General features: G+C 45.5%; 1 protein-coding gene and 1 long non-coding RNA gene across 9 annotated transcripts in view; both read left to right on the top strand.

Annotated features, from left to right (window-relative positions):
- The window catches only part of LOC114019552, a 3,780-nt gene extending 1,826 nt beyond the window's left edge, over window positions 1-1,954 (top strand). Inside the window, exons 2-3 of the long non-coding RNA XR_003564600.3 lie at window positions 1-133; window positions 1,213-1,954. The exon at window positions 1-133 is cut by the window's left edge and continues 109 nt beyond it. This is a non-coding gene — a long non-coding RNA (uncharacterized LOC114019552). The remainder of the gene's footprint in view (window positions 134-1,212) is intronic.
- A 23,781-nt stretch (window positions 1,955-25,735) lies between these two features.
- EPN2 (epsin 2) lies at window positions 25,736-106,742 on the top strand. Of its 8 annotated transcripts, none has more exons than XM_037910458.2 (10): window positions 25,736-25,851; window positions 69,635-70,404; window positions 85,895-86,007; window positions 86,102-86,167; window positions 87,506-87,598; window positions 87,854-88,010; window positions 94,074-94,247; window positions 97,239-97,331; window positions 98,559-98,774; window positions 102,632-106,742. In XM_037910458.2, exons 2-10 carry the CDS (start codon window positions 69,810-69,812, stop codon window positions 102,967-102,969), a joined length of 1,845 nt encoding a protein of 614 aa, XP_037766386.1. In that variant the 5' UTR covers window positions 25,736-25,851; window positions 69,635-69,809; the 3' UTR covers window positions 102,970-106,742. The 8 variants fall into 8 exon arrangements, with proteins under 8 accessions (XP_037766386.1, XP_043379158.1, XP_037766384.1 ...); XM_037910456.2 differs by lacking the exon at window positions 25,736-25,851 and adding an exon at window positions 38,076-38,198; XM_037910455.2 differs by lacking the exon at window positions 25,736-25,851 and adding an exon at window positions 38,949-39,082.
- The last annotated feature ends 21,197 nt before the right edge of the window (window positions 106,743-127,939 follow it).

The raw sequence follows: 127,939 nt of genomic DNA, 5'->3' as shown, positions 1-127,939 counted from the left end.
CTGTGGGAAAAGCACCCGCATATTGCGAAACTCGTGGTACAACCGCAGGAGTTGGCAAGGCCTCATTATCGCGGGGCCTGACCTTCCCGTCCCACTCCATAACACTGCGGACTTACTCCTGCTCTACACCAGTGTAAGAATCTGGCCCACGGTGGCATTTAGGGCTCTAAGGGGCTAGCCAGCGTGCCAATGAACCACGTCGATGCACTGTAGTGTTGTATGATTTGCACTGTACCGCCGTGGCCGGGAAGTGCCATGGCTGGCGGGTTTGGACCTGTCCTGACATGACCTGGAACTGGAATTTTTCTGGTTCTCATCCCCAGCGGGTCGGCGCCGGGCTCAGATGCATTCAGCAAATGTGCTTGTTCGTAGTGAAACCTCTTCCTGCGGCAGCACGGGGCATGCCAGGCAACAGCTGAATACCGGGATGGGGGGCCTGCATTCGCTCTGAAGTGCGGGCTGGGCTTTCACACTGTCGCCAGATCCAGCTCGCTTGGGACAGTGTAAAACGCTGCCGGTCCCTTTACAAGCTGTCTGCCGCACAGGCAGGACTGGGAGAGGCGGGAGGCTGCTACCCTCTGCTGGTTCTTGGTCCGCAGTGCAGCATCGTTCGTCCTTACGCTGTGGCGGGGACGAAGAGAGGCTGCTGAACCAAATCCGCCCTAAGCCAAATCTGGCGTGTTACAGGGTAAAATGCCTGTGTGGGACAGGAGTCTGTAGATGCCGTCCAGCCGTCCTATTTTAGGTCTTTCAGGGGGGTCTTTTCCATCCTGCTTTGTTTGGATCCAAGTGGAAGGGGGGTCTCCCAGGGCAGCTGGTTGGCCTTCGGAGCAGATGACCCTACCAACATAATGACAGGTTTCAGAGTAGCAGCCGTGTTAGTCTGTATCCGCAAAAAGAAAAGGAGGACTTGTGGCACCTCAGAGACTAACCAATTTATTTGAGCATAAGCTTTCGTGAGCTACAGCATCCGATGAAGTGAGCTGTAGCTCACGAAAGCTTATCCTCTAATAAATTTGTTAGTCTCTAAGGTGCCACAAGTCCTCCTTTTCTTCCTACCAACATAGAGAGCGCTGGATGAGAGAGAGACTGGGACCTGTCTTGGTAGAAGACGCATCTCGTCATTCAATGTGAATTCAAACTATTTGGTATTTCCGATCGTTCGGAGACGCTTCATCTGAACGACCTCCAACTTTTTTCCAATCTTGACAGCGAGGGGCCGTGTTTCAGTCGTGCAGATCAGGATCCCGACCGCCGAAGCCTGGCACAGCCTCCGCTTCCTCTCTCGTCTCAGCGGGGCATGTGGTGTGCGAAAGACGTTCTTGAGGACGTTCCCCATTCGCAGCGCCCGCTTCGCGTTCCTTCTCGCTGCCACCCAACTTCTCCACAACAGAGCCGACGTCGGGGACACCACTGACAATTTCGACTGAGCGGTTTCGCCCGCTAAGATGCTGGCAGCGTGTTCCAAGTCGTCCACCAGAAGAATTTGGGTTTTACCCCATTTCACTTTCAGGCCAGCTTTTGCCACTTAACTTTCTAGGGCTTCAAGCGCCGCAGCCCAATCGTACAGGAGGCACAACCCTACTGCCAAGAGTCATGGGTATAATGAACCCCCCTTAGGACAGACGGGGTCCTGGTCCCTAACTGGCACTCCCAGCTGCTCCGGTAATACAGATAATTAAAATAACAACACAGAGAGGAGCAGTTCCAATTCCATCCACTAGAGGACAGTGGCACCCATACACACTAGCCAATTAATTAATTAGCCTCTTACAGTTTGTATGGCAACTTCCGCCTTCTCTGTATGTGTATATATATATATATATATATATATATATATATATATATATATATATATATATAGATCTTCTTACTATATGTTCCATTCTATGCATCCGATGAAGTGGGCTGTAGCCCACGAAAGCTTATGCCCTAATAAATTTGTTAGTCTCTTAAGGTGCCACAAGTCCTCCTGTTCTTTTAGCCAGTTGAGAATGTCACAAAACAGCCAGGGAATTACCCGCCCCGGCTCCCCCTCTCTCTTGCTTAGGTTTATATCTAGCACCCAGGAGCAGCCTTGGCACTACCAGCACATGAAAAGTCCCATTGCAGAAGGAAAAACCGACCCAGGCCAAAGACAATAGGCGAAAGCTGCTGCAGCCAGGCTCCCTCTCCCTGTGGCTCTGGACGAGGGTGTACGGAGAGCCCAATACCCAGACTGTGCCCAGGGCGAGCCTGGGGGAGCGGCAGAGGAGGGCGTATTTGGAGGTGGCAGTTGTTGGTTTTGTCACCGGGGTCAGCCAGCGTTTGAAAAAAGTGGTGGAACGAATGTGCAAAGCATCGTCTCCTACAAGACCAAAGCCGAAAAGTGCTACTCAGGACTCAGTTGGGAGTGCCGCCCCCACCCCACTATACAAATCCCAAACCCCCCTGGGAGAGGGAGGGTGGCCCCCTGGCTAGGGCTGCATCAGATGAAAAGGAATTGAGTTGATACAATTCCCACGCAGATTCCTGGGAACAGCTCCCAGAGCTTGTCTCTCCCAGGTGAGTGAGTGAGTCCCCCATGGGTCCTGAGGCCCATGCCCCACAAGTGCACACTCCCACCACGGGAATCCCCCAGTTCCTTCCAGTAACGACTGGTACTTGTGCTGTGACCCCACACCCGCTCTTTGCAGCTGGCCCCCTCAATCCATAGAGTGCCCTGTGGGTCTGCCCTGGAGTGAGGCTGTACGCCCCAGAGGGCAGTGGGGTGTTCTGGGCTCTCTGATCACCGTTCTGCCACTCGGTGGTCAATCGGTGATGGTAAATCCCCACTCCCGCCCTGGGGCATGAACGCCCTGTGCAGTCTGAACGGCTTTCACTTCAGATGGACCGAATCCGGAGGCCTCGACTCAGTCGTCACTCGGACAAACCTCCCATTGAGATCCAGGGGCTGGGAGCTCTGATGTTGATCTGAACAGAGCCCCTTTAATGGGCTCCCTAGCTTTGTTTGCGTGGCCCTGTGTTGCTGCCCTAAAGCCTGGAAAGTCGGGAAAGGCGCACGCCCGTCAGCCCAGCCATGTAAATTCTTGCTGCCGGACATTGCAGACCCGTTTTCATTTCTCCGTCCTGGCCTCTGGTTTCACACGGACGCGAAGACAATGGAGACGTTGGCTTGTACACGTTGTGTGTGGGTTCTCCCTGCCAGTGCCCACGGAGCAACTCGCAGGGGCTTTTTCCTTGGGGGTTTCCACCTTCCTCTGCAGCAGGGGGTGTGGTTCGCAGGCTGGGGCCATCAGGGAATTTCTCACCCACTCATTTCCCTGTCACTGCAGGGGCCTGGGACGCTGCTGGCACCTTGGCCTCGCCTGTTCTGTGCCGGTGGCTCCTGACAGTTTGGTCTCCTGAGGGCAAACGTCAGGGGGCTCTGTACAGGGGTCTCGGGGTGAAATGTAACAGCCTATGCTACACCGGAGGGCAGACCCTGCCCATGCTTCACCCCGAGGCCCCACCCTCACTCTGCCTCTCCCCCAAAGCCAGCGGGGGCTCAGCTCGGGGCTCGGGCCAGCCGGCAGCCTCTCTGCCTCTCCCCCAAAGCCAGCGGGGGCTCAGCTCGGGGCTCGGGCCAGCCGGCAGCCTCTCTGCCTCTCCCCCAAAGCCAGCAGGGGCAGCTTGGGGCTCGGGCCAGCAGGCAGCCTCTCTGCCTCTCCCCCAAAGCCAGCGGGGGCTCAGCTCGGGGCTCGGGCCAGCCGGCAGCCTCTCTGCCTCTCCCCCAAAGCCAGCAGGGGCAGCTTGGGGCTCGGGCCAGGCGGCAGCCTCTCTGCCTCTCCCCCAAAGCCAGCGGGGGCTCAACTCGGGGCTCGGGCCAGCCGGCAGCCTCTCTGCCTCTCCCCCAAAGCCAGCGGGGGCAGCTTGGGCAACCAGGACTGGCCTGGTCTGGTCAGCGTCTTGGGGCCACAGTGGGGGTGGGGGTCTCAGGGCTACTCTGACTCCGGTGGACATGGTGGGGCCGGCGAGGGGCAAGGCCTTGAGCTGGGTAGGGGCAGGGCCTCGGGCGGAGGGGGCTAGCCTCCCTGAACGGGGGGCTCACCCGCTGCCCAAGAGGTCAGACTAGATCATCTAATGGCTCATTCTGGCCTGAAACCTTATGAACTAAGAAAGCACCTTGCTTCCTCCCACTTGCTTTTTTCGTACTAGCTGGAGATGGAAGAGGCTTCATGCCTCCCCTTGTCCATCGCTCGGGCAGTGCCTGGCTGTCGAGCATAGTTCTTCTTTAGATTCACCTGCTGATTCATCTGCCTCCCACCCCTGGGCTGATATTGCTACACACCGGGAGAAGAGTGCAATAAAGCAGTTACCGAGGCACAGAAAGGAAATGACAGTCCCAGCAATCCAGTGCTCTGTACATTAGTCTTGTGGTTTGTTGGTTAAGGACTCAGGAGAGCTGGAGTCATTTCCTGCGTGTGACAAGAGGCAAGTCACTTCATTGCTTCTTCTTTGAGCCCAAGGAGCAGTGGTTGAAAGGCCATGCTGTTATCCCCATTTTACAGATGGGGAAACTGAGGCACCGAGAGAATAAGTGACATGCCGAGGTCACACAGGGAGTCTGTGGCAGAGAATTGAAATGAACGGTCGTTCCCAGAGTCCCAATCCAGTGCCTAACCCACAAGACCATCCTTCCTCTCTCCCAGAAACTTTGCTGGGATAGCTCCAGCTAACAGTAACTGCTGTAAAATGGCGCCTGAGAGCAATCAGCAGGGCCATTCTGTGCCCGCCGCCTGGTGTCACATTCCTGTGAGACTGCAGGATGATTCACATGCTGAAACATGGTAATAACTGATAGCCTGGCCTATGTGACTGGCTCAGTTTCAGTACATTTCCCCCTAGCTCCTGTCCGTCAGGGCCCTCCGAGCAATTGTTCCCCGGTGTGGAAGTCTGCACCCTTCACACAAGTGAGAGCGACCCAGTCCTGCTGGGAGACTTGCTGAGTCTGAGCGTGGACGAAGGGTCTGGTGGGGCCGGTCCTGGGACTTGGGAGGCCAGCGCTCAATTCCCTGCTCAGCCACAGAGCCTCTGTGTCACCTTGGGAGAGTCACTTAGTGCCTCAGTTCCCATCTGTACAGCGGGGATAAAAGCTCTGCCTCTCAGGGGTGCTGTGATGGTACATGTGTAACCCACACACCTTCTGGGTGTGGTGGTGTGTCCCATCTGGCGGCACCGAGACCAGATTGAGATAGAGAGATTGAGTCTGCTCTTCCGCCTCAGCTAACAGCCAGCTGGCTTTTAGCTCATGTGGTAGAGGCCCATGCACTCAGCTCCAGCGGCCCCAGGTTTGATCCCGCCCGCCGACGCCTGGGGCCTGGTGGCGTTCCACCTCGCTGGCACTGATGAGGGGGTCAGATTCTGTGGTAATGGGGCATTAGGCAGGTGGCAGCAGGTCAGATTCCTCATGTTCTCCCCCCCGGGGTCTTTGCTCGCTTGCAACCGCTGAGCGAGGCGCTCAGCCATTCGGGAATGGGAGACGCAGGAGGGCAGCTGCCCCATGGCGCAATGAGACAGAACCTAACTGGATGAGGAGCTGGCAAGTTACAGAGCCCATCTGCCCCAGCTCTCCGGAGGTATTTTCGGCTCTCCTGCAAACAGCCCAGGGAATGACTCATTCAGCAAAGTTAAGATCAATGAATGCTGACATTTAGCTGGCAGCTCAGAGCGGGGGTGGGGGTGTGCGGAGGGGGATGGGAGCAGGCGCAGATGAGGGTGCGGGGAGCCTGCTCACATCTAGGGAAGGCTGGGGCGCAAGCTGTGAAGTTCGGATCTAGATTCGGAGCAAACGTTGCCATAGTTTGGGGGTAAACGGGGGGGGGGGGGGGGGCGTGGAGCTAGGGTTCTGGTTTGGACTCATTTCTTAGCGTAGGCCCTGTCCTCACTATACAGGTGCCCCTTTCGCAGAAGTTGTTCCTAACTTTTATGGTCCCGATGAGATGGGCTCCTGCTCTGCCGTTCTGATGGGTTTGATTTTGCAGACACTACCCTGGTTTGTGCCCAGGTCAGAAGCATTCATCCAAACTCCCCTGACAACGGCTGTTTGGACACAGGGAACCCAAGTCAGGGGGAAGAAAATCCTCACAAGCCCCAGGGCGCTTCCATCTCGTCCGTCTCCCCTCTACAGGTTTCAGACGCGTCCGCCAAAGTGTCTCTTTGGCTGGCTAGCTGGGGAAGGCCAGTGCACTCAGGGTTAAAACCGTGGCCAGGTTTACACTACACACCTCGATGGGTACAACTGTGAAAAATCCACACCCCTGAGCGACGTAGTTACACCGACCTAGCCCCTCATGTGGACAGCGCTACGTCACCGGGAGAGCTTCTCCATCAACATAGCCACGGCCTCTCGGGGCGGTGGATTAACTACACCGCCGGGAGAAGCTGTCCCCTCAGCGCAGTAGTGTCTTCATTCAAGTGCTTCAACAGCACAGCTGCACCGGTGCGTGTGAAGACAAGGGTGGTGCAGCCACCTGGTGAGGCCTGTACGCTGAATCTTGCCGGATGTGGTGGACTGTCCTTTAAGAGACCAGGCAGCGGCCCACATCAGGAAGTGCAGCTGGCTGGATCAAGGTGGGTTGCATGCAGCTAACTCCAGACTCAAGTGCAACTGAGACCTGTTTGCTGAAAGCCTCCTGGGTCACGTCTCTCCAGCTGGCACCAACCTGAGGATGCTGCGGTGGGCCGGCGATTGCTGACGGAGGCTCCTGGCTTATTACAGCTTGTGGCAAGAAAGGGTATGTGGCAACTTGGATCCTCGGGGGCCTTAGGGCGTGAAGGGGCTGCTGGCTGGGGACAGACCCTGAGCCCACCGGCATATGAGGCTGATCCCAAACCGAGCCGAGAGCAGCCGCAAGTCCTGGGCTGTGTTTTCAGCCTCAAGATGAGCCTGACTCAATAACCCCCTGCTCATCTGGAGCCACCCCAAACTTTGTGACCTTTCGGGCCCCTCTCTCTACATTGACTGAGCCAAGACTCTGGATCCCAACAGCCCTGGGAGAGTTTGGGTGCAGCCCAGGCCTGGCCCGGTTCCCAGGTGTCCAAAAAGGGACCCTCCCCAGCCTGCTGAAAATGAGCGAGTGAGTGAGGGCGGGGGAGAGCGAGCGATGGAGGGAGGGGGTGGGGCCTCGGAGAAGGGGCGGGGCAAGGGTGTTCAGTTTTGTTTGATCAGAAAGTTGGCAACCCGTGTGGATCCCATTGAGGTCAGGGCCAGGGCTGCAGGAGCTTGTATTGTCACAGACAGCTCAGTCCAGTCTGAGTCCCACCTCCCAGTGCTGCTCCTGACCCCGCCTGCGGCCTCCTGGAGCGCTTTCCACCGGGTAACTCCAGGGGTCCCCATTAGCACCCGAAGGAGAAGTGGCCGAGTTTGCATCCGCCCCATGTGAAATGTACAGGGGCCCAGAGATCATGGCCTAGGGCCTGATCCAACTGTCTACGATGTCTAATGGGGTTGTGTTGGGCAGATAACGGGTAGGGATGGCAGAAAACTGAGCAATTCAGGTTGCGTGTGTGTGTGTGTGGGGGGGGGCACAATAGCAAAACCCTCCCTGCGCTTCCAATGTGGACTCTGTGATAATCAGTTTGTGTACAGGGGTCATTAGTCAGCAGGCTGTTTTGGAGGTGAGGGGTCTGGTTGCTTATGCAGCTGACGACAGAAGCATTCAGTGTAACGCCATATGTATTTATGCACGTCAGGCCCCTGAAGCGTACATGTGTGCTGTTAGCCCAGAAGCTAATTGGATCATTCGCCTCTTTGCATACTGAACTGAAATCCAGCTGCTGCCATTTGCAGTGCAATTGCTCTGGTTGAATGGGTGGTGGTGGGCTGAATCCGCCCACCCATTGTTGATGGGTTCCCTGGGCAGACCCTCCACGGGTACAAACATGCTGCTTTGTCACAGAACCTTGAGGAGGGGAAGGAAAATGGGAGATCTCTCTGTGCCTGGGTTCCCTATTGCACCCATCCCTCTAGTATTTAAGAACAGTGAAATCCTGGCCCTGTTGAAATCAGTAGGGATTTTGCCATTGACCTGAGTGGGGTCCAGATTTCATCCAGTATCCTTAGAGCAAGGTAATAGATTATAACTAATCTTCTACTTTTTAATCCCAGGATTTCAAAGCACTTTACAAAAGTATTATCATCTCTTTTCTAGATGGGGAAACTGAGGCACGGAAAGGCGGGCTAAGGCCCAGCTCCTCCAGGCTATTTAGGGGCCTAACCTCATCAGAATGAAAGGGAGTTAGGGCCTAAATACCTTGGGGGATCTTGTCCAAGGTCACAAGGTGAGTGAGTGCTGGGGCTGGAAACCGGGTCTCCCAACTCCCAGCCCTGTGCGCTAACCGGCGGACACTGTGCAGAAAGCAGCCAGCTGGTGCATAGAACTGGTCACAGACGGAGAGCTGGGATTTAGCAGTAATTACAGGCTGCTGAAGGCTGTGGACTTGCATGCACGTTCTCAGAGCTCTGTGGCCCGCAGGGATCACAGAGGAGAGCGTCTGGCGAAGCTGCACAGATGGCCCTGTGAGCGCAACTCACTGCCCCAGGCAGATCACGCCATCTTAGCATCAGAAAGGGAATCCCTGCTTGACAGGCTGTCCTCGCTGCGGCTTGGGGAGATCTATCCAGTGTGGGCAGGAAGCTGGGGAACGAGCAAGGCTGGAACCTGCCGTGTGACGTGGGAGCGTCTTGCTTTACCTGTTAGAGCTGCACTTGCTTTATATTGTGGGTGCCGTGTGAGCATAAACGACAGCAGGGCCTCAGCCAAAGCAGTTTAGTGTGAGGTGTTGACATGGGCTTGCTTTAACTGAGTATATCCCTGCCACTGAATAACGCTGTAGCCAATCTGAGAGCACTGTCCTTGTGTTTGCACCTGCTCGGAGATCATCACTAGCCTGGGCTAGCATGGTCACAGGTCAAATCTCAGACCATCTTGCAAATCTGGGGTCTGTAACACATCACCTTCCATTCCTGAGTCATCTAGGAGCGTTTCAAAGTGGCAGATTGCTCGGAGGGCCTAATTCTTTTTCCACAGGCCCTGGTGTAAATCTAGAGTACTTCCACTGAAGTCAGTGGCATTACACCGCTGCAGAGAGGGTGTGAGTCAGAGGAGAATCAGACGCAGGAATCCACAAGGCCAGATTGTGCCCGTCCTGCCTCTGATGGACGCAGAAGTCTCCAACCGTGGCCGGGATGCAACAGCCTCGCTGCCCCAAACCGTCACTGTTCGGGTCTGTGACACTCCTGGACTGGGGGGAGGCAGGCGTCAGTGAGGTCAGGGGAACTCTTGTCTTGCAGGAGTCTCTCAGTGGATTTGCAGAAACATGCACCGGTCTGCACCCAGATCTTGGGCTCTTATGGGAATGGAGAGCTCCTTCCCTGAATCTACCACCTCAGCAGTTACAGCAACGCCACCCCCACTGTGAAGCTCTCAGCTTATCAGGCTTTGATAAAGCTGTTTGGGTTTTTTTTTTTAAGTAGATGTTTGGGGTTTTCAGATCCAAACAAATATGCTCTAAAAAAATACCCCCAAGGCACACATCTCGGCAGCCCGGCATTTATGAGCAACCCTACAGAAACAGAGCAGCGTTCCCAGCCCGGCATTCCCAGGCAACTCTACAGAAACAAACCCCCATTGTCTGGGCCGTCCCTAGGAGGGTGCGGAGCCCGGGGTGGAAGTGACGAATCCGTCACTTACGGGACTGACTGTGCCGGCCAATCGCACTGGCCCACGGAGCCCCCAAAAGTGCGGGGCCTGGAGCGGTCGCCCCGATGCACTGTACCCAAGAGACGGCTCTGCCCATAATGCAGCCCTATGATAACTGGCCTGTGCACACATGCAACCGAGTGAAGCTATTTCTGTAAGGAAATTAGATCCCAGAGCTAAGCTTCCAGGGGGCTATTAGAAGCCAGAGGGGGAACTCGAAATCACAATTAAGAAGTGCTAGAAGATACGTGACACTGGCCTTTTCCCTTGGCTCCCACCTGAGTGTCAACAGCAGCTGCTGGGCAGAGAAAGAGATCTGACATGACTGCTTTCCAGAGACCCCTAAATACAACTCAGGCACTTGCCCTGTAGCCGTTCGCGGGCTTGGGGCCAAGGAATCAGGAACCTGGAGCTGGACAGCTTCCATCCAGCAGTCGCCTGCCCGCCAGCCAGGAAGATGGCCATGCCAGGACTGGGAAGGTGGCGACGGCCGCACCTTGCACCCAGGGGCCCCTGGTCTCGAGCGCCCCCTCCTGTGCCTGAGGGCGGGCTCTGAAGACTTGCCCTGGTGGGTAGGTGCTACCGTCCGTCCAGGGACCCACTGGAAAGGATTGCTGTCCCTGTGATGAGGTGCTGCCGATGGCCATCATGGAGGTGCCAGTGTGGCAGGACAGCCCGTGGCCTCTCCTGATGGCCAAGGATGAGAGCCACGGCTCTGCTGGGCTCTCAAGGGGACACCGGGACCAGAGAGGCCACTGTCATCTCTGTGAGGCTGTTGCCTCCTTGGGGGACTCCTGCCCATGGCAACCCAGATTCTTTGGGCCCTTCAGGGGTTCCCAGGAAGCATCACAGTGTCACTCGCCTTCTGAGCCTCCTCCCCACTCCCGCATCACCTCCCAACCTTGTCCCCAGTTCCCTCTTCTCCCATCACCCCCTTCTCTCTCCCTGCCTTGCCCCCTGCCTAGTCCCCTCTCCATCATCCCACTCCCCACCCTCCCTACCCAGTGCCTTCTCCCCCATTCTTGAGAGGACTGATCATTGCTTTGTTCCCTCTCTTCCAGTCGGCAGGCTGTGAAATTCCCCCGGAGTCAGCAGAGCTGGGAAATAGACAGGGCTGTTTATTGTCTGCCTGGATTCTCCAGCCTTACTGTGACGGATGCACCCAGTTCCTGGGGATTTTGCTCATGTCTGGGTAGGCCTGTTCCTGCACATGTTTGCCTTTGCCTGTGTGCACCAGACCTGAGCTCATTATTCTGATTACAAGGTCAGCCTGTTCATTACCACCTCAGATCCTTCCACTTAACCGATGTACCATGCTCTGGAACAGCCGCTCTGCTCCCCGGGGGAAGATTAGACATCACATTTCAGGGATAAAGAAATCAAAGATTCATAGAGGTTCGAGGCAGGACATAAAACCTATGAGCTCATCTGGTCCCAGAGCAATGCATAACTGTTCCCTGTAGAGCTTTCTCCAGTCCAGCTGCAATTGCCTCCAGCACCAGGGTCTTACCCTTACACTAGGGAGGCTATTTCACAGTCTAATCAATTTCACCATTAGGAAACATCTCCTCATCTCCAGGCAAAGTTCCCCTGAGCTTAATTTCCTACCATTATCTGTAGTTAGACCTCCTTGAGCCACCCTAAAATATTCATCTCTTCTGCGTCCCTCAGATACTGGGGACAGTTCTCCTCTCCCGGCTTTGATTGCTGCTTAGATGACCTCTGTATAAATGTATTTCTTTTCTTATCTCCTGTCTATTTTCCTTCCCCACTCTGAACTCTAGGGTACAGATGCGGGGACCTGCATGAAAGACCCCCTAAGCTTATTTTTACCATCTTAGGTTAAAAACTTCCCCAAGGTACAAACTTTGCCTTGTCCTTGAACCTTATGCTGCCACCACCAAGCGTTTTAAACAAAGAACAGAGAAAGAGACCACTTGGAGAAGTCTTCCCTCAAAATATCCCCCCAAGCCCTACACCCCCTTTCCTGGGGAAGGCTTGATAAGAATCCTCTCCAACTGGTACAGGTGAACACAGACCCAAACCCTTGGATCTTAAGAACAATAAAAAATCAATCAGGTTCTTAAAAGAAGAATTTTAATGAAAGAAAAGGTAAAAGAATCACCTCTGTAAAATCAGGATGGTAAATACCTTACAGGGTAATCAGATTCAAAACATAGAGAATCCCTCTAGGCAAAACCTTAAGTTACAAAAAGACACAAAAACAGGAATATACATTCCCTCCAGCACAGCTGATTTTACCAGCCATTAAACAAAAGAAACGCATTTTCTAGCTAGATTACTTACTAACTTAACAGGAGTTGGAAAGCTTGCATTTCTGATCTGTTCCCAGCAAAAGCATCACACAGACAGACAGAACCCTTTGTCCTCCCCGCCCCAGATTTGAAAGTATCTTGTCCCCTCATTGGTCATTTTGGGTCAGGTGCCAGCGAGGTTATCTTAGCTTCTTAACCCTTTGCAGGTGAAAGGGTTTTGCCTCTGGCCAGGAGGGATTTTATAGCACTGTATATAGAAAGGTGGTTACCCTTCCCTTTATATTTATGACATCTCCTCACCAACCTTCCAGACCCTTCCTCCTTGGTCTGTCCCTCCCTGAGACCCAGTCATCCATCATTTGGTGTCAAGGGCCATGTAAGCACCTTATCAGACAGACAGATTTGATGATGGTTCACCAAGTTTGTAAGGAGGAGACTGTCTCATGGACCAATATCCCCATTCCCTGTTGCTTGACTGTCAGAATGGTTCATCCGGCAGCCTGCTAGGAACAGGGTCTGCAAGCTATTGATGGTCCATGGTCTGCAGTGTGAGAACCACTGCCTAGGAGATCCTGAACTGTGCACATAAAACAGGCTGAAGCAAACAGATACAATACCGTGTGTTGTTACCATCTGCCTTGTTATGTGCAGCGTGGCCTCTCTGGTATTGTCCAGTGTTTCCGAAAGCGTGACCTCTTTTCATCCAGGGAAGGCACATGCCCTGATTCTCACAGGCCAGGCCCGATTTTGATGGGGGCTGCTGTCATCAGCTCCAGAAGCAGAGCTTCCGAGGCCTTTAAAACAGTCCTGAAGTATTCGTGGGGGCTGACGTGTCTGTGCACCGTGACGCGTTGTCTCCTTGGGATGGTGCTGCACCGTGAGGCAGCGACCCAGACGCCATGATCACGTCCCAGCAGAGAAGTTCTGAACGGTGATAACCTAAGGCCTTGTCTTCACCGTAGCACCCTGTCACCTCAGGGTAACTAATGCACGCGAGCTCTCCTGAGGTAAAAGCATAGTGAAGGTACGACACTTCAGTTTCATTGTGAGGTAAATGAGGCAAGGTCATCCCTAGACCCACATCTGGGATTGACCTTGCCTCATTTTTCGCAGGGTAAAACTAGAGAGCCTTGTCTTCAGTATGTTTTACCTCAATTTAGGTCACAGATGTTAGTTACCTTGCTGTAAATACCATTTTTTAGAAGTAAAGAGAAGGACTCTGTCTCTGGGCCTCCATAGAGGGTTACCGATTGGCCCTGCCACACACTCTAGGAGAGGACTGTGTAGCTGTTCCCCTAACAGGATTGATGGTTGATGCAAGATCTCAGTCAGAGATCTGAACCGAGGCGAAAGAGGCAGTTTTGTCGCTGGAGAGTGGAGTTCTCGTCTTGCTGTAGCTCACAAGCTGTAGCTCACGTGGAGATGAGTTCCATGGAATAATCTGGCACTAGTAGGATCCCCTGCATTCTCAGGACTTGCAGGGACTGGGAGCACTGGGATTCCTGTCACTCAGCATTTGCAAGGACTGGGAGCGGGAGTTTCCCTGCCCATTGACAAGCCCCCATGGAGATCAGCTGCTCGGGATGGTGAATCATCTGCAGAACTTTCACACAACATGTGGCTTTTTAGCAAAACATGCAAGCGCTGGAACATTTGACTGATCGACTGAGGCCGAGCATTCAGAAAATACTGCTTTGCGCTTAGCGCAGTGACAAGTTTCTGTATTTTGCTCATGCACACGCTGTACTAGAATGGAAGGAAATGTGACGTTGATGAAAGAACTTGCTCTTGCTGCAAAGTGGTTAAGACAGCAGCAGCACCAACAGTGAGGGCTCCCAGATCTGCCCTTAATTCGTGGCAGATGGTCATCGTAATGTCAAGGGGCTGATTTGTAAAGCACAAGTGATTGTTAAAGACATTGGCCGATCATGCAGGTGCTCCTGATGCTCAGTGGCGTTTCAGAGTGGTTTGGGGACCCATAAGGAGTGATGCTGGATAGTTATTAGTATTAGGGTGTGTGTTACAGAAGCGCTTTGGGTATGTCTACACTGCAGCTGGGAGGGAGTGTCTCAGACCTGTCAGACAGACTCACACTAACGGGGCTTGAGCTGGGGCGCTGAAAAATTGCCGTGTGGACGTTTCAGCTTGGGTGGATGCTCAGGCTCTCAAGCCTGCTCCAGCTCGAGCCAGAATGTCCTTGCTGCTATTTTCAGTGCACTAGCTCAAGCCCCTCAAGCGCATGTCTCTCTTCCCTTATATTCCCCAACCATGAGCAGGGCCCCATTGCGCTAGGTGCTGTATGTACACATAGCGAGAGTCAGCCCCAGCTCTGAAAATCTTATAATCTAAGTAGAGGAGAGAGACAGAGGGTGGGAGGGCCAACGGAGATGCCAAGAGGTCCCCAAGGTCACACAGCAGACCAATGGGAGGGGAGAGAACCCACGTACAGTGCTCTATCCACTAGGAAATGCTGCCTTCCATGTAAATGTGAACGTATTTAATTATTTCCCACAGCAGAAGAGCCCTACAGCGGACCATATGATTTTTGCCATTCAGACTGGATTAATCCCTAGAGGCCCTGGGTGAAATGAGTATGGGAGGACTCAGGGACGGTCCCAGAGGATGGCAGTCTGCACCCCAAAGTGCCATCACCTTGGCACTAAACTCCCCCCCCATCCCCCCCACCCCAGTTTCACAGGCCAGAGAGCAGAATGGAACCTGGAAACAGAGTAAATGTCACTCTCATCACTAGGGAGCAGGGTTGAGTCTCATTGTGGGGTGCTGTGGGGGAGCTTGCCTAGTGCTTCCTAGGCAACAGAGAGTCCGTGGGCTCCAGGCAGCAAAAGGAATTCCTTTTCTCTCCCTCTCCCTGCTCCGCTTTGCAATTTGGGGGTGCTGGGTGGCTGGGTGGGAGTGGAAGACTCTGCAGGGCGGAGGGCTGGTGTGCCATAAATTGACATTTCATTCAATTGCCTGGGGCTCCCTGCCAGTTTAATCAGTGTCCCTTGTTTACCTGCCTAGCCCCACATGGCAGCTGCCTCGGACAACGGGATTGTGACAGGGCTGGAGGAAGAGGAGCTTACGTTGGGAATCACCGGGGTGGTTGTGAAATCTCCTCGGGATGGAGGAGCCCCCTAGACGTGGCAATCTAGTTAGGCGCCATGGGGGTGTGTGCAGGAGGCTGTGAAGTCCGGTAGTTAGACTGGGGGTTCTGCCCCTGACTGTATCTCTAGCTGCGTTTTCTCCATACCACAGGAGAGCTACGTGACCTGTCTAGGTCCAGTACAGAGCCCCCCGTGCATTGATCACGATCCTGCCCTGGCTCTCTTCTGCAAGGGCCACGGCACAGCAGATGGGCTGTGTGGGCAAATTGCCAAACCTCTCTGGGCCTATTCCTCATTGCCCAGTGCTGCCTTTAGGCAATGGGTTGCCTCCGCAGGCGCCCTGAGCACAGGGGCATCCAAGAATGGGCCAGCGGAGGAGTTAGGGGAGGATCGGGGGGCTGGGAGGAGTTTGAGTCTGGGGCAAACCTGCACCCTGGCTATTTTGCACCATTGCAAAGCCCCATAAGAGCCCCTGAGTGAACTGCGCACCAGTGCAAGGATGAATCTGGTGCTCTCTAGGTAACCACATCTGTGGTTTGGGGATAGTTCTCTGTACCCACCTTTGCAGAGCCCTGGGGGAGAGGCGCAATGTACATGCACACGGTTTAGAACTGAGCTCATGACAGACTGAGTGGCAAACGAGAACGGTATAACAATTCATTCTCAACGTCCTCCTTATCGAAAGCTTTGGGTTTCCATGGAATTCAGTGATGCGACACCCCTCCTCCTCGGAGCACCCAGCATGTCCCCTCCACCCCCTGAAACAGGACACCCACAGACTGACACCACCCCATTCAGAATAAGCCACACCGAGCAAACAGCATGCCAGCCATGTGGAGTCTGGTTCTCCCTTTGAGCTCCAAGCCCTGGGGCTGTATTCATGGGAAGTGTTTGTGCTAAAGATAAACAGGACTGGCGACAGTATTTAAGAAGTAAACCCAGCAATTTATTAGCATCGGATTCAGCCAGTCACCGAGCTGCTTACGATGCAGTGCTTCTCCTGAAGCAAGTTCTCAGCACCGAGTCCATCAGCCGCACATCCACACGGGCATTCCACACCCACGCACCCAAACACGCACATCCTGTGCAGAAGGGACGGGACGATTCCTTCTGCCTGATTGCAAAACAGCCCAAGCTCTGGCACTGTAATGCTGCTGGGTTTGTGCAGAGCAAAGGCAGGAAAAGCCCACACCAGGAAGAAAAATATCCAGTGAAAAATGGAGCAGAGAGACTGAGAGAAAAGGGACAGAGAGAAAAATCAAATGGAAAGAAAACAGTTTGGTAGCTGTGTTCAGTATGGATGAGCTTTGGGGGGATTCTGTATCTATACGACATGCCCCACAGGTGGTCTTTCCCCGAGAGAAACATAGGATTTGAAAACACTGAATTACTCTTTGGAAAACATTCACGTAGCAGTTCACAGCTTGGAACAAGTTCTGAGAGTCCAAGAAGCAGTTTTAAAGGGACCAGACCTTGAGGTCCTCATTCAGTTTTTACTCAGGCCAATTCCTAAAGAGTCTGGTTGTCAACTGGTGTGAATCACTGCAGCGCCACTGAAATCAGCTGAGCCTCTCTAATTTATACCAGTGGAGGATCTGGCCCGAATAAGTCTCCTTTGACGTTTGTCCAGCCCTGGTACAAATACATGTGTTCTACTCACGCACACACATTTACATACATAACTCCAGACCTAGGGCAGGATCACACGCCTAGGGCATGTCTACATTGCAGTCAGAGAAGTGATTGCAGTACATGGAGACATACCTGAATTAGCTTTGATCTCGCTAGCGCAAGTACCAATAGCAGAGAAGCTGGGGCAGTACTGGCTTCAGGGCAGGCTGTGCAAGCCCACTCAGGGCGTGTATTCAGGCAACAGTCCACGGCTTCACTAAACAGGGGTTCTCAAACTGTGGATCGGGACCCCAAAGTGGGCCGCGACCCTGTTTTAATGGGATCGCCAAGGCTGGTGTTAGACTTGCTAGGGCCGAAGCTGAAGCCCAAGCCCCACTGCCCGGGGCCAAATCCGAAGCCGAAGCCCGAGGGCTTCAGCCCTGGACAGTGGGGCTCAGGTTACAGGCCCCCCAACTGAGGTTGATGCCCTTGGGCTTTGGTTTTGGCCTCCCTGCCTGGGGCAATGGGGCTCAGGTGGGCTCGGGCTTCGGTCCCCCTCCTGGGGTCATGCAGTAATTTTTGTTGTCAGGATGGGATCGCGGAGCAATGAAATTTGAGAACCGCTAGATTAAAGCAGCTCAGGTGTGTCTACACGTACTGCAATCACCCCTCAGATTGCCATGTAGACATACCCTCACACAGATTCACACACATCAAGGCCGGAAGCTATATTTACTCACACACACAGACGTATATCCCCTCACCACGCCAGATGAATACGCTCACCCTGTCTGAAAACACTCATACATGCCCACAGCCCTAGTGTTCAGCGGGGTTTAGCGGTGACTCGATCAGTCCCCGAGATGCTCTGCGAGGAAATGACTGCCCACATATGGAGCTATCGTCAGCTGAGGCTGGAAAATGGCTCAGCATGTGTGTTAAATAGAAGTTTCTGTTCGAAGAATCAGCACTTTCCATCCGGACTCAATGCCAGGGGCTGAGTCAGCATCTTGTCAGTGTTATGCATAGAGAGAGTTAAAAACCCCCCGACCCACGAGTAGGAACTTGTGTCATTATTTCCACCTTGGGGTAAGCAACTACACAGAGGGGAAGGCAGGGGAGAATTAGGCCCACAAACCCTCTTCTGCCATGTGGCCACACCTGGAGTGGAAGAAACCGAAAAGAAGAGAGAGGGTGCACAAAGCAGACATGCCATGCTCAGCCGGAGAATGTCAGGGGGAGCAGGGCCAGCTCCAGGCACCTTTGCAAGCAGGTGCTTGGGGAGGCATTTAGAACGGGGCAGCAGTCCGTGTCCCGCGGCGGCAATTCGGCGGCAGCTGCTTGGGGCGGCCAAATTGGTAGAGCCACCCCTGAGGGGGAGACCTCCTGAGTCACAAAGCTTTAGTCCGGATTTGGATCCAGGATTTCCTGGAGTTCAGATCCCAGGTGTTCATAGCTGGGGTTATGGTTTGGCCTGTTACTGAGCTGGGAGGCAGCTGCGTTCAGATTGAAGGGTTCCCCGGCAAGGTTTTTGGATTGGTGATTTGGGTTAAGTGCAGCTCCGAGGCAGTGTGATCTAGCAGATGGGGCATAGCTTGGGACTCAGGAGACTTGGGTTTTATTCTCAGCTCTTCCACTGACCCTGTGGTGAGACCCAAGGCAAGCCACTTCCCTGCTCTGTGCCTCAGTTTCTTCTCCCACCCTTTGTCTTGCATCTCAATCGGGGCCTCAAAGTGCTCATGGCATATAAATCATAGTGGCAGCCTTCACAGAAGGCCTGGTTCTGTCTGCTCCCCTTCCCTTCTCTCAGTGGCCCATATACACCACTCCTCGCTCCGTCCTTGCTCCCACTTCGGGGCCCCATTGTCGCACATGTGCACAAAGAACTCCACTTACCTGTGGGTGCTACCTGGCTGCCCTTGGACATAATGGGCTTGATTCTATAGCCCACTTATACTGGCTCTACACCAGTGTGATTCCAATGGGGTTACTCTTGAGTGACAGCAGTGAGATCAGAATTGGGCCCATTCTTCCTTGTCTCCAGTGCTCCAAAGGTTTATACCCTTCATTACCCGTATGGTCTTTGCACTAAACCGATACACAGTCAATGCTGCTGTAAGATGTCTGAATAAATCAATGAAACGAATGTGGGATGCTGTTCAATTAAACATAATACAGGGACAGGGTGGAGACTGCTTTTAGCCTGCAGAATAAGTGATTCAGTCACTAATCTGCTATGTTCATTTTTGCAGGGGCGTACGCTGGCTAGATTCCAACTGGGTAAGAATCATATGCTGCCTACCTCAAATCCGCCTTGCAGTTTCAGAGGCATATTGTGTTCTACTTTGCATCCTCTTCAGAATGATTGTATGGTTTTTCTGTAAGCTGCCAGACGCTGCTATGCTGCACACCAGAGGTGGTTGCATTTCAATGGTATGTGAAGTGATTCCTGGAGTGGGAAGCTCCTGTTGTTTTCACCAGGGGTTACGTACACCAGTCTGAGGGCAGGATTTGGACCCTCGTTTGCAAAGTGCTTTGGGATCACTTAGGATGGGGTGCGTTACGTAAAATAATAATAATTAATGACTGCTGTTACTAGAGATAGGCCTGAACTGGAACAGACAATCTGAACACCTCCAGACTTCGGGGAAGTTCAGATCTGGGTCAGAGCTTTTGAATTGGGGCTGGCTTTATAATTGACCAAAGCAAAATAGTGACATTTAACGCCCCCAAAGTTTGGGTTGGGATCTGCACTTTGCCACTTGGGCCCACCTCTGATGATGACATTTGAAAATGATGTTCTGAGGTCATCAAGGCCTGAAAAGCCTTGAGGCCCGTGGCAGAGAGCAAATGTATTGAGGCTTGCCACGGAGAAAAGAAGTCAATGAACCAGGCCATCCATGAATAGCCCTCCAGGGAGAGATCCCCGGAGTGTTTGTTCTATAGCCTTGGATAAAGGCTTGAGCGAAGCTTTGGAAGAACAATGAAAAGTCACTGCAGCCGGGGGGTGTTCAGTTACTCCCGCCTGGAACACGTGTTTTTACGGAGACCAGCACTGAATGCTAATCTGAGGTGTCGCCGTGCTCTTTGACTTCCCCAGAGTTATCCCAGATTTATGCTGGTGCGAAGGATAACAGCGTCTGACTCTGGATTAGACACACGCTCTTTGTGACTGACAGGTTTATTACCCGTCTCCACGCAGGAGGATGGATGGGTCAGAAAACCAGGGGGATTCAGAAGGGTTCGGTGTGGGAAGGAGATTGTTAACCAGGGGGGCTGGGAAACAGCTGAAGCTCATTAGGCTCCCTGGGACATGTAAAAGGAGATCTAGGTCAACAACTGAGGGGGGACTGAGCAGGCCAGTTGGAATGGACTGGGGGAAAGTCTGGATCTCACAGGGAAAATGCAGGAGATTTTAAGTTTGGTTTGGTTTCTGTTTTGAGCGTAGGAGGTCTGACGAGATAAGAGATTCCCTCAGGGTTGTGCTTGTACACAGCTGGGCTTCAACTTGAATCTCACTTTACCTTGTTTAGTTTCCAAGCTGCTTTGAGGAGGAGAGGAACTAGTTTAATGTGGACTCCAAAGCATAGGGTGGGGGTGGAGTGCCCACCCCTCTGACCATAAGTGGTTGCCTGATACCTTCAGATGCTCTTCCTCTCCAGCCTGGACTTCACTCTTCACCACCTCTGTGTAATTTGGACCAACCTAAGTCAAACTGGATTACCCCCATCAGATACATGCAGTGGTTGTGTTGGAGGCCCTTCTCAGGGTGTTTTCTGTGAACGTAGCTCAGGATTTTGGGATCTAAGCCTAGGGTTTTACTGTCAGTCTTCTGGACCCTGGCACCATGGTTTCTGGTGGGAAATCTGGGATCCAGTGTTTTACCTGTATTTGTACCGTTGTTCAAGCTAAACCGAAATAAGGCTGAGCTGAGAGTCCTTGCAGCCTGTTGGACTAGTCTAACTAAATGAGTTTGAAATAAGACCTTTAGCTAAGCCAGTGCGATTCCAAATGCAGAAACACCTGCACTGCTACGAAAGCCATGAAAATACAAATACTAAGTAAAACTGCCACAAATTCTCTAACAGGGAAAGCAAGGGGGGGGAAACGCTTGGGCCATTGACTTCAATGGGAGCACGGTCAGACCAGTCTCCCCAACAGGTACCACTAACAGCTGAAAGAAGAAATAGAAGCAGAGGCCTGTGATTTGGACCAGCGCTATTTTCCCTGGAGGAAGTCTCCTCTCTCTGCTCAGACAGCGCAGTAGAATAGCTCAGCAGCGAGTGGGCACGGTGGAGGATGTGTTGCTTTTGCTGGTGGAACGTGATTTAGGGAAAGCCATGAGCTACCAGACTCGGTGACATCCAGACTCTTCCTGACACTGGAACCGATTCCGAGCAGCTCCCGCCCCTGCAGTGACAGCTGTTATTTTTTCTATGCCTTTAAAAAAATAAAAAATACCCTGCAAAATGTGTGTGGGTGACGGAAACGGTGCTGTCGGTGCAATGACTCAGCTGTAAGTCTGTGACTTCGGCGAATACAGATATATGGAGAAATTGCGAATGACCTGTGTGGGGAGGTGCCGCTTGCTCTAAAACACAGTCCGCACACACGGCAGAATCCAAACTCAAGCCCGTCCTAGGGTCTGCCCTTATTAACAAAGAAATTATCAATACGATAACATGAAGGTCAGCTCAGACCTTCTCCCAGGTGCAGCTGTGGCTATGGCTCTCAGCTTCCATCCCTGGGATTGATCCTCTCTCTCTTGAGAGCTGCTTCCCACTCCGCTCCCTTCATGTCCAGGTGGGGTAATGAACTACCCCAGTGCACAGACTCCTCCAGTTAACCCTTTCCCAGCAGAATCAAAACAGAGTAACAAGGTGGAGCGTTTCAGGTAACCACAGCCAGCCTGTTACAATTAGTTACAGGGGAGCTTGAAATGGGATCCAGAGCTCTTCCTGCACTCGTTAATTGTTGTAGTGATCTGGGCTTAGAGAAGAGACAGGTCTCAGGTGTAATGAATATAAAGGGATTCTTGTGTCTGTTGGACACACACATTGTATCCCTCCCTGACTTTCCAGCTCTAACCAGCCACACACTAACTACAAACAGCCAGCTCTGTCTGGTGTCCCCACTTGACCTGGACTCAGCAGTCATGGAAGGGCCTGCTGGCTGCACTATGGTCATTTGTGGGGAGAGTCATTCTTCAGTCCGTTGGACTTTCTCAGTCACTTGGTCAACTCCAAGTCCAGTCCTCCCGGTTGGATGTTCTTGAGACCAACCGTTGCCCGGGAAAAAAAAGTCCCATCAGCAGGGAGGGTAAACAGTGAGATTTACTGCTATTCCAGCATGCGCTAGGGCCGTGTGTCCGTGCTGCAACTGGGCATAAAGAGGCAAGCAGCACTCACTTCCGCCGCTAATAACTTTCCTCATTTAGGTCAAAGTGTCAGCCAGAGCTCACTGAACTCTGCCTGTGTAATTGCTGCAAAGGGACAGGAGGGAAGGGGCTCAGGAAAGAACAGAGCCCTGTGTGGACTTCCTGGCCAGCGCCAGTGCAGATGGAGTCAGCTGGCGATGACAGGGGGCAGGAGGAGGGTTTGCTTGTCTGTTATTTCCTTGGGACGAGGATGCGTGTGTTCCTGCGTCCCCGGCCTAGCTGCTGATAATCTGTACAGCAGGCGTACGGCGAAGGAAGAGCGAAACAGACTGCTGGCCATGGGCCCAGGCTTGTTGTCATTCACGGAGCTCTGGATGTGCTGTTAAACCCCACAGAATCGGAGCACTGTATTCCTCTTGAAATGATCTATTCAGAGGAGAGATATGGAAGAAGAGAGAGAGTGAGCAACAGGAAGATGGAGCACTAAAGTCTTCTGTTTCTTACTGTGGGACGGATGCAGGTGCAGCTGTCAATTCCCAGGGTGCTTTGATTTGTAGGTACCATCTTTCCTGAGCCGAAAGGGGAGACTGTATCAGCCCAAAGCCCTTTGACCTTTCCATGGGCAAACCCTGAAGTTTGTTGCTTAATTTTCATTCTGATCTATTCATGCTGCAGTTACATTAAAAATCCCCTCTTCAGTGGCGCGACAGTGACTTACACCAGCTGAGGATATGGTCCTTTATAACTGTGTTAAACAGGGATTTTGCCCGAGTGAGGCTGGAGTGAAAATTGAGCAGAGATTATAGGCTTTGACCCAATATGTTTAAGTACCGCTGGACTTTTCTACGGGGACGTGTTGGATTCTGATTTCAGTCACACCTGATGTGTAAACCCAGTATAGTTCCATTGAAGCCACTCCAGATTTCCATTTGTGTAAATGAGATTGGGATCGGGCCCATCTATTTTAAAGGAATATTGTCACCTAGTTGAGATCCAAAATATGGGGTTTGTTGAGTTCTTCTTTTTTTTTAAAACAATTATAAAATATACCTAGAAATGTTTCCTTGCCATGTTAAAATAAAATGTGAATAAAGTTGTTTTTTTTTTTTTTTTTTAAGAAAACACTCTTCTCCTGCAGTGTTTGAAACCCCAACATTACGGCACTCACTCAGCTAGTTCATGAGAACCCCAGCGTGAAATGTTCCAAAGCCAAGTGGAATTGATCCATCTATTTCAGCATCGGATGTAAATGCAAAAGGTAAGACAACAGCACAACAGGTGCAAATGAAGTGTGACTTGAAGAATTCTTTCAGCCTTCATCACATAAGGTACTTTTCCTAACACAGGTAAGGATGGTTTTTAATATATATATATATATATGGAGAGCAATCGAGATCAGAATGTTCCTTTCAATTCAGATACACCGTGCTTCTCAGCACAGGTGGAGAACGCATCTGAAATGCAAATCCGTATTTTTTGTTTATTTCACAATATTTATGGAAAACTCCAAGGATGAACAAGACCCTGATTCTTCACCCCTTGCTGATGCAAGCAGTCCTTACTCAGGCCAGATACTCCTGTTGATTTCAGTGGGACTCCTTGGGTGAGTGAAGGATGCAGGATCAGCCCCACCCTTTGAAATACTACCAGTCATTATTCACAAAAAGCATTGCAGTGCCAGAGCATCCTGCCATCTCAAAATACGGACTCTTAGGTGACAGCTGGCTGGACCAGCATGTTGTGAGCACATGTCGTCTTGTTGGGTTAATGTCACTGGGGGGCTTCCTGCTGTGTTCAATAGGCATTGTGGAGGTTTCAGAGAGGGTATGTTGTCTTGAATGCAGTACCACTGAACGTGGCTTGTTCCATCCTTTAAACCACAAGGAATTTGGCTTCTCTCTGGGCTTTCCAAAGGGCAGAGGGTTTAAAAACACATGGGGCATCAGGGAGGTTGAATCCCTCTTGTCTTCATTTGCCGTCAGAGTTTTGAACACGGGTGAACTTTGCCCCGGCTTCAAGCTGAACAAATAGAACAGAGCACAGTGCACATGGGGGTGGGTTAGGTTATTGTCCTCCATCGCAGGGGTTGGCATGGTGCAGAGGTCCAAACTGGGGGAAATAATCACAGGGTTTGCCAGGTGGCTGGGAGACCTAGTCTGAAATTGAGCATTGCACCTGTGCAACCTGGTGAGCAACCGTTGCACTCACATCTTAGTTAGTGCATTGGGTATAAAAGGCTGAACTTGCTCCAGTGAACCCCTGAAGATGCTCTCAGAAAGGCTGGGGTCTCTTCCCAAATTAATTGGGAATTACTATGTATTACTATGTATTCTTTGATGGTCCTCATGAGTTTATTGGAGTCGATAGAGTTGCACCAACTTGTGCTAATGATAATTTTGACCCTGTTTTATACACAGTGTAGGGATAACTCCTCCACCCCTGAAATGCAGCCAACTCTAGGGTGGAACTCAACAGCAGCTACACACAACAATTGATAGAGGGGAAAAGAAGACTAGATTACTCAGGGGAAACCGGAGACAGGAATTTAGGGAGGAAGAATGTAGGGCTTTGGCCTAGAATCTGATGGGGATAATGGAGTGAATACACCAAATTCTTATAGAGAAAAGCACTTTGAGCTATTTGATGACCACAAGAGGAAAGGACCTTGGTTCTAAGAACATAAGAACGGCCATACTGGGTCCATCTAGCCCAGTATCCTGTCTTCCAACTGTGGCCAGTGCCAGATGCTTCAGAGGGAATGAACAGAACAGGGCAATTATCAATTGACCCATTCCCTCTTGTCCAATCCCAGCTTCTGGCAGTCAGAGGCTTAGAGACTCCCAGAGCATAGCGTTCTACATTTCATTAGCAGTGCAACACAGAACTCCCTCAATACCCTCTCCTATGTACACTTAGGCCTTGTCTACACTCGAGGTTTAACCCCACTTTCAGCCATCCATGGCTTGCAATCAGTGTAGCTGCACTGACCCAAACCAGGCATGCCACTGTTTGCACTGGTTGAGCTAGCCCAGATGCCAAGCTGATGACTGAAATCAGAGCTAACCCCCATGTATAGACAGTGTCGCTCTTGAATCCCCAACAGCCAGTCCCCTGGGTTTTCCTTGGAGGTTTCCCCTTCAACTAGTGACTAGGCCCAACCCTGCTTAGAGTCTGAGAACTGAGGAGTTCATAGTCTGAAGATGGTCATAGGAAGGCAGATGCAGGGAAGGGTTAGTGAAGCACACAGGGGAAACAGCAGTAGCTTTCAAGCTAGTAACAATGCAGTGACTGATACAGGCTGTGTTACGTAGAACAGTTGGCTCTCCGTTTTTTGAATGGCCATCTAATATTTCCGTGGCAATTTAGGCACCCCCTCAATGGGCTAGCAAGCTTCTTACAAAGAGTGGTGTGCAGTGAAAGGTAGCCTCATAAAACCAGGTTTGTATGTTTTAAAGGAAGGGAGATTTCTTAGCTTCCCTCCTCCTTGAGCAGGGTTGTGTTAGCCATTCCCTTGATCCCATTCAAAGCTCTCTGCTGAGCCAGATGCTTTGGCCATTACCCCGGTGAAGGAGCGTGCTATGCCTTTAAGGATCAGGCTGGAGCCTACAACCAGCTATTTAAACAGGAAGGGGAAACTGAGCTGGAGAGAGGGGATTAGAAATTATGCAGGCTGTTATGTCACTCTCTCTCACCGATCTCAATTTGTCTCCTAACAATGAACTAATCCCATTAGAGCAGGACCATACAGAAATTCTACAAAGGTAGGTGCGTTCCTGAGCTGCAATAGGTGAAGTTGGCACTTAACCTTTGGTCTCACAGCTGGTTAAGCACCGTCATCTCTGCACGGCTGGCCTGGATTCTTCATTGCAGAGTCATTTAAGTCCCAATTCTGCAAATCATTCTGGCGTGTGTTTAAATCCACCCCTGTTCAGGAGAACCTGTAAACAGTGCTTCAGCGCTTTACTGAATTGGGGCCTTAAACAAGTGCAGAGCATCGCTGTTTGGCTTGCTGATGGGTGACGCTCACTTTGTACAGGGCTAAAATGAAGGCACAGTGTCCAAGGCAGTGGGGGATCATGTTGTTCCCAAATCCAAGTGTTCAAAACTTCTGAGTCAGGCTACCCAAAATCATGAGACTATTTTGTTTTTTGTTTCTTTAAAGAAATTTAAATTATAATGCAGGCAGGGTTCTTTATATTTGTTTTCTGCATGTTGAGGCTTTACGGTTTACACTTTCAATCTTTTCTCCCCAATTCAGGAAGGCTAGAAACTTACTCTTTTAAAAAAGAAAAAACGGAAAGCTGAGATTCTGATGCAGTCACAGGGCTCCAGGAGTGGGGCTTTGAGGAAATGCCGTGTTTCATGAGACAAGAGTTGTCAATGCTGATCCAGGCTCGCGCTTTATAAACAGCCAGATAATGAAGGGTTGCAAGTGGAACGATAATACAGTGCAACTGACTTGGGGTGCTTACAAGTCTCATTTTATTCCCTAGCTAGAACAAGGCTTCTGCCAAGATGCTCTTGCATGCATCACCACAAGGGTCAAATTAGTGGTTTCAGCAGAGGAAACCACTTGTAAACACAGCCCAGACGTAAGTTCTTTCTCAGGCTATGGCTGCACTACAGTTTAAGTTGATGTCGCTCAGGGATGTGAATTAGCCACCCCTCTGAGCAACATAACTTATGCTGGCTTAAGTGCCGGTGTGGACACCGCTATGTCGGTGGAAGAGCTTCCCCTGCCGACATAGCTATGGCCACTCACGGGGGCTGGAGAAATTAAGCCAGCAGGAGAGCTCTCTCCCATTGGCTTAGAGCGGCTACATGGAGAGCTTACAGCAGTGCTGCTGTGCCCTGTAAGCTCTCCAGTGTGTAGCCATAACCTCAGTGTAAAGCAATTAGAGGCCTAGCTCAGCAGGTGTCCCAAGCTTTCTTCCAGCTGAGTGGAGTCCTACTTGAGTCAATGCCCAGACAATCCAGGTTTACTTGACTTTTGCTTGTATCGTTCTCGTTATCACCTTGTGCATCAAATCTTAGCCATAGTCAACCCATTTTTAACATGGTACCAGCCTGACGTGACTGTAATACACTTGCATCCATGCTTAATATTCCTTACCAAGTGCCTTAGAACCGTTTAAAGAGACTGCTTGTGGGGTTATGCCTGTCTATGGTCAGCCTACTTGTCGGACAGGCAAACTGAGCCTCAACAGTGCTAACAAGAGCCACTGATGTGGTGGAAAGTGGTGGCAGCCAGCATATTTTCAGCAGAAACATACTTCCCTCTTGTTTTTGAGTACAGTTGAAGCTATCGTTAGAGCCCTGCAGATCCCCGGACATCCGCTTTATATCCGCTGATATCTGCATCTGCAGATGTGGATGCGGTTGTATTGTTTGCCGTCTTTGCAGATCACGGATTGGATGCAGATCCAAATTTTTGTATCCACACGGGCTCTAAGATAAGGTGCTGGTGCAGGTGTGGATCGCGGGTCAGGTACAAGTTAATTATCAGGGATGTGGCTCCAAATGTTTGTATCCGCACAGGGCTCTAGCTATTGTGGTTCAAGCCCCTTCAGAAACAGGGTCATGAGCTGCCAAAGCCGGTTCCCATCTGTGCTGGTGTTTGAGCTTTGCTTCCACGGATCAGTGCTACGCTACGTGTGTTTTTAAGGATTGAACTAGCAGTAATTCCTCTGACTTCCTCTACTATTTACAGTCAGAAAGGAATCCTGTGCTTCTCCATACCACTCAGCTCAGAAGAATGTGGCAGCGCGTGGGAGTGCCAATTACAGCCAATTATAACCTGACCAACAGGCCCTGGCACTCCAGGACCTACTGAAACATGCTGTCCTTGCGAGATAAAGATTTTTCTTCTGTGCGTGTCTGAACCAGGCTTGAACTCGTTGCTTCAGGGAGACACGTGTAGCAATTGTTTAGCAGTAGTGTTCAGAACTGAGGCTGGCCCAAATAAAGCGGTGGGACTGAATATATCGCTGCGAGTGTTTCTTGCCTTCAGTGCTGGCTGGTTCCTGTGCCTTCCTGACACTTTACCGTGAATCTTTTCCAGCCTGTGTTCTGAATTTTCAGTCTGCTTGTTGAGGTTTAGGGACATCTATTTATGACTCTACATTATTATTATTATTTATTTGTTTGTATTGTGCTAGGCGCTGTACAAACAGAGCAAAAGACAGTCTCTGCCCCATGTTTGCATTCCAGAAAGTGGGACTCTTATGAGTGTATTCAGTGGGAGAGTGGGAGAAGGAGTAATATGAGTTCAGTGGCGAATTTAGGGTGTTGCTCAGAGGTCACTAGGACCTTGTGTACACTCGGATTATTTTGCTAAAACGTCCCCCTGTTGCTACCAGTGTTTCAGCTCTGCTGTCTGTAGCCATGATGGAGACACTGGTGTAGAATGGGTGCCAGCTACTGTCATGTCACCTAGTCCTGGGTGAAATGACACGGTGCTTAAAATTTCAGTGGCTTCCAGCACCTTGTCTACACTAGGATTCCCACTGTTGCTACCACCAAAGGAGCAGAAACTGTGGGAGCAACAGTGGGGAAGTTTTAGGAAGAAAAAAAAGCTGGTGTAGACAAAGCCTGTTCCCCGGGACCGCGGGTTATGAACCGGCATTGTTCTCAGGTTGGTTTGCACTGTTGGGGATGAAGGGGCTGTGAATGATTAAGGGCTGATGCACTTTTATGGATGACTACAAAGGGCCTTCTGCCCCTTCCTCCCCACCCCACTCCTCTTTCATTTAATCTGTGTGATGTTCTACCCTTGGAAATTTGAGAGCTCCTTGCACGGCATCAGCCTTTGGGTGGGAGGAGTTTAGTTTGCTTTCTCGGTGGGTTTTCCATTCGACAAGGAGCATTTACAGCCTCTTTCTCTTTGTTTTCCAATCCCTGTTTTCTCATTGCAGCCGTGGGGTTGGTTTTATGGCCAGCAGTGATAACTTTAGGGATGGGTCAACTGGTGTGAAGTAAAGGAAAAACTCCCACCCCAGACAGAAAGGCATCGCCTTATCTGCACGGGGGATTTGCTCTAAATACAAGCAGCCATTGTTGGCCCACTGTTGGTGTAGCTGCACCAGTACAACCCCCAGTATAGACAGGAAAAGCCACTATTTGCACTGGTGGAGTTTACCCCTGCTGGCAATCAGGCTAACCCAGTAGTTCTCAAACTTTCGTACTGGTGACCCCTTTTATAGCAAGCCTCTGAGTGCGACCCCCATTATAAATTAAAAAAACTTTTTTATATATTTAACACCATTATAAATGCTGGAGGGAAAGCGGGGTTTGGGGTGGAGGCTGACAGCTCGCAACCCCTCATGTAAGAACCTGGCGCCCCCCTGAGGGGTCCCAACCCCCAGTTTGAGAACCCCTGGGCTAACCTATGCCTATTTGAATTGTTTTATCCTGTCTACACATGGGGTTTGCACTGGTACGGCTAACTCTGATGGAGCAACCTGCAGTCGGGGCAAATCTCCTGTACAGACGAGACTTACGACTCTTTTCTTTGCTAATCTTTTTTTACTGGCGTAACACCCGAAGCGTGGATTGTCAACGGTTCCCTGTAGATAAACACCAGCAATAACCAAACTCATCCTTGATCTAAATACATGCTAGTGGTGAAACATGAGGATGGGTAGAGAATATATTTAAATGTTATGGAATTTTATAGACACCCAGATGCTGTGGTGAGGGGCACATTAGAGAAAAGGATGTGAACATTTACCCAGAAACGCAAACCAACCCATTCTCATGTTCAAAAAACTGGTTAACTCTTTGGCTAGATGGGTAGTTTTGACATGTGAACACTGGGGCTTCCATAACCGAAACACTACAGGAAAGATGCTATTCTTGGGTTATTTTTTCCCCCCAGCCAGAAACAGGATATGCCAGCAATCTCACCAGATTCCCAGCCTGGCTTTTGGATAAAGAGGTCTGGCTATATCTACAATTGCTGTTTGTATTATGGTAGCACCCAGTGGCCACGGCCCCATTGCGCTAGGTGCTGTACAAACGTACTGAACCTCTGAGATTTGCCCATCACTACAGAACACATTGCCATAGCGGTGAGTTTGCTATCACTCCCCGGATTCCAGTCAAACTGCAACAGTAACGCGGTGTGAAAATCCATTCTGGTTTTCTCAGTAAAAAATTTCAGGGAAATCTCCCCAGGAGATGGAGTGGATATAGTCCGCTGTATATTTGGGTGGACACTGGGTCTTAGTGTTGCATATGTAGCCCACACACCTCCTGGGTGTGCTGTTCTGTCCCATCTCGTGGCACTGAGACCACTTAGAGAGAGAGAGATAAAAATGAGTCTGCTCTACAGCCTTAGCTAACAGGCAGCTGGCTTTTAGCTCATGTGGTAGAGGCTCATGCACTGAGTTCCAGAGGTCCCCGGTTCTATGCCGATGACGGGGGTCTGTCGGTATTACATGAACACTTGAGCTCATGCTATAGAAGGTTCTTGTTCTACACCTTCTGAGCGAAGTCTGGGATTTGCATTGTGACTGGTAGCAGAGCAGGTAATGATTAAATAGGCCCTGGATACCTTCCCTCTAGAAGCCAACAAGAATCTGAGTCTCCTCTTACTTACTCCTGGTGTAACCATGTTGATTTCAGTAATATCACTCCGGATTTACACCAGTGTTAAGAGGAGACTCAGGCCCTTAATCTTCTTTGTAGTTAAGATGGTACTTTCCCCTGGGCATTAGACTTTGATGCCAAAGTGCAAGGCCTCCTGCATCCTCTCTTGTTATCTGTAGGTTCACTGGTGGTCACTGTGAAACTGCTCTAATGGACTGTTCTGCAGTCTGTATGGTTGGCCGCTTGATTAAAATGCACACCGAGATAGCACTAAGAACAGCCCCAGGGGCATTGTTACCTGACCAGCTTTGATCGATTGTTCATTAAGCTCTTCTGCTTGTCGGTCAAACATGCTCTTTTCCACTTCCCTCACTGCATAAAGCCCCCCATATTCCTCTTCATGCCAGATATATTATCAGACTGAATAATGAGCACAGTCGCCAACCCACCAAGGCGATCGGAGATCGATTTCGAGGCAGTGCTACGCAGCAGGGAGTTCTGTTCTCTCTTCCTTGTGCTCTGCTGGCTTTTCGTAAATACTGAGTTTCTGTCTTTCTCAAAAGAAAAATCTGGAGCCAGGGAGGAGGATGGACTAGCTGACCTCTTGAAGTCCCTTCCAGCCCTACATTTCTATGGTTCCACGATCTGCGGCCACGTGAGATACCTGTGGAACAAAACAGGTCATCTTGAGCTTAGTCCCTCATTACAAAGGCGAAGTCTGAGGACAGCCCCAGGCCAAGGCGGGAGCATCTCAAAGGTCAGGAGACATTTTTTGGTAATGAAAAGCTCTGAAGGAAATTGTGTCCAGGCTTCCTTGCTGGCTGGAAGCTCTCTCGGGTGTAGAGCATTGGGAAGCTGGAAGTCAAGAACTCTTAGTTCTAGAAGATGCAAACTCCAGAAACCACAGGTTCATTTTATGCCCTTAGAGTAGACCTGGAGACTGGGAGTTGCCTCCCTTTCCTCTCTTTTCTCTCCCTCCATTGAAGTGGAAGGTGGTATTAAGTGCCCCAATCTTCGCTAAATACTTTTGGGCTGATTCTGCAACTTTTATTGGTGCCAACAGGCCCAAAGAGACTGCTTGGGTGAGTGCTACCCAGTGTGTATAAGGGACTGGGCAATTTAGGAGCAACAAGTGACTTCCATTCACACCAGTGATGCAACAAAGAAAAAGGCCCTCTCTCTCTCTTTCTCTTGATGGGACAGAACACCACACCCTGGTGGTGTGTGTGTTACACTTGGTTGTGACTAGGTACATGGCTCTTAATGTCTTTGGTGACATTTCCAAGAAAAACACCCAATTTGCTTGGGCTGTGTTCTCACCCCCCTTCCCATCAACGTTCTAATGAATGAATGGGTGCAGAAAGAATGCCTTTTAAGTGACTATTAGAGAATATTGGGAACTTGTAAATATGAATATTTGCTCTAGAAGAAGGATTCCAAGAGCTTGTCTATATTGTGAATGAAACCAAAATAATTATATCTGTGTAAAATGCCCTATTTTGGTAGAACTTGAGATGATTCTGGGGCTTAAGTAAGGGCAAGTCTACACTTAAAACACTGCTTTAATGAAGACACTTTAAGTCGATGGGAGAGAGGTCTTCCAACGGCGTAGTTAATCCACCTCCCCAAGAGGCAGTAGCTATATTGATGGGAGAAGCTCTCCTGCCAACATAGCACTGTCTACACGGGGAGAGGAGAGATTAGGTTGGTGTGGATTTTTCACACCCCTGAGTGATGTAGTTATACTGATATAGGTCTGTAGTGTAGACCAGACCTCAGTCAATATAAAGGCACCCTTATACTGAAATAAGGGAGTCCATACCCAAGCCCACATGCTCAGGGTCTAACAGTATTGATTGTTGCCATATTGGGGTTTGGGAAGGAATTTTCCCCCAGGTCAGATTGGCGGAGACCCTGAGGTTTTTTCTTCTTCCTCTGCAGTGTGGGGAATGGATCACTTGCTGGTTTGAACTGGAGTAAATGTGGAGTCTCTGTAACTTGAAGTCTTGAAATCAAGATTTGAGGACTTCAGTAACTCAGCCAGAGATTATGGGTCTACTACAGGAGTGGGTGGGGTCCTGTGGCCTGCGATGGGCAGCAGGTCAGACTAGATGATTATGATGGCCCCTTCTGGCCGTCAGGTCTGAAAGTCTCTGAGTCTTAAACCAAAATAACTAAGGATGTGTATTACAACTGATATATTTATTTGGTTACATGAAGACAAGGGCCTAAGAGTTAAACTCATCCAGTTTGGGAAAGGAAATCATACCATATGGACCTGGTGTGTCTGATCAAAACTAGCCACAAGATAGCTCAGATTTTGAACAGTGATCACTTGCAACGAACTGCTTGTGAACAATTTACGGAACAAATGGGAGGTGGAAATTATTGTGAGTGATGGGAATACTAAATCAATTCAATAACTTTGTTAGCACCTTGTCGATAATTCAGAAGGCCAAAAAGAGGCTGCATTTATCAAATAATTCTTTGCAAATTATTCATTCCGCTCTGACGATAGTGGTCAAATTTAGCAGCATTTTGTTGTTGTTGCAATTTTAATGAATTTGCTTTGCTCAAAATTTCCAAACCTGGGGGCCTCAAATTAGGCTCTTAGATCCGTATTTGGGCACCTAGATGGGCCTAACTGTTCAGAGATGCTGATCAACCCCAACTCCCCTCCCACTGATTTCAGTGGGAGCTGAAGATGCTAAGCACCTTGAAAAATCAGGTGGCTTCTATTTGGGTGCATAAATATGGATTTAGGTGCCTAATGTTGACAATGTTGGCCTCTGCTTTTAAACTGATTCCTTTAATGACCTGTAGGTTGGGAGTGGGGAAAGCAAACCAGTAATGGAGCAAAATGACTGTGATTTAGAGATTGAATTTCATGCAGCTAGAATCATGCATCAGTATAATTAGATTCAGTCTTGTTTGGATGCAAGGACTGGAGACAGAAGAAGAAAACGTGATCCACCAAGCCAGCTCTCAGGAAATGGGAAACAATAGAATGCGGAAATCAAATTTCAAACTGTAGGGCTATATTTATCAAGTTTTCCTTAGAATTTTTACAGGTTTTTTTTCTGGCCTGGTTGACATATGGCCAGAGTATCAGATCATCATAGAGCATTGTTGTTTGTAGCCTATTCATTAATGCTAAGCTGGGGGGAAATGCACTTCCTATTGTGAAATGCTTTCAGGGCAGTGTTCCTGTTGTGTCATTTGAGCCATGGCCGGACACTCTAAAACAAACTCATTAGCTAATTAGTGACTGTCCCCCAGCCCCATGTGGCTGCACTTGCTGTGTGAGCAATATGCATATCATCACTGGCATCAGGAACAGGGCCCCTTTGTGGCTTTCTGGCAGCCACTCTGCTAGGCTAGCTACCACAGTAGCCTTGTCTAGGCTGAGCCAGCAGGATCTGCACCCACTTTTCCTTAGCTAGGAGATTCTCTTCCGCATGGTACATTGCACGGCGGTTCCCTTTGTTAGAATTCTGTAGATAGTACAGTAATTGGAAAGGTCTATTTGCTCCACCCTCAACCGGCTTTGCACACATGGATTGCTCTTGGGCTGTGACAGACACTGAGGTGATAAATTGGTTCTGATGAGAAACTGGTCTTGTAAACAAAGGCTTCTAACTCTCTGACTCCTGCATCATTGAAAAGTTGTGAGCTCTCCAATATTCGATCGAGTGTTCCCAGCAACTAACTAAGCACCGTTCCCACATATTTCCAATGAGGGGCTGGGTAACAGAGGAGGACTGGATGGAAAGCCTTTCACTATTAGGTCACAGGTCCAGATCCCAGCCTAGGGCAGTGGTTCCTATCCAGCAGGGGCCATAAATTAGCTGTGTGAAACAAGTCTGGCCAGCTCAACTCTGTCCTCAGTAGGGGTGGCTCCATCATACGAAACCAGCACCACAAGTGGCCCCCATGCTGGCAGACTCAATAGAGCGACCAAGGACTGAATTGGATAGGGAGAAGGAACTCGCCTCTTGTTCCCAAAGGTAGTTCTTCCGGGCCAGAGTGGAGGAAGAAGGGGTGGGGAGAAGGCATCATGAGGAAACTTGTTCTGCACATTTTCTGTTAATGGAGGACCTCATTCCACAGGTCCTTTTCAATAGCATCAAATTCACATGCATAAAAATATACAATTTCCACACACCTTGGGCTTCATCCTCCATTTATCCATTGCTGGTGGTCCTAGAGAAGAAAAAGGGGACGTATTCCTTCAGATATGGTTCATCATTTTAAACATTTTATTCTCTCTCCCAAGTCTCCTTCTGTTCCGGTTTTAATGGTGCTTAGCACCTCCCACTCAAGGTCTCATTGTGAGAGTCAACATCACAGCTGGCATCAGAACTCAGGAATTTCTGGCTCCCCAGCCATCTTCAAACCACTAGGGTAGTGGTTTTCAAACTGGAACGTAAGGCACTGGGTCGTGGCGGCTCTGGTCAGCACTGCTGACCGGGCTGTTAAAAGTCCCATCAGCGGTGCTGCCTGGCTAAGGCAGGCTAGTTCCTACCTGTTCTGACACCGCGCTGTGCCCTGGAAGTGGCCAGCAGCAGGTTCGGCTCCTGGGCAGGGGGGAAGGCACAGGGATCTGCGCGCTGCCCCTTCCCCGAGCACCGGCTCCGCACTCCCATTGGCTGGTTCTCAGCCAATGGGAGCTGGGGTGGTGGTGCCTGCCGGCGAGAGCCGCACTGAGCTGCTTGTGCACCTCCGCCTAGGAGCCGGACCTGCTGCTGGCCGCTTCAAGGGCGTAGTGCAGTCCGTGGTGCTGGGACAGGCAGGAAGCCTACCTTAGCACCCCCCTGCACCGCTGACTAGGAGCTGCCTGAGGTAAGCCCGTGCCCCAATCCCCTGCCCCAGCCCTGAGCTCTCCCCAAGCCCGGAGCCCCTTCTTGCACCCCAAACCCCTCATCCCTGGTTCCACTCCAGAGCCTGCACCCCCAGCCCTGACCCTCTCCCGCACCCCAACCCCCTGCCCCAGCCCAGAGCCCCCTCCCGCACCCTGAACCCCCCCCATTCCTGGCCCCACCCCGCAGCCCTCACCCCCGTACCCCAACCCTTTGCCCCAGCCCAGAGCCCCACCCCACACCCTGAACCCCCCCCATTCCTGGCCCCACCCCGCAGCGCTCACCCCCGTACCCCAACCCTTTGCCCCAGCCCAGAGCCCCCTCCCGCACCCTGAACCCCCCCCATTCCTGGCCCCACCCCGCAGCCCTCACCCCCGTACCCCAACCCTTTGCCCCAGCCCTGAGTCCTCCCAAACCCCTCACCCCCAGCTCCACTGGGTTGCGGGCATCAACAATTTTCTTCAACTGGGTCCCCGGAAAAAAAGTTTGAAAACCACTGCACTAGACCAGGCTGCCTCTCAGAACATTTCACTCTTTGTGTGATTCAGAGCAGATACAGCTCCTTTGTATTGAGCCTGATCTGTAGACCACGAAGGCCAAGGGGAGTTTTGCCACTGATGTTGGTGAAAACAGGGTTGGGCCCCAAGTTTGCACTGACGATTGTGGTGATCGCTGGTAGAACAACACTTTCTAATTGACTTTTGTTCTATGGTGTTTTTTTTTTTAGAAAAATTCCTGGGGAATTTGGCTCTTGTGAGTGGCTAATAGCTGTAGCCGGAACCAGACATACAGGAGGCAGAGCTCTGCTAATGCACTTCACTACTGATCTGTACCAGCCCTGGCTCTCTCCTGACCAGAGATCAGAGCCAGCGCTAGGCATAAACAGTCTAATTGCTTAGGGCCCCGAGCAGCTCCAGGGGACCCCATTAGCTTTTTATTATGTATGTGGAGGCCCAAAATATTCCTGTTTAGGGCCCCCAATGGGCTAGCACTGCCTTTGCCGGAGATGACCAATTGCCTGGAATTGTTTAATGGTTTGGTGATGGGAACAAAGGTCCAAAGAGGACTAAAATGAGACTACTAAATTCCTTGGACCTGTGATCCTGGGCAAGGATTATTCTCAGAGGTGAGAGTCAAGTGCTTTAACCCCCTTAAGTTGCTTCGCTCATATTTAGATGACTGTTGAAGCACCTCAAGCATTTCCTCAAGTGAGTTGCGGTCGCAATAATCAGGAGTCATGACCATACATATGTCTCATTTCAACTCCATTAATAGAAGCTTCTTAATGTGATTCTGAACTCTTCCCAGATGCATAAAGCCATTAGTTTGTACTGACTAACTCAGCACAGGAGAAGGAAGAGGATGTGGATTTTTCCACAACTCCATGTATACAGATTCTATGCTAGTCAATAAGCACCTTACCTGCCCTCCCACCAGACACCCAGGACCTCTCCCACCCAGTGGCCAGCCGTGAACTGCCTAGCTTGAAAAATAAACCATGGGGTAGGCTCTCTTCCCCTTGCCAATGCCGTTCTTCCTCCCTAGTTGATGAAATCCTTGTAACCCTCTCCCAGTTAGCTGAGTTGCTAAAACCCTCTGGAATTCCTGGCAGACATCCCCAGTTCTTTGAACCACCCAGCTGCCCAGACTTTCATTCCCAGATGTGCTATGTGGGTTAACAGAAGTCTGTCTGATATCCTGCATATCTTCCTTCACCCAGTGCACTGCAAATACCAGAGTTGTCCTTGCATGCTTGTAGCATCTGGAAATAGAACTTATGACCTTCAGCTTCCAAAGCGTGGGCCTCCCACCCAGAGATCTAAGAGCTTGGCCAGGCCCGGGAACTGACACAGACATGAAGGCTGTGTCTAACCTAGAACTTTCTTCCTCTGCGTTCCCACTGGTGCAGTGTCACAGGGAATAGAGCTAGCGTTTTAACCCAGCTCAGAGCAGGTCCAGATGACATTGTGAGGAATGATGGTGGCTGCCAGTGTCTTGTCTCCACTAGCCCTCCATCAGTGGGGAATCTGAAGGGAAAAGTCGAGGGCAGACAAACAGATCTGATATTCCATCCACTGGTGGGACATGCACACCACAGCACTAAAAGGAAATAAGAATTCATGTAAAAGAACAGCGCCCCGCTCCTGCTTTTAATTAACAAAAACAATATTCTCAGAGCTTGGATGTGTCTCCTGAAGTCAAGGATGTTGCTGATACACAACCTTATCACAATTCAGGTTGTTTTGGTGTTTGCTGCACTAGAGACAAAGGGGCAGGGGACGGAAATCAATTTTTTTTCTCCCCCAACTGAAAAAAAGGAGGAAATTGTCAGCGGAAAAAGATTTGTTTTCAAGTCTCTGGGGTTGGGGCAGGGAGCGTAGGGGAGATTTGTGGTGAGGGGGGAATGATTGGCTGAGTGATTTTCAGTCACTCCTGGGAGTGGGTGTGGTAGGGTTTGGGGAGGGGAACTGAGAACTGTGGGGTTTTTGGTCACTCCCCTGGCAGGGTGGGTCTGTCAGGATGTGACAGTCTGTGGGAGTGACATTTGTAATGTCCTCTTGGAGCGCACACAGCAAAATCCTTCCTCACACGAGGGAGACACGTTAAAAATCTGCCTTAAAGCTACTGCCATACATGGCCCTTGGGGGACACCCCGCCAGGTGAGTGAGCGTCCATGGGGGGGAGCTAGGGTAGGAGCCACCTAGTGCGGCGGGAAAGGGGAGATGGACTCTTGGCTCTTTCAGGGATTTGGGGAGCGGGGACAGATGTGTGAGGAGGGGTTAGGGTGGGGGTAGATCAGAGGTGGGTGCCCTGAGGAAGGAGAGACTTGGTTATTTGCCCTGGTCTCACTTGGCTGGGGCTGGGGCGGGGCGGGGGGGGGCGGATTTCCAAGCCTGTCCCCAAAATGATTGGGTTCCCCCTGCCCAATCCGTGCATTTACAGAGTGGGATCCCTGGGAAGGGAGAGGGGCTGGGATTTCCAAATCCCGCCCCCCCCCCGGGGGGGAGAGTCTGTGATTTCCACGCCCCCCGCAAAGGGGGGAGAGGAGCTGTGATTTCCATGCACCCCCATAGAGAGGGGAGCGAGTCTGTGATCCCCCCCCCGCAAAAGGGGGGAGAGGAGCTGTGATTTCCATGCACCCCCAAAAAGAGGGGAGCGAGTCTGTGACCCCCCCCAAAAGGGGGGAGAGGAGCTGTGATTTCCACCCCTCCCGCCAAAGAGGGGAGAGGATCCGTTCCCCCCCCGCGGTACATTGAGCACCCCCCCATGGGCTCGGGGAGGGGCGGGGCCAAGGCGGCGGTTCTGGGCCAGGCGGCTCCGCCTTTCGCTCTCCGCGCTCGCGCCCGCGCGCGCCCCCGCCGGGAGGGCGGCCTCGGGGACGCGCTCGGGAGTCGGGAGCCTCTGCCCCCCCCCCCGCCCCGCAGCCGCCGCCATGTTGGACGGTGCGTGTGGGTGTCACAGCCAGCCAGAGGCGGCGGCGGCGGCCGGGCAGCCAGACCCCCGGGCCCCGCTCCCAGCCCCGCGGCGGAGGCGGCGGCAGCAGGTCCGTGGGGAGCCGGGCGCCGAGAGGGGGGGGTCTCCCCTGCGCTGTCCCGCGCATGGGGGCAGCTCCCCGCCCCCCGGGGAGATGGATGGGGGCAGCTCCGGGGGGGCTAGTGGGGACCCCCGAGAAGGGTGGGGGCAGGGGGCTTAGCGGCCTTGGCGGGGGGGCTGAGGGATGTGTGTCGGGGGGGGGACAGGGCTGTGTAGCTGAAGGGGAGGTGCGGGGTGTTTGATGGGGCAGTTGGGGGGAGCTGGGGATTGGGGGGTGGGGGTGTGTAGGTGGAGGGGGAAGGTTTGGGGGGTACGGGGTGTTTGGAGGAGGGATTGGGGGGCGGGGGTGTGTAGGTGGAGGGGGAAGGTTTGGGGGGTACGGGGTGTTAGGAGGGGGGATTGGAGGGTGGGGGTGTGTAGGTGGAGGGGGAAGGTTTGGGGGGTACGGGGTGTTTGGAGGTGGGATTGGAGGGCGGGGGAGGTTTGGGGGGTACGGGGTGTTTGGAGGTGGGATTGGAGGGCGGGGGTGTGTAGGTGGAGGGGGAGGTTTGGGGGGTATGGGGTGTTTGGAGGGGGGTTTGGGGGGCGGGGGTGGTAGGTGGAGGGGGGAGGTTTGGGGGGGTACGGGGTGTTTGGAGGGGGGTTTGGGGGGCGGGGGTGGTAGGTGGAGGGGGGAGGTTTGGGGGTATGGGGTGTTTGGAGGGGGGATTGGGGGGCGGGGGTGGTAGGTGGAGGGGGGAGGTTTGGGGGGGTACAGGGTGTTCGGACAGGCAGTTTGGAGGGGGATATGGGAATTAGAGGCTGGGGGGTGTATCTGGAAGTGGGGTTGGTTTTGGGGGTATAGGGTGTTCGGGGGATCTGGGGATTGGGGGGTGTATTTGGAGGTAGGAGGTTGTGGGGTGTGTCTGGCTAGGGGGAGGTTAGGGGCTCAGTGTGTTCCCAGGGGCCGGTTGGGGGCATGGGTGTGTATTTGGAGAGGGCAGGTTTTGGGTAGTTTGTGGGGAGGCTGGTGTTCTGTGTGTGTGTCTGGAGAGTAGTGGTGGTGCCTAAGGGTGTGACTGTGACTGTGTGCAGTTCTGGGCCTGGAGAGTGTGTGACTGGATTGTGTGTATGTGGCGGGGGAAGGGTGTTGGTGTTGAGGGAGGTCTGCGGTTTGTGGGGGTAATTTGAAGGGTTTGTTTGAATGTCATGAATGCCCTTTGGGTTCTAAGTAGCCATTGTTGTCTCTGTTAGGATGGTAACAGCAACTAGTTCCCATCATGGCAGCGAAGTCCGTGATCACAGATTTCAGACTTGGAAAAGCATTTCTAGTATTAGCCAGACTCTTTATTACCAGGGAAATTATTTTCTTACAAAAAGAAAAGGAGTATTTGTGGCACCTTAGAGACTACCAAATTTATTTGAGCATAAGCTTTCGTGAGCTACAGCTCACTTCATCGGATGCTGTAGCTCACGAAAGCTTATGCTCAAATAGATTTGTTAGTCTCTAAGGTGCCACAAGTACTCCTTTTCTTTTTGCGAATACAGACTAACATGGCTGCTACTCTGAAACCTATTTTCTTACAGTTTTCCTTTTGTGGTGTAACGTATACTCTGGTATTGATTAAAAACTGCCTGAAGGGATTCACCATAAACCTCCAAACTAAAGTTTGGAGCCTCTGTTGCCATCTGCATATGCCACGACTTCATGTTTTAAATTTACCTGGCTACAGGTTTCACTTGAATTTTGTTGGGTTAACTTCACAGCAGTTTACTCCATTTTTTAAAAAAAATTCTCAAGTTTTAGACGTAAGTTTTGAAAACTGTATTTTGTTTGCCGAAGTAGATGTATGGATAATATCAAATGGGGCACCAGTATAATGTTTTTCTAGGCAGACTGGTATTGAAGCTGTTGAGTGTTGTCCCCCCTCTTCCCCTCCAGTTTTGGTGGACTTGCTGCTGCAGATTAGTTGTAGGTAGTCAGTGTGCATAGTTAATTGTGCTTGAACTATGTTCAGTCTTATTGTCATTTAAATAAAGGATTATTGCATATTAGCTTGATATTGATTGATGATTTGTTTCTGGTAGCACCAAGAGTGTGCTATGTGTTTTCCACTTAGTCACATAAAGTATAAAATTAGTTACACTTGTGGTTTTCTTTTCAACTCTTTGAGAAACTGATATTATTCTTGTATTTTCAGCAAAGAGATACATTGTGTATTTTAGTCTCGCTATTTGCTCTGATTCTTCAGATATATTGCAGACATCATGAATTGTGTAAACTGGGACTTCTGGCTCAGGATGCTAGTCATTCTGATTCTTTTTGTTTGAGCTTTGCGTAATGATTATCTGCCCAAACATGTTTTTCTTTTATGGTAATATGGAGCTTCTTTTGGATGATATTATACTGCGTAAAATATGGCCGAACATGGTTTTAGAAAATTGGAATGTTAGAACACAGTAAAACGTAAAACACTGCATGCAGTTTTACCTTTTTTAGACTACAGCTTAGTTTGGGCAAAATAGAAAAAGGTAAACCTTTTGTAATACTTTTTCTGGAATGGACGGATACTATCATTACACTCCTTCCTAAATGCTATGTTTTCAACTCATTTTTCAATAAATTATTTTCAAACAAACTCAGATGTCCTCATTTCTTTTGATCTTAAATGTTTGTTGCGTTGGCTTTTCATAAAGAAGAGCACTAACATATACCAGTGAACGGTCAAAAGTTTTAGCTATTGGTAAACCAGGCTGACAAATTTTCAAGTGTAGATCAGTATTTTACTGACATTTTCAAAGCTACCAAGGTTTAAACTATCCCTAAATATGAATGTCCCTAGGTTAGCTAGATTTCATGCTAGCTGGAAAGCATTGTGATGAAGTTGGCACCTATAAGTAGGTACTGTTGCTAACTGTGACTTGCCTGACTGATATATAATAAAGTAAATAGAAGCATACACTAATATGGCATATCATATCCTATGTGGTGTTACATAGTAGAGATAAGACTGATTATTTTAAGCCACTCTTAAAGATGCTGATAAATGAAAACAAATGTTAAGATTTGTAATGGTCACTGCCAGGCTTGCTAGGTCCCAAATATAATTTAATAAAGATTTTTAGGATAAGTTATAATGCTCTAGAGAAAAAACAACAACCCTTCAGCCTTCCAAAACCATAGTTACAGAATGCCACCTACTCTCTTGGCCGACCCACTAGTAGAAAATCCAGTGTGTCTGGCTTGTATGAGTGCAGTAATGCTGTCTTTCTGCTTTGCCTTGTTTTGATGTGGACAGGCAAGGTATCAAAATATATTGGTATCCTGCTGTCTTAAGTGCTTCAAAGAGCAGGATTTTAGTATATTTCAATACCTTGCCAGCTCATAAGAATGCAACAGGCACAGTGGAGAGGAACAATGTGCATGCTCTTGTAAAACAAAATGGATAGGTCTAATTTTGATAATGTCCTTTTATTGGGCTATAGTATCAGTGAGTGCTGCATAGTATACTTAAACTCCCAGAATTCATGATTTTTGGGTTGCTGGTATAAGATTGCTTTTCCTATTCTGTGAAAAAAAGAATCTTTTCAAGCCACGCACTTGTTAGACAGTATGTGAATTCAATGAGCACAGCTTTCTTGATCCTGCCCTAAAATACAGTTTTAAAAATTGAGCCCCCTAGCAAAGGGGGCAGCGTGGGTGAAAAATACGCAAGCACCAACTATTTTGTCCTGGTATTTTACTATTGCAGTTGTAACGTTGGATTTAGAGATCTAGGTTTTCGTTGGCTTTATTAGATAATGTTTCTAAAGTGTTGATAAATGGAGAGATTGTGAGATTAACTAAACTTCTAAAGTTAGCTAAAAATTCCATTAGAAAGGTGGCTTTTACAACCCATCCATTGAGCTGCTCTCCTCAACAAGACTGATCTAAGTAAAAGGGCTCCTTTTAAACGTTTATCAATTTATTGAAATGACAAACTGATAAAAGAAATGTAAATGTTGGTATTTTGTCCATATCTTGAAGCTTAAATGTTTATCAACTTTTGCTTTTAAAAAGAGCACCAACTTAAAAAAAAATACGCTTCAGTCTGAAAATATTTTGCCTACTAGTGTTACAAGTAACTCCTTAGGATTTGTCTACATTTGAAAGGTAATTTGGATTAAAGTAGGTTGTGAATTTTTGAAGTGCATTAGCTATTCCTGAATAACTCCATGTATAGACAAGCTTCGAGAAGCATAACTGAAAGATTAGAGGGAAAAATTCTCTGTCTTTTCAGTGTGTTCACTTTGTGCATTTGGCAGCACTGTGTGTATGGTCAGTTTAATTTTTGCTGCATAGCATTAGCTATTTTCCTCTTGTTAGTACTGATTTTTCACACATCAACTGGTGAGAGAACATTACAAATAATAGGCAAATGTGATTTTGTAAAATCATAAACACTGATGTGAGTACTTAGGCATGTGTAATACCTATAACCACTTTTAACACCACGTTTTGAAATTGATTACATTTCAAGTGGTTTCCCTTTAAATGTAAGTAACTCACATTTCTGAGCTGTGGTCCTGCAAACTCTCATATGTGCTCAAATTTACTCACATGTAAAGTGAAACACATATATAAGTGTTTGCATGATTGGGGCCCTGGTAAATAGAAACAAATTGATGTTACGAACTATTTTTGTGTAGTTTCCAGATTGCTTGCAGTCTCGGATTCAGTAATATTTTCATTTTGATTGTAGTCCACTTTTACAGTATTTTTATGTGGAAAGATACTTGTCAAACGTACATATCAATTTAATACCCATATAATACATGCCCCAAATTGTGAGGATTTCCTTCTAAATATTATGTAATATATTAAAAGCATAAACAGTTTGAACTAGTTAAGTCTCTCAAGCAATATTCCCTGGATCCCTTCTAATAGCGTCCTAGCTTCCTGGTGTGCTGGGCGCTTAGAGCTGAATAGTCCAAAGTCTAAGAACGTTCATTTTCCTAGATATATAAAATTTTGTTTTCATCAAAATAAATCTTCTCAAGTTTTAGAAATATATCATCTGTTTTCCTTGAGCTGCTTAATATTTGTTGGTCTCAATTCCCGTATCAGACTTCTTCCTCTGATGTTGCACTATTCTCCCTGTAGATTGTCAGCTGCTCCTTTCTGTGCCCACAATGCTGCGTTTGTAGTTAGCTTTATTAGAGTGGCCTGCAGTTGCTGAGTCCCCTGAAATGTAGGTTTATTTTAATAAATACAGAATGTTGCAAAGCATAGTAAGTATAGGATGGCTTTGTTCCAGAAGCCATACTGTAGGGGGAGTTCTTGAGTTGAATCAACTCCCAGACAGACAGTAGGGTACAAAAAGTTTTTATTGTCTTTGTTCAAGATCTCCTATTCCTTCTTCTACTTTGGCCTCCACAATCATACTACATCTTGTACAATTGGATACATATGTGTTTTTGAATTGTATTAATGTTTGACACCTGAGTGGGTTCTGGTATGCTTTTTCCTCTTCCTGTAAACTTCATCACCCTAAGCATCTAAATCCAAAGTCTTGACAGAAATCCTCTCTCGTGATACCCTACAATAAGTCTACTTAGCTGCACATTAAGGGCTGATGTTTAATTTTTCTAGCCTGTAGCACAATATTTGTTTTTTTTATATCCATGCATTCATTGTTAGAAACTCTCAAAACTCTTTTGCTAGATTGCCTTAGGTTCTCTTTATCATTTTACTGCACTCAAAAGTGTGCTAGGCACCTCCCTAAGATGTTGCATCTTTTCTTCCATCAGTTTGGTAAATCTGAAAGTCAGTTTGCATTGTTATGAGTCCAGTGTGGTGATAGTTAAATGCAGGGTCATTTTTACCATGCGTGTGATTCTAGAAGTGACTGTATAAAGATAGACATGGGGCCTGAGGATCTTGGAGTAGATGACATATCTCCATCTTTTAGGTCTGAAGAAATTGCCCCCAAACATTTAATTCACCTAATTACTTCATGACCCTACTCCTCATTTTGACCTAATAAGCTTTTCTTCGAGTTCTCCAGATATTCTCTTACATAATGTAGTGGTTTCTAAAACTAAGTTATCAGTCTTAAGTGTTTTGAAAGCTGAACATAAAAAGGAAAATCAGAGTTTGTCTCTTGGGCCTGTTCTGTTTGGCTGTTAGTTACAACAAATCATAGAGAAGTCTTTCAGAGTGGGTATCTGTATTAGCCTAAAATAGCATCAAGGATGACATATAATCATATTTAAATTCTTCTTGTTTCTGTACTGCATTAGAAATCTTAATTTTGAGATTTATGGTCAGTTGTGTAGTTTTTTGAACATTTACAAGTGCTATAGTGTTAGAACAAACAAAATTTTAAGTAGGATCTTTGCAGAGAACTGTATAATCTTAGTACAGCTCTTAAACCTGCCTGGTTAAATCACTTCTGCACACTTAAATAAAAATGTCTCATTTACTATTTCTTATCTGTGTTTTTGTCAATTGCAATTCATCCCACTCTGAGTTTGTTTTGTAACTTAATAACTTTTATCCTAATTGTGCAACCCTTACTCCTGCTGGTGAGCAGTTACTCTCACAAACAGTTCTTTTAACTTCTGTGGGACTACTCACCTGAGTAATTGCTCACCAGCTTGAGTATGGATTGCACAATTCACAAATGAGACCTTCATTTGCAAGAGGTATAATATTAAAAATTCCAAGTAATTGATTTATGCAGCTCTTCTATTCAGTGAGGAAGGGCAAACCAGTGTGTTTTAAAGATGGCTTCCTTTCAGATTTTTGTCTCCCAAATTTTAATAGTGTGATATCTGAGGTGGCTTCTTTCTTCTTGAATCAGTTCTTAATCTATTCACATTTTCTACCTTGGAAGTCTTCAAGAAATGTCTTAAAAGCACACTACATGGTGTGGCTGAACTTTGTTTTTTCTGAGTTATTGCTCTTAGGGCCAGTACTTAGCCATTCTTGATCTTTTATATTTTTATCCTAATTTTATGTCTTTATATTGTCTATCCTCCTCCCTCAGACACATGCATAGTGACACACTCTAATTTCTTTCTTTGCAGGTAGAAAGCCTGCCCTCATTCATGCAGTTGTGTATGTCATTAGCTGGGCAAAAGCAGCATCAGCTAGCACCTGGGTGAACAGAAGCTTTGTCTTTATCCTTATTTTCTTAAGGGTGCTACTGTTTGAAGCAGCAGTGATTCTCCAGGCAGCTTCTGTTGCCCCAGTTGTTTTCTCCCTTAATGTTCAACGCTATCTGGGCAGGGGCAAGGCTTGCACCAACAAGAAGGCAGAAATAGGAGAGGGTAGGTTGGTGGACTCTAAGCATGTAAAATTAATGTCAAAATAATTTTAAAATATAAAGATAGGCCATTCATTAATCCTGATTTTCACTTCTAAACATGAGTATAACAGTACTTTTAATGACAGGTTTCAGAGTAGCAGCCGTGTTAGTTTGTATTCGCAAAAAGAAAAGGAGTACTTGTGGCACCTTAGAGACTAACGAATTTATTTGAGCATAAGCTTTCGTGAGCTACAGCTCACTGAGTACTTTTAATATGGCTATATTCTCTATTAAATGTCTATGGAGAAGGTGATCTGTCATTGGAATATATGTAAAGGAAAGCAGTGAAATAATTACTTGAAATCCAGAGCTTTAAAGCTTTTAATTATTCAGATACCTAATTAATCAGCAAAGCACTTCACCAGCTTGTGATATTGCAGGAGTGTGAATAGGAATGGCTGTTTGGGAAGAGGGTGAGAGGTATGAATCTTACACCTACCCATCAAGTGAGACTAATAGAATTTTTGTGAGGCTTAAAAGGACCGGTGTCCAGGTATTCCATCATTTAAAAAAATGTTCTCTGCATAATAACCAGTTGGAAGTATGCAACTGACATCTGTTCTCTTATTTACTGAAATATTTTCCTCCTAAAGCATGAACTGGCCTATTTTATGATTGCTAACTAGTGTTGTGTTTCATGCACTGACTTTTTAAAAGGCTTTGAAGCATTTGTTGTGGGGGTCAGAAACAACTAATTTTTGCTGTTGTGCAAAGTTCACATAAGTTAAACGTTCAGTTTACCAACCCTGTAGTGCATTTCCCAGAAAGTAAAGATAATGCCTTAGTTGGTATGTTGGTAGATTAACAGTGAAGTAGGTGCCAAGTACCTTTCTCATTAGGACTGTGCAAATGTAGACCAGAAATCATTAGTTAACACTTCAACCATTACTTCCGAGAATCTCTGTAGTGTACTCCCATCTGTTTTAAATACATATGATAGCTGCGTGCTGCTCAAAAGATCCAGAAGGTTGTTAGTTTTCATTGCTGTAAACTTTATAATGGTGCAGCCCACTTTTTTGGGGCACTTTTTGCAAAGGAAGACGAACTGTTTTATCAACATTATAAATCTTTTTTACTAGGTTGGCACCTTAATGAGAGTTATTTTTTGTGCTTAAGTTCTTACATAAATTTGGTATGAGCATGAAATATGCAAATATTCTTAAATTGATTTCTGCCTTTTTTTCAGAATTACGATTGCATTGGAATTGAAGTTGTAAACCTTTCTGTGATTGTTTAAAAGTTTGGAACACACCAGAATGTATTGAATTTTTAAAATTAAGAGAAGGATTGGGCAAAATCACTTTTTAACTGCTCCACTACAGAGAACTGTCTAGGTATCATCAACGAGCAGATATTTGTGTGTAATTTTTAAAATTTACAAATTGACTAATTTATGAAGTATTGGGAATTTGATAGACTAAAATGCCATTTTCAATTGATGGTTAAAATGATTTCTTAGCATAACTGGTTCAGGTAAGCAGACTGAAAAGTATAATTAGGAGTTTTGTGTCCTTCATCTTCCAGTTAACAGTAGCTATAGTTTAACTGTTTTAATTTCATGAAGATATGAATTTACTGTGCGTTCAAGAAAGCATTTTACGCTTGCTTTCAAAAGTCAGATCATGTCATATAATTTGGCATGCATAATATTAAGAAATACACTGCCTGGTGGTAATTCTATACTTCTGTGTTGCAAGCAGTTAGATTTTTGAAGGATCTAGAGTAGGATTGTTTTATGGGCTGCTTTTAATATCTATTTTTATGTGTTTTTGAAATACTTTTAAGTTTATGACCCCGATCCATTAGAATGCTTAAGCATATGAGTAGTCCTGTTGACTGGGGACTACTCAAATGCTTAAAGGTAAGTACTTTGCTGGACTTGGGCCTTGTCATTATCTTGGATAGCTAATCAAAATGTCTAAAATAAAAGAACAGTATTCTGAATTCAGCAATGGATTTTGTTCTATATACCTAAACGTACAAACTGGTCTGAATGCTACAGGATAGTTCAGCCAGTCTTCTTTTAACCTTTCGTGGTCTGTTTGCAAAGTTTATGATTCTTCTGCAGTCCTTTTTTATTCTCCTGAAATCATATTCACTAACTTTTCTATGAAGGGGTTTCTTTCTTTTTTTAAAAATGACTTGGAGGATAGGGAAGGGAAGCCTTGTGCTGTTTTCTATGACAGTACTACATACATGAAATATTTTGGGGGATTTTTAACATTAAAAATTCAGAGACTGAAAGCCTACCAGTTGGGAGGGAAAAGGATTTTCAGTTAGGGCTTTTGTCTACCCTAGAAGTCTGTACTGTAACTGGACACTGTAGTTAAAGTGGTGCACACCCCCCTCCACCGCCCCGTGTGAATGCAGTTATAGTGGTATAAAGGAGCTTTATACTGGCATAGCTATTCCTATAAGGACAGGTTTCAGAGTAACAGCCGTGTTAGTCTGTATTCGCAAAAAGAAAAGGAGTACTTGCGGCACCTGAGAGACTAACCAATTTATTTGAGCATAAGCTTTCGTGAACTACAGCTCACTTCATCGGATGCATACTGTGGAAAGTGTAGAAGATCTTCTTAGAGCTGTAGCTCACGAAAGCTTATGCTCAAATAAATTTGTTAGTCTCTAAGGTGCCACAAGTACTCCTTTTCTTTATTCCTATAAGGGAAGGGGAATAACTTTACCAGTGTGTCCTCTTTATAGCAGTATAGTTGTATTCACCCTAGGACAGGGGTTCTCAAGCTGGGGGTCGGGACCCCTCAGGGGGTTGTGAGGTTATTACATGGGGGGTCGTGAGCTGTCAGCCTCCACCTCAAACCCCGCTTTACCTCCAGCATTTATAATGGTGTTAAATATATAAACAAGTGTTTTTCATTTATAAGGGGGGGGGGGGGGTCGCACTCAGAGGCTTGCTATGTGAAAGGGGTCACCAGTACAATAGTTTGAGAACCACTGCCCTAGGACTTTTACAAGTATAACCATATTGGCTTTAAAAAATCAATCCTAACTGACATAATTATACCAGTAAAACTTTTAAGTATACTCCAGGGCTTTTGTTTTGACTCTTCAAAAAAAAACCAAAAACCCCCAAATCTTAAAGCCCCTTTTTAACTTCAGTGCCTAATAAACATGAGAGAGACTATGTTAAATGCATGAGGGTCATGAAGATCAACCTCTGCTGTATTTTTGTCAAAACCCCTGTTTTAATGATTTTTTTATTAAAAATAGTGACTCTTGCATCGATTTCTCTTCATGGAATACCCAAATAGGAGGGATTTAAGCTCCACCCCCTGCTGACACAACCGCTGTTTGCATGCTAAGCAGATGTAATAGCATTCCCATCTCAATCACACCTCTTTACTTACAGGTTGCTACATTGTTTTGAGTAAAGCTGTTATATTGCTACTCCCAGCCTAGAGGGCAGGGGAGAGGAAAAAACTCATTACAGCTTGGTGATTAACATATTCATGGCATTTGTCATGTCACTGTTTCACAGAAAACAGTTTAAAGAGCTGCTAAGGGTATAAGGGTGTGTCAAAAAGGCAAACATCAAGGAGGAATGAAAGTCAGAAGAAAAGTATTTAAAAATATTAGAGAGATTTAAAAACATACATGCTTACATATAAGAGCTGTTAAAAATTCAAAAAAAGTATTGGATGTCACCTTTAAAGATTTAACATGCTATTCATTTAAGATGTGGGAGCTCAGGATGTGGCCCACACAGTCTCTGTCTACACTGGCAAGTTTTTGTGTAGTAGGGCAGCTTTCTGCTCTGTAACTCCCAAGGTGTACACACTGCCACGCCACTTAGTGCGCAGAAACTGCACAGTTGCAGCGCTGTTTTAAAAAAAACAAAACAAAACAACCCCCCAACCCGATGAGAGGTGTACAGCTTTTTGTGCTGGGGGTACAGTGCTGCGGTGCCAGTGTAGAGAGCAAGAAGAGGGAGACAGTGTAGATAGCGAGAAGAGGGACTGAAACGAGAACGCAGCGTGTCAGAATGAAGCCACGGAGTAGCTCTTAGACGTTATGGAGCGCCAAGCGGACACGCTCCAGGCGATACTAGCTCTTCAAACCGAGCAGCTCCGTGCCTGCCCTCCCCTGCAGCTGCTGTTGCAAAACTTTTCCCCATGCACTCCCCAAACACTGCCAACACACTCTTACAACCTCCTGGCCCCAGTCTGTACCCGCTGCATTCCACTCCTGCCCCGTCACAGTCCAGCCCTACGGACTCCCAGTACCCACTGCACTCAACACTCGTCCCTCTGCAGTTTAGCCCTGCTGAAGTACAGTACCCGCTGCACTGTACTCCAAAGGAGAAGGTTGGATATGATACCTGGACATACACAAATCTTTAACCGTTCCGGGACCTCACCTCCTCCTTGGACCCTCCCTTCCCCTCAGTACTGATAATTTTTTTTTTGTTTTTCTTTCTCCTCCGGTTGTTGTTTTTTAATAAAAGAATTGTTTTGGTTTGAAAGCAACTTTTATTCCATTAGTTGAAAGCAAACAGAGCCCTGCAAAACAGGCAGTTTTCTTACACCTTCATAGTGCTTCGTCTGCACCAATCACAGTCACCTCCTAGCTTTACAAGCACTGCGCTCCCAAGCATAGCAACAAATATTAGTGGCTTTTAGCTTCAAATTGCTGTCTCAAGGCATTCTTGATCCTTATGGGCCTGTGCTGCACCCCTCTAATAGCCCTGGTCTCTGGCTGTTCAATTTCAGCCTCCAGGTGCTGAGCGTCAGCAGTCCAGCGCCGAGTGAAGCTTTCACCCTTCTCTTCACAAATATTATGGCGTGTACAGCACGCGGCTATAAGCTTAAGAATATTGTCGTCAGCCAAGTCAGCCTCCCATATAGACAGTGCCAGCGAGCCTTTAAAAGGCCACAAGCACACTCAACAGTCATTCTGCACTCGCTAAGCCTGTTGTTGAACCACTCCTTGCTGCTGTCAAGGTGTCCTGTGTATGGCTTCATAAGCCATGGCATTAAGGGGTAGACTTGGTCTCTCAGGGTCAGAGTGGGCATTTTGACTTCCCCTATTGTGATCTTTTGGTTTGGGAAGAAAGTCCCTGCTTGCAGCTTCCTGAACAGGCCAGTGTTCCAAAAGATGCTTGCGTCATGCACCTTTCCAGACCAGCCTGCGTTAATGTCTGTGAAATGCCCATGGTGATCCACAAGTGCCTGGAGAACCATTGAGAAATACCCTTTCCGATTAATGTACTCGGTGGCTAGGTTGTCTGGTGCCAGAATTGGAATATACTTGTCATCTATCAGTCCTCCGCAGTTAGGGAAACCCATTTGTGCAGAGCCATCCACAGTGTCACGCACGTTGCCCAGAGTTACGGTCTTTCGGAGCAGGATGTGATTAATGGCCCTGCACACTTCCGTCAACATGAGTCCAACGGTCGACTTTCCCACTATGAACTGGTTAGCAACCGATCAATAGCAGTCTGGAGTAGCCAGTTTCCACGCTGCAGTCACCACGCGCTTCTCCAACGACAGGGCAGCTCTCATTCTCGTGACCTTGCGCCGCAGGGCCGGGGTGAGCTCATCACAGTCTCATGAATGTGGCTTTCCTCATCTGAAAGTTCTGCAGCCACTGCTCATCATCCCAGACGTGCATGACGATGTGATCCCACCACTCGGTGCTTGTTTCCTAAGCCCAAAGGCGGAGTTCCACTGTGGTCAGCACCTCCGTGAATGCCACAAGCAATCTTGTGTCGTAGCTACTACATGTGGCAAGATCAATGTCGCACTCCTCTTGCCTTTGTAGTTTAAGGAATAATTCCACTGCCACTCGTGATGTGTTAGAGTGAGCAGCATATTGATCAACAATGCAGGATCCGTTCCTGCAGAGCGTGCAGTACACAAACGGTTGAAAGATGGCGCCAAATGTGGACGGAAGCACAGGGATTGCTGGGGTGCGAAGCGATGCATCACGGGGCATTGGGACAAGACCCAGTATGTCCCGTGACCCCCTCCGCCTTCCCACAACTCCTAGCGGCAGAAGAGGAAGAGATGCTTTGTGGGATAGCTGCCCGGAGTGCACCGCTCCGAATATTGCTGCACCCGTGAACACGCTATTGCGCAGGCAGCTGACAGTGTGAACGCACAACAGCGGTTTCCCTTCAGCGTTCTCTGAGCGGCACGATAACTCTGCCAGTGTAGACATATACTTATATACTGAGGCATTGTCCGTGCCAGAGAAGTTCTTGAAAATTTCACCATTCATGCTAACATTGGTTCAGTTTTACCTCTTTCGACACTGGGAGTGCTAATGTAATCAGCCTGTTGGTTTCTGACACCATTTTCAGCACCATTTAATTGGTCTTGCTGTGAGCTGAGTTAGATGGCATGATGCTGAAAATGATGCCAGTGGCCACTGGCTGATTCTTTTAGTACTTCCAATTTTTTCCCCAAGAACTTCCCTAGTGTAGACAAGGTTTTACTGTACACAAGGCTATAGATAGGTGAATAAATGGTGCTGAATCTTTTGTGCACAAGCTGAACTGGTGCTGATATCAGTAAGAGTAAACAGAAATAAGCTCAGCTGAGCACTGTTTTGGAAACTATGGTTAATTCTTGGATTGACCTGCAAGAAGTACTCTGCCAAAACCAGGGAAGATCAGATGTGACATTCCTGACATCTGTAAGGTTTAAAAAAACAGAATAGTTCTCTTCCATGCTTTTGTTGGAAGACCAGTCAGGTAATTTTTATACATCCTGCAGAAACACATAATGTAAAAAAAATGCAATTACTCCCCTCCATCCCACCCCCCACCCCCCCCCCCGTTTTCAGATCACCTTTAAGACTGTAGCAGTTTCCCATCTTTGACAACCTGTCCTTCCTATTCCCATCCTAATGCTCTGTCCATAGAAGTGGAACAACAGTGAATTTAAAGTACTTCTACCTTTCTGTTATGCTAATTTTTGAAACATCAGCAAGTAAGTGTTTGTTTTGTTAACTTTAGCTGCTCTCTTGTGTTCAGAGCACTATTAGCATTTAGGAAAAAACTCTCCTTGTGGTAGAGTAAGGAGACTGTCAGTCCGTAGCTCTGTAAAATGGATAACATGGACGGATCTGAGAAGGTTGAGTCAAAATCCAAGGCACTGTAACATTTGCAACAGTCTTGTGTTAAGGAAACAATGGAGTTCTTGTTTACAAACTGAAACCTCAATTTAATATTTAACAATATCTGATTTAAACATTGACAAGCAGAGGAAGGCGTGGTCCCGCATACCCTTTGCAGGTAAATGGACAATGTCAACTTCTTGAGAGCAGGCTGATGATGACCCTACTAAGGAAAAAGATGTCATCTGCTGCAGCTCTGTCAAGTATTTGATTGGCATGGAAACACTACCAAGCACTTCAAAGGGGATAACAAAATTGAGGGTGATCTTAATACACCCATTCCCCCTCCTTTAATGAAATGGTTGCTGTCAGCTTAACGCAGATATGCTGGAATTTTACCAGCTCAAAATGCAGTCAATAGTAGATTCAGCACGATGTACCCACACATTTAGGGGCAGTATTGACAGATTCATAGCCCCCTCTGCCAGTAGATGGACATCAATAGGTTAGAGCAGTGGTTCTCAACCTGCGGCCCAATCAGCACACAGCTGCAGCCCATGTGACATCGTCAGGGCCATACATGTAGTGTGTGTGTATATATGTGTGTGTGTGTGGCCCATATAACACACAGAGAGAGCTGCATATGCCGCCCACAATGGTAAATAGGTTGAGATTCACTGAGTTAGTCTCCTGTGCAATTTGACTGGATATAATGGAACGCCTTGTGGGGAGGTAGGGGGAGGGGAGGAAAGAGGGTATTGGGGGAGGGGTCTCTAAGCAAAAGAGTAAAATGGCCAAAAAGCACAAGAGCAAGCTTGGCTGCCCCTTCCTCATCTGAGGAGGGAGAGTTCATTCAGAGAAGGAGGAATCTGACAAATGCATGATTAAGAGAATAACACTCTGGGAGTATCTCCAGAACAAGAGGAAGAGAGTGAAAGAAAACTCTTTTCTTTTTTAAAATAAAAAAGAAAGGCTTCATGCTTTTTCATTCCATATTCCTCCTCCTCCTTGTCCTGTCAATTGTGGTCAGCGGCTCTTGTTCTTCATCTCTAAGTTTTCTTGTCAGAGGAGTCCTCTAAGCTGACACCATTGACCTACCCATGTCTACTGTGGGGTTAGGTCAACCTATCTATGTTGCATCGGGTGTAAAATTTTTCACAGCCTTGAGTGATATAGCTAGGTTGATCTAATTTTTAGGTGTAGACCAGGCCTTGTCTTCACTACAGAGTCAGCCTGGGCTCTTACCAGTGGTGCAAGTAGAAATAATTTCTTGCTGGTACTGCACTCATGGGAGGGACACAAGGGAGAGGGTCATGTGACTCCTCTCTGCCCTGCCCCCAGCCGGGGGACCCCATGCTCTCCCCGTCCCCTCTGACACCCCCCTTTGTATATACAAACATCAACATGCATAACTTCTCACTCCCCCCCAAATATGTAGTATTCAATTTGTTTATATGGGAGTTGGGTGAGGAGCCATTTCAGCATAGGTATGACTTATTAAAGGACAAATTTTAAGTAGAACTGTATCCTAAACTGCTTTATGGTATTGTACCCCAACATTGCATTTCAATGGGGGTTTCAACTTCCTTTTTAGGAACAGACTCCTGAAACTGTTATCAGTTCACAAAAGGGGTCCATAGTCCTGCAAATAGTCCCATTGTCTTCAGTGGGATTGATCAAATGTTTAAGGATTTACAGGCTTAGGTTCCAAGTTTCTAAGTTGTTCTGGACGAAACTGACCATGCCTGAGCTGTCAGATTGGATGGAGCTTCATTTGAATAAAGGTGGGCAGATGTGTGATAAGTCTTAGCTCCATTGCTAAGATGAGGAACGTATTTTCAGCAAAGTTCTTGGTAGATTCCTGAGGCAGCTGGTTTAAGGCCGCCAGTGTCCGGCATTATAATCTTCACTTATAGTTCTCTCACCCACAAAACTGGAAAATGAGGCATTTGTTTTCTTTGTTTTGCTGCTCCAGTTCCAGTTAACAGAATGCATGTTAGACTAGTTTGGCTGCAAAGAAGAATTCTGTGTACACTGGGGACAACACCTGATTCCCGTCAGGCTGCAGAGCTGGGCTGACATCAGAATCCAAACATCCTCTGGTCAGTACAAGCAGAGGAATTCCTCAAATGATTTTGACTTGATGTGATGCAGTATGGATGTCATGGATAATTCAGACCAATGGGGAGAAACAGAATCAAGAACACTGTTTAAACACCTTCCGTCCCCCCACTCCTCTCCTCTTGAGGACTCCTGACCAACGTAACAGCACAATACATATACTAACAAACTTAAAGCCTTTGTTTAAGTTTGTTAGCATATGTATTGTGCTGTTAAAGCCATATAAAGAATGAATGCCCTTTAAGGAGCAGAGCGCAGCTCCCTGACTGGAAGGGAGGGCTAGCCCCACGTCTTTCCGGTACCCCGTATCTGCTGAAAATTTCTTGCCGGTACTGCGTACTGGAGAGTACCACCCTACTTGCGCTCCTGTCCTTTACTCAGGTACTGTTGCCAACCATCTCCTGTCCACACATACAGTCCTCTGGCTTGAGTCTGCTGGTACTTTATGCTCTGCATTTTAGGATGGGCCAGGTCAGAAGGAGATTACTTTGACGAATAAAAACTGCTGCTCTTCCATACCTGTATGGTATGAAGCAGTTGAACTGGGTGAAGGAAATCTAAAACTCAGAGTGAATAGTTCGACAGGCTGAATTGATTCGTGCTGGAATGTTAATTGAATTTTGAGCTGAATATTCCACGGCAACATTTGTTGTTTAATTAGTTGTATCACTGTAATGCCTGGGAGCCCAATTTATGGTCCAGGACCCCATTATGCTAGATAGTGTACAAACTTCTGCCTTGTATTCATTTGGAATTCCAAGACAAGTGTTGAGTTTGCTTAAAAATCACATTAATTCTGTAACCAAAATCTAGCTTGAAACTATCAGAAGTTGTAAATTTGACCCACAGACTCCTTTAGATAGGTAAGATGCTAGAACACTATCTAGAAAGAAAAACTGTTTTTGTCTGGATTAAGACCTCAATATGCACAGATTTAGCTGCAATTCAAAATAACAGTAATAGTTTTATGGTGAAAGCCCAATGTATAGCAGAAAATGTACATAATTTTCAGTGGCTAAAATTTTGAGCTAATTATATGATGTGAGCACACTGAATACTTCAGATAGATGTGTTTACACCTTAATTCACATTTTCTCTTGATAAGAAGTTTACTTTTGCTTTGCAGGCTTCTTAACTTCTGAAACAACAGGCACACTTCATTAACCGGTAATATATTCTAAAGGAAATGTCCTCCTACAGGTATAGCCCCAACATGCCTTAATTTTCTCTCCCCATGTTCTTTTGAAAGTCTCCCTCCACCTTTATTTCAGTCTAAAATAACACCCAAGTAGACATGGTAATCTGCATTTATTTCAGATTTCTACACTTCTTTTCTAATTTTGGAGTACACAGTATAATTTTGGTTATTTTCCTTACCCTTTACTAAGGGGAAACTGAAGTGCTCTCATTCAGGTAGGTATTTTCTGTTGTACTATTACTATTGCATTAATCTGCATTTAGAATGTTTGGCTCAGTGCATAATGGCTTGACCTATACTCATCTACAGTTCTATCGTCTTCTATTATTCATTACCTGTCCAGTAGTCTCTGTATTACTAGTGAGAAATAAAGCAAAACATGAAATGAAGCTTGTGTACTGTCAGTGACACTTGACCTAGCCATAGGCAAAGGAATGTGTTGTTTTTAAAGAGACTCTGCCAAAGCTTGTAAGTCTAAAATTAGATCTACTATGTAGCTGTGACTTGGATCATTTGTCGTGATCTGCTCCACTCTTCCAGAGAGTGTTGCGCTGTATTCATTCTGGAACACAGTTGTTTTTCTTTTCAGTAATACCACTTGTGTTACAGGCTGCAGAATGAAACATATAAATCAAGTCCTGAATCAAAGTGACCAGGTGATTCATTTATGTTCAGGCACAAAGTGAAACTTGCCAATCATTTTTTCCTTTTCAGTAAGCTATTCTGGTATGTAGTGATACTGTACATAGAGAACTCAGCTATTATAACAGATGATAGGTCCTTTAAAATTGCATGTAATAAAAAGTGGGTTTGATAAAATATCTGATTAATGTGGGCAGGGATTTAGCTACGCAATGGCTGTCCATATACCGTGATAAAAATTAAAGATAAAATGATCCCTTGGAGCTTCAGGCTCTGCTGAAAAATCAGCGTGGAATCTAACAATCTTGTAAATCCTGAATATGCAGACATTTGGAGAAGCATATCTTTGTGCGCCAACTCTTTCTTTAAAGAAACCCTTTGGCCACCTGTGCTTCATGAAAGCTGGCTTTGTCCTCTTGTTTATGAAAGGGGAGTGGAAAGCTTCCAAAATGTGGCTTTTGAGTCCCCCCCCCCCCCCCCAAAAAAAAAAAAAAAATTAAAAGTTTAAAGAAGGCCCATGTTTAGACCTCAGAGAAGGGGGACTGATTTTTCTCTTGAATTGAACCCTTAGTCAATCCCTGCCTCTAATTAGCTTTCTTAAATAATGTGTGAGGGAGATTGAAGAAGGGTATGGGGCTGGCAGTAAGTTCAGTGCCTTCATTCTAGTGCTTTGTTATGAATCAGTAGGTTTTCTTCTGCTGTACAAAAGCACTGGAAAGCTAATATATATCCTTATTGTCTTTTATGCATTGTGCTAAGCTTCATAGCTTCTTTTAATAATCTTCTGTGAGGCATTACAAAGTACAATTGCTCCTTTTCCTGTTTGGCTGTGGAAACAAGTGTTTGTATTAGAGTACTTGAATGTGGACTAGGAAATACAACAATACCCATTTGGTTATCTATTCATTCTATAAGAATTGTTTATGAATATGGCAAATCTGTGAAACAGAATCAGTTTGAGCCTGAGGATATCTTTCAAAGTGGTGTGGAGTTAGAGAATGAAATCTAAAATATTTGAAGCCATATAGGACTATAAGCATATATCCAGTATTAGAAAATGTATTTGCATACCATCATTTTTCTGGACTGTCTTATTAGCAGGGTGGATTTGATTTAAATCAAATTGATTAAATCACGAGTCAGGAAGACTCGATTTGATTATGGATTTCTACATAAAAGTGCATTCTTGTTGGTTGTTATAGCCGTAATACGTATTCTTCACAACTCAGAGATAGATGTAGGTTTCATTTTTAGAAGGTACACACTATACATTTTTAAAGTGATTGATTTTGAAAACTTTTCGGATTAGTTTTACAGCTATATCAGAAAATGAATGATTGGTTATTTCATTTACCAAAGGTAAATTGAAGCAGATATTTATGAAGTCATTGGGAGGTGAACTATCTCCAATTCAACAGGTTAATCATTAATATTTGGAGGATTTTCATGCCATGCTGTATGAGGAGGAGAACATCACCTGACAGATATTTAAATTGTTTTATTTAACTAAAACAACAACGTTCTATATTCTGGATTTTTTTCTTCAACAGAAAACATATAATATTTTAACAAAACAAGCATATGAATTTTTGAATTTAGCTAAACATTCAAGTTTTTTAAAATCAGGTTTGTTCTTGTTAAAATTGTTTAACTAAAATAGTTAAATGAATTTTTTTGTTAAACAAAAATTAAATAGACTACGTCAGCCAGGTGAACATGAGAAACTTACAATATTGGCTTCTGCAGCTAACTCAGTCGTCTTCACCTTCATTTTCTTGTTTGTTCATAATCTAGAAAAGAAAAACAAGCTTTCCTGCTTTTTCAGGTCCCAAACGATTTCTCAGTTTGGAATGAATTAGTCCAAAGGAGGAAAATATTCTTTCTACACCAGCAGAAGCAGCTACTGCTGTTAAAAGTGAGATTAACACTTCAACAGTCTCTGAATCCAAGTGCTTAAGTGACTTCCACCAATTCACTGGTGTTACTTTCTTTAAAACATCATCAGCAAACATATATTTCTTGAATGGTTCTTATTCCCAAACTGGGTCTCTTTTACAGCCTGCTGCCATTATAAGTTTTCCCTTCTAGTGAGAGAATGGTATGGTAGATCTCAAAATCAATGAAGGCTATACCCAGAAAGATCTCAAGACTTCTGGAATATGCTGCTAAAGCAGTTTCACTTTTATTTCTACTGCCTGTCCCTCCCTTATCACATTTATCTCCAGACTTTTTCTCCTTGTCCAGGTCTGTTCCGCTCCCCAACAATCTTCTGTTCATTGAACTTTTTGAAACTTTGCACTTTTAGAGAGAGGTAAGGGATTGACTCTGTGTACACAAATTTGCAGAGGGACAATAGGGTTGAGGTCTGCTATTTCTCATATCTTTCTATCCATCCATCCATCCATCTACCTACCAACCAACATTTGTGCTGTTAACAAGCATGTTATCTCTGGAGACCCAAATCCACAGTTTGAAAACTGCAAAACTAAGCATCTCTGATGGTATCTTCTAGACTGAGCACTGAGTCCCATTGGGTAGGTAGAAAGATTATCCTAAATAATCTATACAGAAGCCCCTGGAGCCCCATAAGATTGGGCCCCTAATCCATGAACTATTGGAACTCATTTACAAAACTTTTCTTAAATATTACATGAATATTTTATCTCATACTATGGAATTAGAATTTATAATTCCTATTCCATGATGAGATATCTTTGAGCTATAATATATCTTAATTAAAACTATCTTTAGATAGGTTTTTTCCCTCAAAAAGCATTTTATCAAAAAAATCGGATTTTTTTTTTAAATCATTGATTTTTATCCACCCTGCTTATTTGTGTATTCTGACTAAACTCCTTCACGGCAGGTATTAATGTATTAAGTAAAGGTAGTCTTCTTTTTTTCTCTGTGGAAAGTGAGGACTTTTCACACAGTGTAGCTACTAAATTATAAGACAATTTACTTGCATCTTCCAGGGAGCATTAAAATGTAAGCAAAACGATGTTCCAAAATTTAGCAACTGGTATTAATAGCTGTATTAAGCAATGGTGTGTAATAACATGGTTTGTCCTGAAGATTTACAAAATGGATTTTAATATAGCAGTATAGGATTTGCCATAGTGGATGTTATCACTAGTCTTTCCAGTCCGGTATTACCAGGTTGCTACTTCAAGTTATAAAACACAAATCTGTGTATGTGGTGGGAGGAAGGAAGAGTTAACCTTAACTTCACCAGTTCCTGACTTGAACGCTTTACTTCGAAACTGAGAGAGAGACAGTGGGGAGGTAATATCTTTTATTGGACCAACTTCTGTTGGTGTAGAAGATACAAGCTTTTGAGCTACACAGAGTTCTTCAGCTCTTTTTAGCTCAAAAAGCACGTACTCTCCACCAACAGTAGTTGGTCCAATAAAAAGTTACCTCTTCTACCTTGTCTTTCTCTCATCCTGCGACCAACACAGCTACAATAACACTGCAAAATTACTTTGGAACTGTAATATTCCCAATTAGTTTTTGTGTGAAACTTTAGGGATAATATAACAACTGATAAGTATTAGCTTCATTCGAGTTGCTCCTGCTTGTCTTAGGGTCTATATTTGACTCAGCTAGCTTGATGTTAAAATATGTGGCATAAGGCATGTCTTACGGGAGGCAGCATGTGGATGAAGCAATTGGACTGAGAGTTGGGAGACCTGGGTTCTGTTTTTATCTCTGCCACTTGCCTGCTGTGTGACCTTGGGCAAGTCAGTTCACTGTGCCTCTGTGTCCCCTTGCACCCTCTGTCTTATCTAGTTGTTTTGTAAACTCTTTGGGGACAGAGACTGTCTGTCACTGCGGGTACAGTGTGTAGCACAACGGGGATCTTGGCTGTGGCCTCTAGGCTCTACAGTAATACCAATATTTTCGCATTAAGAGTTAGTCACGAATGAATGGGGCTGGGGTTTGAGGATCTCTGGTACTACTAATAAAATGTATTGTTTTGTATTGTATAGTTGTGTAAACCACTCCTGTCCGTGTACTTGAAACTGCACACACAGCACTGTACAGATGTTACATTAATCCATTGTGTATTTCACTTTTCTAGAATATGAACACATTTTTAGCTATGTCTGGCTAAATCCCTTTTTATGAATGTAATCTGAATCTTTGTGAGGAAATTTGCAGATCTCCCTTTCTTGTGGGAAAAATTGGATATTTTTGTTAAAATATCTTGTTTGTAGAAATGTGTGCAGTTTAACGTGTTTGATAACTCTCTCCTGAAGTAATGTGATAATTAGTACCAACAGGTCAAAAAGGGCATTTTTTTCTCATATGTACTGATAGTAATGACTAATCTAGCTTGTATGTGTATTTCTTCCTCCCAGTATGTCCTCCAGCTAAAATCTGGTGTCTGTGGTCTGGCTATTTTAGTTTTAGTAATATTGAAAACCTTGACGCTAACGTCTGCTTGATATGAAAGGGATATTTACACCTGTATTTTTTTCAGTTTTAGTTGCATACTTAACTTGACCCTGTTTAAATTTTCTTACTGAGTTTCTTGCTTTGAGTGAAGGCTATTTTATCAGTGTAGACCAGAGGTCGGCAACCTGTCAGAAGTGGTGTGCCGAGTCTTCATTTATTCACTCTAATTGAAGGTTTCGCGTGCCAGTAATACATTTTAACGTTTTTAGAAGGTCTTTCTCTATAAGTCTATATTATGTGACTAAACTACTGTTGTATGTAAAATAAACAAGGTTTTAAAAACGTTTAAGAAGCTTCATTTAAAGTTAAATTAAAATGCAGATCTTATCAGTTTAGTGCAGTGGTTCTTAACCTGGGGTGCACGATGCCCTTTCTGGGGGTGCGAGACATGTGAGATTTTTTTAGAAGGTAAATCATTGAAAACACAAATTAAGTACAGGCACATAAGTACAACTACTTTGTTTCATCAAACCTATGTATTTATTAACATTATACATTTTTTAACGATTACTGTAATATACAAACAAAGTTTTAAAGTTTTTAAGCTAATGTAGTGTGATTTTTGATAAAGGGTGAGAGAACATATTTTGAGAACTCCAGCCCATCAGCGGGCTGAGCGGGGCCAGGTGTAGTGTATTAAATTGCTCCCCATAGGAATGTGCTACTTATGGTGTACTACTTACGGCTGCCAGTCCTGATGCTCTGAGCGGCATGGTAAGGGGATGGGGAACAGGGGTGGTTGGATATTCGTGGGAGTCCTGGCGGGCCTGTCAGGGGTTGGAGGTGGGGAAAGGGGTTGGGGCAGACAGGGAGCAGGGGGGGCTTGGATGGGGGGATGGGGTCCCAGGGCGTGGTTGGGGTGGGGGGTCCCAGGAGGGGGTGGTCAGGGGACAAGGAGCGGGGGGGGGGGGGTGTTGGATGGGTCAGGGGTTATGAGGGGGGCAGTCAGGGGGCGGGAAGTGGGCCAGCTGTTTGGGGAGGCACAGCCTTCCTTACGCCGGTGTAGTGTATTAAATGTCTCCCCGTAGGAATGTATTACTTGCGGAGCACCAGGACTGGCGGCCGTAAGCAGTACATTCCTATGGGGAGAAATGTAAGACACTGCACCGGTGGACAGAACCCCAGCCCGCCGCCCGTCTGGGGTTCTGTCCGCCAGCTCCTGCCAGCCGGGGTCCCGGCCGCCAGCCCCACTCAGCCTGCTGCAGGCCTGGGGTTCCGTTCACCCAGGCCGGCAGCGGGCTGAGTGCGGGTGGCGGCCGGGACCTCGGCTGACAGCAGCGTGCCGGTAAAAATCGGCTTGCGTGCTGCCTTTGGCACACGTGCCGCAAGTTGCCAACCCCTGGTGTAGACAAACTTCAGTGTGTGGCTTTACATTTCAGACAACTCAGTGGATTCTATTGAAATCTGTACATTAGGTGGATTTATATTGCTTCTCTTTTGAATTAAGTTTTATTAATGTCTGTGTGCATTGGCCTCATTTCTGTGTTTGTCTTAGCAAACTAAAGATGGTGGTTTATCTCTTGTGAATTTCATTTAGTCTCTTGGTTCAGATCTGATAGGCAGAAATAGTCAAGAGTCCTTCCATCTGCATTCAGTATCTGAATAACTGTCATGAGGAGAATCCTTCAGGGTTATACATATCATGAAAGTGTTTGAAGGACCTAAAGGAAATTGAGAAATTAGATATTCTCATAGAATCATAGAATCATAGAATATCAGGGTTGGAAGGGACCCCAGAAGGTCATCTCGTCCAACCCCCTGCTCGAAGTAGGACCAATTCCCAGTTAAATCATCCCAGCCAGGACTTTGTCAAGCCTGACCTTAAAAACCTCTAAGGAAGGAGATTCTACCACCTCCCTAGGTAACGCATTCCAGTGTTTCACCACCCTCTTAGTGAAAAAGTTTTTCCTAATATCCAATCTAAACCTCCCCCATTGCAACTTGAGACCATTACTCCTCGTTCTGTCATCTGCTACCATTGAGAACAGTCTAGAGCCATCCTCTTTGGAACCCCCTTTCAGGTAGTTGAAAGCAGCTATCAAATCCCCCCTCATTCTTCTCTTCTGCAGACTAAACAATCCCAGCTCCCTCAGCCTCTCCTCATAAGTCATGTGCTCTAGACCCCTAATCATTTTTGTTGCCCTTCGCTGGACTCTCTCCAATTTATCCACATCCTTCTTGTAGTGTGGGGCCCAAAACTGGACACAGTACTCCAGATGAGGCCTCACCAGTGTCGAATAGAGGGGAACGATCACGTCCCTCGATCTGCTCGCTATGCCCCTACTTATACATCCCAAAATGCCATTGGCCTTCTTGGCAACAAGGGCACACTGCTGACTCATATCCAGCTTCTCGTCCACTGTCACCCCTAGGTCCTTTTCCGCAGAACTGCTGCCTAGCCATTCGGTCCCTAGTCTGTAGCGGTGCATTGGATTCTTCCATCCTAAGTGCAGGACCCTGCACTTATCCTTATTGAACCTCATCAGATTTCTTTTGGCCCAATCCTCCAATTTGTCTAGGTCCTTCTGTATCCTATCCCTCCCCTCCAGCGTATCTACCACTCCTCCCAGTTTAGTATCATCTGCAAATTTGCTGAGAGTGCAATCCACACCATCCTCCAAATCATTTATGAAGATATTGAACAAAACCGGCCCCAGGACCGACCCCTGGGGCACTCCACTTGACACCGGCTGCCAACTAGACATGGAGCCATTGATCACTACCCGTTGAGCCCGACAATCTAGCCAGCTTTCTACCCACCTTATAGTGCATTCATCCAGCCCATACTTCCTTAACTTGCTGACAAGAATACTGTGGGAGACCGTGTCAAAAGCTTTGCTAAAGTCAAGAAACAATACATCCACTGCTTTCCCTTCATCCACAGAACCAGTAATCTCATCATAAAAGGCGATTAGATTAGTCAGGCATGACCTTCCCTTGGTGAATCCATGCTGACTGTTCCTGATCACTTTCCTCTCATGTAAGTGCTTCAGGATTGATTCTTTGAGGACCTGCTCCATGATTTTTCCAGGGACTGAGGTGAGGCTGACTGGCCTGTAGTTCCCAGGATCCTCCTTCTTCCCTTTTTTAAAGATTGGCACTACATTAGCCTTTTTCCAGTCATCCGGGACTTCCCCCGTTCGCCACGAGTTCATCACCCCACCCCCAAGATTACTCCTGACATTACAGGTAAACTTTAGTTTTCTCTCTTCAGAATTGCATATTCCATTCCTATTTGTACAAAAGGTGACAAAATTATTAGAAAATAGAGAAAAAGTGGCCCACTGTGATAGGCAGCAATATTAGGTGGATGAAATTTTGGGGGCCTCAGTTAAAAAAAAGAAACCACCACCAACAAAAAGCCTTAGCTATCCCTTTTAAGAAATCTGTTCATGTTGGTGGTCCCTGCAGCTGCTTTTTGCAAAGAGCAATAACTGTAATAAACAGGTTTTACTTTTTGCTGCAGTTGCAATTATACTGTTTACAATGGGGACTGTGATTTTTTGTTGAAGTTGCAAGTATATTGTACTTTGTATTCGTTCATTGGTGAGATGCTAATTCACTAAGGCCTCTTAAAAGAATCCTAAATTTTCTGTGAAAATAATTGTTTTCTATGAAACCAACTAATCATGCGTTAAAAATGTTCTTTCTTTATCAAATGGCGATATTTAACTTTTATCTCAAAGGCTGTTCTCATATTCTCCAAACGTTAAGGTCAAGTAAAATATTAATTTCATAGGAATGGGGAAGCAGGTGAGTTGTGTATCTTTTAGTGTTTGCTTTATGAAGTGCCCAAGAACTTGATTTATTGCTAGTGACAAAATAACTGAAAAAATGAAATTAAACTCTTGGCACATTTTTATTTTAGGTAAAGCGAATTAACACAAGATGGTCCTTCCCCCAAGCCCTTCTTTGCTATTTTTAATAGGATAAAATGAAAGTCACTCAAAATACTAGATTTCAGAGTAGCAAAAAGTGGAATAGCTGGACCAGGGAGGCAAAATGTTTCTAAACTTACCACTGGGTCAAAAAAGGTAACATGTTAATGACTGGACTCAGCACTGTTTTGCTGACTCATATCAAACAAAGCTATTTAATTAGCAATTGAAATTGCATAATTATTTCAAGGTATGAATATGTAAAGTATCTGAATGCTAGAGTTTGCACTGTGTAGCAATCTTATAATTTTCTATAGAAGTACAAATGATCAAATGAAGTCTTTTAATTTTGTTGAAGAGCTAAGACCACCTTTGTTTCTGCTGCACCTAATTCAGTGTGCTCACTTATTAATATAGCAAACAATTTCATATTTTTCAAAGTGTTCCTCTTTAGATCCCTTTATTCTATTCTGTCTGCTGCAGGTTTACCACTTGTGCCTGTAACATATGCCACTTTCTGTTGCTACTGCAGCACATCCTTCAAACTGGGAGAATTAGGCTATAATCAAATAGAGTTCCCATCACATGCCAGAGCGTATACGCATAGTGCAAACTCACTCATTTCCAGTGTTTTGGCTTTATTGGTAACTCAAAAATAAATAAAACATCCTCAACCTCAGCTTTTCCCCCAAACTTTGGATTCCCTGCAGACCACCTTTGTATTGAGAGAGGCTTCAAATCCCACTTGTATCTTGGGCTTTGTCTTCACTACAGAAAGAAACGTTTTTTTCCTAGTGCAGATATGGCCAATGTTAGGGATAATTCAGTCTACCTGCTAGTATGATTGACCATCATATACCCTTTACTTTTATGCTGGGGTTCAAGCACCTGGTGACTCAACAGAGGAAGCTCTGCTCTTGGCCCGTTTCAGGACATAGCATTGACTGTTTGGTTTCCTCTCCGTTAAAATAGGTGCTTCAGTCTAGGGCACATTCTTGAGTGCAAGACGCGTGGTTTCTTACGCACCTGATGAAAGTCAAGCAATAATTAAGGGTCTTTTTAAAGGCTACTTCACTTTGAAATACTCCTTTCTAAAGCTTAGCGGAGGAATGCTAGTTTTTTATATGAATCCTCCTCCAAGGGTCTTGGACTTAATTATGCTGTGGTTGCTCTTACTTAGTAGTTCAGCTATGAATGTTGAAATTAGTTTTCCAAACCGTGTCCATTTGTGACACTGCCAGTTTATATGTAGGTAGTTGAAGTTGCTTCTTGTTGCTGTTTTTATTACTTACCTCTTTGTTTTTTTCATAACACTGGGCATCCAATAACCTTTTCCCGATCAGATGGCCAGTCATGTAGTCCTATTAGTATACTTGTATTCCTCTGATTTTAGGATTAGTATCCATACAGACTCGATGTATCCATCCTCGCCACTCAGAATTGTCTCATATTCTATGGAATTTCTTAGTATAGTACTATTCCCTCCTCTAACCTAATCGGTACTTCATGTGTAGTTTATATCCAGGTATTGCAGTATCTTTTATTTTTTTTTATGCCTACTGTTATTCTGAATGTTCTTGTTATCCATATAAATATCCAAGCCTTTTCTGAATGGTGCTAAGCTCTTGGCTTCATTGATATCTTGTTGCAAAACTTCACCAGTTTTTTCCCCAGTAATGGGGGGAGTGGAGTTCAGATGTTTAGATGGGGACTCCTCTGCCAAGCTGAGGAGACTCCTCTCGGAGCAGTGTAATCTCTATTTCCTATCCAGATGCTGCTACTGAGCTCTGTTCCTTCTGGTGTTTCGTCTGATGATAGATCAAAATTCTTTTCCTATGAGTTGGATTTAAATAAATGTAAAGGATTGCACTATGCTGATGCCTTTTATTTGAAGTCTGTTTTTAACTCTTATTAGAGAGACAAAGTGGGTTAGGTGTTTGTTGGTGTTTGTTTATCTTTATTGGGCCAACTTCTGTTGGAGAAAGACAAGCTTTCAAACTTACGCAGAGCTTTTCTTCAGGTCTGGTCTTATGGCCAACTTAATTTTCTGCAATACTTAAACTATAGTAGTTTGTATCTTAATTCTTCCAAGAATAAATATTGAGACAGATTAAAAAAAATCTGTAATAATTAATCTTGTGGTCACTAATCTTATTTGCGGAGAATTGTATTCTTGAAAGGACATATTCTTTTGTACTGTTCTTTCACTGTTATAAAGTTGTACGTTTATTACTGACTTAGAAAAGTTATCTTCCTAAGTTGAACCTTAATTCTGCCTTCATTCAAAATGGCATCATAGTAATCTGAAGAATGATGGTAATGTTAAGCTTGTAATCAGTGTGTTAATTCTCACCCACGCCTTTTGTTACTGATAGTGCAGTTTCTTGTACAAGTCTGGATAAACATTACTGGAGAACATTTTTAAAAGTATAATCCTTGTTCTGCCAGTGTGGTAACTTTTTCCTTCTGGAATCGGTGTTTTTTGAGTATTTAAACTGGTTTTATTAGTAATTTGTAAAACAATGCAATGATTTTTTTAAATTTGAAAATCAAAGGATATAATTAATCTTAATACAGTTGACATAGTAAACATACAGTGTAAATATCTGAATGTCTGTTCACTTGAGTAATGCATTGTAAAGCTTAAATGGGCCTCTGCCAATTTGAAATCTAATCATCTTCAAAAAAGTTGAAAAGGTTTTGCATTACAGTTGAGTTCCCTTGACAATATTTTGGATTTACAATTACATTTTCCTATAATTTAAAACAAATCCTTCCTCTGTGCTATGTGAAATATGCTCCCAAGCAGCAGAAACTATGACTCTGATAAACACATAGTGCTGTCAAATATACAAAGTAAACAAACCGTTTTCCCTCTGATCTGCTTAGCTTTGCAGGTCGCCTTGAATGCATTATTCTGCTGCCCCTCTTCAGTGGCTCCCAGTTAAATGTAGAACCCAGTTCAAGGTGTCTGCTCTGATATTCAGAGCCCCCTATGAAGTTGGCCCTGGATACCTTAGAAATAGTGTGATTAGTTTATAGGAAATTCTCACGCTCCATGACCATGAGTTCCCACAACTGACACCTCCTCATCTGTTGTTGGGAGTGGACTACATCCACCCTGATCGAATTGGCCCTGTCAACACTGGTTCTCCACTTGTGAGGTAACTCCCTTCTCTTCTTGTGTCAGTATATTTGTCTGCATCTGTAACTTTCACTCCATGCATCTGAAGAAGTGAGGTTTTTACCCACGAAAGCTTATGCTCAAATAAATCTGTTAGTCTTTAAGGTGCCACCGGACTCCTTGTTGTTTTCACAACAGCTATGTTACACTAGAACACTGAAATTGTTAACCAACAGAGGGAGACTCCTGAGGGCAGGAGACTGAACTTTTGAAGGACCTGGACCTGACTGGAATTTGCTCCCATGAGGTGGACCTGACTCTGGAACTTGATCCTGTGAGATAATTACTATAGACCTCACAACAAAACTAAATTCACAACTAATTTCTTTGGCTTAGCTTTCTCTCATTGTCAGTGCGCATGCTTGTGATGAAACAACCTGTAAACTAATCAGAGTACAGTAATAGATATGTTCTTTTTGTTGTATATTCTAATGCTTTTTTTACTTTTGATATTTATGTTGCTGATTTTAAATAGTGTGAATTTCCAGCAGTTAATCTTACCTTAGTCTTGAGATAAGGAGCAAAAGTGGGTTTCGTCAAGTAAAATGCACTAGGGACCTTGAAAACACCTTCAGTTGACTTCAAAACTTTGGACAATTTTGTTGGATGATTTTATTCACAAAGAACAATTAAAGCTACAACTAATTTTTTTTAATTTTCTTCTTTTTAGGTTGTTGTTTCCCGTGTCTTGCACCTTTTTCCTGAAGGGAGGAAATGATCTTAGGAGAACTTGTTTCAAATTGATCACTGATACGGAGTCTTCAAGGTCCAGAAACTTGCAGTGGGGGAAAAAATTAATCTCTTTGAAGGTTTTTTGAAGATTGTCTTATTAAAAGGGGAAAAAAATGACGACTTCGTCTATTAGACGGCAAATGAAAAACATTGTGAACAATTATTCAGAGGCTGAAATAAAAGTTCGGGAAGCAACTTCCAATGACCCCTGGGGTCCTTCTAGTTCCTTAATGACTGAAATAGCAGATCTGACTTACAATGTGGTAGCCTTTTCTGAAATTATGAGCATGATCTGGAAACGGCTGAATGACCATGGCAAAAACTGGCGGCATGTGTATAAGGCCCTTACTCTGTTAGATTACCTGATTAAAACTGGCTCTGAGAGGGTGGCACAGCAGTGTAAAGAGAACATTTTTGCTATTCAAACACTGAAGGACTTCCAGTATATCGATCGAGATGGTAAGGACCAGGGCATCAATGTACGGGAGAAGTCCAAGCAGCTGGTCTCTCTTCTGAAGGATGATGAGCGACTCAAGACAGAGAGGGCCCAAGCCCTAAAGACCAAAGAGCGTATGGCTCAGGTGGCCACTGGAGTTGGTAGTAACCAGATCACATTTGGCCGAGGTTCCAGTCAGCCTAATCTATCCACTAGCTATTCAGAGCAAGAATATGGCAAATCTGGAGGCTCTCCTGCATCTTACCATGGCTGTAAGTACAAATAATCAATTGCGTGTAAAAATGAGGTTGGTTTTGTTCTGTAAATCTACATCTTTGTCAGAGCTTTCAGATTCTGATTTGCAGTGAGATGAGAGAGTAAATGGAGCTTTCTAGAATATTAGTGTACGATCACAAGGGGTTTTTGCAGTGACTGAAACGCTATAGGTCTTGTGGGAAGTACTAATAATGCCTTTACAAATTACTAGGCTTAATTGCTAGTTGGGGAGAGGGTGAATATGTTGATTTAAATTGATTTATAAAACAATTTTACTTCCCTTGTTCCAAAGGTGGTGAAATCCCGCCATTTCCATGAATGGATTCCAATGTTTAATATGACATGTCTGACTGGGGCAGAGCAGCAAAGGGGATTCTTTCAGTTAATATTCTGCATATGTTTCCAATTTTGAGAGGTGTGTGTGATGAAAAGTTTGTTTTGTTTTATACTTCATCCTTTTAGGTTTCTTTTCAGAATTCTACTTTAATAAAATCAGCACAGGGAATTCCCTTGCATCCATCAGTTTGACCAGACTTCCTTTTATTTTGTTGCTATTTTATTTTAGTATGAGCATGACACTTAGTTTACATCATTGCTCAGCAGTTCTTTTAAACAAATACCGTTGTAACAGTTCAATACTTCAGTGCTTAATTCTCCACAATACACATTTATAATATCAACTGTTGGTATACAAACATCAGTACAAAATACTGTTTCATTCTAAAAATTAACGAGAATACAGTGCCAAAGAAATGGGTTCTTTTTATGCTGCTTGGGCCCACTTGTGTTATGAAGTCTGGTTTGGCACTTCTTAACATAAGTAATGATCTGCTGAAGGCTGCTTTGGCTGAAATCTCAGTGGTTGTGGTATAATGCTAAAGGAAAACTTTTTTTTTTTAAATGAACACTTACAGTATCTGAAGTGCTGTAACAGAGTCAATGGTGAATTGAATAAGTGTCGGTTATAACAATAATCTTTCATTTGTTGGGCCCTTCATCCTAAATTATTACCACCTCTCAAGTTATAAATACAGGAATTGCCTTAACAGCCAATGACGTGCCACCCGCTTGTTGTGCGGAAGGCAGCAGCAATTTAGCAGCACATAGGGTGACCAGATGTCCCGATATTTTATAGGGACAGTCCCGATATTTGGGGCTTTTTCTTATATAGGCTCCTATTACCCCCCCCCACCCCCGTCCTGATTTTTCACACTTGCTGTCTAGTCACCCTAGCAACACATAGCAATATTGCGTAGCAGTTTAGGATAGGCAATGAAAAATACTTTATCCATTTAAAGTTACAGAGAAAAGCACATTAAGTGTCCTTATCCTAACTGGAATTTTATCAGGCACCAACACTAATACTTCTTTCTTGTGAAAAATACCATGGGATCTTAAATGATCCTAAGTACTCAGAGCCCCTGTTTTACCTCTTATTAAAAAAACCATGGAACATCCAACCACTGAGTACGTCTTTTTATCATGCTGGGGCATTGCTTCAGTATTGACTCTGAAAGAAGAGCATCTTCATTGTGTCACAAGGATATTAGGTTTTCTTTTGAGCTCTCCCTTCAGAGTACTAACCTAATCGAAACATACTTGGCTAGGAGATTAGGATGAAATATCATGGCTCTTAACTTGAATTGATTTATTGAATTGATCCTCACCATGGTATGTTAATAATGTCTTGGTTCTATTCTTCAACAAAGTTGGTATATTTAAACATTTTTATTTGCCATACTAAACCAGCTAGCAGAGGTTCAAACTTTCTTTTGCTATATTCATGCTGCAGGAGAAGGTATCCTGCTGAATTCTTATTCCTTTTATGTTTTAGGAATTTTATTGTGTGCTAGATAGCAGAACCATGTTCAGGTCATTCTTTCAAAACAAAATATTAGTGTCCTGTGTATCATTATTTGTCTTGTACATGTGCATCCGAGTGTCTTCTCCACATCTTTATTTGCAGAACCACTTGTGCAGCAAAGATTTTTTGAGCTCCTCAGACACCCTCAAGTAAGGAAGCTTTAGAAGCTCCGGAGCTTCTGGCTTATAGCGTCCCCAACACGTTAATGCTAATGACCAAACATTTTGCTGGGTATTAAAAATATTCTTTGAAACAATCCAAACAACAAATTAATTACATTTTATTGAGCTTAATAGACCAAAGCAACATCTACAGGTGAAAAGAGAACCAGAAACTATTTCAAAGCAGCAGTGTCCATTACCAGGGGGAGTGGGAGATTGTGTGGTGGGGCACAGAATATTACATTGTGAGCAAAAGAAACCAAAAACAAAACCCCAGTAATTTAAAGTCTTCCCTATTAGTGTAGAATTAATTTAGGCTTTAAAATAAATAAATACAAGATAATGGAAAATCCTGGTTTCCATCTATAGACCATTCAAAGGAAGATGAGTCATGTCTATCTGTATTATCCTTTCTTCTCATATGGTCTGAGCATGTAGCTCTATTAAACTACATTGAAAGAGTAAACGTTTCACTTTGCAAGCCATTGAGAAATATCCTTGTAAGTCGGGGTGGGCAAACTACGGGCCCGGGGGCTGAATCGGGCCCATCAGACGTTTTAATCTGGCCCTCAAGCTCCTGCCAGGGAGCGGGGTCCTAGACTTGCTCCGCTCCACGTGTGCCATGGCTCTGCACGGCTCTTGGAAGCAGCAGCATGTCCCACCTACGCGTGGGGCAGACAGAGGGCTCCGCATGCTGCCACCGCCCCAAGCGCCGTCCCCGCAGCTCTCATTGGCTAGCAACCATGTGCCTGTAGACGGGGCAGTGCACAGAGCCACCTAGCCGTGCCTCTGCATAGGAGCCGGACTGGGGACATGCCGCTGCTTCTGGGAGCTGCTTGAGGTAAGCACCACCTGGAGCCTGCACCCCTGACTCCCTCCAGTGCAGCAACCCCCTACCCCAGCCCTGATCCCCCTCCTGCTCTCTGAACCCCTTGGTCTGAGCCTGGAGCACCCTCCTGCGCCCCAAACCCTCATCCCCAGAGGGGCCCCCCCCCCCAGCCGGAGCCCCCACCCCAACCCTGTGTCCCAGCCCGAAGCCCTTTCCCACACACTGAACTCCTCATTTCTGGACCCACAACAGAGCCTGCACCCCAAGCTGGAGACCTCACCCCCTTCTGCACCCTAACCCCCAATTTCATGAGCATTCATGGCCCGCCATACAATTTCCATACCCAGATGTGGCCCTCAGGCCAAAAAGTTTGTCCAACCCTGCCCTACAGTTTAATGCAAGGTCACCTCAACATAGCCAATTAATCTATGGGTGGATTTTTATATGGTTCCAAACTTCTACTTAAGGCCACCATAGCTATTTAGGTGCAGGTAGACAGATAACCACAACACTTCTTCATATATTTATTACTAGTATTTTTTGTTTTATTGCTATTCAGAATATTTTGTACTTTTGAAGTTTGGGTGTTTGCTCTTATATCTAGCTGTATTAGTGTAAATATACATTTGGGATTAGTTCCTTGAATAATTGGCTTGGAGAATTTGTAGATAATATTTTGCTTCATTCTTGCTAAACAGCTTATAGGAATTCTGGATAATACCTCTGAATTTTTAATCAAATGCTTTTTGTGTACATTCCTTTTACTTAAGATGACGTTTATTGTGATGTGGCTTGTACACGTATGATTCTGGTTTCGTGAGAGATGAGTTTCATGAAAGTAAACCTAAAAGGGCTCACTTGACAGTTTTATGTAGGAGTAGTCATGAAAATAGGAGTAGTGGGGTTCAGTGGACAGTGCACCAGACTTGATGTTGGAAACTGGGGTTCTATTCTCAGTTCTGTCATTGAGTTAATATGTGACACTGGGTTGGTCACTTAACCTTCGTGCCTCAGTTTCTCCATATGTAAAACTGGGATGATGATGCTTAGCCATAGATGTAAAGCATTTGGTGGTCTACAAATGATGATCAGTAAGAGCTTAGTACTGTGATGTGAAATGTATGTTAAATAAAATTGCTTGACTGGCAGGAGATTGACAGGGAGACTGACAAGCGGTGGAGAGGTATTCAAATGTTTGTATTTGTAATTGGAAATTTATAATTGGAAGATTATTTTCAACACAATGTTCTTGCAAATAGTCTTATTTTGCAGTCACTGTTAAAGCTTCTCTACTTACCATCTGCAGCATTTCCATTTCTTGGAAAATTGCTGACACCTGTTTAAACCCTTAAATATGTAATTGTAGCTCAAATTCTGAGTTTTAAAATAACACCAGACTTGAACTCTAATTCCCAGCCACTGTGGAGAAACTGACATTTACATGATTTTACTTCACACTATAATAATTCTGAATCTACCATTCTCAGTTCTTTATCTGATATTGCTAATATATGTTCCTATTAACATACAGTTAACAGCATGTGAACTTGATCACTTCTTCCAAAAAAGCTTTATTCCTTATTTGAGGATGTTTAAATTTTGTGATGTCGCCTTTGCCATTAGGTGGGTGTCTGCCCAATATAAGACAATCTCATGCACTCTTTAATCAGTGCTTAGAAATTATACCACAGTGATAGACACCTTGGAAGTACTTATGAGCCAGATTGATGGGATTTTGAAATCATTGGCAGGATTCTTATTGTTTTTGGAAGTTAAATCAGACACTAAAATAGACAATATAGAATTTTTTTTATACTCATGAAATCTCATAGTAATGCCTAGGATTCCCAGAGATTAAGATTTTTTCCTCCCTAGTTCGCTGGCTCCACAGCAGTGCTTGGGGAAGGCTTTGTCTAAACTAAGAAAGTGCACTGTGTTGGGAGAACATGTTAAACCCGACTTGGCGATGTTATCTTCTGCAGACAAGAAGTGTTTCAAAATGTTAGCTGGTCAGGGTTAATCTGAAGAGCCCCCCAGTTTCCAATGCGGGTAGAATGTACCAGAGAAGGTCACTTTTTACACTTGTGGCTATAGCATGTACAAAAATCCCCAGTGGATACAAACCCCATGCCTCTATTTCCCCATCTTTAAATGGAGATAATACCAAGTTTTGTAAAGGTCTTGTAGATAGTCTGATGAAAAGTGCTCCAAGGTCTGGTCTAGATTAAAAAGTTAGGTCGACCCAGCTATGTCACTCGAGCGAGAAATATCCCCACCCCTGTATGACCTAGTTCAGCTGATGTAACCCCTGTAGACAGTGCTACGTCAGAACAGTAGAACCTTGGAGTTATGAACACCTCAGGAATGGAGGTTCTTCGTAACTCTGAAATGTTCATAACTCTGAACAAAACATTTTGGGTTGTTCTTTCAAAAGTTTACAACTGAACATTGACTTAATACATCTTTGAAACTTTACTATGCAGAAGAAAAAATGAAACAAGCACAGAAACAGTTTCCTTACCTTATCAAATCTTTTTTTAAACTTAATTTTTTTAGTAGTTTATATTTAACAGAATACTGTATTTGCTTTTTTCTTTTTTTGTCTCTGCTGCTGCCTGACTGTGTACTTCTGGTTCCAAATGAAGTGTATGGTTGACCAGTAAGTTCATAACTCTGGTGTTCGTAACTCTCAGGTTCTACTGTAGAAGAATTTTTCCATCAACCTAGCTGAATGAGGTGGATTACCTGTGCTGTCAGGAGAACCCCTCCCATCAGTATGTAGGTAGTGTCTACATGGAAGCACTACAGTGGCGCAGCTGCATCTGTGTTGCTATAGTGTTTCAAGTGTAGACAAGCCCTAAGTCACAAAGTATTTTCTCTCATTGGACCAATATTATGATTTGAAAATGGGAAAACTCTGATGCTTGATGCCTGTATGTATCATTACCTTTCTGAGCCAGCCAAATTACTTTTATCTTGATTCTCAATTTTTAACATGTACTTATTTCTTACACAGACTTGTAGGGTGGTATTTTAGAGAGTTGTGTAAGTGGTATATTATATTCAATGTTGAGCTGAGAATTTGTGTGTTAAATACTGTTTCAAAGGAAATGAATAGCATGGTGAGAATTTGAGTTGTCTCCATAATATGAAATGATACTTCACCTTTCTGAGAATGTTTTATAAAGGTTTTATTTCTGGACTCCCTGCAAGTATATTCAGCTGATCCGTAACAATCCACTGTTTCAAATAATATCCTTTCCCCAAAGCTTTACTTTAGATATCTTTAGGGGCTGTTGTATAATTATGTTGTAAAGCTGGAGTAATCCTAGGGGATGTATTATTGTAGCAATATCCATGTATTGATATTTGCAATGGCAGTTAGAATGAACATTTTTGCTGTTTTATTTCCTAGTAAAGTCATCTGCGAATTAAGCCCAGCAATGTAATGTAAAACTAAAAAAAGGCAATCATATTGACAATCCTGCCTTGATACCAAAGATGATTTGCTGCCTTCTAGTTTTAAATCATCTATGACTGATAATTTTCAAGTTTTGGGCAGTTGCTTAAAAATTGGTAAAGTTTAAAATCTTATATATATGCTGAAGTGAGTTATGTGAAATCTTATATCAAAATTTTACTTCATTTCAAGTTAAATTAATACTCTTGATTTAGTGCTGGATTGAAAGCACTAGAAACCAAAGCTGCATCTCGATGCACAGTTACCTGTAACACCCCACCCACCAATGTGCCTCATTCCTGACCCAGTGGGCCACCTCTAGGGGTGAGAAGGAAAGTTTTTAGTCCAGGAAATTGAAGTGATTGGAAGCTGTGTGTGAAAATCAGTTCAGTTTTTTATGGTGACCATGGATTTGGGTGCCCAATTTAGGTATATCGTAAAATTTCTGTGAGAAATGTACTGATCAGTTCAGTACGTAGCTTTCTTGCTGATAAGTGTTCCTAATACAAAACACAATTATGGGTGTCAGTGGTAATGCTGTTTGACATAGAAACCTATTCTCTAAGAATTTGACCGAAACCACCAACCGTTCCAATGTAGCAATGTTTTTAATGTTCACCTTAAACAGGAGCCTAAATTAGACATCAGACTGCAGGAATCCTGCATTATTCTGGGATTGTACTGGTGTCAACCAGTCCTCAGCAGAATAAGAGTGAAACAATGTTGGTCTGTTTCAGTGTTGCACTCCAGCTGGGGCATGTGTGCAAGATTCTCAGCTGCTGCTGAAGGACTCAAGAAGTTGCACAGGTGTTTAGGGAGTCAGACCTTTCTTTTGTCTCTAACTAGCCCCCTTTCCGTTCCCTCCCACTCCCAGCAGCACCTGAGAATCACATTGTCTTCATCATCACAGCTTCCCAGGATTCTCCTTGTCAATCTGCTGTGGCTACTCAGGAAGCACAGTAGGCTACAGCAGGAGGTATGAAGGCATGATCAGGTGTGTGTGGAGCGTTTTAAGAGACCTGAGAAAATTCATAGAAGTGGAGGGAAGAAATGGAGAAGAGAAGTCAATTGCTTGATTTTTGTGGAGAATGTTACATCTTTATTATATTTAGCTGGGCTGGTAGCCAAAAGGAACTCTGAAACAAAGCTTCTCTTTCTTTCCTTTCCCATCTTGCCCCATGAATGAAATAAACTTTATCTTGCTTTTAAAGGACACTGCTGTATTAGGCCCAAGACGAGGTGTACCCTGCTTCATTTTGATTGTATCCAGATATGCTTCCTGTACTTTCCCCTTGCCTATCTGCTGCCTCTTTCTGAGTACATACTAGGCAGTGTGTGTCAATGGACAAAAATCCTGCTCTCTGAAGCACTTGCAGGGCAGGATTCTTACATGTTTTAACACCCTGGCACAGCCTATGTGAACAGAGCAGACTAGATGGACAACATGATGTGCACATGGTGCCCTGGTTTCAAACAGTCCTCTCGCCTTGAGGCAGTAAATGGGTTTCCTAAATGAGAATTTAGAATTCTGTTTTACAGTCCAATTTTTAATGAAGAGATCGTGACAGGAAAGATGGCCTAAAAAGAGCATTTCTAAAGTTTGCAAAATTTAGAGCTGTCTTAAGGTTGTTTTAAGAGTTTTCCTAAGTAATCTTAGATGTGTGTTTAAGTCTTAAATCTGTATAGTTTTAACGTTGCCTATTAGTCATATGAAATTTTTTGATTTTCAGTTTTTGCTCTTCTAATTCAGCCTTTCTCTCTGACTCAATATAGAGAGAATGTCAATGGAATTAATTAATTCGACTTCTCACCAAAGGAAATTCAGAATACTCATGTTTGTAAGGTTTTTTCCTGTGTCCTATGCTAAAGCATCACCAGGCCAAATTCATCCCTGGTGCTCTGTCAAAGTCAGAGCGTATACAGTAGTGAGGAAAATGGACCAACCTGCATAAGAACAACTCTGATTAGTCCAAGGGGGTGTGAAGAGCTCATTTATTTTCTTGGGCTGTGTGTCTCCATTGACATGTCATAGAATCGTAGGACTGGAAGGGACCTCGAGAGGTCATCTTGTCCACTCCTCTGCACTCATGGCAGGACTAGGTGTTATCTAGACCATCCCTGACAGGTGTTTGTCTAACCTGCTCTTAAAAATCTGCAATGATGGAGATCCCACAACCTCCCTGGGCAATTTATTCCAGTGCTTAACCACTCTGACAGTTAAGAATTTTTTCCTAATGTCCAGCCTAAACCACCCTTGCTTCAATTTAAGCCAATTGCTTCTTGTCCTATCCTCCGAGATTAAGGAGAATAATGTTTCTCTCTCCTTGTAGCAGCCTTTTATGTACTTGAAAACTGTCATGTCCCCTCTCAGTCTTCTCTTCTCCAGCCCAACCAAACCCAATTTTTTCAGTCTTCCCTCATAGGTCATGTTTCTAGACCTTTAATAATTTTTGTTGCTTTTCTCTGGACTTTCTCCAGCTTGTCCACATCTTTCCTGAAATGTAGTGCCCAGAACTGTACACACTTCTCCAATTGAGGCCGTATCAGCACAGAGTAGAGCAGAAGAATTACTTCTCAAGTCTTGCTTACAACACTCCTGCTAATACATCCCAGAATAATGTTTCCTTTTTTTGCAACAGTGTTACGTTGTTGACTCATATTTAACTTGTGATCCACGATGACCCTCAGATCCTTTTCTGCAGTACTCCTTCCTAGGCAGTCATTTCCCATTTTGTATGTGTGCAACTGATCTTTCCAAAGTGGAGTACTTTGTACTTGTCCTTATTGAATTTTATCCTGTTTACTTCAGACCATTTCTCCAGTTTGTCCAGATCATTTTGAATTTTAATCCTATCATCCAAAGCACTTGCAACCTCTCTTACCTCGGTATCGTCTGGCAAACTTTATAAGTGTACTCTTTATGCCATTATCTAAATCATTGATGAAGATATTGAACAGAACTGGACCCAGAACTGATCCCTGTGGGACCTCACTCATTATGTCATGTGTAGTCTGTTAGGCATCACTTTAAAAAAAAAAAAAAAAAAACTTGATTAATTATCCCTTATAAATTACTTCGTGTACCACAAGAGCTCAAAACAAAGATGAATATTGTTACTGTAATCAAACTTTTCAATAACAATACATGCTTTAAACCCCTCTCTCAAGATATGGCTAAGGGAGGATTAAAGAACTGATATAAAAATCACTACTTAATTGAAACAAGTTGTAGGGATCTGTTCAATATTAGGTGATTTTCAAAATACAGTTTGTTACCAGTTTCTCAGAATGGATCGGATATCAACTATGCATTTTTTTGCAAAGCAGAGAAGTGACGCTTTAAATCTGTGTATCCATGTACTGTGTATCCATGTAGGTGTATTTTTACCAAAAAAGATAGGATGTTATGTATTTCATGAGCTACAGTAACTGAAAAAATCTGACAGGTGTGTACTGGTCTCAGGTTTGAGCTCTTCGGTGAATGAATGAATCTTTTTTTAGTGATCAAAAACGAAATTTAATCTGAATGAGAGAAGTTTCAAGGTTAACCCATAAAGTCAGTTATTCTCCCATCAATCACTAACTGGAATGAGATATTCCAAAGTTGATTATGAAGACACTGTGCAGTAAATCTGACTTCTTCTTTATTACTTTACTTTACTTTACTACATGCCATAATTCCCCTCCTGGCATCGAAATACTCTTTTATACCAAAAGACTCATGGAATATAAATTAACTCGTAGAATGTACTATTTGTATGCTACATTTCACAGTTGGAGAGATTAGATATTGGTTCTTTGGAAGTATCACTTCCTCATTATTCTGTTTACCTTATTACTGTCTGATTAGACTAGCATACAGTATCTGTGTATGGTTATGGATGGATTGGTGTCCGTTAGTAGGATGGTGCACAGGTGGTGGTATACAATTTTTAGTCTTGCATTAGTTCACTTCTCCTTTCTTTACATGATAGTTTCTATGATCTACACATAATAGCAATGCCTATCACAGAAGATACCATTGACTTTACAATCAAGTTGGACCATTAAGTGAGTGCCTGGGGCAGTGGGGTGGAGACTCTTTTGCCCATAGCATATAAAATGGCTTGGTATAGATATGCTTTCCAAAAATTGTAGTCTAAGTATCTGGGTGAAAATGCTAGACCTATTTTTATTCTATGGCTGATTTTCTACTAGTGTCAGCAGTGTTATTGTTTACATCAATGTCAGTCTGTTTACTCTAATATATTAATGGAAACCTTTGGGGTTCTCCAGCTGGCTTTTAGGTATAGCCAAAATATAATAAATGATGAGTAAATACGTATGAAAGACGTCATAGCTGGTAATAAAGACAGATGGTAGAACAGAATCCTGCTTTAGTGATTAACTGAAGTTGGAAATTATTTCTTTATACTGTAGATAAACTTGGTGAGAAAGCAGGACAATGGCATTTATCACTGTAAAAGCAAATATCCCACACAGTTGTTTCCGTGAAGCCTAGAGATGCCTGAATCTGAAAATGCTCAAAGCAGTAACAAAGCAGAGCTTAACAGGTCAGAATTGATCTATTCAGTTCCATCTTACATAAACATCTGAGTTAATGGTCATGTGCTTTGGTATAAGAGATTCTTTGTGTGGCAGAGATACTGTTACTAAGGCAATAACCTTTATACTGGATCCTTGCAACTAAAACTTATTATGCAGTAACCAGCTGATATACAGGGACAGTTCTGATAATGCAGGAATTTAAAAGTGGAGTTGCTGGACAAAAAAGTCAATACTAAATAACACTGGTGCATTTTATTTTAATTCTTTCATGAAAAATTTATTGATGGCCACATCAGTGCAAATGCAGTTTTATAAGGACCTCACATGGTTTAATTAAAGATGTTACATTTTCATCAGTGTTTAATAGGAAGCACAGCTGAGAATTTCAGTTAGACAAAATAACTTTGAATGGGAACTCCAGAATGCAATTTTAATTTAAAATTAATAAAAGCAAATATGCTGAATTACTGAAACTTCTAAAAGATGTTTAGGCCATTTTATATGGCTTGCTCTTGTTAAGAACTGTGTTCAGTTCCTGGCACTGCTGAATACTGGTCACTATTGGGAACAGTGAGGTATAAGGCAAGATTGTCATTCTTTAGCACGCTTTTTTCGGAGATAGGAGGAAATGGTGGGAGGGGGAGAGTTGAGTGAATTTCATCCACTCATTCTTGAAGCTTTTAGTGTGGAAATAGTTGGGATATTGCAACTTGTATGTCCCTACAAGCTGGAATTACTACAAACACAAGCTATAAGAAGCCCTTTCCTAGGGGAGATGGGGAGAATAATAAAGGAGTTAACGTAATGAGCCCCATCCACATAATTTTGAAGCCATGCTAGCAACAGCTCCCCACCAGATATTCTATAGCACAGATTAAGAACACTGGCAGAGGGGGTAAAATCATTGTGCACAATATTCAAGGAAGCCAAGCTAGGTTCTCACGGACAGCAGTCTTTGTTAGTATACTTTCATCTGCAATGTAGAAAGGGTTTAATAGTCTATGTAGTGTGGAGAATCATAAAAAATTATTTGTATTTTCCTTGTTGCTTTCCTGTACTAGTAATCCGCCTGCATTCGTTCCTTTGGATCCCAGAGCCATGTTGATGCCCCAGTCACTGCTGCTGTTTAACACCTATATTCCACCTTCGGAGGCAGTTGCGAGAAGACAAAACATGATCTATGTGGGGCTATGAAATCAGCACTACTCAGTATTTTTTTGTCCTTTACCTCCAGCCTAGACAGAACTGTCTTCCGTCTGTCATGATACACGAAGGAAATAAAAGCCTGGATGAGGAACAGCTGGTTTAAAATGATCACAGGATAGGCTGGACTGATGCTAGCTGGAAGAGAAGCATTTTGAGGACTACCCATGGGCATATGGTGCTGTCCAAGTTCAAGATAGTGTGACGCCTAACCTTGCTGGGCTCTGTACTGATGTTGGTTATCAAGAGTGGCTTTCCATATTTGGGTAGCAAGAACACTCCATTTCCCCCGTGCCCCACATATCCATCTACTCCAGGCTGGACTATTGTAATTCACTCTACCTGTGATTGTACTGGAAGTTTACAAGGAAACTGCAGCTTCTGCATTACATTTAAAAAAAAAATTCTTAAGAGAACACGCTACACTAATGCTACTCACAAGTTTCCCTGCTTGTCGCCAAAGCCACTGGTAGGATACTGGTACCGGTCTGCAAAGCCCTTAACAGGGTAGGCCCATGCTATCTCAGACTGCTGCTTTTGTCAGGATCTTCCGTGGCAGCTGCTATTATTTGGCATGCTATATTTAAATGAGCCCAAATATAAACTTGAGCGAGGCAGAGGTTGCAGTGCATGACTCGCTTCTTTACCAAAGCACCCCCAGAAACCCAAAAGAGAGCTCAGGCAGCACATCAAAAGGCAGAAGCTGAGAGCTAAAGAAAAAAGCAAGAATGACGTTGTGATTAAGAATGAAGCTGGTTATTTACTTAGTATCTTTTTTGCTTCCCCTTTGCCATTCATTCACTTGGCAACATTTTTGGAGCCTTTTATATTTTCAGAGCACTTCAGATCTTTTGGCTTTTCTATCTAGAGCATTGGTTTTCAACCTGTGGCCCACAGGCCTCTGGGGATCCACAGGCTATGCCTAAGATTTCCAAAGAGGTCCACACCTCCATTCAAAACCTTTTAGGCACCCGCAAATGAAAAAAGGTTGAAAATCCGTGATCTTGAGGAATTACGTTCTTCTCTCCAAAAATGGGGATGTAAGTATGCAACTCCACGAAATTCAGCTGAATATATATATATAACTGCGGGTTGAAATGTGTGAATGAAGTGTGGAGATCTCGATTAGTGATTGGCATGCTAAGATTTGTAGAAGACTGGAGGTTCTTCCCATGTGTTAGATTCTTTTGGCCTTGTTTTTTGGGAGTAAAGGGTACTTTTGAAGCAGACAAAACTTGGATATATGGAGAAGAGGTGTGAGAAAGTAAGATTGGCAGAGGTTGCAGTGGTTAAATAATGTAGATATCATTAGAATTCAAAGTAGTGGGCCTGGCTGACTGGTTTGGAAGTCGAAGGATCAGTACAGTGTCAGAGTATATAGTTCAGATCTTAAATTCATCCATCACTCCTTTAGAATTGGAATGCAGTGGAAATGGCATGCTGAGTCGGAGAGTAGGGAGGAAAGGGAACTGCCTCATGTTGCTCTGGAGCTAACTTTCCACAGCATAGACTTCCTCTAGCTTGACTTTCCAGCCAGAGAGAAGGGTTGCTGAAAAGGCAAAATTTATACCAGTTGAGGAAATGTTATTGGCTAGAATCAGATGAAGGGGTAATACACTTATAAAAGGTGATTAAAAACTGGGTTTAAAAAGGCCATTTAGCAATTTAACTTTTAAACACGAAGCTGTGCTATTTAGAAGAAACATCCATTTTTCCTACTCCCTGGGTAATCTAGCTTTCAATGTAAATGAATTTTTACCTTTTTTTAATAAAATGTTAGTGGATATTTCAAATGTTAAACAGCATCAGTCACGCCTTGGTAAAACAATGTTTGTATACACAGAAAAATCTGTGACAGAGCACAAAAACTAGTTAATAGTTGTTCAGTGAACATAGTGGAGTTCTAAACCTAATCGGAGTGTCTTGTTGCTATTGTAATACAAATTTCAGAGTAGCAGCCGTGTTAGTCTGTATTTGCAAAAAGAAAAGGAGTACTTGTGGCACCTTAGAGACTAACCAATTTATTTGAGCATAAGCTTTCGTGAGCTACAGCTCACTTTGTCGGATGCATAAAGTGGAAAATACAGTGAGGAGATTTATATACACGCAGACCATGAAAAAATGGGTGTTCATCATACACATTGTAGGGAGAGTGATCACTTAAGATGAGCTATGTGCTGGAAATGGCCCACCTTGATTATCACTTCAAAAGGTTTTCTCTCCCCCCACCCCACTCTCCTGCTGGTAATAGCTCATCTTAAGTGATCACTCTCCTTACAATGTGTATGATAAGACCCATTTTTTCACGGTCTGCGTGTATATAAATCTCCTCACTGTATTTTTCACTGAATGCATCCGATGAAGTGAGCTGTAGCTCATGAAAGCTTATGCTCAAATAAATTGGTTACTTTCTAAGGTGCCACAAGTACTCCTTTTCTTTTTGTAATACAAATGTTACAGTTGTAAAAAGGCAGTTTTGATACACAAAGAAGCATTTTTTTTAGCATGTAGTCTTCCATCTTTGATTGCTTTTCATTGCTGTATAACGACACGATGGCATAGGTTTGCAACTAATTCTCAGCAGATAAATTCTTTACCTTTAGAAGACTTCTGTAGTAGTTATGATACAAATATCTATACCTGCTATCGTTTTCTTTAAACAAGGCTGTTTATGAAATATTGCATCCTACCTTTAAGATATTTCTTAATACTAAACTTTTAATCTTTTTAATTACTAATCTGTTTGAATGAAATGTTTTTGCAGAGAATAATACTATTTCATAAACTGTATGTGTGAATAGATTACTTATGTATCCAAACTGAGATGGGGCATTAGTTTATAAAAATGTGGGTGGTATCCCTTTTTACCTGCGTACTGGCTAGCTCTCAGCAAAGTATCTTACTGTGCTGGAATGTTGGTGCATGTTACAGGTACTTAAAACATCTCTTGAATGATTAACCACATAGTTTATGAAACCAGTGATCCCATCTCTAAAGCTCTGATTTGCTGTGGCATTATTCTATCTAGCAGCCATTGTGGTCAGATACTCAGTATTTCTTGGTATTATAATCCGTGTTAATAAATTAATCCCTTGTTTTCCAAGCAGTTTTCCTCTAGGCTCTCAAACTCTTCCAGAAATCTCTCTTTATAACTTCTGTCTTCTTGTTTGTTGACATCATGGAAGTGAGTCTGATCTTTCACAGAGCTGAGCATGTTTTATTCTCATTTGATGTCAATGGGAGTGGTGAGTCCTTGGTGCCTCTCAGGATAAGGCCCAGTATTTGTAATTCTTGGCTTGCAAGAGCAGCTGTATAGAAGTGAAACACAGTGTAAAGAGTGAATTTAATCAGGCATGTTAAGAGGTTCATAAAGCTTCACATATACGCTCTTATGTTCAATATGTTTCTCTTCCTTCAACAGCTACATCCCCTCGAGTTTCTTCAGAGCTAGAGCAAGCACGACCTCAGACAAGTGGAGAGGAAGAGCTCCAACTGCAGCTTGCATTAGCAATGAGCAGAGAAGTTGCGGAGCAGGTCAGTTTCCTGTGTATTACAATCATTCTCTGTCTGTGCTCTAACTGCAAAGGGGAACACCATCTTCCATGAACGCAATTTGGTTTCACTCCAGGTGGGGAGCTGTGTGAAGCAACAGCCATTTTGGACGAGGGCAGCTGTGGCTTCAGACCGATTGAGAGTAAGACATGGCAGCCATTTTGAAATGAGCCATCTTCTGTGGAAGAACGTTATTCATCAGTCCCTCCTGAACTTTCAGTTACGAAAAATTATTGCAAAAAAAGATAAATCCTTAAAAAAAACAGCATACAAAATTTCAGTGAGTTGTAACTATAAACTACTAAGATTGAAGAGCGTGTTATTCTGTTAAGATCATTTGGGACCAAAAAAAAAATAAAAAATGATCTGACCTGGAATGCTCATTTTCCTAAATCACTCATTTTTAATTAATTTTAACTCAAGCTAGTCTTGTGGGGTTTTTTTTTTTTTGTAACTTCACAGAAAATTCATTCTGTATTCACAGTAAATGCTGTAATATTGGGGAGATATTATATTCTTAATACATAACAAAGGAGTTGCATCTCAGCTATACGTTCAAAACTCACCCTTAATTATGGAATCATGCCAGGCACTTCCATAATGATCTTCAACCTTTTTACAACAAGCATCAGTTTAGAACTGTACATTAAATACGAAAGTCCTTATGTCTGCAAAGGGATACCATAAGGAAGAGGATTTTTTTTCTCATTTAGCAGTAAAGCTGGAAATAATGAACTTAAACTAAAAGAAAAGATATAACTATTGGGGAATAAGATCAAATTCAGAAAGTGGTGATGGAATCGAAATCATTTGAAATAAAGTCACAGTTTGGCATAAACATATTAGAGATGGCCTAGAGATTTTAGAATCCCACAAAAAAGTGCAGAGTTCACTAGAAGAACTACTCTTGGTTCCTTGTAGACCTAAAAGTTCTATCAAATGTTGAGAGACACTGACAAAAGCCAGGAAATCTGAAGTTAAAGCAGATACCTCAATCTTAAATGTTTTAAAGGGGAACTGGTTTATAATAATTTGAAGATGGAATATCTGCTTTCTTTACATTCCCTCGTCTTTGTTAGTTCATTTAAGTCATCTTTGTTTTACTCATTCTGAGAAAGTTATAAAGAAAATAAGCTTTCAACAAAGATTTCAAGTGGGCTGTGTATATAGGTTTAATGATCTCGTCTTTAATATTAGTGAACTAGGGTCAGGTTGTTTTGGCCTGTGCGTAAGTGGGGAGTTATGCCCAAAGAACCCTCATCACATCACGTGCAAGGGACAATCTGTGCTTTGTAACCCATTGCACACCTCTCTGGTGCAAATGCTCCAAAGGGGGCCAGCAAGAGTTGAGACCGTAGCAGGCCTTCTCCCTGCACTGGCCTGCCAAGTGGGCTAGGTTCATGGAGGGAGCAAACTACACCATTTTAAAGGCACAGTCTAGCCCAACAGTCAGTATCAACAGTGTTGATTTCCTTTGCAGGAGGAGCGCCTCCGACGCGGAGATGATCTGAGATTACAGATGGCTCTGGAGGAGAGTCGCAGAGACACAATTAAAATTCCCAAAAAGAAGGAGGTAGTGCCTTCAATTAAGAAATTCCTGGTTATGCTGCAAAATGATGAAATACAGTCAAATATAGCTTAATCTGGGCCTGCATATGCTTTTGGGATTTTGTTGTGGTAGATAAGATTCGTCCATGCAGGTTAAAGACTATGCAGCTGATCAAGGGTGTGTAACAGAACAAAATATTGCTTTGTGACACGATGGGCATGTTACCTCAGGGTAATGTAGTCCTCTTTATTAAAGCTTAAAAAATGTTTCTTCCAACAGCATACAACTTTGTTGGATCTCATGGATGCACTGCCCTCATCAGCACCAGCCCCTCAGAAAACCGAAACCTGGGGACCCACAGCTGGAGCGAACCAAACAGACCCCTGGGGAGGCTCTGCAGCTACAGCTACCACCTCTGACCCATGGCAATCATTTGGTAAGAATAAACACTGCCAGAAGTAGTGCTGAAAAACCCTTTATGGTGCTGACTCTGTCCAAGATTTTCTATATGTGGGCGGACTGACATACTCTATAACGTAAGTATTTTGATCCAATGTGGTTAATTTTTCAGCTAGCTTAGTTCATCAAGAGAAAACTATAATGGAATTTTTAATCCATTTAGTTTGATTTTTTGCCATTGTAGTTAGGTTTCATACCCCAAAGGGAAGGAAGTGGTAACTGATTTTCCGTTTTTCCCTTGGAAGCAGAAACTGTCTCTCTCATGCTGGAGATACTCATACTCTGACTTGTAGTTGTGCTCAGCATCACAGATTCAGAAACTGTATTAGACAGTGACAGGCATCTAAGTCAGGTTGCTATAATTAGCAATCCACGAGCAGTGAATTACAATGTGTTATTACTGTTCTTAATGAAAAAATGTGTTTATACTGACATACAGTCAATAGTAAATCAGTTCAATTGTCTGTTATTTTTTTATCAACAAAACTATACTGGCTGAAATCTAACTTTAAATCTATTTTAATTTTAATCCTTTATGAAACACTGAAGATTTCTTGACTTGAGCACTAAATCCAAATGCGTATGTATTTGATGTGGAAGATCCGAACCTGCTCATGTTAGAGGGCTGCATATTTAATTTTCTGGGTGTCTTCCCTATTCTTTTTGCTGCCTCTGTAGTGTGCCTCCCAGCAAAATCCTTTTGGATTTGCCAGGCCTGTTTGGTAATCCGCTTTCAAGGCCCATAGACACACAGGCTGTCCAAAGAGTTGTTGTTTTATATGAGAGCGTCCACAGCTCTTACAGTGAGTCTTCAAACAGATTCATCTTTGGGGACAGATCCAGACAGCATGGGTAGAGAGAAGCGTTTCCTTTCCCTGAAGTGCCCGACAGTTTAGTTCTGTCTCCTCAGCTGCAGGCAGTTGTTTCCAGGATCCCCTTCTATAGAACGCTGTGGGGGAAAATTAATTAGAACAAATGACCCTTAAAAATTACTAGTTAAAATTCTGACACATATCATCTGGGTTGATTTGCTGAGCTATGTAGTTGGGTGGAGGATGTATTTCCCAGAAGCTTTCTGGATGGGATTTGTTCACCGAGGTTCAGAAATACAGAGATATGTGGGAATGGCAGAAAACCCCTGAAAGCAGGGGAAGGCCAAGGATTGCTTTTTTGGAAATCCCTCAGCATTGATGGGGGCCTCTGCATTTTCTGTAATCTGCAGCCAGGGACATCTAGATGGTTTCAATCCAGCCAGGAGTGACTCAGGCAGGAACCAAATTAGTCTAGGTCAGAGATCCAGGAGAGTCAGCTATAGGTGCTCTCCTCCTTCATCCTTTCCCCTGGGCATGAAGGAAGCAGACAGTTTGTGAAAGGATGTAAAACTGCTGAGGGCCACATTGTAACAGCCACTGCTCCTGGCTGCCGTCCTAACCCACTGTCTATTCCACTCCATCTGCTTCTCGGAGCAACTGGTAACGAAACAGCTCAAACCCATAAAAAATCCCAAGTACCAGTAATGGGACGTGTTGGGTATCCCCTTCTGCCATTGTACACCCACTTCTGTTCTTCCAATATCAGCTGTTAACCACATATTTTACTCAGCTGGCTCTTATTCAGATGGTCTACCACCTGCAGCCAGCTTCAGTAGCCATAATCTGTTGGCTGTTTTCTCCAACCTGAAACCAAAGGCCTGCGTTCTATCTTCTGGCATCTCCATTCATGGGCTAGAGTCCTTCCTTTCTCCAGATCCCCTGGTTGCAAGCCTCAAGCCCCTCTATCTCCATTAGGACAAGACAGTAGACTCTGAAGTGCCAACAAAATAAAAGCAAAAATACCAAGACTCCCTAAAAAGCCAGCCGTGTCGTATCTCATTCTGAATGCGACCCAGAGGACTCAGCTATTGGGTGTAGGGAGAAAAGGCAATGCCCAGTGCCACTGTAAATTTAAAAAAAAAAAAGTGAAAAGACCATCCATCTTATTCCTCGGCTTATATGAGACACAGGACTCCTAAGAAACGCAATTAAAAATCAAAAGGGACAAAGCAGGATAAGTGTGGCTCATGGAAAGAGGGCTGTCTGTAAAGGTTCTGATAGTCCTGATAGTGGCACTCAGGCATGAGGAAGTTCATGTTTACCCCTTCATAGATATCTTGCTGGTCAGGGCCCCCGATCAGGTGGTGGTGAATTAGCTAACAGATCTTTCAAACATATGGGTACAAGTCATGATCATCTGGGACAGGAGCCAGATACCACTAGTTCATTTTGTGCCCTGGGGGGTTCAAATGAACACCATAAACCCTCAGGACATCCCTGTTGGCCAAAGTCTCCCCTTTTCCCATCCTGCCATAGTGATCAAGATCCCACAGAAGGTTATGTGACCTCAGTGATGGTAGACAAAACCTGATTGACAGGTAGGAAAAATCACTTTTCTCCTCATTCTTCCCTTCTCTATGATCAGGAAGTCCCGACAGCAATCATCTCCAGCTGATCCACAGGTTGCAAGGTAGAGCGCTTAGTATTGAAGCATCGATGTCTTCTCATTTTAGCACTGTGCGCAGCTGCTTAGCCACTGGTCATTATTTTGTTTTAAACAGAGTTTGTATCTTCATCTATGATGAGCAGTAAAACATGAGATCAGAAAAGGTCAATCAAAGTTCTGGGGTTTTGAGACTGTTTTTTATTTTTTAATAGGAAAAATTACATCAACCTTGTGATTTAAGATACAAGCAAAAACTTGTCAGTGGATGGTATTAGCTGCAGCTGTTGAGTTTCCTGTCCTTGGCTCCCAGCTTTATTAATGCCATGTATAACAACTCCTCGTTCTTGCCTTCCAACTACTTGGCTCCCAAGGATAGTCTTGAAGATGTCAGGTTTATGAATCTTGACTGCTAGTAAAACAGTGACTCATTAAAATAGAGGATTTTAATCCTGTCTAACTGTGCTTTGACAGTTCAATAGAGGGAAGAGGGGTGGGGGAAGGTAGCTTCCTAAATGCTCTTAGTTACAACTGATCTAATTTTGTGATCTATCTTATGAAAGAACAAAAGACATTTTTGAAAGCTTCCGTTTATCCGGAGTAGTGTCATTAGCATTTCTTGCATGGCATCATCAATCGTAACTCACCATACAATGCAGATGAAGGACGTGTAAATGCTGGAATGAGAGTAGCCGTATTCCGATAGAGCCCTTCGGCATTTCCTGTGCTGTAGATGGAACACAAAGATGCCACCTGTTGATGAAAGTGAGCTAACAACTCTGCAAATCGGAACTCATGCTAGTATGCTCATCTCCTTGTTTCCTAGTTGGCTTTCATGGTGCTGCTCTTTAAACTGAGGATTTGGTTATAAACTGAAACAACAAGGTGAACTGAGATACAGCTGTCTACTACAAGAGTGGCTCTGTCCTGTTCTTGTATTAAAACATTAGTTTCTTTTTTATACTTGGTCTCTGTTGAAATCTAGTTTTCGGAAAAAGGGTGTATGAGAACACACATTCTAACTTGGAGATAATTGATCACTCCTAAAGGGTTATATGGATATGTGATATAAAAGCAAAATTATTTGCTTTTATTATTTTGGGCTGGTAAGTAAAATTTTTTTGGTTTGGGGTTCCCGTTCACATACTTGCATGTTGAGTGCAGGCATGTATCTAATAGAATCATAGAATATCAGGGTTGGAAGGGACCTCAGGAGGTCATCTAGTCCAACCCCCTGCTCAAAGCAGGACCAATCCCCAATTAAATCATCCCAGCCAGGGCTTTGCCAAGCCTGACCTTAAAAACGTCTAAGGAAAGAGATTCCACCACCTCCCTAGGTAACGCATTCCAGTGTTTCACCACCCTCCTAGTGAAAAAGTTTTTCCTGATATCCAACCTAAACCTCCCCCACTGCAACGTGAGACCATTACTCCTTGTCCTGTCATCCGCTACCACTGAGAATAGTCTAGATCCATCCTCTTTGGAACCCCCTGTCAGGTAGTTGAAAGCAGCTATCAAATCCCCCCTCATTCTTCTCTTCTGTAGACTAAACAATCCCAGTTCCCTCAGCCTCTCCTCATAAGTCATGTGTTCCAGTCCCCTAATCATTTTTGTTGCCCTACAATACATTTGCTGCCATGTGTTGCTTCCTTAAAGATGCTCCTTGGAATCTTCAGACTATAAAGATGACTCCTAGGCACCAAAGTGCTCCTGTTGAGTCGGTGGCTGCATCATAAATACTGATCTCTTTGTGATGCTTGTATACACTTTCAGAGAACGTTGTTAAAAACTGTGTGAAACTGTAGTAATGCCTCTCCAAAAGGAAACACCAAAGGAAGGGCTGGGGCTGCTCTTTCTGATTGCTACTGCTTGTTGCAGATAGGTAGGAGGTCTGCAGCAAGTACTGGGTCTGGGCAAGTGAGAGGTGGAATTGAGTTGTTTTGTGGGAGATGGGGAGGTGATGTTGGTAGGGGGGAAATACTGTTAGGTTGTCTGTTTGCCTGCTCTTTCTAGTGCTGAGCAGAATCTCACACTTCACCACCACCCCTTGTTATGGGGGAGGGGACACAGCCAAGAGCAGGCCTTTCAGACTTTTGGCAGTTTGCTGTTTTGCCTCTCGGATTGAGTCTGAGACCAGGTTCACACTATAGACGTCTGCTGGCATAGCTATGCCAGTCAGGCATTTGACGAGATGAGGCCTCTGACCAACATAGCATAGAGCAAAAACCTCTAATGCAGACACAGTTATACCAGCAAAACTGCTTTTGCCAGTATAGCTTATTTCTCTTTTGGGGAGAGGACTGGAATAAGCTATGCTGGCGAAAGTGCAGGTTTGCTGGTATAAACTACATGTACACTAGAAGTGCTTTCCTGGTACAGCAGAGCTGTAAAGTGTAGCCCTCACTTGAGGGTGAAGTCCCGGCCTCACTGAAGTCCCAAGTTTGGCTTCTTCAGTGGGACCTGCATTTGAGCCTGAGTGTTTTTGTATGGCGATGTAGGAGGGTGGAAGGAGGACACTTGGGCTGAGCAAAGATTGTGAAGAAGTTTGACTGGCATTTGATCACAAGGGAGGATGGCAGGGAAAGGGGGTTTATGTGAGGATGATAATAGCAAGAAATCTGACTTTACTTTCGACACACTGCTGTTTTGTTGTTTGTGTCTGTCTTGTCAGATCATAAGCTCTTTAGGGCAGGGACTCTGTCTTCGATTCAACCCCCGGTTGGGGCCTTTAGGTTTTACTGAGATATAAATAATTTGGGGGTTTTGTTCTGTGGGAGTGAAGAATCAGGCTACATCATGCACTGAAATAGGGTGGATCAAACGTGCTGTGTAGGTATCTTTCATTAAAAATAGGAGTCCTGCACTTGCATATGAATAAAACCTTAGAGAAGGGATCTGTATTGATGGTGATGGATAATTACAGCCAAAAGTAGTCATTAAAATAGGGAAAAGAACAGAGAGGATGATTTGGAAACAGATGGGGACAATTTAGAGAAGGCCTATGGCAAGAATAGTGATCACAAGCGGGGAAGAAAAATTGTAGCTCAGAGAAAGTTGAAGGATTTGTTTTACAAAATTAAAATATGGTGGAAAACCGGAGAGAGTTTCAAAATGGCTCATTTTAAGCCTTTAAGTAGGTTTTTCCCTGAACACTTTGAGTTTTTACATTGGGTCCTCGGTTTCTTTTAGATAATGGCTTATAGAAATGATCTTTCTCTTGAGTTTATTTTAAATGTAACCTGTGATTTAATATGTCACTTTCAATCTGAACAATAATTCCGTGCCACGGTGAGTGACAGTTTGCCCTGAAAGCAAATTGCTGCACGTTTAATTAAATCTTCAAGCGGGAGCTTACTTTTATTCTTCAAGAGTCTTCCACAGAAAGTAGTTGTCTGTACTTGTAGCATGGCAGAATTGATGTAACACAGCGTCTGATTTTTCACAGGTTTCTCTTAGTGCTTATTTTGCAGAGGGAGTGTTTATAACTTAATACAATTAATTGTCTAGGAAATCTTTTCCAAGTGACTTTATGTCTGATCTGTGATTCAACTGTCTCTTGTTGCAGGTGCCAAGCTAGCTACTTCTGTTGATCCATGGGGAGCGCCAACTGGATCCACTACTCAGTCTCTCTCCAAAAATGTAGACCCTTGGGCTCCTTCTCAGTCATCCTCTGTAGCAACAAAAGCTACTGTAGATCCGTGGGGACCAGCAGCTGCAAACAAACCTATTTCCACTTCTGGTAAGAGACTGTTTACATTTGACATCCTTTCCAGTAAATAGGCTGTACTGAACCTGTGGTGTAAGTGTGCATGCCTTTAAAGTTTGTTTGTTTGTACTGAGGGAGTTATTTTTTCAGCCTCTAGTCATTGACTAACTTAAGGTGAGATGTGGGCAATTGCTAAATGTAGTGGGTAAAAGAAACAGTTGCACTGAAGGACTTGTAGTACTGGATTTCAAAGTAAATAAGACCTATAATTACTCCTGGGGGAATTCTTCACCACTGCACATGCACAGAATTTATGCCCCCCGCAGATTTCTTTGTTTCCCGGCAGAAAAATGACTTTCTGACATGGAAGCAAAGGGAATCCACAAAAGCGGTCATGTGACCCTTCCCAGCAGTATGTTTCAGGTGCCCAGGGCAGCCAGCAGAGAGGTAAATCATTGTGGGGTGGGGGTGGGACTGGGAAAGACATGGCTGGTGGCTCCTACCCTGTGCCAGGCTCAACTGCTAGTCCTGGCTGGGCTGGGGGAGATGGGACTTCCTCTTCCCCTGCGCGTCATCCGGGGCCGGGTCAGATTTCTCCTGCAGCTGTAGGAAGCTCTGCAAACTCCCCCTCTCCCCCCCCCCTCCCCCCCACACTTCCTGCACCCATCACTCCTCAGCTGCAGGGGGAGGGGTCACTATACAGGGAGTTGCTCCCCCGTCTGTCCAGTCCCTGTGCATCGACCCCCTCATACCCAGACCTGCCCACTGAGCCTCACTCCCCCCGCCCGGACCCAGAACCCCACCCTACCGAGCCCCAGTCCCCCGCATCTGGACACCCCCACTGAGCCCCCCCGCTGAGCTCTATCCCCGCACTCAGGCCCCTCTCCCCCCCCCCCCCCCCGAGCCCCAACCACCTTCACCTGGATCCCCCTGCAGAGTCCCATTACCTTTGCACCCAGAATCCCCCAACAAGCCCCTGTTCATCCATATGTCCCCCCCCGCACCTGGATCACCCACTGACCCGCCCACACCCAGATTGCCCTACATAGAATCCTCTCAACCCGCGCCTGGATCCCCCCAAGCTAAGCCCCTTTGCACTTGGATCCTGCCTTGCTGAGCCTGCCTGCCCACACCTGGTGCACCTGGCACAGGGGCAGGGCCCTGGGGTGTTTCTGGGTCCAGCTCCATCCTTGCGCTGTGTTGGGGTTGGGTATAGCCTCACCGCTGAGTCCGTGTCCCAGGGGGAAGCTGCACAGTGATCTCCCACCTCTGTGCAGCCAGTGGCCTGTGCTCTCCAATGCTATGCTGGAGCCTCCACATGTATTTGACGAAATATGCAGAATTTTAAAATATTGTGCGTGAAATTTTTAATTTTTTGGTGCAGAATACCCTCAGGAGTATATAATAGACTTTAGGACAGACATTTCAGTGCTATTATTTTGAGTCAGAGCATTGCATTTGTGTGGCTCTTTCCTCCAGACTCCCTTTCACATCCTCTCCAGTCTTTACTTTATGTACACCTGCCACCCCGTTCAGCCATGTACCTGTGACTGCACTGCTGCCATTGGTCTCCTCTTTAATTAGCTAAACATTTAGTTTCCAAAAACCAGAGAATTAAAACAATTTGAAAATGTCCGTCGTTCTGAAGCTTTCAGTGTGGTGACTGGCTGTGCAGAAGGATGTCTCTGTAGATGTAAACTGACAGCTCAGGGTTTGACCAGCATCCAGTGTTCTGAGGAGGAGGTTTTCAAAGGCGCAAATGGGAGTTCAGTGCTTACCTGCCCTTTGGGCCTTTGAAAAGCTCTGTCTGTAAATTCTTACGTAACGAAGTGTAGAAGGTGCTGCTGCATCTCCTTGCTTATGCCTTGTGACACTGCGCCCAATAACCATAATAGCGGGGGTGGAGGGGTGGGTGGATGGGTGCCATGACTTTCTGTGCTAAATGAATTCTTTGCAATCATTCATCTCTGTACATTTTATAATAAACTAAGGATATGTATGTGGAATGATGTCAAGATTATATCTAATCTAAGATCATGTCTGGCTTTTTATGGAATGTTTTAGAAATGATTCTGTAAAATTCATGAGACTAAAGATATTTTATAACTTTCTCTTTTTTGCTGGAGATAAATAACATTTGCAATACAAAATCTTCACTTGCATTCTGTCTTCATATTTTATCTCTGTGAGCTAATTGGTTAGACGCCTCTAAGTGTCATTGTGATGATTTAAAATGTAATGAAGCTTAATGCTCGCTGTTTAAAAAGTGACTTTCAAATTCCAACCCTGTTAGGTTTGGGGTAATATGATTACTCTTTATTTACATAGGTTTTTTTCCCTTCCTTTTTGCTAAAGGTGTTTCCACATCTAGTGAATGTGTCTTCTTCACTGATTGCAGAGTAAAGCTAGGCTCCCTTTTGCTTAGCACTCTAGCACCTTATCTACGCCAGGTACTGAGCACATCTTTTCTGTTGCCCTCCCAGTCCCTTTAATCTGTGAAACAAGAAGCTGAATTTGGGAATCAAATTCTTACCCCAAGTATGGCCACACTTACATTCCATTTTGCTTGTTATCACTGGCTTATATCCATGCTTCTAATTCCAGTACTACATAGAATTTGTGATGCCGGTCCCCACAGCATCTGGATGCACCACTTGATTGCTCAGCTAGTTAATATGTATGCTACCTTCTATATTGGGCAGTAAAATCACTGACCATCTCCACTACAACCTAAAGACACTTAATCACACGTGCCTTGAAGGCCCTCCATCCTGAAAAATCAGAGGAAGATTGTACCGTAGGTAAAGGCCAAATACTGAAAATGCACTGCTACTAGTCCTAAAGAGTTTGGTCTCTGGGGTAATGCCAGCAGAAACACACCAGCTGAACCTTAATGGCCATGACAGGACACAGAGGGAAATGGTTTCTCAAGTAATGAGTGGTTTAGAAATTGCTTTTAATCGTACTGGACATGGTGCAGGTAAAGATCTGTTAACGAGAGGTGTCGTTTGTTCTCCTGATCAGGAAGCACGTCGTTTGGCCTTTTCAGTAATTTGAATGGTGCAGGGAAAGATGACTTTTCTGAATTTGACAACCTTCGGAATTCCAAAAAGACAGGTACGGATCAAATGAATGCTTGGCAAACGGGCAGTTTTGTTGGTAATCTTAGGAACAGGTTTTTAAACCAACTGTTTAATCTTTTTATGACAGAAACAAGATACACCTTTCACAGTGGAAAAGTTCAAACTGGGGAGTAGGTAGAATTTGTTGCAATTGTTGCAGATAATGTAGCAATAAAAGCCAGTTGTTACCGCCATGTAGCCTGACCTCCGTGTAGCTCAGGCTATACAGTTTCATCCTGTAACCCCTGCACTGAGCCCAATGACTTACGCTTAATTAAACCGTATCTTCCGCACGTGTTTTCGGTATGAGTCATGGTGACTGGGTGAAGGCCGTGAAAGGAGGCAAGGAAACAAAGTAACCTGAGAGATGGTTTGTCAAATAGACATGCAAACACTTGTATTCTACAACAGTGGAAGAATTACTGAAATTCCACTTATGTGGAAGTTTGTATTTCACTTAATGAAAATGAAACTGCTAGACTTCAAAAATGTAAATGCTTTGAGACTCTGTACCTCTTTATAAGGGGCACCTTCTGTAAGATTGGTGACGTAGCTCAGCGTTGGTCCAGGTCCCCCTTTTAAAAGAAATCGGTCAATTGATAAATGGCTAACATTGAATGAAAAAATATACCAAGATGATAGTTCAGAGGCCACAGTTCTGATGCTTATGAATATCTTCTCCATAGAGGCTATTAATTCGTGGCTATATCACAGCACACTAAAGAAGGATGTCAAGGTCAGTTGGGTAGAAGCGTTGTTTATATTACACTGCAATTGTAATTCTGCTGTTCTACACTTCTGTGGGATACTTAGGATTTAATGACAGGTTTCAGAGTAGCAGCCATGTTAGTCTGTATCCGCAAAAAGAAAAGGAGGACTTGTGGCACCTTAGAGACTAACAAATTTATTTGAGCATAAGCTTTCGTGAGCTACAGCTTTTCTTCTTTTCTTCTTTTCACCTCCTTTTCTTTTTAGGATTTAATATATTTAACAACCTGCTGAAAGTGTAAAACATACTTGGCAATTTAAACAAAATTATAGTATAAAATCAGATTCAAGAGTATATTTTTAGTAATAGAATGAAATCACTTGCTTCCTTCATCAGCCTTTTTTTTGTCTTGCATGATTATAATACATTGTGAACAGCCAGATCACTGGTTTTAGTAAATTGTAGCATTTAACATTGTGAACCTAACAGATTGTTCTTGACTTTTTGTTACAGCTGAGTCGGGTTCCACTTTGTCATCCCAGCATAGTGGTACAACAAGTCCTGATCTCTTTGATTCTCAGCCCACGAACATGACATCAAGCAAACAAAGTGCAGCTCGGAAAACCCCCGAATCTTTCTTGGGGCCCAATGCAGCTTTGGTGAATCTGGATTCGTTGGTGTCTAAGCCGCCACAACCAGTTCCATCATTGAATCCATTCTTAGCTCCAGGTACGGCTCAGTACATCCCTTTCCAGTATATAACTTTGTTTAATCTTGTCTTCCACATTTGTTCTTGTAGAAGAAACCCTGCTCACCTCTGGTGCACATAGCTCAATCTAAGTCTTGTGCTTCCTGTTTTGCTTGCCATGCTAGACGACTTTTTCCAGCAGGACTTGCTCTGTTGCAATTAGGAGGGAGAGGCAGCATGGTCTTGTGGAAAGGTCATGGGTTGATACATGGAAGGACTTGGGTTCTATTCCTGGCTCTGCTGTGTTATCTTGGGGGCAGGGGCAGTGACTTCAGCTCTCATGATTATTTACTGTTTGTATTACTGTAGCACCTACGAGCCCCATTCATGAACTAGGACCCCATTGTGCTAGGTGTTATACAAAAACAGAACAAAAAGACAGTCCCTGCTCCTAAGAGTTTACAATCCAGGTATATAATACAACAGACAACAAATGGGGGAATACAAAGGAACAATGGGTCCATATTGTTTAAATAGACAAGACAGGCATAGGACAGGGAAGTGGTAGAACGCACAAGCATAGTGAATAATGTGATGGCAACAAATGGCATGGTAGTTCCATGATTTTTTTTTTTTTTGCCTGTTTCCGCTCAAACATCTTGTTTGTTTATATCAGAAGCTCTTTGAGGCTGGGAATTTTGTACTCTGAGTTTGTATGCTGCCCAGTCCAGTGGGGCCCCTATCTCGGCTCGTGCCTAGGCACTCCTGTTACACAAATAATAAATTCTAGTGCCCTCCTTTATTGTTTGTATCATCCTAAGCCTTAATAATTGCTTCCTATTCTTAGTCTAGTCCTGTTGGGCTGGATCCTGAGAGAAACTCTCCACTTCAGTGGGAGTTGCACATGTTGAGCAGGCATTGGCTAGCCATGTGTGCATTGTTCCTCTCAAACGTGAACATAAATGCTAAAAATAATCTATTCAATCAAAAGTATTAAAAGCTGCTATATTAAAACATGGAAGAGCTATAGTAAATAGAGATGAAGGCATAGTAAATAGAGATGAAGGCATACTAAATACACTCCATCCCCTGCGAGGCGAAGGTGGCACCCTTTGTAGGAGACATTAGATATTACTCGTGATACTACGCTGGATCCTAAAGGCAAAGACGAAGTGAGCATCGATTCAAGTTGTGTTTAGATATTAACTTCTAGAGAACATGCTTCTTTCTCTGCCATTTCTCCTGGTGTAGAACTCCACCCAGCTTGTTCCAGCAAGGCATACTCAATATTGTTCTGGGCCAGTCCTGGCTGATTATAGTCAGTGTTCTTTTAAAAACAAAAATAAAAAAAATTAGTGGGTTATGAAATCATTTTGAAATATAGTCCACAGTACTGGAGCATTGATTGTTGGTATAATCTGCATGCTGCTCATCACCCCCCACCTAACAAAAGAAAAACAAAACCAAACAAAAAACCCCGCCGAAAGCCTGGACTCTTTCGCACAGAATATGCCTGTGGCCCTCTTAATTCTGAATTGCATTAAAATGTCAAAATATATTGCACAGACTATGTTAAAGCCCGCTAGGGAGCTCTGAATGCACACCAGCAGGGTTTACACAGACCAATTAATGCACAACACATTAGTGCATTTCCAAAATCACAAGCTGTTTGGTTCCAAATTGCCCAACACACTTTTGAAAATGGGACTTAGAAACTTGGATTGCTTCAGCCCAGGTCTACACTATAGACTTACGTCGGTATAACTGCATCTCTCAGGGATGTAAAAAATCCACACCTCTGAGCAAAGCATTTAGACTGACTTAACCCCTGGTGTAGACAGTGCTACGTCAATGGGAGGGCATCTTGCATCGACAGAGGTACCGCCTTCGTGGAGGTGGATTAACTATGCCAATGAGAGAAGCTCTCCTCTTGGAGTACAGTAGAACCTCAAAGATACGAACTCCGCAGTTCCAGACTGACCAGTCAACCAGACACCATGTGAAACCGGCCGTAACCAATCAGGCAGCTGCGGAGACACACACACAAAAGCAAATATTGTACTGTGCCTGTGTTGCATTTTAAAGGTAGGCACATCTGAGCTGCCTGTCCCCACCCCTACCCCGAACCGCACGCACGGGGCACCCACTTACAGCTAGGAGTTGAAGATGCTGAGATTCGCAGGCAAAACTGAGAGTCCCCGCTGCCAGCCCAAGGGAGCCAGAGCAGCACTGGGGTCTGCACTGCTTTCCTGTAAGTTTTGGGTACTGTTTTCACACCCCCTCCCCTGGCTGGGGGGAGGTTGGGAGGCTGTTTTTGCATGACCCCCCTCCCCCCGCCCTCCAGGAGGGGGACATGCTGTTTTCACCTTCAGCCCATCCCCACCCCACTCGGGAGGAGGACAAACATGCCCTGCAAGAAGTTGCCTGCAGGGAAGCTGCCTAGCTGCCTCTGGAACCTGGCCCGAAGTGTGACTTGCTGGAGCTGTGTTTTGTTCAGAGTTACGAACGTTTGAGTTATGGACAACCTTCATTCCCGAGCTTCTGTTGTAGAAGTGTTGTCACTGAAGTGCTGTAGCGGCAGTATTCGAAGTGTAGACCTGACCGTAAGCTCTTCTGAAGATTTCACCATTAGCCTCTCTCTACAAAATCTGTTTTTGTCTTCAGTCTCTCCCCCCAGCCCTGGCACCGTTCTTCAGGCAATTTTATTGACGACATGGGAAATAACTGTTTTCATTAATGCTGCCAGCAGTAACAGAGTGCAAACAAACTGTGTTAAGGGGAGGTGAAGCCTGGTTGTGCTCACTCCAGTCCACATTTCAGTAGGATGTGGCGGTGCCATAAATAGGTCGTCCCCTCATCTGATCAAAAAGAAGCCCTTGGAAACTAATCTGCTATCGTAGTTCTCCTGCAAAAAGGCCTGTACTGTAGTAGCATTTATGACTCTTTATGGTAAAGACTATGTGGTGTTGCCACGGTAAACAAATAGAAGAAAACGCTTACTTTAGTATCTTTATGTGCACTGAAACTTCTGTACGTGGTAACCTGCTGTGCGTTAAGATTATTTAAAATGCTGGTAGTTTGTCTTCAATATTTTTTAAAAAATATTTGTTTATGAAATTCCTTAAAATATTGGGGAAAACAGAATCATGAACAATGGTTCTGAGCAGCCTAGCACTATTCAGCTGTCATATCTGTCATTAGCAGTTGCTAGAAAAAGTTTACACGGGTTCACTGGGCCATCCAAATAAGTCTAAACATCTATGGCATAAAGAATGTATAGTCTTGGCAGTGGTTCAAAGACTTCAAATGCTGGGAAAGTTCTTTGCTTTTTCCAGCTTTACTGTAATTCGGAAACTGCTTGTTTACATTATGAATTCCTGACAAATCTCAGAGCCAAATACCTGAACAGCTTCTAAACTGAGTGAAATGGCTAAAATCTTGGGAGGAGAGGGAGGGAGAACAAATGTACAGTAGCTTAAATGCAATAAACCAATAAAAATAACCTGTAATTATCTGTTGCAACATATCATCAGAATGTCATGTTCAGGCACACTCCTGATTGATGAATTCAGAATCTGTTTGTACAGCTCATCTTACAGAAGACTACCCATCGGTGTTGTGGTATTCTGCTGGCATTCTTAAAGATATAGTGGGACAAATTATAATTATATGTCCACTGAAGTAAATGGAATTTGTGCCACTGACAGAGACGTGGCCCAGTATATGTCAATGGTATTGTAAAAGAGATTTGCATTAGAAGTGTTTGTTCTTTCGGGGTGGTTGTTTTTTTTCCTGAGGGGAGGGGAAGGGCAGTATTATCTGTAAATATATATGGCATGCCTGCAAAACCTTGACCTTTCTGAAGCTGCATTCTTTTTTTTCTCTCTCTTCAAACTAGGGACAGTTACAGCACCAACTCCAATCAACCCCTTCCAAGTGAATCAGCCCCAGCCCCTCACACTAAATCAGATGAGAGCAAGTCCCGTGATGGGCACGAGTCCTTCTTTTAATGCTGTGCCAGCAATGAGCATGGAGCCAATACCTCTGTCTTCCATGGCACCGGTGGCTGTGGGAATGGCGCCGTTACCAGCTATGGGCACCATGGCATCTATCACTCGAATGGGCCAGGGGATGAACATGAGCATTGCAGGATCAATGACCCAGCCTCTTCATAGTACGGGAATCCCTCCATCGGCATCCCAGCCCACAAATACAACTAACCCTTTCCTCCTATAAAAACCCAATCGAAGGAACTTTCTTTTCATAATGTTTCCAAGCTGAAGTCTTTGGGGAAAAACGAACAGGATCTGCTTGGACTGAATGGCGTGTAAGCGACTTGGAAGTAGATTTGCAGTTTACAGTTACGAACTTTGAAGAGTTGTCTATACTTACCAGTTAATCTAAATCTAGTCTTTGCTACAGACGGTACCTTACTTTGGCTTGTTGAGCATTACATGAAATGTTCAGACTTTTCACCAAAGTTAGATTATGCCCATTTTGTTACTTTAACCATTTCAATACACTTTCTAGGGAGAACCTGCCATTTTAAACTCCATTTGCTATTTTGTAGATGTCAGATAATGTGCTGGATCCTAAAATTACTATTACCTACATCTATCATTTCCCATGTTCATATGATAGACCTGAGACTCGGAGTGCTAGTGAATGTTTTTGCACATAACTATATACAGTTCTAGACTGTTGGTTCACCCATAGTCCTTATTCTTAGAAGAGGGCCCAGAAGTCTGGTTTTACGCATTAAACATTGCAACACAAAATCTCACCGCTTTCTTATCGGCAGTTTGACTGAGAAAGCAAGCTTGTCTCGAAAGGAAAAAAAAAAAAAGCTGAAGAAAATTCTCAAGTTGTCAAGTATAACGTGTGCTGTTGTATGCAGTGTTGAATTGTACACTACTATCTAAGGACTATAAAGGAACTTCCCGTGAGTGGCATGCTGCACTCGTGCTAAATGAGTGTTCTGCTCTGTGCTTGTCCAGTAGTGACTTCGTTTGGAAGTGATTGTGTGTATTTTATTTTTATTTGACTTACAATGTGAGATGAAAGAAAAACAAAATACATCGGGACAACTTTGAATTCAGTTTCGTTGGGGCAAGCTTTAAAACTAATTCAGGCTTAACCTTGCTATATGCAGTTACTCTTGTATACTTTTGCACATATTTTGTTTTTAGTACAGTTTCATATTTGAGTCTGCAGAATAACCGAATAGTCTTTTTTTTTTCTAATTTTTATAATGTGGTTCTTATTTAACTGTCTAGGTTTGATAGACTTTTATCAGGTCAGGCTGAAAAATTAAGATATTGGCCAATGTCATTTTTATGGGTTAATGCCCTCCTTTTATTTATGGTTTTAGCTCTTTGTTTCTGTAAAGAAAATGTAAAAGGGAAGATTAACACTAAAATATTTTATTTTTGAATTAAGACTTTATAATGACATTTAAAACAAATTCTCATGACTAATTACTTTTTAGAGGAAATGAATTTGAACATATTACTTAAGACTACGTTTAGAAAACACTAATGCTGCCTTTCCTTTAATTCACTCCCCATTTTCTCACGATTACCAAAATGGACAAACTTCTAGCCTCTTTAAGATAATCATGAGGCTGTTTTCCCTGTTGTAATCGTGACTTCTTGACATTTTAAAAATTCTAAGTCTATGAAAGTGACTCATGAATCTGACCAGCTGATGTTTTTAACTAACGGTGCACTCCATGCCAATGGCTGGTTCCATTGACAACTGTTAACTTTGAACGATAGAGTTTTAACTCGCATGTCTTGGATTCATCAGCACTAAACGGTGCGCAGGTTTCAGTCAGCGTTACTGGCATAAACCTGGCCTTCTCTAAGATGGCAACATTTTAAAAGCTCTCTTTTCACATGGTATGCAAACATACACCGGGCACATTTAGGGGAATGTCCTAGAGCTTGTAACTTCAATTGGGGCATCTCTGCCTATGAACTGTTGTACTTTTTGGTGGCCTTTCCCTGGATTACAAAAAAGCTGAAACAAATTAATGGCAGAACTCCACTTTCTGGTGTAATTATACTATGTGGATTGTAATAGCCCACATTAGTGTGCCATATAAAGGAAGGACTGACTGGTGTGAAAGGAACTGGATTTGTATACTTTTGCCAGAGTAAAACTGGCTCAAAAACCATCGTAACCAGCGTACAGTCACACATTTTAGATGTGTAGGTTGGAGTAGATCTCAGTGTATGGAAAGCTGAATGCATGGGTATTTCTATGCAGATTGTTCTATCCTCTTGTTGCTATTGGGTTTACAAGTAGGTTTCAGAATATTAACCTGCTCATATTTTATGTAGGAGGAAAAATGACTGTCCACTCCCAGAAAGTCTTCAAAAACAAATCGTCCGTGTTGTCTTTCAAAATAAGGAAAAAGACTTTTTGGACGTTATTAATCAGTATAGGCCGGGAAGGGCATAATTCTTGCTAGCAGTAGGAACTCTTATGGGTTGTGATATAAGCAAATGGAAAAAAAAAAATTTCCAATTGGTCTAGGCAAGATTTACTCCATGTTGTTTTCAGTTTAATTTTCTCAGCTATGGAGTTAGTTCATTTGATATTTTCCCAGGCTTTCGGTCAGTCAGTTGCTTGTATGTGCCAAGTGTAGATGAGGGCAGCATCCATTCAGTCAACAGGTTCTGACTGCAACCTCTGAAAGACTTTAGATAGGTTCGTTTTGAGGCAGGATGGACCTGGTCATATTTGTAATTCTTTTAAAATCATCTGCAGCTCAGAGTAATGAGCTACCCTCCTGGAGTGATAAAAATCTACTATGGACCTGGTAGGGAACTTACATGCCCTGGTTGAATAAAGCTGCCGAGTGGCAAATTGTGGCTTTTACCAGCCCGCTTTTGTAGGAGCGATACGACTTTTTACATACATTGCACAATACACCGTGGCCAGGCACACCGTCTGAGCAGTGATAAGCACGTCTCATGGTGCTGCAGAGCCCTCAGCCAAGGAAGTTAACGACCTTAAGATCCCCAGCCTGAAGTGTGTGTTGGGATACGAAATCAAATAAAAATGAGACCACGCAGGTGGTTTGGTAAATATCTTTTTGTTTCTTCGATAGTAGGCATACCTGTGTCTGCAAAGATCTCATGCATACTGGTGGCTATAAACAGCGATGAAAGGTTGTTTTTGCCCTAGCCAATCAAAGCATCGGTTGTGTCCAGAATGTTAAATCCATTTCATGGTCACATTCTGAATAGTGGTTAAACTGATTTTCTTTCTTTCTTTCTTTATTTTTTTGATGGAGCACATCATGTGTACCTGATCTCATTCACACTCTCATTTCTCCAGACACCCCTCCCCCCCCCCGATAATACGGTGCTTTTGATTTAAACTGTTAGTATCCCAGAATAGCCTTACTGGTCAAATTGACCAAAGATAAATAGTGTTAATTATTTTGTAAAAGCATCTTGGTATAATTTTAAGCCCAAAAATAAGCTCAGTTATTTATTCAGTTTTATACTATGTAAAAACTAAAATGTCTTGAGGGGACCGGGAAGGGAGACCATAGTGGGTTGTGCTGTTTACAGTCTCTTTGAAGTCCCATAGCTAAGACCGCTTTTGTTATCAATCTTCCCTTTACTGTTGCCGTTTCTAATGTGTACTGTATGTATTAATATTGCACAAATTGTGGAGAAATATACAGTTTATTTTTCACAGCAGAATCTCACAAAACTCGCTTCCTTTACAAGTGTTACAATTGAAATATTTACCAAACTGGTTTCATAATACTGGGAGCAGGCTGCTTTTTTGAATTTGTGCTGACTATTGACATTATTTACTGTATAAATATAATTTATCGTTTGTACTATTGCACCATAATGTTCCGTATCTTTGTGTCATTTTTTTCCCTAGCAATGTCACACAAATGTGATATTTAACAATGCCATGAGAACAGTGGAAAGACAAGGGGTTGTAGGCGACGGGTCAGAATTAAAATTGTATTGCTTATATCCTAGAGTTGCGTTCCTTTTCTGCTCAAGTGTAGCATTCGCATCCTATTTAAAAGGGATACGTTTTTAAAAGGATGTCATTTTAGGATGTGGTCCAGTATTCCTGGAAGGCAATGGGTTGGCTCCGACCTTGAAAAGCCTAAGGTAAAAATCCAGATCCCAAGCTATATCTAACAACGGTTTAGAGCAGTGGTTCTCAAACTTTTGTGCTGGTGACCCCTTTCACATAGCAAGCCTCTGACCCTCCCACAATAAATTAAAAACACTTTTTTAATATATATAACCCCATTATAAATGCTGGAGGCAAAGCGGGGTTTGGGGCGGAGGCTGACCGCTCGGGACCCCTCATGTAATAACCTCGCCAACCCCCTGAGGGGTCCCGACCCCTAGTTTGAGAACCCCTGGTTTAGAGTAATCATTCTCATAGTTGTGAGTCTGGTTTCCCTTGCAGGTTCTGGTCCCTTTCATGGTCAGAAGCAGCAAGCCCTGGGAAAAATGAGTATTTTTTTAAAGAGACCATCCTCATTTGGTTCAAATTCAGCGGATAGTCCTTGGTAATCCAGTAAAACAGAAATGTTGGTAGCCTGGCCCTGGCCACGTGGCTAAAAGCTATTCTAAATAGCACCAGCTTTTAAAAAACACTTTCACTTACATCAGAGGAGGCCTGAATAGTTCTGCATGTACCAAGCGTGAAATGTTAAAAGTCTGGTGAAGCCTTAGAATCCTAGAATATCAGGGTTGGAAGGGACCTCAGGAGGTCACCTAGTCCAACCCCCTGTTTTCCCAGAATTGGGGCCAGGGATCTTTCCGGGGCACAAGCCAACCACTCTGCGACATGAAGTAGGAAAAAACTGGCAGGCTATTCCAGAATTGTCCACTATGGGACAGCATGCACCTTTCTCCGTGGCCAGCACCATATTCTTGTGGCTGAGGATGGGTGTGGGACTTAGATGGAGTACTGGTCTGATTAACATGGCACCTGTAAGTTAGAAAGGCAACCTGCTGGATTTGTCAGAGACTTTACTGATAGAAAATTCATAGTGGATAATAGCCTAGAAAATTTTCCAAGTCCCCCTGTGCTTGCACTGTACACACGATGTGCGATTAAAAGGAGTATTATCAAGCAGGCCAGAGGGTCGGGTAATACGGATGTACGTTGAAGCAAAGATAGATGCAAGATCAAGAGGGATATAGAGGAGGGAGGGAAAGGTCGGCATGAGTCTATGCAGCATCTTGAAGGTGAACTTTGTACTGGACTCTGCAATGTGCAATAATCAGTGGAGATTCAAGGGTGGGTGTGATGCGCACTCTCACATCAGCAGCTGTCGAAAGCTCTGCAATTCCTTGTGAACCGTGCTTCCCATAAAGAAAAGGAGGACTTGTGGGACCTTAGAGACTAACCAGTTTATTTGAGCGTAAGCTTGCGTGAGCTACAGCTCACTTCATCGGTTGCAACCGATGCGCTTCCCATGTTCGCAGTCCTTTGTATTTATCCTGTCTTTAGTGTTGGCATTGCCTGCTGATGACCTTAATTGAAGTGGCCTAGCAGACCTGTTAACCCCGAGCCTGCCTGCATTTGGCTGGTGATTTCAGTTTCTGATGCTGGATGTTCGAAATGGAGGTCTACTTCATTGCCAGGCCGTTTCGAGAGCTCTTTGGCAGGAAACACTCCACGATTTCTGTAGTCGCTGCTTGCTGCCAATCAGTCTGATTAGCAGCAATCCGCTAATGGTAAAATTGCTGTTGTGTCAGGAATGCTCATGTTAGGAAGGGGTGGGGGTGGGGAAGACGTAGCTTTCTATGTAACATCTCATCTCACATTTGTGGAGGGTAGGCCATTAAACCCGCTGTCACCTGTGCCTGTAGATGGGAATATTCCACGAATCCATCACTACAGTGACACTCCAATTCCCCTGGGGCAGCTCTGCTCACCTCTTTGATTCATTTGACTTCAGTCTCTGCATGTGAAATGAACCGATAAACAAGCCATCTGCTACCAGAGATGACAGCCCAGATCTCTTTCCCTTCTGGTGCTGCTTTTTCTCACAGGTTGCTTACCTTCTGCTCCTATGGACAGCGACTCTTTTGTGTGTTCATCGTAATTCCTCTGGCCATTTCCCCCCTTCTTGTGAATGTTGTTTGTTGTTTTGCTATGGTGCCCATCCCAGCCCCTGAGACTCCCTGAGACGCGCTCGACTGTGGGAATACATTTTAGATGCACATCAGCTAGGAATTGGGTCTATTTAAATTGGTTGTTAAATCTTTCCTACCGCAGGCGAGATGTCCCAGTTATTTAGCAAGGGCTTGAACTGGAAATTTGATGATGGCTTGTAGCATTTTAAAAAAAAGTACCTGACCATCACAGTCCTTTGTAAGCCAAAGGGGCCACTGAGGGCAGCATCATTGAATGGATAAGGCATTGGACTGGAGGTCAGTTTTGTTCTGTTCCCAGCTGAGACCGTTCTGCTCTTGGACCATGGGCGAGGCACTTGCCCCCTGTTTCCATTTCTCCTTCTGCAAAAGGGAGAAGTGTGATCATGTGGATTGTTGCAGCACCTCGGAGGCCCAAGCCTGAGTCGACTGGCACCGGCCAGCCCTGGGTTTTTCTTTGCTGTGTGGGCGCACCCCGAGTTATTTTAAAATTGGACTTGTTGCGTTCGGTATCCTATCCTGATGTCCGTACGCATTGAGCTGACCGAAAATGCCTTAGGACTGTGTGAGCTAATGATTTGGCAAGACTTTGAGAGCTGATTGCAGTCTACATTGAGAACACTGAACTGAGCTCACATGCATCACTGAGCCTTCTAAAGGAGGCTGCCAGCCTCCTTCCAGGTATACTTCACTGTCACATCTTTGAATTCGGACACGATTGAGCTAATAAATATAGGAAGTTTATTTTAGAGCTAAGGATTGTAAATAGCTAACCGCCAGTGTTGTACAGGGTTGTAACAATCCCAGCTCGTAAGGCTGACTGTCAATTGATTGTAAACTGTAATCGCTGGGGACGTGGCATTTCAATGAATTTAAATACCCTGTCCCCATTCCCTTTGGTGCTTTAAAAATCCCTGGCAATTACCCATTACACTGGTTAATAGGCAGCAGTCTGGGGATCAATAGGGGATTGGCAATCAACCAGTGTAATCCAGCTGAGTTTTCTGCAAAGGTCAAAATGGTAAATTGTAAGTGGCTGGGAGAATTGGAAATAACGTGTGTGCAGAGCAATCGGGATCCGATAACCAGAATGTAGAAGCTGTGCAAATCTCCAATTCCCTGGATGTTTTTTAAAACAACTATAACCACAAAGATGCAACAATATAAATTTAACATTTTGGTCTCAAATTACCTGAGTGGGAATGTGGGAGCAGTTCTGAGATGAGGCTACAGGAATGGGGTGTTCTCTGCCCCATCTACCCCTCCCCCCCGGCTCTCTGACCCCTGACCGCCCTGGGACCCCGCCCCATCCAACCACCCCTTCTCCCTGACTGCCCCCGGACGCCCTGCCCCTAACTGCCCCCCACCACCCCATCCAACCCCCCCCATCTCCTTCGTGACTGCCCGCCCCCTGGACCCCTGCCCCATCCAACCCCCTCCCCGCAACCATCACCAGAATCCCCGCCCCTAACTGCCTCCCGCCACCCCATCCAACCCCTCCTCTCCTTCCTGACTGCCCCCCCCAGGACTCCTGCTCCCATTCAACCCCCCTGTTGCCCGCCCTCTGACCACCCTGACCCCGATCCACACCCACACCCCCAGCTCCTGACCACCCCCCGAACTTCCCATCCCTTTATCCAACCCCTCACTCCCTGCCCCCTTACCGTGCTGCCTGGAGCACGGGTGGCTGGCGGCGTGGCTGCCCCAGGACAGGCAGCCGCGCCACTCAGCACAGAGCACCGGGTCAGGCTGGGCTCTGCACCAGCACTGCCCCAGGAGCTCGCAGCCCCATGCTCAGAGCACGGTGCCGAAGGCACAGTGAGCTGAGGCTGCGGGGTGGGGGAGGGGCTAGCCTCCTGGGCCAGGAGCTCAGGGGCCGAGCAGGACAGTCCTGCGGGCCAGATGTGGCCTGCGGGCTGTAGTTTGCCCACCTCTGATCTAGCTTCTACAGAGGTGGGCCCAGCAAGGCTAGAAGAACCAAACTGCTAGAGATATGCAATGATGTAATCGACATGATTTTCTCCCACTGGTACAATTTCAATAGAACAGTGTGTTATGGACCATCTTCCATGGCACGTTACCTTCTCTTAAAAATTATAACTGTTCTGTAATATTTTATCCAAATAAATCCTTAAATATCATTTGATGAAAAAACGGTTTGTGATTTCTTGTGCCTCTCACAGTTTCAAGGGAATGTCTGAGGAGTAACTTCAGAGCTTCTAAGTGATTCAGGAAAAAAGTTTTCCTGGCTGACGTGCCTCAGTTACTGGGTGTGTGTACTGAAACTGCGATGGTACAAACTCGATCATGCTTCCTTTCAAGTGCCCGCCTCCCAGGTGCTTAATAGTCTGTCCCAACTTGTATTTAGCTCAGACACGCTGCTTCCTTCCCCAGACCTAAAGAAGAGCTCTGTGTACCTCAAAAGCTTGTATTTTCCACCAACAGAAGTTGGTCCAATAAAAGTGAATACCTCACCCACCGTCTCTCATAAGTGAATGAGCCAGGTTCACCTCACCTGCAAACCAAATGTATTACTGAAATCTTGGATAACCGTGTAATGCTTTGCACTTCTTTTTAGCATACCTCAGTGGAGTATTCTAAAATACTTTAGAATGGTAGCGTCCCCCTCGAGACGAGAATGCCGCAGCAATTTACCAGTGCACCGCACTTGGGGGCAGAAAGTGGGGTATAGTACTGTATACAGATGAAACTGCAGGGGAAAACCAAGTAGTCAGGAAATAATTACCTGATGGTTTTTGAGCATTATGCATTTTAAAAGCACTATGCAAACCTTCAATAATTTCTCAGTGCTTGAGGTAAGTGATTTCCCATTTTCAGATGGAAAGATCAGCAGAGAACTTGATTTATTCAAGGCCCCAACAAGTCAGCGCGAGACCCTGGATTAGCATTCTGGGCTCCCAGCCCAGCTCGGCCTGAAATCTGACCAGTGTTAGCACCTCTGCTCTGACAGGTAAACCTGTGGGCACTTCAACTTGTGTTCACGTGAGGGCCTTGGTTTTAAATCTCACCTAAATCCAGTACGTCTAGCAGGACAGTGCCTCCTGGTGCCGTCCCTGGACATTGGCTCTGCACTGACTCAAAAGGAAAGAGACACCTAAAGAGGATTGGGATCCATGGATTAGAACCACAAATTGTCGTTCCTCCGTGGATAATGTTGAGACACGGTATAAAGCACCTAATGCTACCGCAATATTACAAGGTGTCAACGCTACAAAAGCAGCCAAGCCAGTTGGAGCACACCTAAAATTTTACAGTGTAAATGGGACCTCAGCGGCGCTCCATAACTAGGCAATACCTTGTGCCTGGTTATGGTTCCTGCTTGCAGCATGGCTGGGTCCTGTCCAGATTCGAGATATTAACTGTGGCTGAACAGGTCAGGGGACAGCCATGTTTTAACCGGGCAGCCTGGCTGTTGTGTTTGCAGCACAGGAGGGGGGCCCTTCCTTCGCTTCAGTCCAGAATCTAGAACTTATTTTACAGATGGAGAAACTGAGGCAGAGGGAAGCCTGAATAGCTTGGGCTACACAGGAGATCTGTGGCAGAGCTAGGAACAGAACCCAGACCTGCTTCTGGAGAGGAAACGTGGCCTGGTGGTTAGAGCGCTGGCCTAGGTGTTGGGACCCCAGGGCTCAGCCCCCTGCTCTGCCACAGATTTCCCATGTGACCTTGGGCAAGCTGCTTAGGCACCGTGCCTCCAAAGTGCTCAGCCCCCTAACTCCCACTGGAGTCCATCCTTTGAGGGTCTGGGATGAAGGGCAAGTCTACGCTAGAGGATCGTTGACCTCAGTTACGTTGACGTATGGCCACCGCAGTAATTGCAAGGCTTGTGCATCTCCATGCCGCGCTCCTGGTGTCGGCGGTGCGGGTCCTCACCAGGCACCCTTGCACCGATTGAACTGTCAGCGTGGAGCAGCGTGGGACGGCTCCTGACGGGCAGTGCCGGTGGATGAAAGCATCTCAGCGGTTCTCAACCTGTGGCCCAATCAGCACACAGCTGCAGCCCATGTGACATCCTCAGGGCTGAACCGGTAGGGTATATATTGTGTGGCTGTGGCCCACGTAACGCACAGAGAGCTGCATATGCGGCCCACAGCGGTAAACAGGTTGAGAACCACTGGTCTCCACGGACGCTGCGTCGAACTAGCTGCATCGACGCTGACTGGACGCCTCTCGCGGAGGTGGAGTTAGGTCGGTGTAGTGGGCCAGTTACATGGGTGACATTTTAGTGCAGACGCTTACAGAGATAAGTTGATGGAAGCTGCCTTATGTTGGCCTAACTCTGCAGTGTAGACCAGGCTTAGTCTTTGTGTTCCATTTCCCGGCAGGGAAATGGGGAAATAAGCATTGCCTTAATGGGGGTGTGGAGAATAAAGATTACGGAGCCTAACCCTGGGCCCCAAGGTTTGGAAATCTTGGCCTAAATTAAGTAGTTTCTGTTATTTGTTAACCTGCATGGCCGACTTGGCTCTGAAGGCTGGAGACTCTGGAAGGGTCTTCCCTAAAACTGTCCTGTGTTGTTTTCCAGAGACAATGATCTCCCCCTGGTGGAGTAAATGAGTATAGCTGAAGCCTCTCCGGAACAGCTGCGCTCCGCATTTCATAAAGACCCACCGTTCTCGAAAGAAAATCAAATGTGAAAATAACGTAGGGCCAGAACACAGTTACCGCCGAGATCTGTCTTAGAAAGGTGGATTTAACTGTCATGCTGTCCAGGCAACCCTTCACTTGCCCTTTTGAGACGTTCTAGCCAAAAGGATTAATTTCATTTTAGTCGTGTTAGTTATTTAAAATAATCAGCAAGAAGCCTTGGCAGGTTCTGCGTATGAGGCTTTAGTTAGAGCTTGTGTGTCTAAGTCCCTTTCTCTTTGTTTTCTGCCCTGAGGTCTTTAGAGAATTTGAGAGCATTAAAGCTTGGGGTGAGTTCCTAACTGTCGTCCGATGTTTTGTGTGTGTTCTCCCTGTGTGCTGCCCCAGCTCTGCGCAGACAGCCAGCACAGCAGATCTCGAGCGAACCACCAAATGACCACAAGATCCGTTAAGGTGCAAAGGCGCTCGGTCAGGTTTATTGTCGACAAAGCACGGTGCTCATGCCCCGGCTCAGTGAGTACAAGGACACTAACACACGTATGCCTGTGGCAATGAACGCAGCTCAATCAGTGGTGGGACTTTCCACTGTCCCCTCGGCTGGACAAAGACACTGCCTCTGAGATACATCTTTTTCACCAATAAAAACAAATTATGTATCACCCCTCTGCCATAGTTAAGTGCCACCCTCTGACATGGCTAACCATCACCCATTACCTTGTACCTGATGGTTTGATCAGAACATTTTTATCCGTGCTGTCATCCTGACCTTAACTTTAGGATGGGTCAGTGTGTTTCTGTTATCTTTGGGGAATGTGCTCATATCCAGGTGTTCTGGTACCACCTTTCTGGAATGTTTGTGTATATTTTCTTATGCTTAGCTCTACTTAGGAATGTGTTTCTGCAATATCAGCCCCGTTCTTGCCAGATTCTGTGAGCAGGACGTGCCTCTTGCTCACAACTTAACTTTGCTTTATATTAGCAAGTTTTGACCATTACTTAAGCCCAGGCCTCATGTTTCAGGCCCTCTTCGTACTACATTTCCCCACTTTTTGTCTTTTCATGGGGAGGACACTTACCCATCGTCCCGGAAAAGCATAATGCATGGACAGAAGATGACCCAGTGGGCTAAACACTGTTATGTGGTTACCTTACCTTATCCATACGTTCATGCAGATGATACAAAGCTGGGAGGTATTGCTAATTTAGAGAAGGATAGGGATACCCTACAGGAGGATCTGGATGACCTTGTAAACTGGAGTAATAGGAATAGGATGAAATTTAATAGTGAGAAGTGTAAGGTCATGCATTTAGGGATTAATAACAAGAATTTTAGTTATAAGCTAGGGACGCATCAACTAGAAGTAACGGAGGAGGAAAAGGACCTTGGAGTATTGGTTGATCATAGGATGACTATGAGCTGCCAATGTGATATGGCTGTGAAAAAAGCTAATGTCGTCTTGGGATGCATCAGGAGAGGTATTTCCAGTAGGGATAAGGAGGTCTTAGTACCGTTATATAAGGCACTGGTGAGACCTCACCTGGAGTACTGTGTGCAGTTCTGGTCTCCCATGTTTAAGAAGGATGAATTCAAACTGGAACAGGTACAGAGAAGGGCTACTAGGATGATCCGAGGAATGGAAAACTTGTCTTATGAAAGGAGACTCAGGGAGCTTGGCTTGTTTAGCCTAACTAAAAGAAGGTTGAGGGGAGATATGATTGCTCTCTATAAATATATCAGAGGGATAAATACCAGAGAGGGAGAGGAATTATTTAAACTCAGTACCAATGTGGACACAAGAACAAATGGATATAAACTGGCCACTAGGAAATTTAGATTAGAAATTAGACGAAGGTTTCTAACCATCAGAGGAGTGAAGTTTTGGAATAGCCTTCCGAGGGAAGTAGTGGGGGCAAAAGATCTATCTTGCTTTAAGATTAAACTCGATAAGTTTATGGAGGAGATGGTATGATGGGATAACATGGCTTTGGTAATTAAATATTCATGGTAAATAGGCCCAATGGCCTGTGATGGGTTTTAGATGGGGTAAGATCCAAGTTACCCGGGAAAGAATTTTCTGTAGTATCTGGCTGATGAATCTTGCCCATATGCTCAGGGTTTAGCTGATCGCCATATTTGGGGTCGGGAAGGAATTTTCCTCCAGGGCAGATTGGAAGGCCCTGGAGGTTTTTCGCCTTCCTCTGTAGCATGGGGCACGGATCACTTGCTGGAGGATTCTCTGCTCCTTGAGGTCTTTAAACTACAATTTGAGGACTTCAATAGCACAGATATAGGTGTGAGGTTTTTTTGGTGGGAGTGGTGGGTGAAATTCTGTGGCCTGCGTTGTGCAGGAGGTCAGACTAGATGATCATAATGGTCCCTTCTGACCTAAATATCTATGAATCTATGAATCTATGCCCCGCCTGTCCTTTCGTCTGCACATTCCCTCATGCAACTGATGGACAGATTTTAGATTTTGATTGATTGTAATCCCTTATGATGGGCCTGGGAATGTTAGGCCCGGAACTTTGATTGAGGAATATCGTTCTCTGACTGAGCCTTGGCACGTCCATGTAATTAATATATAGGGATGATATAGATAAGGGATTTATATGTGTGTTGTGTGTACATATGCATAGCATGTCTGGGTACATAAACCACCACCTTATACTCGAGCATAACCATTCTTTTTCAATTTGGTATTGTGATTTGGCCCTTGTGGTACTGCAGATAGCAACACACTTTTATTAGGGCAATTACAGTTAGCATTTGTATTATTATTAATAGTCGGCTGAGTGTTTTGAAATACTGGGATAGGGATTATTAGAGTGTGTCCCACAGTGCTACATACATATATATATGAAGTAAAACAGAAATCGGTAGTGTTACTACTCCAAATGAGGCCTTTATATAGAAATGTCTTGTAATTAGAAGACTGTACTGTCCATCCACATTATAGATTACCCTTACTGCTGGTTGTCAACCTCTGGTAAGCTTTTGTGGGCAGGAAACAGGAGGGGTTAGCTTCTCTGTTCCATGGGTTGAACTGCTCTGTGATATACCAGCAGCTGACGTGGATCCAGCTGTTTCTTATAGCTGCTGTCTTCCCGATAACCTAGTGACTGGATAGTAACCAATTTACGAAATATTGCTGTGTCAGGATTTAGTGTTGGCATCCAGACACCGAACAAGATTGTTTGGAATAATGTGCCTCAGTTAGGGTGCCAGGTTTCAGAGTAGCAGCCGTGTTAGTCTGTATTCGCAAAAAGAACAGGAGGACTTGTGGCACCTTAGAGACTAACCAATCTAGTTGAGCATAAGCTTTCGTGAGCTACAGCTCACTTCATTGGATGCCGTGTCACTGACCCCAGAGTGTGATGGGTACTAACAGGGAATTTGTTTACCCAGTTTGTAGTTCCATGTAACTTTAAATTTTTTTTTTTTACCAATTTGTGTTTTTTTTCTTTCCTTTATGTTGTTTGCTGATTTTTACCTGTGTGTTGGTTAAACAGTTTCGCAAGGTTGTGCACATGATGTACAGCAAGAATATGGTAATACAGCAAGCACACAGTTGCTTTTACATAGTAGCCAAGTTTAAATTAACCGACCGTGGTTTTCAGCTTATTGCCAGCTTAACTGTCCATGTCGGGTGGACTGAGGTGTATTTGACTTTGTATTTATAAAGCACTTCATTTTTTATTTTTTGTTATGGCTGGGGATTTCCTCACTGTATTCTGATATTTTCTGGTGTCTTTGTGGTGTGATCTAGAATATCAGGGTTGGAAGGGACCTCAGGAGGTCATCTAGTCCCACCCCCTGCTCAAAGCAGGACCCATCCCCAACTAAATCATCCCATATCTTCTGGTGTTTTTGGTTTGTGGGATGCAACCTTAAACAGGGATGCAACCTTAAACCTTATTATTTAACACAATAAAGTTTTTTGTTTTACATTTTTTTGTTTGTTTTCAGTAGCCCATATTTAATACGCTTATTAACTTGGTCTCTATTACATTGTAAACACCCTACATCTTTTATAACACAAGCTATACTTTTGCAATAGTTGTAGAGACATTCACTCTTACTTGAGGTTCATTAGTAATATTTTATACTAAACTTTTATACTAAATATTTTATACTAAGGCTTACCTGCTAAAATAGAGGCTCACAATCTTTGGTGAGAAGGTGTATTGCTTTCCCCTGCTGAGTACTTGGTTTTAGCAGGAGTTAGTGAAGTCATTTTTACCAAGCTTTCTAGAGTTAATTTGCTTGTGATACCAATTCCACGGTTACCTGTTTAGAAGCACAAACGTTAACAGCCACTGCTTCCATTTAACACACCATAAAAGAGAAGTGTATAAAGTTAAACCAAAATACATTTTAAATGCAAGTATGTGCAAACACTTTGAGGGTATTAAATTTTCATGACGCTTCGCTGTGTTTGTGAGACAAAGGTGGAAACCTGTTGAAATGGTTCGGCTAGCTTTATGCGTAAATTGCTGTTTTAAAACATTTTTTACCACAATAGTCTTATCACTATATTTCAAAGTGCAAACAAGTTTATCAAAACCCAAACAAGAAATTGGCATTTTGTGAATATTACCTTTACCTTAATGTTGAGGTTTCCCCTTACATTTTTTGTTAGAATAAAAAATAAAAATAAAATTAAAATTAAAAATAAAAACCAAAAACCTCAACATTAAGGTAAAGGTCGGGGCGGACGAGCTTCACTGAACCAAGAAGAAAATAAATCTTTCTTGAGCCAGGAATCGCTCTCTGTAAAGTCAAGCCCAGCGGTTGGGGTTGCTAAAGGTGTTGTAGGCTCTTTGTGATGGTTTCTTGGCAGACAGCTTCCTTTCAGTGACAAGCTCATTTCAGTGGGCAAAGCCCTGCTCCCCACCCGGAGGTGCCTATTTCCAGATTGCTCCTCAGAGTTGGCTTTTGCCTTTGCCCAACTCTGCTCCTACGGCCTGGCCTCAGTTGCCCTGTAAATAACTGAAATTGCCATGGGGTCAGGAAGGTTAGTCAGACCTGAGCACCCTCCCGCACCCCAACTTCCTCCTGGAGCCCGTACCCTGCACTCCAAACCCCTTGCCCCCAGCCCGGAGCCCACTCCTGCACCCCAAACCCCTCATCCCTGGGCCCACCCTAGAGTCTGTACCCCCTGCCAGAGCCCTCACCCCCTCCTGCACCTCAACCCCTTGCCGCAGCCCAGTGAAAATGAGCGAGTGAGCAAGGGTGGGGGAGAGCGAGCAATGGAGGGGGGGGGATGGAGTGAGAGGAGGTGGGGCTGGAGAGAAGGGGTGGGACGGGTGGGGCAAGGGCGTTCAGTTTTCTGCCATCAGAAAGTTGGCAACTCTAGCAACACAACCTTCCTGAAGTTGGGGGGGAAGCAGTAAATACGGGGGCAAAGGGCCATTTGCCATGTTGAGAGAGATTTCTGATGGCCCTTCCTTTTTCCAGTGGGCACAATAGGTGGGAAAAGATAAGAAGGAACAAGGAGGCGAAGAAAAAAATCCCTAATCCAGACACTGCAAAGGGAAAATTGAACTGTTTTGGATCCCTGACAGCCAGGACAGGAACGTTCCCGTTTTATCTTGAAAACCCCTGTGGCAAACCTGAGCTGTGGGATTTCTCGCTGGCTCGAAGGGTCAGCTCTTCGGGGCCGTGATCTCAGGTCTGCAAAGGGCCCTTTGGTGGGTCACCCCTGCGGTCTCGACTGGGAGCTCTCGAGGGCAGGGGCCGTGGCTGTATCTCCTGTCAAGAGCCTAGCGTGGCTTTGGATGTAACAAGAAGCGTGCGTGGTGCGGACAGAGAGATCCACCCGCTTTCCCACGGCACAGGCCACACGTATGGGGTTCCTACCACCACCTAAGGTGCCATGGCGACCTGCAAATGGCCGATGCTCCTGCAGAAACGAAGGCGGGGGAGGTTTAGCGGTGAGAGCACGGGCAGTGGAGCAAAGGCTCCTGGGTTCTGTTCTGGGCTGTGGAACCGATTTGCTCCGCACCTCAGTGTTTCCTTGTGTAAAATGGGAACTCCAGGTGCCCCTGGGACTCAGCTAATGAATGTCTGTAGAGGGCTGGAGAGCCTCGGATGAATCACGCTGAGGACAAGGGAGCAGTACTTACTTCTTAGAGGCTCCAACTGAGATCACGGCCCCATTGTGCTAGGTGCTGTACATACACATTGTGACAGACCGTCCCTGCCCCAAAGAGCTTGCCGTAGACAGAAGAAGGGAGCATAGTCACCCCTATTTTACAGCTTGGGAACAGGTGCACCGATGAAGTGACTCTCTCGGGATTACCCAGGAAATGTGTCACAGCTGGAAATTGAACCCAGGTCTCCTGGCAGCTGGGCCAGTGCCTGAGCCACACAGTCCTCCTCATAAAATCATAGAATATCAGCGTTGAAAGGGACCTCAGGAGGTCATCTAGTCCAACCCCCTGCTCAAAGCAGGACCAATCCCCAACTAAATCATCCCACCCAGGGCTTTGTCAAGCCTGACCTTAAAAACTTCTAAGGAAGGAGATTCCACCACCTCCCTAGGTAACGCATTCCAGTGTTTCACCACCCTCCTAGTGAAAAAGCTTTTCCTAATATCCAACCTAAACCTCCCCCACTGCAACTTGAGACCATTACTCCTTGTCCTGTCATCTTCTACCACTGAGAATAGTCTAGAACTATCCTCTCTGGAACCACCTCTCAGGTAGTTGAAAGCAGCTATCAAATCCCCCCTCATTCTTCTCTTCTGCAGACTAAACAATCCCAGTTCCCTCAGCCTCTCCTCATAATTTTTGTTGCCCTTCGCTGGACTCTCTCCAGTTTTTCCACATCCTTCTCGTAGTGTGGGGCCCAAAACTGGACACAGTACTCCAGATGAGGCCTCACCAATGTCGAATAGAGGGGAACGATCACGTCCCTCGATTTGCTGGCTATGCCCCTACTTATACAGCCCAAAATGCCATTGGCCTTCTTGGCAACAAGGGCACACTGTTGACTCATATCCAGCTTCTCGTCCACTGTCACCCCTAGGTCCTTTTCCGCAGAACTGCTGCCGAGCCATTCGGTCCCTAGTCTGTAGCGGTGCATGGATTCTTCCATCCTAAGTGCAGGACTCTGCACTTGTCCTTGTTGAACCTCATCAGATTTCTTTTGGCCCAATCCTCCAATTTGTCTAGGTCCCTCTGTATCCTATCCCTACCCTCCAGCGTATCTACCTCTCCTCCCAGTTTAGTGTCATCTGCAAACTTGCTGAGGGTGCAATTCACGCCATCCTCCAGATCATTAATGAAGATATTGAACAAAACTGGCCCCAGGACCGACCCCTGGGGCACTCCACTTGACACCGGCTGCCAAATAGACATGGAGCCATTGATCACTACCCGCTGAGCCCGACAATCTAGCCAACTTTCTACCCACCTTATAGTGCATTCATCCAGCCCATACTTCTTTAACTTGCTGACAAGAATGCTGTGGGAGACCGTGTCAAAAGCTTTGCTAAAGTCAAGAAACAATACATCCACTGCTTTCCCTTCATCCACAGAACCAGTAATCTCATCATAGAAGGCGATTAGATTAGTCAGGCATGACCTTCCCTTGGTGAATCCATGCTGACTGTTCCTGATCACTTTCCTCTCGTGTAAGTGCTTCAGGATTGATCCTGTTCCCCTCCCACCTCCTGCTTGTAAGTGCCCACGGGGAGTGGGCCGATGAGCTCTGCACCTGTAACGCCTGGAGGCCTCCCTCTATGCAGCAGGCCATTGACCAGGTTCTGAGCCAGTACCTGATCCTGAAATCCACCAGCAGAGTCTGTTGTGCAAACACCCCTACCGATGCGGCAAGAAGCCATGACCCATTGAATCCTCTGGAAAGTCCGCCTGCTCCAGCAATCAGTGAAAGGCTGCGAAGCAAGAAGGGCAGCGATGAACTGGCATTAAATCGCGTTTTCTTACTGGCGAGCGAGCATGTGGCTGCAGGGTGACTAGAGCCTTGTCAGCAGAGCGCTCTGGGTACAATAGCATTGCCTCTGGTGCCGTGCAGGGCCGTGAGCCAGAGTCCACGAAAGGCCAGGCGCATTGGAGCAGGCCTTCGATTCTGTTCGCATCCATGTCATTTTAAAGCGTCCCTTTAAGAACATGCACTTTATGCTGCTTGCTATGTGGCCTCCCTTTAAAAAACGATCAGCTTGGGGTGTTTCTTTCAGATCCCAAGTGGTCTGTCCCGTCCCGTGGGTGGAGAATGTTGGTGTCAAAACCAAAATGTACAACTGCGACTGTGTCCACTACACCCAGGCAAGGAGAATAGATCAGCTGCAGACGTAGCTGCGGCTCGAAGGGGCTGCGATTCGAAGCAAGTTCTGGCTCGGTTCTGAATTCTGCGCCCAGCTTTGGCGAGTCCCGGCGTGTCCCTCGCTTCCCTCCGCACAGGCCAGGCCGCAGCCCTCCCTAGCGTTGAGCCTCTCGCCCTCACTCCTCGTCCCCAGGCTACCATGGCGCGGAGCTCGGGGTCAGCCGAATGGAGCCGAGGGTTGCCATAAACAAGCAGCCCCTCTGATGTCCTCCTCGCCGTGGAAACGGGGCGCCGTACAACTGAATGGGCTGGAACCGTTTTAGCAGGTGGTTTTTTCATAACGGGCAAGGCAACGACACAACCAGGGGCAGCGATGCAGCCCCAGTACCAGCCCTGCTGCTGCTGCAGCGAGGGGGCAAACGCAGCCACCCGTGGGTGCTGGCCAGCTGGGCGGTGTGTGCAAAGAGCAAAGGGCATGGGTTGATGAGGAGGAGAAGCACAGGCAGCTGAAAGGGAGGTGGGGAGGGGAAGCTGCAGCCTCGAGGGCTGCTGAGTCCAATTATCTAGCAATGGGTAGGTGCAGCACCGCCCCCTGAGGCATGGAACCAGAGCTGCTCTGCCATGTGTCACAGGCTCCCTACTGCTAGCGGTGATTCGCCTTCAGCTCAGGCGCTCGGGGCCTGGGATCATGGAGCCTGCCGCTGCTGTGACATTCCCAGTGGCCGTGGCATGTGAAGATGGGCACAGATCTGTTGGAATATTGCCCTCTGCTCTGCCTCTCTCCAGTTTTGGAATCGGTTTCTAGCCCCTTCCCCCAGGCCCCTCTCCCATGTCAGACTCCTTTGTGTTACTGATAGAATGACCCAGAGCCCACCAGCCCTGGCAGCTGGCTTGGTTTGAAATCCAAACTCACCGCTGGCACCTGTGCTCTGCAGCTTGAGCCAACCCCGTCTCTGGCTAGTCTGAAAGCCAGCTGCAGCTGCTTGCAAGTGCCCTTGGGCCGGGTCTGGCTAGGAATCCACTTCAGCAGCAACCCCTGGCCTGTGCGATAGCAACGGCCTGTGTGCTATTGTCCTCGCTCCCGTGGAATAGAAATAACCAAGGCAGATGAATAGCTGCCCTCAGGCGTCACCGCTGCCCGGTCCCCCTGTCATGGGATAGACGGAGAGGGCTCACTCCACACCAGCTGCTGGGTCCCTGGGAGATGAAGTTTTCCAACTAATGCTGTCGTTGGGTGGTTGCCTGAGACAGATGGTGCTGGGGACCGTGAGAAAGTACCCTGGAGCCCCAGGGGACTCCCCGAGCCATCCAGTGCGAGGGCATCACAGCAGGAATGGAGGGACCCCGGCCATTGTCTCTCCAGGAAGCCGTTCACTAAAAACTCAGCTCTGTTGTTGTCACTGAGGGTTTGCAAAGGAGGCTGATCGCAGGAGCCAAACCCCAGGCCCCCGCGCCCTGGGGGAAGAGGCGGAGATGTCTTCGCTGTTCTGGACAGGGCTAATCAGCTGCCAAGTAAACACCAGTTCCAGCGGGGAGTGTGCGTGTGTGTGTATGAGAGAGAGCCTGTGGGCCCCCATCTCCTGGGAAGCAGCCTGGAGCAGGACACAGAGGTTAGGAGTTCTCTGAACAGGCTGCTGAATCCAGTTTTATCCCAGGAACTGGCAGAACATGGCAGACGGGCTGAAAGACAGCTCCTCTTTCTATGCAATGCCCCCTAGCGCCATGGCTTGGGAGGGTCTCCGAGGGAAGCCTGCCCCCTCCTGAGCCACCCACGTCACTTCCTGCAGCACCCTGGCTGGCTGGAGCATAGGCCCAGGAGCCAGGACAGCTGTCCTCTGCTCCTACTGCCCTAGCTGACGGGACAGTCCATTAATGTTTAGAAAGGGCTGTCGGCCCCTCGCAGCCATCTCTTCTAGAAGTGCCACAGATCTGGTGCTTTGCTGGGCTCCCGGCCAGCTGCTGACCCGGTTTCCAGGAGCTCTCAGTACAGAACTGTAGCATGGGGCTGCCACCTCTGAGGTACAAAAAACCAGGCCCTCTGGGTTGATCCTGAGCCCATCAGACTGGGCAGCTGGCAGGGAGGACTCTCAGCCTCACGGATTTTCCCAGGACTGCTACCCAAAAGAGGGGATGATCCCAGGAGAAGATGGTCAGGTGGCAACACTCCTGCCCCACAGCACCCAGCTGTGTTACCACGGCGCTTGTGGGTCCTGGGTCTGTACGCAGGGCTGCCATGACTGCACCAGCCAGTCTCACTACAGGGCCTGGTCTGCTAATCCTAGAGGCAGCATGACCTAGTGGGTAGGGTGTTATACCAATAAAATAAAAACCAGCAGGATCTTATTGAAGAGGAAAAGGCAAAATACCACATTTATTGTGAATACAGAAAGAATCATAGTAAGCAGTTAGTTATAGCTATAACATTCCATTCCATCTCATATTTATTCACACATTCATTCATACACACACACACACACACACACACAGGTTCTGCAAGGTTGTTATCATAGTTACCAGCCTTAGAGTTGCTCATGCCAAGCCACTGGCCAGGTGGCCTGGACACGAGGAAGGAGCAGAGCCTTGTCAGATGCTCATCTCATGCTCCTGGAACTTGGTTTTCAGAATCAGACTCCCCAAAGTTCTCACTTTCTAGAGTCCATTTTTATAGGAATTTCTTCCTATGCCAGTCTATGGGAATTGCTTCATCATGCTGTTGCTGAAGCAATCAACAGATGGCACATTCCTGACGGCTCCGTGCTGCCAGATGTTATCTTGTTCTTTGGTTCTCCCATTCTTGAGGCTGTTGGCTGGATTCCAGTCTGCCCCGGGGGGGGGGGGGGGGTGTCCTCTGGTTATTTCCACTTGACGCCTTCTTCAGCCGAGGGACACTGGATTCTTAGGCTGGCACCTCCCTGATCATTCAGTTATTATCCACACCAAGCATCCATCCACATACATCCTCTATCTCTATTTTAATCACAATTGTTAATACAACAAAAGGGCGGGGAGTCTCTGGGTGCTGTTTCTGTTGTTAGAGCATTGCTTTGAGTCTCTCTCTCTGTGAATTGCTTTGAGAACAGACTCTGTCTTAGAATGTACTAACGCAATTAGCAGCTTGCAAGTTTCACACAGAGAGGGAGAGAAACAGTACCAAAAACCAAGAGACCTCTTAATTAGTAATACCCTGGAATTTAAACTATGGGGAATCAAACTCATTTGTGATTTTAATACAGAACTTCTTTAATATGATCCAACAAGGGCACTGCACCTCAGGGGGCCTGAATTCTATTAGCAGCTCAGCAGACAGCTCCGGGCAGCGGTGTGTGTGTGTGGGGAGAATGGGGGCGCCTGATATGGAGAGCAGGGGGGAAATGGGAGCACACACAGAGCCCCCGCCATGGAGGGAAAATTGGGGACCGTGGGACCATGTGGAGCCCCTGGCATGGAGGTGAGGGGGGAATGGGGGAGTGGTGCAGCCAGAACCTCTGGCAGGGGGGTGAACAAAGAGCCCCTGCTATGTGGGGGAGGAATGGGGGGTACACACAGCTCCTGGTGCAAGGAAATAGGGGGAACTTAGTATGGGGGAAGGAGAGTCTTATGGAGTCCTAGCCATGGGGGTATGGGAATTGGGGTGCACACACAGCCGCTGGCTTGGGGGTAGGGGGGAGGCGTTGCAGTGAGTCCCTGAAATTGAGGGAGAGGGGAGGGTGGCACCCAGGGATCCTATGGGGGGGATGCAAGGAGCCCCTGGGGTGTGCAGTGAGCTAGGCCAACCCTTGCTATGAAGTACGCCCCCCCCCCCCCGACTCCCCACCCCCAATAATACTGATCTTTATTGGGTCGAGCCCTGATGATCTTGCTCAGTTTTCAATTCCTCCTTGTGCGGGCAAAACTCCCTTTGATTTCCCTGGGAACTTTGCCCAAGCAAGAACCGAGCTTCGGCCACTGACCCAACGTCCCAAGAGAAACCTGAAAATGCACCGGGTCTCGGGCCCGGCTACACGCTCAGCCCAGGAATTGGGCCGTCTTCCGGGGGGGATGGAGGGGGTGCTCGTGGCCTCTCCCTCCAGGGCTCCAAGCAGCTCGGAGACTTTGCCATGTCTGGGCAGCGACGTGTCAGACTAACGACACGCCGTCAATAAAAATGACCACCCATTTCCCCCTCACCACACAAGCCAGGCTGATGAGCTGTGATGGGCACCTGGGTTAGGCTGGGACTGCAAAGACCCCAGGGCCTCGCCTGCCCGCAATCTGTGCGTTCGAGAAGCTGCGGGTGCGGGTTCAGGGCAGCTCTGTGAGCTGGAGTTAATGCAGCGTTCGTCTTGTAACCCCTGCCTTAAATGAAGCTTGTAGTTAACGAACGTTAGAAGCACAGGAAATTAAAAATCCAGGCTCCCCTTAAAAAAAACCCCAACCATTGGAAAGCAGGGCAAAGTACAGCTAAAGTCACCCAATCAACCTTAACTCTGCCCCCGACACCCTCTGTACCTGACGAGTGCCCAGCTTCAGACTTAAATCCCGGGGAGGTGTGTCCTTGCACATGCAGCATGTGAGCTGGACCCATCGAATGAAGGACGATACGCCCTGTGTAGACCACTGGAGCACTTGACATGTCATCTGGACGTTCTTTGGAGAAGGACTTCGTAGCCGGCGGTTCTCTAAGTGCCTCAGTTATATACATTTGCCGAGTTTGCCTGTGAACATGACCCAGCCGGGCTGAGTCGGGTCTTTCTGGCATCAGTGTGTTTGTGAGGCGGAGCGGTGGCTCTCGTTCCTCTCCCAGGCTCTCGTTCCTCTCTCAGCTCGGCATAGCAGCGGTCCTCGAGCGTGGTGGCTTGCCCTGAACCCCGTCACTCCTTCGAAGGACGTTCCGGTGGCTGGAGGGTTGTACAGCGAGAGTGCAGCACAGCGTGGTTAGCAGCTCCAGAGGGCGCCCTGGGCCGCATCCTCAGGGCCAGCCAAGCTGTGCGGGCAGAGGGAATGAAGGGTCAGCTACGCCGGCTTCATGCTGCTAGCTCATTGCAAAGCAGGTGGACAAGCAAGAGGGGCAGGTAAGGCTCAGGCTCTGTTCGGTGAGCCCAGCTGCAGCTGTGTAAACAGCTGTGGGCACCCAGAGTGGCAAAGGGATTTAAATTCAGCCCCCCTGCTGGGAGGGACTGCCACCGGGGCTGGATTGGGGAAAATCTCAGCCGGGGCTTTAAAATGCATCCTCCTGAGCCAGGTAATCATCACTGGGCTCATTACACGCAGAAAGGGGACAGGATTTGCCCACGATCACATACCGTGTCCCTGGCACAACCCCAGGCTCCTGGTCCTGTGCTTTAATGACTAGCCCCCTCCTTCCGCCTAACAGTGCCAGAGGCTAGCGCTGGTCGTGTGAGAAGAGCTAGGAGTCCTGCCTGAGCTCGCTGAGGAATGCGCCCGCCGGCAGGTTGCCCTGGCTTTGAGAGGACAAAGCGATAGAAATGAACTGACACCCACTGGCAGCTCCCACCCCTGACGGGCAGCAGGAAGGAAGGTCTCCCTTCAATACCCTCTGAGTCCCAGGCACGGCGCATCTCAAACAGTGCCCCCGCTCCCCCCGACGTGCACCACACACCTGCCTTAATTGGACCCTTACAAGCTTTGTCCTGCTGTGTGAGATGAGGCCAGACTATTGCCAAGGCAAAGTCTTTGACCTGTGGCTTGGGATGAGCTGCCACAGAAATAGGGGGAATGTAGGTCCGGCCACAGACTGGACCCTCTGCTTACAGCTCCTTGGGTCTCATTCTGACACCAGCATCAGCTCCTATGGGGACGATTCCACCCCCCAGGTGGTGGCGAGATGGAGGGCTTACAAACACACCTCTCAAGATGGCTACCAGAACACCGGCCTTCTTCTCGTGCCAGCCACAGGCCCGCATCGGGCAGAAAGGCTGCAGCGTTAAGTCTCCTTGGGCGAGATCCTCTTCAGGCGCCCAAATCCAACACTTAGGAGCCACCGATGTTCTCAAACCCATCGCTCAGCTGCTGCCTGGTCCTGTAGGTGCCTAAAGAGACCCCCAAGTGCCTGTTTCTGCTGGCAGGAGCATGCAAAGCCTCCTGATGCCGCCCTGCAGCTAATGAGCTGCTCAGAGCCCGAGCTCTTGCCTACGGACTTCTCGGAGCTGGT

The sequence above is a fragment of the Chelonia mydas genome, chromosome 10 (assembly GCF_015237465.2).
Source record: "Chelonia mydas isolate rCheMyd1 chromosome 10, rCheMyd1.pri.v2, whole genome shotgun sequence".
Lineage (NCBI taxonomy): Eukaryota > Metazoa > Chordata > Testudines > Cheloniidae > Chelonia > Chelonia mydas.
This window is presented reverse-complemented; position numbering and strand designations above follow the sequence as displayed.

Bases quoted from the DNA above. Each gene is read 5' to 3' on its own strand.
- EPN2 (XM_037910458.2), top strand. From the start codon at position 69,810: ATGACGACTTCGTCTATTAGACGGCAAATGAAAAACATTGTGAACAAT. The intron at 86,008-86,101 runs GTCAGTTTCCTG...GTTTCACTCCAG, and splicing joins GCAGAGAAGTTGCGGAGCAG to GTGGGGAGCTGTGTGAAGCA. The intron at 88,011-94,073 runs GTAAGAATAAAC...CTCTTGTTGCAG, and splicing joins TGACCCATGGCAATCATTTG to GTGCCAAGCTAGCTACTTCT.